The sequence below is a fragment of the Hemiscyllium ocellatum genome, chromosome 28 (genome assembly GCF_020745735.1).
Source record: "Hemiscyllium ocellatum isolate sHemOce1 chromosome 28, sHemOce1.pat.X.cur, whole genome shotgun sequence".
Taxonomy (NCBI): domain Eukaryota; kingdom Metazoa; phylum Chordata; class Chondrichthyes; order Orectolobiformes; family Hemiscylliidae; genus Hemiscyllium; species Hemiscyllium ocellatum.
This window is the reverse complement of record NC_083428.1, coordinates 48,934,187-49,078,365: the sequence shown is the minus strand read 5'-3', so window position 1 is coordinate 49,078,365 and position 144,179 is coordinate 48,934,187. Positions and strand designations below refer to the sequence as shown.

General features: G+C 44.2%; 1 protein-coding gene across 1 annotated transcript; it reads left to right on the top strand.

Moving 5' to 3' along the window:
• Window positions 1-38,262: 38,262 nt before the first annotated feature.
• On the top strand, window positions 38,263-115,001 carry LOC132829010 (phospholipid phosphatase-related protein type 3-like). The gene is made up of 7 exons (XM_060846274.1): window positions 38,263-38,343; window positions 61,941-62,126; window positions 67,193-67,319; window positions 83,017-83,212; window positions 102,757-102,814; window positions 106,042-106,215; window positions 113,691-115,001. Exons 1-7 carry the CDS (start codon window positions 38,263-38,265, stop codon window positions 114,999-115,001), a joined length of 2,133 nt encoding a protein of 710 aa, XP_060702257.1.
• The last annotated feature ends 29,178 nt before the right edge of the window (window positions 115,002-144,179 follow it).

The following is a 144,179-nucleotide window of genomic DNA, read 5'->3' as shown; positions in this document are numbered from 1 at the left end:
TGTAAGCCTTAACTTTATTATCAACGAACTAAAACCAAACAAAGCATTTAAATATATGAAAGAAAAGAAAGAGAGAAAATAAAAGCCTTACCTTACAGAGTCTTTTTCTTCTGGTTAGAGGAAGTAGTGTAGTATCTCTGGTTTAGCTGCTACCCAAATATATACTAAGTTCTTACCTTTCCAGCACCCTCCTGGTCTCTACCTCACCTCTGCTGTTCTCCCGCTGCTCCCGGACAGAACATTATTGCTGTCATGTTTTTGTGATTTGTTATTTTGCAATGGAGCTTCTTAAGGTGCGAAAGGGAAATAAAATTCTGAAATTTGAAATTATTGAAGAAAGAAGCCAGAATGGTTTGAAGTACACAGCAATCCTTGGCATGCAGTGACAGCATTTAAGGCCCACACCTAACGCTCCATTCAGCCAAATACAAGACTTATTAAGATTAGCTGCTGTTGCATTATAGAACATAGAACATAGAAGGATACAGCGCAGTACAGGCCCTTCGGCCCTCGATGTTGCGCCGACCGAATCCTACCTAACCTATACTAGCCCAATAACTTCCAAATGCCTATCCAATGCCCGCTTAAATGACCATAAAGAAGGAGAGTTCACCACTGATACGGGCAGGGCATTCCATGAACTCACAACCCGCTGTGTGAAGAATCTACCCCTAACATCGGTCCTATACCTACCACCCCTTAATTTAAAGCTATGTCCCCTAGTAACACCTGACTCCATTAGCGGTAAAAGGTTCTTAGTATCTACCCTATCTAAACCCCTAATCATCTTATACACTTCTATCAGATCTCCCCTAAACCTTCTCTTCTCCAATGAGAACAGCCCCAAGTGCCTCAGCCTTTCCTCATAAGATTTTCCTACCATTCCAGGCAACATCCTGGTAAACCTCCTCTGCACTCGTTCTAAAGCTTCCACATCCTTCCTATAGTATGGCGACCAAAACTGCACACAATACTCCAGATGAGGCCGCACCAGAGTCTTATACAACTGCAACATGACCTCAGGACTCCGGAACTCAATTCCTCTGCCAATAAAGCCCAGTACACCATATGCCTTCCTCACAGCACTATTTACCTGGGTGGCAACTTTCAGAGATCTGTGTACATGGACACCAAGATCCCTCTGCTCATCCACACTACCAAGTAGCCTACCATTAGCCCAGTAATCCATCATCTTGTTATTCCTACCAAAGTGAACGACTTCGCACTTAGCTACATTGAATTCCATTTGCCACATTTCCGCCCAGCTCTGCAACTTATCTATATCCCGCTGTAACCTACCACTTCCTTCCTCACTATCCACAACTCCACCGACTTTTGTGTCATCCGCAAACTTGCTTACCCAGCTTTCAAGTCCTTCCTCTAGATCATTTATAAAGATAACAAAAAGCAATGGTCCCAAAACAGATCCTTGTGGTACACCGCTAGTAACTGCGCTCCAAGATGAACATAATCCATCAACTACTACCCTCTGTCTCCTTCCAGCCAGCCAATTCCTAATCCAAACCTCTAATGTATCCTCAATGCCATACCTCCGAAGTTTTAGCATTAGCCTACCATGGGGAACCTTATCGAACGCCTTACTAAAATCCATATACACAACATCTACTGCTTTACCCTCATCCACTTCCTTGGTCACCTTCTCAAAGAACTCAATAAGGTTTGTGAGGCACGACCTGCCCTTCACAAAACCATGCTGGCTATCCCTGATCACGTTATTCCTACCCAGATGTTCATAAATCTTATCCCTTACCATTCTCTCTAAGACTTTGCCCACCACTGAAGTCAGACTCACTGGCCTATAGTTGCTAGGGCTATCCCTACTCCCTTTCTTGAACAATGGGACCACATTCTGAACAATGGGACCACATTCTGAACAATGGGACCACATTCAACAATGGGACCACATTCAAACAATGGGACCACATTCGAACAATGGGACCACATTCTGAACAATGGGACCACATTCAAACAATGGGACCACATTCTAGACATAGCTCTCAAATTTCATCTGTGTCCTACAAACTACTGTGTGGAGTTTGCACGTTCTCCCCGTGTCTGCGTGGGTTTCCTCCAGGTGCTCCGGTTTCCTCCCACAGTCCAAAGATGTGCGGGTCAGGTGAATTGGCCATGCTAAATTGCCCGTAGTGTTAGATGTATAGGTGTAGGTGTATGGGTGGGTTGCACTTCGGCGGGTCGGTGTGGACTTGTTGGGCCGAAGGGCCTGTTTCCACACTGTAAGTAATCTAACCTAATCTACCTCCATCAAAAAACTTATAGGCTTCCTTCTGTTTAACCACATCAGCCATTAAAGGTGGCAGGACAGACTGACAAAGCATATGGTATCCTAGACTAGTATCCTAACAGTGAACAAATACTAGAGAAAAGAAGTTTTATTGAATATTAGACGCTATTTAGCTGGAGTATTGTGGACAATTTTGGATGCCACATTTGAGGAATGATGTTAAAAGAATTGGAGGGAGTGCAGAAGAGATGTACGAGAGTGGTTTCGTGAAATGAGGAACTTCAGTTCTGAAACCAAAAGAGAAAATGCTGGAAAATCTCAGTAGGTCTGGCAGCATCTGTAAGGAGAGAAAAGAGCTGATGTTTCAAGTCTAACTGACCCTTTGTCAGTTAGACTCGAAACGTCAGCTCTTTTCTCTCCTTACAGATGCTGCCAGACCTACTGAGATTTTCCAGCATTTTCTCTTTTGGTTTCAGATTCCAGCATCTGCAGTAATTTGCTTTTAACTTCAGTTCTGAAGATTGATTGGGGGGATTAACACTGTTGTCCTTAGGGAAGAGAAGGCTGAGGAGATTTAATCAAGCTATTCAAACTTATGAAAGGTTTAGATAGAGCAGTCAGGGAGAAACTGTTCCCACTTGAGAAAGCGGTGAGAACAAGAGAGTATGTTTTTAAATCAATTGGCTAAAGAAGCAAATACTGCATGAGAAAAATGTTTTCTCACAGTGAGTGGTTAAAGTCTGGAATGCATTGCTTGAGACTATGGCAAAGGCAGGTTCAACTGATGCAGTCAACGTTCTGTGAAAAGGAGCAGTGACCTCCTCAACCTTTCATCAGGATGTGAATACTGTCAACCATTTCAGTATTTGTCCTACTCTCCCTCCCTGCACTTTTGCTTTCAGTCAGAGCTGACCTATTATTCTGCTACAGGTAGTTCTCCAATAACACTGTAATGGCGCTTCTGTGCAAAGCTGTGTTACAGAAGATTGTGCAATAGAAATAATTGAGCCTATGGGAAAAACAGGTTTAGGGGTGAACCACCAAAAATATCAGTAAAAATTTAAACAGAAATAGTGGTTAGCCTAAAATGAATGAAAGCAGTCCAAGTAAGTTTTGACCCATTTTAACTGTATGGTACTTTATAGTGCAATTCATCAAAACTTCAACCGATTACTCTCAATTGGCTATTTGCACCACATTCTAGCCAGTAGCAAGTGAGGACTGCAGATGCTGGAGATCAGAGTTGAGAGTTAAATTCTAGCCAGTCTTCTGATTCCATCCAATGGTAACACTGCGCAAGTCAGATACCAGAGTGACACCTGTTCTGATAGATCAAGGTTTGAATCTTCATTTCTTTTCCTGTCAGTATTTCAGAGAGTTTCACATTGTGATACTTGGGGACTTCTGTCACCTTATTTTATAAAACCTGCCTGATTTATTACCTTCCCCATTCTTTGGTGTCCCTCATGTGCCATTTCCAAAACAATTCATCTCTTCCTGGATATCCCAGAATTGACCAACATCCTTAGTGCAGCACCATCATTAAAAATTATTGTGCACCCAGACAAGAGCTGTCAGTCCAGAGTTGTCCTGCACTGTTCCTGACATTGGACCTGGATGTGGCAGACAGTGGAAAATAGGTGCCTTGCTTTGAGGGCAGGATGGAGATGCTGCTGATGGGATGATGCAGAGGCAAGATGTCCTTTTCTCCCAGGCCAACAGAGGATGCCATTCTCCTGGAACTATATGTCAACCTGGACCATGGTTACCATCCAGGCCAGTGCAGTCTCAGCCATCTGCAGGAATGCACAGAATGTAGGAAGAAGATCAATGACCTTCTCCACTCTGCCAGTGAAAGTGCCACCATCTTCTCATTAATACCTCACATTCACTCTATCTCTGCCACTATATTCAGCATTTCCTGCAGCATTTTCCCAACTCTCTCATTCTCACTAATATCTGACCCTGACTAACCCTGAATTTCCTCTGCACAGCCTACTCACCCCCTCAGCACATCTCCACACATGCACCGAAAGTAGCAGTGTGCCACCCATCTTTCTCTCCCTCACCCACTAAGTGCAGAGTTTCCTGACTCTGACCACCCTGAGCAGTTGACTGACTATGTCCAAGCCTCTGCACTGGCATTCTTTTGCAGTTGATTACCGTAGTAATTAGTCACTGAAACAGATTTGCATGTGTGTGCAGATGTTCTTTAACCTTAAGCATATTTTTTTTAAACAAAAAGAGAGCGAAAAATACAAACAGCAAACCCAAGTTTCAAACTGTTCTTCAACACTGTCCTTTTACTGTGTGTCAGTTCCAGTGAAACTTCAGACTTATCTCAACTCTTTAAGTTTTAAATGAACAGACTGTTCCCAGCCTCTTGTCCCCAGAGTGTAAGGCCACTTTCACAATGTTTTTCCAAGTCCAATAGCACAAACATTTCATAATACCTTTCAAGAAGCTCTTCCCAAGAAAGCACATGAGCCGACGTTCCCGTGATGCCAATGTGGAATCCAGTTCTCCTCTAACCATGACACCTAGTGCCGGACGTGAGAATCACTGAGCAGCAAATAGGAGTTCACTTTATTAAAAAAAAGTCCGCAATTCACAAATTGGGTGACAGACAAATCGTGTTTAATAAATGCATATTATAGGAAAAGTGCCTGTGTTCATACCTATTCTGAACCGATGCTTTGTCCCATGGGTTCACCTTAAAGCGGCATTGGGGGTGGGTGGGTGTATGAAATGGTGTCAGCAGGCTCTGCAGTGCCATTTGGAAGCAGTGCTCACTACAGGTACACAATCCTTTATCCTTTATCCAAAGTTATTTTCATGGAGTGTAGAGCGTCATTTTGGCACGCAACAGGCGACCCAACTCCACACCCAGTTGAACCACATCATTCAGATGTGACATGGTGGTGTGGCCCAGCACTGGCAGGCATCAATTGTGTCTCAGCACACGTACTAGTCACACATGCATCTGCTGTTAAGTAACTTATTTTTATTTCACTGTGAAAATGACATTTATTATGAAATCCGAAAAATTCCAAATTCCACAAAACAACAGTCCCCAAGGATTTTTGAAAAAGGATTGTGTACCTATACTAACATTGCCTTAGAGAAGGGAACACCATTGAAATATCTTATTTATTGAAATCCCATTAGGAAAGGAGGAGAGGTTGGTGACAACTATTAACTCCATGATAACTGTTCACCATTGTTCACAAACAAACACAGAAAGTAATGGTAAAAATCAGCAGGTCTGGCAGCATTGTGGAGAGAGGTTTACAGCTCAGAAGCAAGCCCATATCGCCCATGCAGTCCAGGTTTCCGAAACTGAACTAGTCCCTATAGCTAGCATTTGACCCATATCCCTCTTAGCACTTCCTGTCCATGCACCTGTCCAAATATCTTCTAAATGTTGTAACTGTACCTACATCTAGCACTTCCTTTGGCAGCTCATTCCATACATGCACCACCCTTTGTGTGAAAAAGTTTCCCTTCAGGTCCCTTTTGAATCTTTTCCCTCTCACTGTGCCCACTAGTTTTGGACTTCCCTATCCTGGAAAATGACCTTGACTATTCACCCTGTCCGAGCCCCTCATGATTTTATAAACCTCCTCAGCCTCCAACACTCCAAGGATATAAGCCCAAACTTATCCAGCCCCTCCCTGTAACTCAAACGTCCAGTCTCAGTTACATCCTTATAAACATTTTTTGCATCCTTTCCAGTTTAATCACATCCTTCCGATAGCAGGGCGACCAGAATTGTACACTGTATGCCAAACGTAGCCTCACCAATGTCTCGTACAGCTGCAAAATGATGGCACAACTCCTGCACTCAATGCCCTGACCAATGAAGGCAAGCATGCCAAATGCCTTCTTCACTGCCCTGTCTACCTGTGATGCCACTTTCAAGGAACTATATGCCTACACACCTTAGACTCTCTGTTTGACAATACTCCCCAAGGCCCTGACATTAATTGTGCAAGTCCAACCCTGGTTTGTCTTAACAAAATGTAACACCTCATATTTATCTAAATTAAACTCCAACTGCCATTCCTCAGCCCAGTGTCCCAGTTGATCAAGATCCCATCACACTCTTGGATAACCTTCCTCAATATCCACTACACCACCAGTTTTGGTGTTATCCACAAACTTGCTAACCATTCGCGCTATGGCAAATAGACTTAATGAGAATCCAAAGGGTTTTACAAATACATTAAGGATAAGCAAGGCAGCCATTTTTGGAGTCACAGGAGATGGGCGAGATACTAAACAAGTATTTTGCATCAGTGTTTACTGTGGAAAAAGACATGGAGGATATAGAATGAAGGGAACTAGATGGTGACCTCTTGAAAAATGCCCATATTACAGAGGAGGAAATGCTGGATGTCTTGAAACAAATAAAAGTGGATAAATCCCCAGGACTGATGTACCCTAGTTCAGGTGTACCCTAGAACTTTGTAGGAAGCTAGAGAAGTGATTGCTGAGCTATTTGTATATCGATGGTCACAGGTGAGGTGCCGAAAGACTGGAGGTTAGACAACGTGATGTTGCTATTTAAGAAAGGTGGTAAAGACAAGCCAGGGAACTATAGACCAGTGAGCCTAACATTGGTGGTGAGCAAGTTCCTCAGGGACAAGATTTATACATATTTGGAAAGGCAAGGACCAATTAGTGATAGTCAGCATGGCTTTGTTCGTGGGAAATCATCTCACAAACTTGATTGAGGTTTTTAAAGAAGTACAAAGAGGAATGATGAGGGCACAGAGGTGGACGTGATCTGTATGGAGTTCAGTAAGGCATTCAACAAAGTTCCTCATGGGAGACTCATTAGCAAGGTTAGGTCTCATGGAATACAGGGAGAACTAGCCATTTGGATACAGAATTGACTCATAGGTAGAAGACAGAGGGTGGTTGTGGACGGTTGTTTTTCAGACTGGAAGCCTGTGACCAGTGGAGTGCCACAAGGATCGGTGCTGGTCCACTACTTTTCATCATTTATAAATGATTTGGATGCGAGCATAAAATGTATAGTTAGTCAGTTTGCAGATGACACCAAAATTGAAAGTGTAATGGACAGCAAAGTGGGTTACCTCTGATTACAATGGGATCTTGATCAGATGGGCCAATGGGCTGAGGAGTAACAGATGGAATTTAATTTAGAGGTGCTGCATTTTGGGAAAATAAATCATAGCAGGACTCACACACTTCATGGTAAGGTCCTAAGGAGTGTTGCTGAACAAAGAGACCTTGGAATGCAAGTTCATTGTTCCTCGAAAGTAGAGTTGCAGGTAGATACATTAGTGAAGAAGGCATTTGGTATGCTTTCCTTTATTGATCAGAGTATTGAGTACAGGACTTGGGAGGTCATGTTGTGGCTGTACTGAATGTTGGTTAGGCCACTGTTGGAATATTGTGTGCAATTCTGGTCTCCTTTGTTTCAGGAAGATGTTGTGAAACTTGAAAGGGTTCAGAAAAGATTTACAAGGATGTTGCCAGGGTTGGAGGATTTGAGCTTTACTACCACGCTCTGTCTCTTGCCATCAAACCAATTTTGTAGCCAATTGGCTTGCTGTCCCTGGCTCCAATGTCATCTAACCTTACTAACCAATTGAACATGTAGTAAAGTCTACAGTTCTGCCTTCATCTATCTTCTTGATAACCTCTTCAAAAAAACTCAACCAAGTTAGTGAGACATGATTTCCTACTCACAATGCCATGTTTACAATCCCTAATCTGTCCTTGCCTTTCCAAATGCATGTAGATCCTGTCAGAATCCCCTCAAACATCTTACTCATCACTAATGTCAAGCTCACTGGTCTGCAGTTCCCTGGCTTTTCCTTGTAGTCTCTTAAATAACAGCGTAGAGAAACAAAGTTATTATTTTGAGTCAAATATGTGCCCTCTTCAGGAGTGGCACAGTGGCTCAGTGGTTAGTACTGCTGCCTCACAGCACCAAGGTCCCAGGTTCAATTCCAGCCTCAGGTGACTGTGTGGCGCGTGCACATTCTCTTCATGTCTCTGTGGGTTTCCTCTGGGTGCTTCAGTTTCCTCCCACAGTCCAAAGATGTGCAGGTCCATGCTAAATTGCCCAGTGTCAGGTGCATTAGTCAGAGGGAAATGTTTACACCCGAATGTTGACTTCTCCACCTCCTGATACTTGCTGGGTTCTTCCAGCCTCTTGCTTGTGTACTCTGAAATGGCCGAGCAGGTCACTCAGGATAAGGCAGGAACAGGATACTGATTCTGGATGATCAGCCATGATCATAATGAATAGTGGTGCTGGCTCGAAGGGCCAAATGACCTACTCCTGCACCTATTGTCTATTTCTACTATCTATTGCCTAGTTCAAGGGCAATGAGGGATGGGCAGCAAGTTCTGGTCTTGCTAGCAATGCCTACATCCAGTGAAAGACGAAAGAACAAATGTTTGTGGAGTGCGGCTGGAACACACCACGGTATTCAGAGATGACAGGACAGGCAATGCACCTCAGGATGTGACAGCACCTGAAAGGTTCACCCACCTTTTTCCTCTTCAGGTGCTCCTAGACATTTTTAGTGTTCTTTCTCTTTAGTCAGTCTGTAACATAGATGTCCCAAGAATAGAAGCCAGCTTACTCCTACATATTTGTCATTGTTCCTGAGAATCAGTTGTTGCTAGGCTCTTAAGCACTCAGGTAATTGCTAGGCACTTGCCCACAATAGCAGCAATGGAAGATGGAACATTGGGTTTCTTCTGTCTCAAAATTAATGTGCCTTATGATGTGCTTTTAATATAGTTAGACCTCATGAAAATCCAGGCTAATGCTCCAGCACAGAACTGAGAGGTAACTGCATAAAAGTAGGCACCATCATACCAAAACTGCCCTGTTGGGCTGAAAAGAATGTACCAATGGCCCTATTACAAATAAACACAGAGACATATTGTCATAGTTAATAGTTATCCTTGCTTTCGCACCCTGGCCACTACTGTGGACAATAGTTATGCACAGATTGATGGGCTGAATGGCCTAATTCTTACAGTCTTCTGGTTTAGCCTCAGGCAGTTGTGATGCAGAGGGATAGAGCTGGTGGCTGGAGCCACCTTCTGCTCCCCCACCCGGTATTGAATGTCAGATTGGCAGCTTGATGATTTAACAGGTGATGTAGTTGAGTAGTTGTTAGTGAGGGAGGGTCGTGTGTCTTTTTTCTGTGAAAGCTATGTTTTCAGATAATGTCGCAGAGGGACAGTATGTCAAAGAGAACTGGGAGATTGGAGATGGGAGTCGGGGAGGGGAGACACCAGAGGAAACAATCTGGGAGGAGGGAGAGAAGCTTTGTGGGTGATGTTTTGGCCAGGGTTGAATAAATAAGAATGACCACCACCTACAAGGCACCAGCCAGGAGTGTGGATGGAATACGCCCCATTTGCCTGGATGGGTGCAGTGCCAATAACACCAAGAAGCTTGACGCCATCCAGGACAAAGCAGCCAGCTTGATTTGCACCATATCTACAAACATTCACTCGCTTCACCATTGCCCCTCTTCATAAATTTAATCTGATCTTAAAGCTAGATTTCAATTTATGTTTTCAAATCCCTCAATAGCCTCATCATGTACCCTACTCCAGCCATAACCCAGCCTGGAAACTCTACTTTTCCAGTTTCCAAACTTCGCATATGCCTGGCCATTCGTGCCATTTATAGGATCTCTACAGTGTGAAAGCAGGCCATTTGGTCCATTGAGTCACCAACCACCCCCAGAAGAGCATCCTACCCGCTGCCCTATCCCTAAAACTGTCTGTTTCCCATGGCCAATCCACCCTAACCTGCACGTCTTTGGATTGTGGTAGAAAACCGGAGTATTGGAGAAATCTCACATAGACACAGGGAAAACATACAAACCCAACATGGACAGTCGCCTGAGATGGAATCGAACCCAGGAACCTGGTGCTGTGAGCCACCCATTCCATCAGTATATTGGAGAAAATGCTGGAAAAGCTCATGTTCTGCAGAATTTACAGAGACTGGAATTTTCTCCACCAGTTCCACGTGATCAGCACTCTTTGTCTTTCTTTTAATTTCTGTCTTTTGTTTTAATTTTGGAATTCCAGCCTCTGCAGTATTTTTGTTTTCTATTGGTTAAATCACCTTGATGGTTAGATTGGCTCCAGATGGCCTGGCATTGTGTTACATGAATGTTATTTGCCATTCTCAGCTCAAGCCTGAACATTGCTCAGGTCTTGCTGCATTTGAACATGAAAATAAAACAAAGAACTGGCAATGCTGAAGATGTGAAATAAAAAAAACAGAAATTGCTGGGGAAGCTCAGCAGGTTTGGCAGCATCTCCAGAGAGAGAAAACTGAGAAGACCTGAAGAAGGGTCATCAGACTCGAAATGATAACTGTTTTCTATTACCAGACCTGTTGAGTTACTCCAGAAATTTTTGTTTTTGCATTTCGAATGTGGGCTGCTTCAGTATCTAAGGAGTGGTGAACTGTGCTGAATATGGTGCAATCATCAGCTAACCTTATGGTGGAGGGGAGGTTATTGATGAAGCAGCTGAAGATGGTTGGACCTAGTCAAACCTGTGAACACCTATGTTGCCCAATTTTGGCTAACAAACTGGCACCCATGGATATAATTGGTGAATGATAGGGCCTTAAGGAATATAGTGGAACAGAGGGACCTTGGAGTTCAGCTGCATAGTTCTCTGAAAGTGGAGTCACAGATAGACAGGGCAGTGAAGAAGCTTTCGGCACACTGGCCTTTATCAGTCAGGGCATTGAATATAGAAATTGGGAAGCAATGCTGCAGTTATACAGTACGTTAATGAAGCTGCACTTGGAGGATTGTGTTTAGTTTTGGTCACCTTGCTATAGGAAGGATGTCATTAAACTGGAAACAGTACAGAAGAAATTTACAAGGATGTTGCCAGGATTCAACAGTCTGAGTTATAGGGAGATGTCGGACAAGCTGGGACATTTTTCTTTCAAGCGTAGGAGACTGAGGGGGGATCTTTAAGATCATAAGAGACATGGATAGGGTGAATGCACTCAGTCTTTTTCCCAAGGTTGGGGAATCGAAGATTAGAGGTGATCAGTTTAAGGTTAGAGGTGAAAGAATAAAAAGGAACCTGAGGGGCAACTTTTTTACACAGGCGGTGGGTATACATATGGAATGAACTGCTAGCGGAAGTGGTTAAGGCAGGTACATTAATAATATTTAAAGGGCATTTGGACAAATATATGGATAGGAAAGGATTAGAAGGAGATGGGCCAAGTGCAGGAAAATGGGGTTAGCTTGGACGGACACTTTTTTGTCAGCATGGACCAGTTTGGGCCAAAGGGCCTGTTTTCATGCTCTATGACTATGACTGTAATTCCCAGGAGTTAGTGATGAACATTCATGGCAAGCGAATAAATGCAAAAGTGGTTCCTGACCATCAGGAGAACTGACTGAATGCTGAGAACTTAAAACCAAAATGTGAAACCATTGTCAAGAGACTGAATTTCTCCTTCTCGCTCAAATTAATGCAGGATCTTCAGCCTAATCTACTACGGAGTCAGATGAAGTTGCTCAAAGTTAAATAACAGCTAAAAGTGATTGTTCTCAGGCCGTGTTTTTTTTGGGTACTGATGGATGTGAGAGTGAGATTGCTGTAATTCTGAGATGGCTGAGGCTGTTCAAAAAAAACCAAAGTACTATGGATGCTAGAGATCAGAAACAAAACCAGAAATTGCCAGTAAAGCCCAGCAGGTCTGGCAGCATCTCCAAAGTTCCAAAACAATGCAACAGCATATAAAACAGTAATTGCTACTCCTGGAATTCGAGGAAATCACCTCCGACGCCTAAAACAATTCAAAAAGGAGCATCCGTTACAGCTAGAAATGTTTCCCGTCCTCCATCTTGGATTACCCAGAATCCTCTGTGGAGAGAATGCAGAACTAATGTTCTGAAGAAGGGTCACCGAACCCAAAATGTGAAACTCTGATTTCTCTCCAACGATGCTGCCAGACCTGCTGAGTTTTTCTTTATTTCCAGCCATTTCTAATTTTGTATCTGAGGCTGTTGACTGAGATAGTAAACAGCGATCTCCTGTGACAGAGTAGATATCAAGGCACAACTCACCAGGGACAACCAGAAAGAGCTTGGAACAAATCCATACAGATGTTGACAGAAAGCTTCTGAGCTCCCGTGTTATGAAGGAGAAACAGTGAGTAAAATTAATATCTGGTGAATACACTATCCTTTCAATGGAAAAGGGGTTTAAGATTCTGAGCAGCTGCCTTTCCCAAACTCAGAACAGGAACCATTATTGACAGAAATTAATGAAGATAATTCTCGGTTTATTGAGCTACATTTTGTTTTAGCAACAGTACAATATGTAACAATATGTTAGTATATTGGTTGGGGGAAGAATTGGGACAAAATATTTTTTGAAGATTCATTCTGTGGGCATTAATTGCTTCCTCATACTGACCCAGGTTTTGGTGGTGACAAGCCACCTTGGCACTAGTAGATGAAATCTAGAACCCTGGGAATGAAGTGTTAACTACAAATATAATGTACAAAATCCCACACCCTGAGAATACTGTGCCAAGTTTCAGAGGATCCATAGTGTGTCTTCCAAAGTATCCTGTTTTGCTACTGATTGCCCCTTTCTATATACGTCTAGATTTTGTGCAACATTCATCAGGAGTTAATAGTGTGTGTCTGGTCTTGTTTTCACATTTTGGTGTGTTGACAATTCAGAATACTGTCAAGGGAGTGTGCAATGATTAATCTCATTGTGACCTACCCAAGAACCTGTCCAGAATGGAGCTCAATTTGTGCAGAGCCTGACCAGAGCTTGTGATTTCAACAATGTCCGGTTACTGAACTGGTTTTACTCAGATATATGGGGCTGGATTTTCTGAGGCACAGTCACATTGCACAGATTGTAACTGCACTCAGTTTCTTTATGAAATGAGAGGGCTCCATATTCCTGAAACAGATTCCCATTGGGTTGTTTTCAGAAATGTGCAACCAGGCTTCCATTCTGACAGTGCATAACAGTCAGAGCAAAGAAACCCATGCACTTTTTTTCTTGATAGTTAGTTACTGATAGGCAGGCAGCTTCACAGCTACTGTGAATGGATTCGTTAGGTCAGTGTGAGGCTCGAGTGCCTGGTGGTAGAAAGGAGTGAATAGGGCTAGGGTATCAGGTGGGCAAGCGGTAATGTACTAGGTAGCTAGGGTAGGGTAGCAGATGGCAAGCAGAACAGATGAGTGATGGTATGTTTCAGGTAAATTGGGATGGTGGCAGATATTGAATCTGATGTTGGGGTGGGGTGGGGAGAAGTGACAGGAGGAGGGGTTTCAGTCCAGCATGGGGGAACGGTGGTCAGGTCCCAGGATGGATGGTTGGAAGGGTGTGGGGAGAGTACAGACGTTCGGTTCTGAAGGTAGATCGGAAGGTTGGAGGGAATGTTGTTGGATCCCAAAGTGGGGGAAAGATTGGGAGTGTTCATAGAACTGTCAAATCACTACAGTGTGGAAGTAGACTCTTGGGTCTATTGAGTCCATACCAACCCTCCGAAAGGCATACTACCCAGACCCATCCCAACCCTGTAACACTACATTTCCCATAGCGAAATATTGTTGGATCATTTGGGAAGAAGGTGGGGTGTGGGGAGTGGCTACTGGGTCTCAGGATCGAAGTGGTTTGTCAGTTCAGGCTCCAGGCGAATCGGGGAGGTGTAGTTAGGAGTCAGTTTAACAGCTACTTCAGAGTTAGACTGAATATTCAATAGTCTAACTTTGCCTTAACTTCAGCAATACCTCCTAGTTCTCCAATTTAAATGGATACTTTTAGAGCATTTCAGGTAATTTCTCAGCAGGATCATCCATCACCTCAGAAATATCATTTGGAGTTTGTTTTTTCCAGGATTCCAGAGATTCCATGTGCAACTTCCACTTCTGTTGCAGACATGCCAACCTAGCCTTCGGAAAATCCAGGTCAGAGTTTTCTTGTGGACTTTAACTTGAGCAAGTTTTTGAGGTGATAGGTTTTAATGGATTTGTAAATGAAATGGAGGTAAGCTTTGGTATCTCTGTGACATTAGTCATGCATTAATGTTTTCCTAAAAGGTTGTAATAGGTTAATGTGTTGTTCTATTGTCTTACTGCCATGTACAGTGTCATTGCAGACCTTGCTTCAAAATAACTATGCAGTCTTGTGTGACGACCTGAAAAAGCCTTTCTTGGAGCATGTTGCAATACGAAGCAGACAAAAACTAGTGGAGTGGCTCAAACATTAAACTCTCTACAACAAAAAGTGTCTACATTTCAGATATACAATTCAAATGTTTGCATTTTGTGGTGTTGTTACTGCATGTTGTATTGTTGTTGGATTATCAATTCACTTTTGTCCATTTCATATTGTCATTAAATATTTGACAGCAGCATTAATTAATATTGAGCCAATAAAGGAGACATCAAGGGATCAAATGTTTAGTCAAAGAGGTAGGTATGTCCACAAGGACTTTTACCAATTTTTATGGATTCCGACCTGAAAGCATCACCACGTGTTGTGGGAGTTAGAGTCCCAAGACTGCAAGAAACTACAGAGAGTTGTAAACACAGCCCAGTCCATCACACAAACCAGCCTTCCATCTGGTGACTCAATCTATACTTCCTGCTGTCTCGGGAAAGCAACCAGCTTAATCAAGATACAAAAGTTTCTTCCCAACTGTTATCAGACTTCAGAATGTCCGCCTCAAATTTTGAATTTAATGTTGATCTCACTGTTTGTGCATTTTCTCTGCAGCTGTAACATTGTATTCCTCACTGTGTTCTAATACCCAAATGCACTTTGTATGGTATGATCTGCCTGTGCTGCACGTAAAACGAAACTTATCTCTGTACCTAGGTACATGTGACCTTAATAAATCAAATCAAATCAAAGGTTTCAAGGAGGACCTTCTTAGACGATTAGGTGAGCAGGTTTAATAGGAATATTCGAGGTTTGGGCCTTGGAAGCTAAAGGAATGGCCTTCAATAGCTGGTTGAAAAAAGGTAAAGTTACCATTGACCTACTAGAGGGCTGCTGTCTCATTAGAGGGATGGACAGACACCTGATGGTGCTCAAGGATGCCCTCATAAGAATAGATGCTCAACTCATTGATTGCCAGTTCTGACGTTCCACAGCGAGAAACCGTAATGAGCTCCTCAATAGACAGTCACGGATTAGAAAGGATTATAAGAAATAGGATACATGATCATCTAGAAAGGAATAATTTGATTAGGGATAGTCAACGGTTTTGTAAAGGGTACATCATGCCTCACAAGCTTTATTGTGTTCTTTGAGAAGGTAACCAAACAGATGGATGAGGGTTAAACAGTTGATGTGGTATATATGGATTTCAATAAAGTGTTTGATTAGGTTCCCCACAGTAGGCTATTGCTGAAAAAATGCAGGCATGGGATTGAGGGTGATTTAGCATATTGGATCAGAAATTGGCTAGCTGAAAGAAGACAGAGGGTGGTGGTTGATGGGAAGTGTTCATACTGGAGTTCAGTGGTGTACCGCAAGGATATGTTTTGGGCCCACTGCTGCTCGTCATTTTTATAAATGACCTGGATGAGGGCGTAGAAGGATGGGTTAGTTGTTGTGGTTCTCTTCGCCGAGCTGGGAATTTGTGTTGCAGACGTTTCGTCCCCTGTCTAGGTGACATCCTCCCAAGCACTGAGGATGTCACCTAGACAGGGGACGAAACGTCTGCAACACAAATTCCCAGCTCAGCAAACAGAACCACAACAACGAGCACCCAAGCTACAAATCTTCTCACAAACTTTGAGGATGGGTTAGTAAATTTGCGGATGACACTAAAGTTGGTGGAGTTGTGGACAGTGTGGAAGGATGTTGCACGTTACAGAGGGACATAAGTAGGCTGCAGAGATGGAATGAAAGGTGGCAAATGGAGTTTAATGTGGGAAAGTGTGAGGTGATTCACTTTGGAAGGAGCAACAGGAATGCAGAGTACTGGGCTAATGGTAAGATTCTTTGTAGTGTGGATGAGCAGAGAGATCTCAGTATCCATGTGCATAGATCCCTGAAAGTTGCCACCAGCTTTTATTGGTAGAAGGATTGGGTTTCGGAGCCATGAGGTCATGTTGCAGCTGTACAAAACTCTGGTGCAGCCACACTTGGAATATTGCGTACAGTTCTGGTCGTCGTTTTATAGGAAGGATGTGGAAGCATTGGAAAGAGTGCAGAGGAGATTTACCATGAGGTTACCTGGTATGGAGGGAAGGTCTTAAAAGCAAAGGCTGATGGACTTGAGGTTGTTTTCGTTAGAGAGAAGTAGTTTAAGAGAGACAGATAAAATGATCAGAGGATTCAATAGGTGGACAATGAGAACCTTTTTCCTCAGATTGTGCTATCTAGTTTGAGGGATGGAGCTTTAAATGGAGGGGTGATTAGTATAGGACTGATGTCAGAAATAGTTTCTTTACTCAGAAAGTGGTAAAGGCGTGGAATGCCCTGTCTACAATAATAGTAGACATGCCAACCTTTAGGCATTTAAATAGTCATTGGATAAACGTATGGATGATAATAGAATAGTGTCAGTTAGATGGGCTTCAGATGGGTTTCACAGATTGGTGCAACATCTAAGGCTGAAGGGCTTGTAACTGCACTGTAATGTTCTCTGTTTTTTATTGTATCTGGACTGATGTAGTGATAAAATGGCTAAAAGGGTTCAGGAATTGGCTGTCAGTATAAGTCAATAAAGAGAAGTACTGGGTGTCTTGGACTCTGTATGCCAGACTGATCAATACGATTGGAGCAGTTAGGTGGCTGTTTTGATGAATATGGATGTGATGGGCCAAAGGGCCTCTTTCTGTGTGGTAAATCCCTGTGACTCGATAATGGTAGGCCTGTTTTACCTTCACTGTATCATTAATGTTTTTTGTGGTGATCTGACAACTTCAGCACCACCACAAAAAGAATTGTGTTAGCTTTTCCTTTGTAGATTTTGTTTTACTTTAAACTTCTGAAACAGCTGTCGTGTCATTTGGATACTCAGCCAGATTTTAGGAATCAAAACCAGTAGCTGGAGATGGGAATTGAAGTGAATTTCTGGCTTTGCTGACTGGGATATTTCCTGACTTGCCTCAGCTCAAAAGTGCCCTGATGTTCTCAGTATCCCACCCGCCCTCCTCCTCTAACCTCATAATAAGACCCGTTGTGGTAAGCAGGTAAGTGCTGCATTTTGCTTGTTCTATTGTTTAGACCTAGTTTTTTTTCAAAAGTTACTTTTAGAGAGATGGCAGTGAAGGCAGTGCAATGTTCCTCTTGCAATATGTTTGAGGTGAGGGATGCCATGGTCATCCCTGCTGATTACACTTGCAGGAAATGGACCCATCTCCAGCTCCTCCAAGAACGTGTTAGGGAACTGGAGCTGGAGTTGGATGAACTTAGGATCATTCAGAAGGCAGAGGGGGTCATAGATTGGAGCTTTAGGGAAGTAGTAACTCCAAAGATTGCAGACAGATGGGTGACAGTGAGGGAGACTGGGAGGAAGCAGCCAGTGCAGGGACCCCTTGCAGCCGTTCCCCTCAAGAACAAGTATACGGTTTTGGATACTGTGGGGGGGACGACTTACCAGGGGTAAGCAATAGGGTTCAGGCCTCTGGCACGGAGCCTGTACCCGTTGCTCAGAAGGGAAGGGTGGAGAAGAGCAGAGCAATAGTTATTGGGGACTCGATAGTTCGGGGCACAGATAGGCAGTTTTGTGGGGGCGAGAGAGACTCACGTTTGGTATGTTGCCTCCCAGGTGCAAGGGTACGTGATGTCTCTGATAGTGTTTTCCGGGTCCTTAAGGGGGAGGGGGAGCAGCCCGAAGTCGTGGTCCACATTGGCACCAATGACATCGGTAGGAAGAGGGATGAGGATGTTAGGCAGGCTTTCAGGGAGCTAGTTTGGAAGCTCAGAGTTAGAACAAACAGAGTTGTTGTCTCTGGTTTGTTACCCGTGCCACGTGATAGAGAGTCGAGGAATAGGGAGAGAGAGCAGTTAAATGCGTGGCTACTGGGATGGTGCAGCAGGGAGGGATTCCACTTTCTGGATAACTGGAGTTCTTTCTGGGGAAGGTGGGACCTCTATAAACAGGATGGTCTACACCTGAACCTGAGGGCCACCAGTATCCTTGGGGGAAGGTTTGCTAGTGCTCTTTGGGAGGGTTTAAACTAACTCTGCAGGGGCATGGGAACCTAGACTGTAGCTTTAGGGTGCAGGACCTGGAGTGTAGGGAGGTTAGGAACATGGCATCAATCTCGAAGGAGGGTGCCTGTAAACAGGAAGGTGGCTTGAAGTGTGTATACTTCAATGTGAGAAGTATACGAAATAAGGTAGGTGAACTCGCAGCGTGCGTTGGTACCTGGGAGTTCGATGTTGTGGCTATTTCGGAGACATGGGTAGAACAGGGACAGGATTGGTTTTTGCAGGTTCCAGGAGTTAAATGTTTTAGTAGTGTCAGAGGTGGGGGTAAAAGAGGGGGAGGTGTGGCATTGCTTGTCAAAGATACAGCAGTGGAAAGGACGATGGATGAAGACTCGCCATCTAGTTTGGGCTGAGGTTAGAAATAAGAAAGGTGAGGCGACCCTGTTTGGAGTTTTCTACAGACCTCCTAATAGTCCTAGAGACGTAGAAGAAAGGATTGCGAGGATGATTCAGGAGAAGAGTGAAAGTGATAGGGTGGTTGTTATGGGGGACTTTAACTTTCCAGATATTGACTGTGAAAGCTATAGCTCGAGTTTGATAGATGGGTCGGTGTTTGTCCAATGTGTGCAGGAGGGTTTCTTTACACAATATATAGACAGGCCAACAAGAGGTGAGGCCATACTGGATTTGGTTCTGCGTAACGATCCATGCCAGGTGTTAGAATTGGAGGTAGGTGAGCACTTTGGGGACAGTGACCACAATTCGGTGACTTTTACTCTGATGATGGAGAGGGATAAGTGTGCACTGCAGGGCAAGAGTTATAGCTGGGGGCAGGGAAATTATGATGTGGTGAGGCATGACTTAGGATGCGTGGCTTGGAAAAGTAGGCTTCAAAGGAAGGGTGCAATCGATATGTGGAGCTTGTTCAAGAGCAACTATTGAGTGTCCTTGATAAGTATGTACCTGTCAGGCAGGGAGGAAAGGGTCGTGTGAGGGAGCCGTGGTTTAATAAGGAATTGGAATCCCTTGTTAAAGGGAAGAGGGCGGCCTATGTAAAGATGAGGTGTGAAGGTTCAATTGGGGCGATTGAGAGTTATAAGGTAGCCAGGAAGGATCTAAAGAGAGAGCTAAGAGCAGCAAGGAGGGGACATGAAAATCCTTGGTTGGTAGGATTAGGGAAAACCCAAAGGCTTTCTATAGGTACGTCAGGAATAAAAGAATGACTAGGGTAGGAATATGTCCAGTCAAGGATAGTAGTGGGAAGTTGCGTGTGGAGGCTGAAGAGATTGGGGAGACACTGAATGAAAACTTTTCGTCAGTATTCACTCAGGAACAGGACATTGTTGCCGATGTGAATTAATTAGAATGGATGGCTTTGAGGTATGTAGGGAAGAGGTGTTGGAACTTCTGGAAAGGGTGAAAATAGATAAGTCCCCTGGGCCTGATGGCATTTATCCCAGGATTCTCTGAGAAGCAAGGGAGGAAATTGCAGAGCCATTGGCCTTGATTTTTATGTCCTTGTTGTCTACAGGAATAGTGCCAGAAGACTGGAGGATAGCAAATGTGGTTCCCTTGTTCAAGAAGGGGAGTAGGGATAACCCCAGTAACTATAGGCCGGTGAGTCTCACTTCTGTTGTGGGCGAAGTCTTAGAGAGAATTGTAAGGGATAGGATTTATGAACATCTGGATAGGAATAATGTGATCAAGGATAGTCAGCATGGTTTTGTGAAGGGCAGGTTGTGCCTCACAAACCTTATTGAATTCTTTGAGAAGGTGACTAAGGAGGTGTACGAGGGTAAAGCGGTAGATATGGTGTATATAGATTTTAGTAAAGCATTTGATAAGGTTCCCCATGGTAGGCTACTGCAAAAAATACAGAAGTATGGTATTGAGGGTGAGTTGGAGGTTTAGATTAGGAATTGGCTGGCTGGAAGAAGACAGAGGGTAGTAGTTGATGGTAAAGGTTCATCTTGGAGTGCAGTTACTAGCGGTGTTCCGCAAGGATCTATTTTGGGACCATTGCTGTTGGTCATTTTTATAAATGACCTGGAGGAGGGGCAGAAGGTTGGGTGAGCAAGTTTGCGGATGATATGAAAGTTGGTGGAGTTGTGGACAGTGAGGAAGGATGTGGCAGGTTACAGCGGGATATAGATAAGCTACAGAGCTGGGCGGAAAGTTGGCAAATGGAGTTCAATGTAGGTAAGTGTGAAGCGATTTACTTTGGTAAGAGTAACAAGGAGATGGGGTACTGGGCTTATGGTCGGATACTTGGTTGTGTGGATGAGCAGAGGGATCTTGGTGTCCATGTACACAGATCTCTGAAAGTTGCCACCCAGGTAAATAGTGCAGTGAAGAAGGCATATGGCTTTTATTGGTAGAGGAATTGAGTTCCGGAGTCCTGAGGTCATGTTGCAGTTGTATAAGACCCTGGTGCCACCGCATCTGGAGTATTGTGTGCAGTTTTGGTCGCCATACTATAGGAAGGATGTGGAGGCACTGGAACAGGTGCAGAGGAGGTTTACCAGGATGTTGCCTGGTATTTTAGGAAGATCGTATGAGGAAAGGCTGAGGCACTTGGGGCTGTTTTCATTGGAGAAAAGAAGGTTTAGGGGTGAGGTGTACAAGATGATTAGGGGTTTAGATAGGGTTGACCATGAGAACCTTTTTCCACGTATGGAGTCAGCTATTATGAGGGGGCATAACTTTAAATTAAGGGGAGGTAGGTATAGGACAGATGTTAAGGGTAGATTCTTTACTCAGCGAGTCGTGAGTTCATGGAATGCCCTGCCAGTAGCAGTGGTGGACTCTCCCTCTTTATGGGCATTTAAACAGGCATTGGATAGACATATGGAGGATAGTGGGCTAGTGTAGGTTAGGTGGGCTTGGATCAGCACAACATCGAGGGCGAAGGGCCTGTACTGCGCTGTGGTTTTCTATGTTCTATGTTCTATGTATCTGTTCCAGGAAGATGGGGTTAGATGAAGTAATAGTATAAGGCTAGTAAAAAATGAGGTCTGCAGATGCTGGAGATCACAGCTGCAAATGTGTTGCTGGTCAAAGCACAGCAGGCCAGGCAGCATCTCAGGAATAGAGAATTTGACGTTTCGAGCATAAGCCCTTCATCAGGAATAAGAGAGAGAGCCAAGCAGGCTAAGATAAAAGGTAGGGAGGAGGGACTAGGGGGAGGGGCGATGGAGGTGGGATAGGTGGAAGGAGGTCAAGGTGAGGGTGATAGGCCGGAGTGGGGTGGGGGCGGAGAGGTCAGGAAGAGGATTGCAGGTTAGGAGGGCGGTGCTGAGTTGAGGGAACCGACTGAGACAAGGTGGGGGGAGGGGAAATGAGGAAACTGGAGAAATCTGAATTCATACCTTGTGGTTGGAGGGTTCCCAGGCGGAAGATGAGGCGCTCCTCCTCCAGCCGTCGTGTTGTTGTGTTCTGCCGGTGGAGGAGTCCAAGGACCTGCATGTCCTCGGTGGAGTGGGAGGGAGAGTTAAAGTGTTGAGCCACGGGGTGATTGGGTTGGTTGGTTCGGGCGGCCCGGAGGTGTTCTCTGAAGCGTTCCGCAAGTAAGCGGCCTGTCTCACCAATATAGAGGAGGCCACATCGGGTGCAGCGGATGCAATAGATGATGTGTGTGGAGGTACAGGTGAACTTGTGGCGGATATGGAAGGATCCCTTGGGGCCTTGGAGGGAAGTGAGTGTGGAGGTGTGGGCGCAAGTTTTACATTTCCTGCGGTTGCAGGGGAAGGTGCCGGGGGTGGAGGTTGGGTTGGTGGGGGGTGTGGATCTGACGAGGGAGTCACGAAGGGAGTGGTCCTTGCGGGACGCTGATAGGGGAGGGGAGGGAAATATATCCTTGGTGGTGGGGTCCGTTTGGAGGTGGCGGAAATGGCGGCGGATGATACGTTGTATGCGGAGGTTGGTGGGGTGGTAGGTGAGAACCAGTGGGGTTCTGTCTTGGTGGCGGTTGGAGGAGCGGGGCTCAAGGGCGGAGGAGCGGGAAGTGGAGGAGATGCGGTGGAGGGTATCGTCGATCACGTCTGGGGGGAATCTGCGGTCCTTGAAGAAGGAGGCCATCTGGGCTGTGCGGTGTTGGAATTGGTCCTCCTGGGAGCAGTATAAGGCTACCAACTCCGACATTATCCTTTATTCATACCCTGGCCCCTTACACCTTCCATGGCAACCCCTTGACTTTCCCCATGCCCCCAAATGCCCATGCCAACACAGTTCCTCTCATGCACATTATCGCATCATAGAGTCATACAGTATGGAAACAGACCTTTCAGTCCAACTCGTCCATACTGTCCAGACATCCCAATGTGACCTTGTCCCGTTTGCCAGCATTTGTTCCATATCTGACTCAACTCTTCCTACTCATGAAATCATCCAGATGCCTTTTAAATGTTGTCATTGTACCAGCCTTCACCTCTTCCTCTGGCAGCTCATTTCATACACGTACCACCCTCTGTATGAAAATGTTGCCCTTCAGGTCCTATTTAAATATGTTCTCTTCTCATCTTAAATCTATGTCCTCTAAGTTTTGGACTTCTCTATAGGTTATGGAAGTTTATAAACCTCCATAAGGTCACCCCTCGGCTTCTAATGCCAAGGAAAAAAAGTAACAGCCTATTCATCCTTTCTCTGTAGCTCAAGCCCTCCAGTTCTGGCAACATCCTTGTGAATCTTCTCTGAATTCTTTCGCATTTAACAACAGTATTCCTATAGCAGGGTGAACAGAATTGCGCTCAATATTTCAAAAGTAGCCTAACCAATGTCCTGTACAGTCATAACATGACATCCCAAGTCCAGTACTCCATGCACTGATCAATGATGCCAAGTGTACATTACATTGAAAACCAATGACCCATCCAATAATAATGGAAAGCATTTATAATGAGGTTTAGCTGAGAAGCCAGGTATTACATTATTAGGGGCTTCTGATTTCACATGTTCAGTGAATTTCTGGCTTTACTTGTTTGAACTTCGAAGTGCTTGAAATAAGCTGTTCTTTCTGTGGTCTCTTTTACCAATGTCTCAACATTCATTTGTTAAGAGCTGTGAAGTGTGTGAAGCTTGCTGTGGACATTTTAATGGTTTGTTTGACCATAAGAGTGCAAGAACAGATTGTTTTTCAAAATATGATTTCTGAAAGTCTGATTTTTGTCTAAATGGTTATATATTTTTCATTGTTGTTATTTGTATTTTATATTTACGTTAGTTATGTAAACAATGTCTGCTGAGTGAATGGGCACAGAAAGGACAAGAATTGACCCAAATTTGGAATGAATGGGGCACAGATTAGGGAAAGGAGGCATTAGTAAGACATTTTCGCACCAACCATTCTAATGGTCTTGATTGCAGGCCATGGTTCATGACTCCATTGAAGAACTGTGACCATGAATCCTGGAGAAACTGGGCCAGCTCCCTGGAAATTATGGGGGCGGGGGAATCAGATATCTAATACTCCCATCCCCTCCACCAAAATAGAAATGGAGTCAGCCAGACACAGAGTGCAGGGTGTAGGGAACCATTAGGACTTGAGGTAAATTCTGAATCCCAGAGTTGTGCCCCATTTGCCACCATTGCAAGACCCTGGAGTTCTTCTGACTCTTTTAAAAAAAATATAGGTGTCACCCTTGAAGCTGTTAGTAAGGAACAGCTCATTATAGAATCTACTATGCTAATCAAGTCGTGTTATGGGACCTTTAATGCCTGGCAGAGCAGACTCTTGGCTTTACAGTCCATCAGAACCACTGTATCAGCTGAGCAGCTCGAAAATATTCCCCACTATAGATGGGGGTGGGGGCATGCTCAGAAACTCCAAGGAAAGGTCTTTACTTACAAGTCTATGGTTACTATCAATCTGAGTTTTAACATGACGTTTTATATGACCAAGAAAATGCAGTACAAATGCTATAATAAATGGTCCCGACGTAATATTTGGTTACACAGAAAACAATCAGCTCCATTCATTAAAGAATTAACCAGCCTTGGATTTCAACAAATGTAATGCCCCAGGCTTCCAGCAGCCTGATCATTTTTCATATAGATTGTAGTGCTTTTAATAGACGCCTTTCTCTGTTTAAACCAGTTTGGCAGCTAGGAAGTGGTCTCTCTTTCCCCACCACCCCATCCTGCTATCAGATACAGAGTGATTGAATCGAAGATAGTTTCAGAAGTTGGCTGAAACACAGTCATTACAAAGACTGCAGTCTCACTGGCTTTTCTTGGAGGCATAGGAGTGCTGGCAACAGGAGGAATAGACAGGAATATCCAACATCAGAACAATTTATTCACAGGTACAGAAAAAACAATTACCAGAATGTTGCTGGGACTAGAGGGTTTGAGCGATAGGCAGAGGCGGGATAGGCTGGGACGTTCTTCCTTGGAGCATCAGAGGCTGAGGGGGTGATCTTATAGAGCTTTATAAAATCATGAGGGGTGCAGATAAGGTGGCCAAGGTTTTTTCACTCAGGTAAGGGAGTTCAAAACTACACAGCATAGGTTGAACGTGAGAGGGGAAAGATTTAAAAGGGACAACTTTTTAACACAGAAGATGGTGCATGTATGGAATGAGCTGCCAGAGGAAGTGGTGGAGGCTAGTACAATTACAGCATTTAAAAGACATTTGGATAGGTATGTGAATAGGAAAGGTTTAGAGGAATATGGGCCAAATGCAGAGAAGTGAGACTAGATAAGTTTAGGAAACCCATTCAGCATGTATGAGTTGAACCGAAGTGTCTGTTTACATTCTGTATGACTCTAAAACGCTGTGTCTGTGAGTTACACTACCATGGGAGACCCATCAGATTGATCTGACTCAGGCATGCTCTGTGGTAGCACTCTAACCACCGAACCAGAATGACCCACTTTCCCATTCAACTTTTAAAACAAGCCTTTTGGTCCACGATGTTGTGCTGAGGCTTAATCCTAATGTAAAATAAAATAGCTTAACCTACACACCCCTCAACTCACTGCTATCCATGTGCCTGTCCAGCAGTTGCTTAAATATCCCCAATGACTGCTTCCACCACCACAGCTGGCAACACATTCCATGCATTTACAACTCTCTGCATAAAGAACCTACCTCTGACGTGTCCTCTATACTTTCCCCTAATATCTTAAAACTAGGTTACCGGGGTAAGGTTTTTTTTTTCTCTCCCCTTATTTAAACGCGGGCTCCGAGTTGTAGGCCTCAGTCTCTCGGAAGACTTCGCGACGGCTGGTGGGTAAGTTTGGTCGTTTATTTAATAGTTAAAAATTTAAAGTTTTCCTTTAAAAAAGCGGTAGCAGACCCGGAAGGCGCGCTAGGTTACCTGGGTAAGGTTTTTTTTTTCTCTCCCCTTATTTAAACGCGTAGGCGAGTCACCCGAGGCACTACACGAGTAGTGCCTCCCACCCTTCCACCTCCTCTAACCTAATAATAAGACCAATTGTGACTAGCGGGTAAGTGCTGCATTTTCCTTGTTTGTTTCTTTAGATTTAGTTGGTTTTTGTTTTTTTTTAAGGAAAGCTTACTTTTAGAGGGATGGCAGTGCAGAGAGGGCAATGTTCCTCTTGCAACATGTATGAGGTGAGGGAAGCCATCAGCGTCCCTGCTGAGTACACTTGCAAGAAGTGCACCCATCTCCAGCTCCTCCAAACCCGTGTTAGGGAACTGGAGCTGGAGTTGGATGAACTGCGGATCATTCGGGAGGCAGAGGAGGTCATAGATCGGAGCTATAGGCAAGTAGTTACTCCGAAAGTTCAAGATAGATGGGTGACAGTGAGGGGGAGTGGGAGGAGGAAGCCAGTGCAGGGACCCCCTGCGGTCATTCCCCTCAAGAACAAGTATACCGTTTTGGATACTTGTGGGGGAGATGACTTACCAGGGGCAAGCAACGAGGTTCAGGCCTCTGGCACGGAGCCTGGCCCCATTGCTCAGAAGGGTAGGGTGGAGAAAGGTAGAGCAATTGTTCTTGGGGACTCGATAGTGAGGGGTACAGACAGACGGTTTTGTGGGGGCGACAGGGACTCACGTTTGGTATGTTGCCTCCCAGGTGCAAGGGTACGTGATGTCGCTGATCGTGTTTTCCGGGTCCTTAAGGGGGAGGGGGAGCAGCCCCAGATCGTGGTCCACGTTGGCACCAACAATATAGGTAGGAAGAAGGGTGAGGATGTAAGGCAGGCTTTCAGGGAGCTAGGTTGGAAGCTCAGAGTTAGAACAAACAGAGTTGTAGTCTCTGGTTTGTTACCCGTGCCACGTGATAGAGAGTCGAGGAACAGGGAGAGAGAGCAGTTAAATGCGTGGCTACAGGGATGGTGCAGGAGGGAGGGATTCCGGTTTCTGGATAACTGGGGTCCTTTCTGGGGAAGGTGGGACCTCTATAAAAAGGATGGTCTACACTTGAACCTGAGGGGCACCAGTATCCTTGGGGGGAGGTTTGCTAGTGCTCTTTGGGAGGGTTTAAACTAACTCCGCGGGGGCATGGGAACCAGGACTGTAGCTTTAGGGTACAGGACCTTGAGTGTAGGGAGGTTAGGAATAATGCAGCGATCTCTAAGGAGGGTGCCTGTAACCAGAAAGGTGGATTGAAGTGTGTATACTTCAATGCCAGAAGTATAAGGAATAAGGTAGGTGAACTTGCAGCGTGGGTTGGTACCTGGGACTTCGATGTTGTGGCCATTACAGAGACGTGGGTAGAACAGGGACAAGAATGGCTGTTGCACGTTCCAGGGTTCAAATGTTTTAGTAGGATCAGACATGGGGGTAAAAAAGGGGGAGGCGTGGCATTACTTGTCAAAGACAGTATCACAGCAGTGGAATGGACGATGGAAGAGGACTTGCCATCTGAGGTAGTTTGGGCTGAGGTTAGAAATAGGAAAGGTGAGGTCACCCTGTTAGGTGTTTTCTACAGGCCTCCTAATAGTCCTAGAGAAGTAGAGGATAATATTGCGAGGATGATTCAGGAAAAGAGTGAAGGTAGCAGGGTGGTTGTTATGGGGGACTTTAACTTCCCAGATATTGACTGGGAGAGCTATAGCTCGAGTTCATTAGATGGGTCGGTGTTTGTACAATGTGTGCAGGAGGGTTTCCTGACACAATATGTCGACAGGCCAACAAGAGGGGAGGCTATATTGGATTTGGTTCTAGGTAATGAACCAGGCCAGGTGTTAGACTTGGAGGTAGGTGAGCACTTCGGGGACAGTGACCACAACTCGGTGACTTTTACTTTAGTGATGGAGAGGGATAATCGTGCGCCGCAGGGCAAGAGCTATAGCTGGGGGCAGGGAAATTATGATGCAGTGAGGCATGACTTAGGATGTGTGGATTGGAAAAACAGGCTTCAAGAGAAGAACACTAATGAGATGTGGGGAGTGTTCAAGGAGCAGCTACTGCGTGTCCTCGATAGGTGTGTACCAGTCAGGCATGGTGTAAAGGGCCTTGTGAGGCAGCCGTGGTTTAGTAAGGAATTGGAGTCCCTTGTGAAAGGGAAGAAGGCGGCATATGTAAAGATGAGGCGTGAAGGTTCAGTAGAGGCGATTGAGAGTTATAAGGTAGCCAGGAAGGAGCTAAAGAGGGAGCTAAGAGAAGCGAGAAGGGGACATGAAAAGTCTTTAGCTGGTAGGATTAGGGAAAACCCAAAGGCTTTCTATAGGTATGTCAAGAATAAAAGGATGACTAGGGTAGGTATCGGTCCAGTCAAGGATAGTAGTGGGAAGTTGTGTGTGGAGGCGGAGGAGATTGGAGAGACATTAAATCAGTACTTTTCATCAGTATTCACTCAGGAACAGGACACTGTTGCTGATGTGAATATGGAATCACAAATAATTAGAATGGATGCCCTGGAAATATGCAGGGAAGAGGTTTTGGGAATATTGGAAAGGATGAATATAGATAAGTCTCCTGGGCCTGATGGCATTTACCCCAGGATCCTATGGGAAGCTAGGGAGGAGATAGCAGAGCCATTGGCCTGGATTTTTATGTCGTCGTTGTCAACAGGAATAGTACCAGAGGACTGGAGGATAGCGAATGTGGTCCCATTGTTCAAGAAAGGGAGTAGGGATAGCCCTAGCAACTATAGGCCAGTGAGTCTGACTTCAGTGGTGGGCAAAGTCTTAGAGAGAATGGTAAGGGATAAGATTTATGAACATCTGGGTAGGAATAACGTGATCAGGGATAGCCAGCATGGTTTTGTGAAGGGCAGGTCGTGCCTCACAAACCTTATTGAGTTCTTTGAGAAGGTGACCAAGGAAGTGGATGAGGGTAAAGCAGTAGATGTTGTGTATATGGATTTTAGTAAGGCGTTCGATAAGGTTCCCCATGGTAGGCTAATGCTAAAACTTCGGAGGTATGGCATTGAGGATACATTAGAGGTTTGGATTAGGAATTGGCTGGCTGGAAGGAGACAGAGGGTAGTAGTTGATGGATTATGTTCATCTTGGAGCGCAGTTACTAGCGGTGTACCACAAGGATCTGTTTTGGGACCATTGCTTTTTGTTATCTTTATAAATGATCTAGAGGAAGGACTTGAAAGCTGGGTAAGCAAGTTTGCGGATGACACAAAAGTCGGTGGAGTTGTGGATAGTGAGGAAGGAAGTGGTAGGTTACAGCGGGATATAGATAAGTTGCAGAGCTGGGCGGAAATGTGGCAAATGGAATTCAATGTAGCTAAGTGCGAAGTCGTTCACTTTGGTAGGAATAACAAGATGATGGATTACTGGGCTAATGGTAGGCTACTTGGTAGTGTGGATGAGCAGAGGGATCTTGGTGTCTATGTACACAGATCTCTGAAAGTTGCCACCCAGGTAAATAGTGCTGTGAGGAAGGCATATGGTGTACTGGGCTTTATTGGCAGAGGAATTGAGTTCCGGAGTCCTGAGGTCATGTTGCAGTTGTATAAGACTCTGGTGCGGCCTCATCTGGAGTATTGTGTGCAGTTTTGGTCGCCATACTATAGGAAGGATGTGGAAGCTTTAGAACGAGTGCAGAGGAGGTTTACCAGGATGTTGCCTGGAATGGTAGGAAAATCTTATGAGGAAAGGCTGAGGCACTTGGGGCTGTTCTCATTGGAGAAGAGAAGGTTTAGGGGAGATCTGATAGAAGTGTATAAGATGATTAGGGGTTTAGATAGGGTAGATACTAAGAACCTTTTACCGCTAATGGAGTCAGGTGTTACTAGGGGACATAGCTTTAAATTAAGGGGTGGTAGGTATAGGACCGATGTTAGGGGTAGATTCTTCACACAGCGGGTTGTGAGTTCATGGAATGCCCTGCCCGTATCAGTGGTGAACTCTCCTTCTTTATGGTCATTTAAGCGGGCATTGGATAGGCATTTGGAAGTTATTGGGCTAGTATAGGTTAGGTAGGATTCGGTCGGCGCAACATCGAGGGCCGAAGGGCCTGTACTGCGCTGTATCCTTCTATGTTCTATGTTCTATATGATCCCTCGTACCCGTCAATCCTGTCCAGGGGAAAATTCTCTGGCTATTGACTCTATCTATCCCTCACATTATCTTGTATACCTCGGTCATGTGCTTTCTGAACAACCCTATCCACTTGGGTGGCAACTTTGAGGGATCTATATACTTGCACACCAGATCCCTCTGTTCTTCCACACAACCAAGAATCCTGTCTTTAATCCTATGTTCAGCATTCTATTAAAGTCAGAAGTCACACAACACCAGGTTATTGTTCAACAAATTTATTTGAAATCACAAGTCTTTAGAGCAGTGAAGTCTTCACCTGATGAAGGGGTTATGCTCCAAAAGCTTGTGATTACAAATAAACCTGTTGACCTGTATCCTGGTGTCATGTGATTTCTGACTTTGTCCACCCCAGTCCAACACCAGCACTTCCACATCACAACTCTGTTAAAACTAAGGCCCTACCTGTCCATTTGAAGCCTGTGGGAAAGGTTCCATTGAATCATTTTGCAGAAAACTAGGCTCCTATCCTGTTATGCTAATATTAAATCTTCCTCAAAGATTACAAAAACAGAAAAAAAGTCATTATATTTTGCCTCAAATATTCTGTCTCATATGGCTGACCAGGAAATCTCTCTTTCTTTCCCTTGTCTTCAATGTACATCAGAAGGTTTTGCAAGTTGAGACTCAATATGGAGGGGGGGACGGACGGTTATGACCATATTATAAATGGTCATCAATTCTGGAGTGGAGCTCGAACCCTGAGCTTTCAGAAGCAAGGATGTTACTTACTGCAGCATACTGCCTTCCTGTGTGGGATCATGCAGCATTATCTACTGAACACTAACTGCACTTTCAAAGCGGTGGAGTCAAGTATACCATCCAGGTCCTCAAAGGGCTCAAGTAGCACTGTAGTAATGCCCTTATCTCTGGACTAGATGACCCAGGTTGGAATCCCACCTTGAGGTGTGTAATGAGATATCTGAACAGGTTATTGGAAAATATTGACCATCCATGTTCTCTTGTGGTTGTTGTCATTGTCATTGAATCACAGAATTGTTATGGTGGAGAAGGAGCAGTTTCCACACTGCCTTTTGATTCTCAGTCTTTCTATGAGTTGGAACAGTTTCTCCCTATCTGTTCTGTCCAGTGATTTTGAAAACTTCTATCGAATCTCCACTTATTCTTCTCAACTATCAGTCCCAATTTCTCTCAACTATCCTCCTAACTAAAGTTTCTAATCCATGGAATCATTTCAGTAAAATCATTTATCAAAACCTTACATCAGATCATGGTTCCGAAGGACTTAATGTTCACGTTACATTAGCTTCACACATTCTTTTGACATCACATGCAGTCAGTGGATGGAAACGAGATGCTCTACTTGAAAATGCAGAGGGAACGCTCCTGAAGGTGCTAATAATTAGAACCATAAAAATGATACAGTACAGAAGGGGGCCATTTAGACCATCTTGCCTGATTCCCTTTCTAATCCCATCTTCCTGCACGTGGTCCATAGCCCTGCAGCTTACAACACTTGAGGTGCAAATCCAGGTAGCTTTTAAGAGTTTAGAGTCTTTGCCTCCACCACCAACTGAGGCAGTGAATTCCAGACACCCACCACCCTCTGTGTAACCTTTTCCTTTACATCCCCTCTCATCCTTCTGCCACTTAGCTTGAACCTCTGACCCTTGGAATGTGGTGACCGGTTGTAGCTGCATCAGTCTTATACAGTTTCGTCATTAAATCCCTATTTTTGTATTTTATCCCTCTGCAGAAAAAGGAGAGAATTCAATATGCCTTCTTTACAGTCGTGTCTACCTGTACTGCTACCTATAGGGTTCTGTTTGCTTGTACTCTGTGATCTCTCATTTCATCTATCCCTCTAATTATGCCTGACCAACTGTGGTTGTACTCGTTGCCATCCTTCAGTAAATCTTCCTGTTTAGAAAAAAGTGGCCTCTTTTGCAGATACTTTTCAATGCTATTTGTTCTAACACTAAACACTAAAGAGACTCAAGACAAAGGAGGACTTGCAGCTGTGACTAATCCAAAGAAATCTTACCTGATACCCAGTAGAGGTGGCAAAACGTATAAGAGGCACATCATTGTCGCATTTTAATGTTGAAAAATATTTTAGGAAGGCATCAACTTCTCCTCAGGGTCTAACTCTTCAATAAATCCACAGGCATCTCAAATCTTCACTGTTGCTTTTGCTTCTTCTGAGTGTTCAGCCATCTGCCCAGTGATCAAGACCTTTGTTTCACAACAAACAGCAATTCAACTGAATCAATTCCAGGCAGCTCAGTGTTCCTCTGAATGAACCATCACACTCTCAAAGATTCAAATGGCCTGGCTAAATTAGATCCCATTCACCAATTCATCCTTGATCCCTGCACCTGCTTATTTTTCTGTGGGGAGCAGGAAGTGGGATTGGATAGTTAGCACATCAGTGGGTCACAGGCAGCTGCTTGCTGAACAGGAATCTAATGTCCATTGATGTGTCCAGATCATGGCTCATAGGCTTTTGGTATTTGACCAAAATTCCAAAGCCATCAGTGTCATTTGAAAAGGTAAGTATCCACATGGAGAATTCCAGGTATCACTTTCAGAGAGGCTAGCTGATTTCTAGGATTGTTAACAGTAGATTATTGTGAGATGTTTAATTTTGGAAAGGCAAATCAGGGAAGGACTATATACACTTAATGGCAGGGTCCCAGGAAGTGTTGCCAAACAAAGACACCTTGGGGTTCAGGCTCATAGTCCTTGAAAATGGAGTTGCACGTACATAAGACAGTGAAGAAGGAATTTGGTACGCTTGCTATAATTGGTCACTGCACTGAGTATAGGAGTTGCAAGGTCATGTTGTGGCTGTACAAGACATTGGTTAGGCCACTGTTGGAATACTGCGATCAATTCTGGTTTTCCTGTTGTATGGAGAAATCTGTTCTGAAAGGGTGCAAAAAAGACTTAAATGGATGTTGCTGGGGTTGGAGGGTTTGAGCTATAGGGAGAGGTTGAATAGGCTGGGGCTGTTTTCTTTGGAGATGAGGGGTGACCTTATAGAGGTTTATGAAATCATGATGGGCATGAATAGGGTGAATAGCGAAGATCTGTTTTTCCCAGAGCAGAGGAATCCAAAACTAGAGGGCATAGATTTAAGTTGGGAGGGGAAACACATAAAAGAGACATAAAGGACAACTTGTTCACACAGAGCAGGGTGCGCATGTGTGGCATGAGTTGCCAGAGGAAGTGGTGGAGGCTGGTACAATTGCAACATTTAATAATATATAACATGTGTGTACGAATAGGAAGGATTTAGAGGGATATGAGCCAAATGCTGGTCAATAGGACTTGATTAATTTATGTTATCTGATCAGTATGGATGAGTTGGACTGAAAGGTCTATTTCTATGCTGTACATTCTATGGCTCTAATGTGCATAAAAATAAGGTCAGTGGTCCTGTCAATTAATATGCATTTCAATCCTATCTCTTTCAGTTTCACAAAACTGCCTGAGGGTTATTATTACAAATATCACTTGCCTGACTCCATAAACTCTCATTATTATAGGGCGGGTGAGTTGGGTCAGTAAACTCTGAAACAAAAACAGAAGTTGCTGGTAAAACCAAGCAGGTCTGGCAACATCTGTGAAAAGAAATCAGATTAACGTTTCAGGTCTGTTGACTCTTCCTCACACCCTTTCTCAGTAAACTCAGAATTTGATTGGCAGCTCCAATATTTTGTGGGACTGGAAGTATAAATGTCTTTTCACAAGGGTTTATCACCTTCCAACACTTGAGGTATATTGAATCAATTTTATCAACAAGGTTTATTAGAAATTTAGGAACGGAAGTAGGTTACTTAGATATTGGATAAAATTATGGTTGACCTGGTCATGGTCTCACTCCACCTTCCTGTCTGCACTTCATTATTCATTTCTCACTTGGCATACAGCACTTTATTTCATTTCACCATGGCACCTGAGATCTGCCCATGGCCAATACTGGGTGAGTTTGCAAGAAGTGTGTAAGATCAAAGGATGCTTTGAGGGAGTTCATGTGTTGACACTAAGATGGCAGAGAGGCTATAAAGTGACATTGGGAGTGGGAAAAATGATACAGGCTGTCATAGAGGATATTAGAGAGGTGGGTGAGAGCCTGAAGTCGGGGATGAGGGGCATTAAGGGATAAAGTGCTATTTTGTGGGATTTTGTACAGCTGAGATAAACTTTCTCACTTAATGCTCTGTTTTCTCTCCCTTGACAACCCAGGACAAAATCATTAGGACATCTGGCACAAATTCTGCTATGTAGGGTTAGCATTATCAAGATTTCCCCTGATTCAGGAGTGAAAAATCTAGCCCAAATATCTCGCATAGGACATGCCCCACCCTTGATCTGAAACCTCATTTTCTGCAGCCCACATGTTTTCTTTCATTCGGGGTGTCTGTGATAATTTACTGACACCGACCTGATTGCCATCATCTACTCTCCATTATCCCAAGACCATAATGTACAATTGATCACACATTCCATTCTGAGTGAGTGGTCTGTTTTTTTTAATTCCTTCATAGGGTATGTGCTTATGTAGCGAATTCAGCATTAATTGTCCATCCTTAAATAAGAATTGATTGTTGTGAAACTGTCTCAGAGTTCCTTCTTAAAATACTGTAGTTCTTTGGGAGCAGGGGCCCATTGTGTAGTTAATGAAGTAAAACATAGAACAGTATAGTACAGGAACAGGCCCTTCAACCCATGATATTGCACCAAATCTGATACCAAATTCAGTAAATCTCTTTGTCCTGCCCTTGGTCCATATCCCTCCATTCCTTGCATTTTCATGTGCTTATCTAAAAGCTCTTGAAACACCCCTATTGTATCTGCCTCCACCACCACCCCTGGCAGCATGTTCTGAACATCTACCACTCACTGTGTAAAAAAAACTTGCCCCTCACATCTCTTTTGAACTTTCCCCTCTCGCCTTGAATGCATGCTGCCCAGTATTAGACATTTCAACTCTGAAAAAAGATGTTGACTGTTGACTGTGCATCTCATAATGTTTGGACACTTCTATCCCATCTCCCCTCAAGCCTCCTCTGCTCCAGAGAAAACAACCCTAGCCTCTCCTTCTAGCTCACACCCCTTAATCCAGGCAGCATCCTGGTAAACCTCTTCTGCACCCTCTCCTAAGCTTCCACATCCTCCAAATCCAAGTAGTTCCAGCATTTTGACCCTTGACAATGAAGAAAGGCTAGATTAAGCCCAAGTCAGCAGTGAGTTGCTTGGAGGGTGATGTTCCCATTTATCTGCTGCCTTTGACTTTCTAAGTGGTGGTTGTGGAAGGTGCTGCCTGTTGACCTTTGATGAGTTGTTTCAGTGCACCATGGGGGTGCAAATATGGCTGCCACTGTACATTGGCAGTGAAGAGAGTAAATATTACATTAGATACAAGTGTTTTAGCTAGGATGCAGCTGGTTGGAAACAACTTCTCCATATTATTGCCAGAATGTTCTCATTAGTCCTTCAACTATTTACTGATATTGTGTGGAGCAAATCAAATTGGTCGTCTGTGATGTTGGGGACCTCAGGTGGACTTAGAGTTGGATCATCCACTCAATAGTTCTGGCTGAAGATGCTGCAAATGCTTCCGCCTTGCCTATTGCACTGATGTGCTGGGCTACTCCAGTTTTTGAGGATGAAGATATTGTGAAACATTCTCCTCCGGTTAGTTCTTTAATTGCCTCCCACCAGTCGGCATGGGATGTGTCAGGTCTGCAGAGCTTGGACCTGCTCCATTGTCTGGGATTGCTTCTCTCTGTGTGTCAGGTGTTGGTACAGCTGTATTGACATTCCTGGCAACCTGTATTGTAGGGTCACCAAGTTGGCATTTCACAGTTGTAGGGTGCCCAGAGCTGCTCTCCTGAATTCTTCATTGCTCCGGGGTAGACCCATGGATTAGAAAGTGATGTAGTGAGGCGCGTGCTGCTGCAGCTGCTAATGGCCCTCAGCACTTCCTCAAAACCCAGTTTTGGTCTGTTAAGATATATTCTGAATCTACTCCATTCAGATTCAAAATAGTTATGGAAGCATAGACTGACAGAATGGTTGTTTTTACATTTGGAGGAACGTAGGAATAGGAGTAGTCCATTCCCCCACTTAAATCTGTTCCACCATTCTATGAAATCCTGGCTGATCTGTACAGTGGCTTAACCCTATAATCCCTGCCTTTAGCAATATCTCCTAATATCCTGTCTTAACAACAAAAATCTACCTCAGATTTAAAATTAACAACTAATTTTGCTTCACATGTCACTTTTGGAAGACAGCAGCAAACATCTTGTAGGCAGAAGTGCTTCCCTTCATCTCTCTTGAATGGTCTGGCCCCAATTTTTGGACTCTGCCTCCAGTTCGAGACTCTCCAATCAGTGGAAATTGTTTATCTTTATCAATACTTTTTTCTTGTTAATATCTTGAACGCTTCCATCATATCACCTTTAAGTTTCTAAATTCTATGAGAAAACAGGCCTAGTTTGTATTCCCTCTCGTCATAATTTAAACCCTGAAGTCCAGGTATCATTCTTGTAAAGCTACGTCTACTCCCTTCAAGGCCAATCTGTCCTTCCTAAGGTGTGGTGCTCAGATCTGCTGACATTACTCCCAGTGGAGTCTGACCAGGGTTTTGTATAATTGTAGCATTAGGTAGTAGCAGTGAGTTGAGGGTGCGCAGATTAAGTTAGGATTAAATCTCAGCATAACATTGTGGACCAAAGGGCCTGTTCTGTGCTGTACTTTTCTATGTTCGATGTTCGGTGTTATACTCCAGGCCACTAGATACAAAGGGAAAATGTGAGGACTGCAGATGCTGAAGATCAGAGCTGAAAATGTGTTGCTGGAAAGGCGCAGCAGGTCAGGCAGGATCCAAGGAGCAGGAGAATCAACGTTTTGGGCATGAGTCCGAAGAAGGGCTCATGCCCAAAACGTCGATTCTCCTGCTCCTTGGATGCTGCTGACCTGCTGCGCTTTTCCAGCAACATATTTTCAACACTAGATACAAAGACCAGCACTCTGTTAGCTTTCGAAATTATTTTATGACCTATTTGTGAAATATTAAAGATCTATTCACTTGAAATCCCAATTGACTGTGGATATTCACTGTTTTTAACTTCATACAATCTAGAAGCCACACTGATCTATCTATTTTTGGCCCATAGAGACTAACCTCACACTTTCTGACACTGAATCCCATCTTCACAGTTTGCCCATTCACATCCCTTTGTTGTTTTGTACTGTAACCTACACTGTCCACAATACTGTCTGGGTCAAGTAGGTTTCTCTCTTTTATTGGTTCTTTCACTACCTACTGAAGATCCACTCCCCTCCAGTCCCCCAACAGAGTCTACCCTATCTCCTTGCTACCCTGAGTGTTTCTTCCAAGTGATGTACAATGTGGAGAATCATTGCTTTGTCCTCCTGAGGAAGGGCAGTAGGTGGTAGTCTTGCCCATGTTTAACCTGACGCCATGAGACTTCTTGGGTTGCCACCATCTTCAGTGAGTCTGCCCTACTGATTGGACAGAACACGGACAGGGAAGACTAATCTAGGATGTTAGGTGAGGCTGTTATGTGACTTGACCTTCACTGAAAGACCATAAGACTAGGAGCAGAAATAGGCCATCAAACCCATCAAGTCTGCTCTGCCATTCAATGAGATCATGGCAGATCTGAACTGTTAATGCCATTATCCTACACAACCAATTACACCTTCAGTCCCCAGATGCTAGTGAAGTGGATAGGACAGTGTGTTGTCTGTGGTGGTTGGTAGTCTGTCTGGTGTCAACCTTCTATTAACTTGTAATGATTTGCTGTGCACAGGTTGCTTGATAGACCTTTCCCAGGCCATTAAGAGTCAGCCATGCATTACGTGGCTTCATACACACCACATAGACTGGACAAAGATTGCAGATTTCTTCTGAGGGACATTTGTTATCCAGATCAGTTTTTTCAAGGATCCAGTAGCTTCATGGTCACTATTACACTAGCAATTTATTCCAGAATTGAAATTCCACAAGTTGGGTGGGATTTGAACCTGTTTGATGGAGCACTTCCGTAATCCTAACAATCTCCAAAACTGTCCTGCATTGAATGACTGATCTTTGCTCTGTACTGTGATTTGACATGCAATTTACAATTAAGTCCTGTTATTTGTGATTTGCGGTGGTTAGCAGACATGCTACAATGATTAGTGTCTGCATTATTTGGTTTATTCACACAGAACACGCATGGCATTACATAACAGGCATGGCCACGTTAACTGTTAGAATGGAATTGAAGTAACTATTCTTTCTTTTTCTTTGACAGAACATGTGATTTGGCCTTTATCTTGTGACTGTAAGCATCAGAATGATCTCTGCGAAGGACATGCAGAAGAAGAAGCTCTCGAAAGACAGCATGACCTTACTTCCTTGTTTCTATTTTGTCGAGGTGAGTCATGTGACTGTGCAGTATGTTGCAAGCAAGCGCTGCTAACTGGACCTGAATGGAACAGGAAAGAGCAGAAAGATTCTGACTGATTCCTGTTCAATCCAAGTATGCAAGGTCCCCATTGCATCTGTCTGTGATTTGCAACTGGTTCTTTATACATCGTATTTTTTCTATGAAAGTATTTCCTCAGCCTGGTAACATTCACATTGCACTCCAGCCCAGGCTACTTTTCCTCCAGCAGACATTCAAAAGAAAGAGTGACTTAATGCAGTATCATTCATAACCTTTGGGTGCCCAGCAAACCGATTACTTTCAAACTGTAGCTGCTGTTGTATTATCAGGAAAGAAGGTGCACAGCAGGATCCCACAAACAACAAAGAGACAATGAGAAGAGAATCAGTTTTTAAGAATATTGCTTAAGGGCCAAATTTCGTTGGTGCAAGAGGGATAATTCCCCTTGTCTTTTTTTTTGTCAGAATTGGGAATGGTCCATGTTCTCCAGAGAAACCATCTACCTTAATGTCTAGCCTCTCCCTCAGTACTGAATTACTGTATCAGCCTGGCTTGATCCTTCACAGTGAAACTTCTGACTCAGAAAATTATGAACCACCAGATAAAGTACAGCCAGCACTTCTCAACTGTGTAGACCATATTGTCATCTAAAAGCAGCTCACGTGTTCCACAGAATTAGATCTGAGTCCATTACGTAGAAACAGGCCATTCAGTTCTTATTGGCTTTCTTGAACATGCACACCTCCCATTTTAACTGTGCTTTAGTTAGGCAAATATCTGGCACTTAAGACAAAAAGGGAAGGATTAGGTTCAGTTAACCCAATTTGATGATGAATGGTCAGTTGGTCCAAGGCAATGACATTCACAAGCTATGGTTTCTGCGTGAGTGAAGTAAGGTTTCCTTACAGTGAATAATGATAAGAACCTACTCCATTATTCAATGAAAGAGAGTGATGTAACAGCACAGGATTGTGTAGCTTCCCCATCTCTCGAGCTGTTACAGTTAATGGGTAAAATAATGACCCAGCCAGCTGTATAGAGTCATAGAGTCATACAGCATGGTCACAGACCCATCTATCCAACTACTTCCATGCCAGCCATGTTGCCAAACTAAACGAGTCGCACTTGCCTATATTTGGCCCATACCCCTCCAGACTTTTCCCCTTCATGTACTTATCCAAATCTCTTTTAAATGTCACTGTAACTGCACTTTTAAACTTATTTCTTTATTTTTCTGCTTCTGGAAACAAGCTTCTGTACTGAGGTACTCTGTACCTAAGGTAACACCATGTGTGGCAACGTTATACATTCTTCACTGTACTCTGTGCCCCGCACTTGAGTACACGTGACAATAAAACCTAAATCTGAATCTACATAATTTGATAAGTTTGGTCATTGTTGTAAAGTGGGAAATACAGTCAATTTGCACCCAACCAAGCTCCTGAATAACAGCCATTGTAAGAACCAAAGTGCCTATTTGAGCAACATTTGTTGAGGCATGAATGTTGGCCTGGATGTTTCCAGAGGTTGCAAGATATTGTGGAATTTGCATTAAGAAATTGTAGGCTTTCTGTGATTGAGAATCTGCTGAGTGTCTGTGTCCCAGACCTGTCTTCACACAAAAATACCCTGAGAATGGGGTCCCATGGAGGAGGGATAAGAAGTTAGATGTAAATAAAGGGTCATATTGCCCTGGAAATACTGATCAAACTGGTGACTACTCAGTGAGGAAGGTGGTGTGGGGGTGTGCACATGAAGACCGCATCAAACAGGGTAAAGAAGATGACTCTGTTTCCACTAGTTCAAATGTCAATAACTGGAGTCAGAATTTCAAGATTGTCAGCACGGATTGTCAACTGGGAGTACGACGAGGAGAAATATATTTCCTCAGAGTTGTTAGGATTGGAATTCACTGCCTGGGAGAGTGGTAGAGGTGGATTCCATAGGTGATTTCAAAAGAAAGCTGGATATATTTGAAAGGGATGAGATACGGACATAGCACTAGAGAATAGAGCTAGCTAGGTAGCTCTTCCGGGTGCCAGTAAAGACATGGTGAATTGAATGGTCTCCTTCTGTACTGCAAAATTCTGTGATTCTATGAAATATATAGGATTGAATACAGTAGTTATTGGATTGAAAAGCTGGTATGGCAACAACAAGCAGGAGCAGCAAATCCCAGAATGCTGGGATGCTGCATGCGAACACATGAGCTAGGTTACCTGTTGTTAAAATTATGCAGAGTTATGTCAGATCAGGCCATTCAGCCAATCTGGTCTGGTCTTCCTACGTCAAACATAATCAATCTTTACTGATATGGGAGCCGGGTACTGTGAATGCTGAAATACTCTGAAATAAAAGTAACAAGTACTGGAAATACTCAAGGGGTCTGGCAACACCTGTAGTGAGAGAATAGTAGAATTTAACAAGAGATTTAGGGGGTGGGAGTGTTGGGGGGAGGGAGGAGTTTATGTCCATCACTAAATGGGTAGTACCACACCCTACCCCCTGCCCCCTCCCCACCCCACCAAACAGACCTGATCTTCAGGAGTTCTGAAGGAGTGACGTTTTGATAAGGCAGAAGGAATCCTGACATCAGGCATCTATGGGTTACCTGTTCCAGAACTAACAAAACCACCCCGCTCTCCCACCCCAACAACATGGTGAAAGTCAAATTAGCAGCCGTCCATTGCTGGCAGTGCAACTGGGAGCTGTGGCTGCTGCCAATTTTATACAGACTGCTTCAAGTACATCTGTTGGATCACAGAGAGCAGATCACTGGTGAGGGGAGTAAGGTGGGGATCAGATGGATTCAACCCGCCCCTCCACCCTCATGCCTTCAACTTGCAACCAGGCACAAGTTGCCAGTGAACATCCTCCCATATGCCACAAACATACCCAGCAAACCTTGCCAGCCTTTCCCCTTGGCTACCCCCTCACCCAGTCTCCATTGACTAAAGATCTGAAGATCATCATTCGCACAATGAGCCCTTTAATGCCAACTTGAGGACTTCAATTGGCATCTAGTGGCTTTGATATCTCCTACCCTAGCCCTCCTATTTAATTGTCAGTGGCAAGACAGAACCCTAACCCCACACCCCCTGATCAAATGCCCTTCCTACCTCAGAACTTATCTCCAGGAGTTAGTGTCTTTTATTTGTCCCCTTTAATTATCGTTTCCTTCTGTTAATTTCTCTACCATGTGCTGAGACAATTCTGTTTGCCTGAACTATTCCTCGTGGCATCCCTGCTCACATTCTCACCAGCACCATGTGTAAAAACCCTAGCATAACCCTGAAGTAAATTCATATTTTTCAGTTTTCTCCTAATGAGATGAAATAGTCTTGGCTTGTTCAATCTTTCCTCGTGCATTGAACTTCTCAGTCCTGCTGTCATCCCAGTTAATCTATTCTGCCCTTCCCCCATGGTTCCACATCATTTTCACAATATGGAGACCAAAACCAAGTGTTCTTAGAACTTAGAACACTCAGTTCTAAGTGTTCAAAGGTAGAAAATTGATGTAACTTCAGTGTTTGTTCAGTTCTAACCCTCTAAACTAAACCTCCATGTTATAATCAAGAAAATCAATTGATAAAAAATGGATCTGAAGCCAATATTTATACATTTTTATAAGATTGATTTACATTTTCATTTTGCAAGCATATACCTCCTGACCCGATAAGATCATAGAATCCCTACAATATGGAGGCAGGCTGTTCAGCCCAACAAGTTCACACCAACCCTCCAAACAGCATCCCAACCAGGCCCACCACCTCTACCTTAACCCTGCATTTTCCATGGCTAACCCACCTAGTCTGCACATCCCTTGACACTATGGGCAATTTAGTATGGTCAATCCACATAACCTGCACATTTTTTTTTTAGATTAGATTACATACAGTGTGGAAACAGGCCCTTCGGCCCAACAAGTCCACACCGACCCGCCGAAGCGCAACCCACCCATACCCCAACATATACCCCTTACCTAACACTACGGGCAATTTAGCATGGCCAATTCACCTGACCCGCACATCTTTGGACTGTGGGAGGAAACCGGAGCACCCGGAGGAAACCCACGCAGACACGGGGAGAACGTGCAAACTCCACACAGTCAGTCGCCCGAGGCGGGAATTGAACCCAGGTCCCTGGCGCTGTGAGGCAGCAGTGCTAACCACTGTGCCACCGTGCCGCCCTTAAATCTTTGGACCGTTTGAGGAAACTAGATAACCCAGAGGAAATCCGCACAGACACTGGGAGAATGTGCAAATTCTGCACAGACAGTCGCCTGAGGGTGAAATCAAACCCAGATCCCTGGTGCTGTGTTAACCACTAAGTCACTCTGCCTCCCAATAACTATCGTGTCAGTCTGTGTCCACTTACAGGACATGATGGTTGGCATTGCATGCTTAAAGACATGCTGCCATCAATTTTACTGCATCATGGCCACACCCCCCATGAAAGAATCTTTCATTTTAAAAAATCTAGTTAAAGTTCACATTCCCTTCTCTTTGTCAGATGTTGCAGCATCTGTCTGTGATTGCTGAGTATAATTGCAAATAAGAGAAACACTCTCTGAATAGAATTGCTCATTTAAAGTTATTCCTGAACCATTCTGCTTGATAACTGAACCAATACATTTAAAAGCCCAATAAACCTGGCTCCAATTTTATGTTCAACTCTGATCTAATGAAGAAAACATTTCTCATTCTGCAGTCCTACCCAATTTAAAGAAAAGCATCAAGTTGCACAGATGTCTTTCTTTATAGAGTCATAGAGTCATGCAGAATGGAAACAGTCCCTTCAGTCCAACCAGTCCATGCTGAACATAATCCCACCTGCCTGCTCCAGGCCCATAACGCTCCAAACATTTCCTATTCATTTATCTATTCAAATGTCTGGTAAATGCTATAATTGTAACCTATTCCACCACTTCTTCAGGAAGTTCCTTCCATATGCGAACCACCCTTTGTGTAAAAATATTTCCTTTTATGTCTTTTTTAAATCTTTCTCCTCTCACCGTAAAAATGTATCACGTAGTCTTGAAGTCTCCCATTCTACGGAAAAAATAACTACCATTAACTAAATCTATACTTCTCATTATTTTATAAACTTCTATCAGGTCACCTTTCAATCTCTTATACTCTGGTTAAAAAAGTCCCAGATTAGAGTGGTGCTGGAAAAGCACAGCAGGTCAGTCAGCATCCGAGGAGCAGGAAAATCGACATTTTGGGCAGGAGCTTTTCCAGCACCACTCTAACCTTGACTCAGATCTCCAGCATCTGCAGTCCTCACTTTTGCCTAGTTGAAAAAGGTCTCAGCCTATCCAGCCTTTCTTTATAACTCAAACCTTCAATACCCAGCAACATCCTGGTAAATCTCTTCTTAACCTTCTCAAGTTTGATAATATCCTTTGTACAATGGGGCAACCAGAACTACATACAGTACTCCAGAAGAGGCCTCACCAATGTTCTGTACAATCTTAACATGACTTCCCAACTCCTATACTCAAAGACTGAGCAATGAAAGCAAGCGTGTGAGACGCCTTTTCAGCCATCCTGTCGATATGTGACACAAACTTCAAAGAATTATGTACCCGAACCCTAGGTCCCTCTGTTCTACAACACTACCCAAGGCCCTACCATTAATTGTATAATGTTTGTTGTACCAAAATGCAATACCTCGCATTTATCCAAATTGAACTCCATCTGCCATTTTTCAGCACATTGACCCATTTGATCAAGGTTCTTTTATCATACCACTAAAACAATGCAGGATCTCCTTTACTCATTTTCCACAAAAAAAAATTCACAGGACCTGGAAGCAATCCATAGTCACATTTGGTCAGTTTGCACAACTTTCCTTCTCTCTTTGTTTTGTTTTAACTTGTCATTTCTTTTCAGAAATATATTTTATTTGAAAACACTCAGTCTGGAAAAAGTGTTTTTGTTTTGTTTTGCAAAATCCCCTGAATGTGTGGCCAAAAGATTTTAGAGATTCCACTGTAAGATGTGCAACCCCATTTGTTTTTACAAAGTTCAAGCAAATTGCTTTTCTTTTGCCATGACTCCCATCTGCACATAGTTTTCCATTACTGATGACACCAAGCTGGTGTCCTGTTAATGTGACCCATCAGAATAAACCCCATATTCTCTTTAACTATCTAATTCCCTGGTACAGCCCTGATTAATTTGTCTACTTGCAGCCAGTAAAATCCCCACAGTCCTGAGAACCTCTGCTTCCTATCCTATTTCAAATCTGCTCTGTAGCCTTTATTTCATTGTCTAATCTATTAGAATGATTGCCTTCTCTTGCACTTTTATGTATGATGGGCTTCTAGGCCAAGGGAGAACTCCACAGTATCAGGGTTTATAGAATCTAGGCCAGAAGACATTCATTTCACTTCCATTGTCTCTTTTCACATCTGCTGCCACCTTGGGCAGATACTTTGCTCTGAAAAATAGCTTCCTTTAACTACTACTTATACATTGCTGGGTTTCAGTGCCTATTATTGCTGTTCTATCTCTGCCTTCTGCTTTCATCCTCATGCTACCTGTCTTCAGCCTTCCATTGGATTCACATCTAGCTGGTATCTAGTCCATTTTGAGATTTGGGACTCACTTTTTGTCTCCACCAAATGTTCTATTTCCTCCATGAAGTCTATTCCATGATCATGGCTATAATCCCAGGAATTCTTTCAAGACAGCACTTGATCCAATATTGTTCTCCTTTATGTGAACAGACAGTTAGAACCCGTAGCATATGAGACAATGAGAATCCTTAGCATATGAATGGATCAGGGAACATCATCAGTTTTTAATATGTCTAATTAAAATGCATCGAGAGTGTGGTGCTGGAAAAGCACAGCAGGTCAGGCAGCATCCAAGGAGCAGGAAAATTGACATTTTGGGCATAAGCCCTTCAACAGGAATGAGGCTTGTGGGCCGGGGGCTGAGAGATAAATGGGCTGGGGTAAGGTAGCTGGAAATGTGACAGGTAGATGAAGGTAAGTCGGAGAGGAGGGTGGAGTGGATAGGTGGGAGAGAAGATGGATAGGTCAAGAAAGTGGTACCAAGTTGAAGGCTTGGGACTGTGATAAGGTAGAGGGAGGGGAAATGAGGAAACTGGTGAAATCCACATTGATGCCGTGTGGTTGCAGGGTCCCAAGGTGGAAGATGAGGTGTTCTTTCTCCGTGTGTCGGGTGGTTATGGTTTGGTAATGGAGGAGGCTCAGGACCTGCATGTTCTTGGTGGAGTGGGAGGGAAGAGTTAATGTGTTCAGCCATAGGACAGTGGAGTTGATTGGTCTGGGTGTCCCAGAGATGTTTTCTGAAACAATCCGCAAGTTGGCGTCTTGTCTTCCCAATGTAGAGGAGACCACATCGAGAGCAGCAGACACAGTAGAATCATAGAATCCCTACATTTCGGCCCAACAAATCTACACCGATGGAAGAGTAACCGACCCAGTTGTGTTTCCCCAACCTTTATTTACCCCTGACTAATGCACCTAACCTACACATCCCTAAGTACTATGGACAATTTGGCGGGGCCAATTCACCTAACCTGCAGAGGTTTGGATTGCGGGAGGAAACCGGAGCACCTGGAAGAAACTCGTGCAGATACGGGGACAATGTGCAAACTCCACACAGACAGTCGGGCACTGTGAGGCAGCAGTGCTCACCACTGAGTCACAGTAGATGACATGTGGAAATGCAGGTAAATCTGGAAGGATCCTTTGTGGGCTTGGTGAGGGGGAGATGTGGGCACAGGTTTTGCACTTCCTGCGGTGACAGGAGAAAGTGCCGGAGTGGAGAGTCGGTTGATGGGGGACATGGACCTAACAAGGGAGTCTCATAGGGAATGGTCTGTCTGGAACACAGCTAGGAATGGGGAGGGGAATATATCCCTGGTGGTGGAGTCTGTTTGTAGTCGGTGGAAATGCAGAGAATACAACGCATCATCCTCCGAGGGATAAATCCCACCAGGGATATGTTTCCCTCCGCACCCCTATCTGTGTTCCGGATAGACTCCCTTGCTAGGTCCACGCCTCCCACCATCCCACTATCCACTTCCAGCACCTTCCCCTGCCACCGCACGAAGTGCAAACCTGTGCCTCACCCCCCCACCTCCGTCCAAGACCCCAAAGGATCCTTCCACATCGGACTGAGATTTACCCGTAGCTCCACACACGTCATCTACTTGCCCACTGCTTTCGATGTGGTCTCCTCTACATGGGGGAGCCAGGACGTCAACTTGTGGAATGTTTCAGAGAACACGTCTGGGACACATGCGCTAAACAACCCCACCATCCAGTGACCGAACACTTCAACTCCTTTTCCCACTCTGCCAAGGACATGCAAGTTCTGGGCCCCTTCCACCGCCAAATTCCAGCCACCGGACACGTGGAGGAAGAATGTCTCATCTTCTGCTCTGTGACTCTCCAACAACATGGGAGCAATGTAGATTTCACCAGTTCCCTCATTTCCCCTTCCCCCACCTTATCCCAGATCCAGCCCTCCAGCTTGACATCGCCCTCTTGAACTGTCCTACCTGTCCATCTCCCTTCCCACTTATCCGCTCCATAATCGTCTCTGACCTATTACCTTCACTCCCCATCTTTGTCTACTTATCGCGTTCCCAGCTACCTCCCCCCAGCCCCACCCCTGTCCCATTTATCTCTCAGCCCCTGTGGGCTACCCCCTCGTTCCTAATGAAGTGCTTATGCCTGAAACGTCGGCTTCTCCTGCTCCTCAGATGCTGCCTGACCTGCTGTGTTTTTCCAGCACCACACTCTTTGACTCTGATCTCCAACATATGCAGTCCTCACGTTCTCCTATGAGAATATGACTGACCACTCGTCATCAGCAAACACAGACATCAGAACAGTGTGAACAATGTGGTTTCTGTTCCTTAATTAATACTATTTACTTACAAGATACTCCAACCTCTAAATTTTACCTTTGTCCACATAAAATTAGAACCATAGAAAATGTGTGTCTCTCGCTGTATGTGTCTGTCTGTCTCTCTCTCTCTCTCTCCCCCTCTCTGTGTCTCCACACATCCTACACTATAAACCTTCCTACATTCCGAAACTTAGTTTTACGAGTTCTAGCTATTCCCACATGTCTTGGCGGCACGGTGGCACAGTGGTTAGCACTGCTGCCTCACAGCGCCTGTAGACCCGGGTTCAATTCCCGACTCAGGCGACTGACTGTGTGGAGTTTGCACGTTCTCCCCGTGTCTGCGTGGGTTTCCTCCGGGTGCTCCGGTTTCCTCCCACAGTCCAAAGATGTGCGGGTCAGGTGAATTGGCCAAGCTAAATTGCCCGTAGTGTTAGGTAAGGGGTAAATGTAGGGGTATGGGTGCGTTGCGCTTCGGCGGGTCGGTGTGGACTTGTTGGGCCGAAGGGCCTGTTTCCACACTGTAAGTCTAATCTATTGCACAACACTTTAGCAAATACTTTCTAGGATGTGAAAGTAAACTATATCAATCCTCCACAACATGCTAATTAAAAATCGAAACAAATTAGTTATCTGCAATGTGCCCTTTACAAAGCTGCGCTGGTGTCCTTAATCACATTTCCTTTAGCAAGTTAGTTTCTTTAGTTTATTGTTAATTTACTGATTGTGTGTAGCATGTAGTTGCTTAGCTTAACTTTATACATTGATTTTGAACCAGAATTTAACAATAGACAATAGAAAATAGGTGCAGGAGTAGGCCATTCTGCCCTTCAAACCAGCACCACCATTCATTATGATCATGGCTGATCATCCTCAATCAGTACCCTGTTCCTGCCTGATCCCCATAACCCTTGATTCCACTATCCTTGAGAGCTCTATCCAACTCTTTCATGAAAGTATCAAGAGACTTGGCCTCCACAGCCTTCTGGGGCAGAGCGTTCCACACACTCACCACTCTCTGGGTGAAGAAATATCTCCTCAACGCTGTTCTAAATGGCCCACCCCTTACTTTTAAACTGTGTCCTCTGGTTCGGGACTCACCCATCAGCGGAAACATGCTTCCTGCCTCCAGAGTGTCCAATCCTTCAATAATCTTATACGTCTCAATCAGATCCCCTCTTAGCTCAGTCGCTCCAATCTTTCAACGTAAGATAGTCCCACCATTCTGGGAATTACAACTACAGCCCTTTGTCACTGTCCCTGAATCTAAGGGCTGGAAAACTCGAGTGTGCCCCTATGATTTCATTTCCTTCCATGTTCTACTCAGATCTGGTCCCTTTTTAAAATGTATTTTTAGAGATGTGGGTACCATTGGAAATGCCAGTGTTTATTGAGTTAAAAATCACACAACACCAAGTTTTAGTCCAATAGCTTTATTTGGAAGTACAAGCTTTTGGAGCGCTGCTTCTTCATCGGGTAACTGGTGGAGCAGGACTATGGGATACAGAATTTATTAAAAACGTTCATAGTGTCATACAACTGATGCAATATATTGAACAAACCTAGATTGCTGTTAAGTCTGTAAACACTTAAAACGGGGTTGCAGATTTCAATTCATTAATATGTATGTCCCAGAGCTTCTTTCATGACACCATTCCTGAGATAATTTAAGGTTTTATAAAACTATGTGACATGTCAGCTCATACAATGCTTTAAAAGTGTGAGGTTAGAGTCTGTCTCAAACTCTAAGTCAGGATACATTTCAGTGATAAAGGAGATTCATCCTCGGATCTTCGGGTGACCATCCTTCAAGGCAGACTTTGGGATACGTAACAAAGCAGAGTCACCAAGCAGAGACTGCGAGCCAAGTTCAGTACCCCATAAGTCAAGAGTGTGGTGCTGGAAAAGCATGGCAGGTCAGGCAGCATCCGAGGACCAGGATAAGTGATATTTCTGACATTAAGCCCTTCATCATACATAAAATGTATCCGTAAATGTAAATTCACCCCATAAACTTACATGGTGTGTGTTTGTGTGGATATGTGAAAGTGTGTGTTTGTGTGTACATGTGAGAGTATGTGTGTGTGTGCGTATGTGAGAGAGAGGGAGTGTGTGTGTGTGTGTGTGTGTGTTTGAGTGTGACAGGGGATATACCTGTGAGAGGGTATACATGTGAGTATGTGTGTCTGAGAGGTTGTGTAAGAGAGGAGTCTGTGTGTGTGTAATTGTGATCATGTGTTCTTGTATGTGAGTGTGTGTGTATGAGTGAAAAATGTCGTGGTAGTGTGACATGAACCCAAGATCCCGGTTGAGGCCATCCTTATGGGTACGAAATGGCTGATAGCCTCTGCTCGGTCACTCTGTCCTGAAGTCTGGTGGAGTATGATCACCTAAAGATCTGAGTCCGAATGTCCTATACCTTTGAAATTTTCCTCGACTGAAAGGGAACATTCCTGTCTAGCGGTTGTTGCACGGTGTCCATTCATGTGTTATTATAGCATCTGCTTGATCTCGCCAATGTACTAAGCCTTGGGCATCCTTGCCTGCAGCGTATGAGATAGACAAGGTTGGCCGAGTCACTCGTGTGACTTGAAGAGACACACACTCACATTCACGCCCTCTCAAAGGTACATACTCTGCCACACTTGCATGCGCATTCTATCAAGCACACAAACATGCGTGCACCCATTCACACACTCTCAACTCTCTCCTCTCCACTCGTGATTCAGCCAACCTTGTCTATCTCATACACTGCAAGCAAGGATGTCCCGAGGCATGGCATATTGGCAAGACTAAATAGACGCTACGACAACGGATGAATGGACATTCCACAACAATCACCAGGCAGGAGTGTTCCCTCAAAGTCAGGGAACATTTCAGCGATCAGGGACATTTGGCCTCGGATCTTCAGTTGACCATCCTCCAAGGCATACTTCGGGATACGCAACAACGCAGAGTCACCGAGCGGAGGCTGATAGTCAAGATCAGTACCCCATGAGTCGAGAGTGTGTTGCTGGAAAAGCACTGCAGGTCAGACGGCATCCAAGGAGCAGGAGAATTGAAGTTTCAGGCATCAGCTCTTTATCAGGAATTCCTGATGAGGGCTTATACCCAAAATATCAATTCTCCTGCTTCTCAGATGCTGCCTGACCTGCTGGGCTTTTCCAGCATCACATTCTTGACGATGATCTCCAGCATCTGCACTCCTTACTTTCTTCTCACTACCCCATGAGGATGGTCTCAACATGGATCTTGGTTTCATGCCACACTACAAGTGACCCCACTACACTATACACTGTCAAACACACACTCTTACACATGATCACACTCTCACACTTGCATAGACCCTCTCTCATAAAAAGCTTTCTGATACACACACACACACACACACTCGCAGGTGCACCCTTTCGCAGGTATATATTCAGTCACATGCACACACACACAGACACACACACTCACTCACTCTCTTTCTTTCACTTTCTCTCTCTCTCTCACAACTCTCTTTCTTTCTCTCTCTCCCCTACACACACACACACGCTCACTCTGTCTCTGTCTTTCATACTCTCGCACACATATATGTCTATGGTGTGAATTTGCATTTGCAGATACATTTATTTTGTTCAAAAAGCACAAAATGTGCAGGCAGTCAGTCCATGTGACATTTTATCAATTCCTATTTTGGAAATCGAACCAGTCTGACACAAGGCTAGGATACAGACTCTAACCTCACGCCTTCAATGCACTGTCTGAGCTAAGATGTCACTTTTTTTATAAAACCTTATCTCATGAATGTAATTTGAAAGAAGTTCTAGGATTTACATATTAATGAATCAAAATCTGCAACCCCATTCTAAGTGATTACAGACTTAACCCCAACCGAGGTTTGTTCAACGTGTCTCATCAGTTGTATGACACTTTGATCTTTTATTATAAATATATGATCCTGTCCTATTAGCTACCTGAAAATTTGTACTTCTAAGTAAACCTGTTGGGTGATAACTTGGTGTTGTGTGATTTTTTAAAACTTTGTCCATCCCAGTCCAATACTGGCACCTCCACATCATAATATTTATTGAGTAATTCTCACCATCACAGCAGGTATGTAAGAGTCAGTCATGTTGCTGTGGATCCAACCAGCAGGTTGGCTTTATGAAAAGACATTAGTGAACCAGATGGATTTTAAACAACAATCTGCTCATTAGTACAAGGAAGAGCTTTCAATTTCGTCTTTTTATTAATTGAATTACAATGCAATGGTGAAATTTGATCCCTAATCTCTAGGGTATTGTCCTGGGCTATTTGAACTACTAGCTGAAAATGTGTTGCTGGAAAAGCACAGCAGGTCAGGCAGCATCCAAGGAGCAGGAGATTCGATGTTTTGGGCATAAGCCCTTCTTCAGGAATGGAGAACTACTAGCCTAGTGATATCACCACATCAGCATCATTTTTTTTCTCTTGGAGGCTGCTTAGATTTAAGTGCAGGTAGAATTATTCATTTTTAAACCAACTGTTCTTCAGTCCTCTCAGTTATAGGGCCATAGAGTCATACAGCACGGAAACAGACCTTGCGGTCCAACCAGTCAATGTTGACTGTTATCCCTAGCTATAGCAGTCCCACCTATCAGTACTTGGACCATATCCCTCCAAACATTTCTTATTTATGCTGAGAACAAAAAGTGCTGGAGATGACAGAGGGTCAGGCAGATGCCATGGAGAGAGAGAGCAAGCTAATGTTTCAAGTCTAGATGACTTTTTTATCAGAGCTGATGTGAAGTGTGGAGGAGGTAGCATTCATGCCATAGTTGGGGGTGGGGTGGGGGGGTGGGGTAAGGGGGGACTGGGTGGTGGAGTGCTGGCAGAGAAAGGATGTTGATAGTTCAGCATAAGTGATCAGAATGGCAGATCGATGGTATGTCTAACTTCCAAACAGAACAGAAATTTCCACCAGAAATGTGAGGGGTGAGTGGTCTTGTATTTATCCAAATGTCTTTTAAATGTTGTAAATGTACCTGCATCTGCCACTTCGTCTGGTGTTTCATTCTACATGTCAACCACTCTCTGTGTACAAAGAAATTGCCCCTCATGTCTTTTTTAAATCGTTCTCCTCTCATCTTAAAAATATGTCTCTAATCTTGAAAACCTCCACCCTAGGGAAACTACACCTGCCATTCACCTTGTCTGTGCCCCTCATGATTTTATAAACCTCTATAAGGTCACCCCTCAACCTCCTGCACTCCAGTAAAAATATGTCCCATCCTATTCAGGCTCTCAAACCCTCCAGTTCCAACAACATCCTGGTAAATCTTTTGTGAACCCTCTCCAGCTCAATAATATCTTTCCTATAATGGGGAGATCAGAACTCGACACAGTACTCCAGAACAGGCCTCACCAATGCTGGGTAACAAAAACTGACAGGACTTTTTGAGGAAATATAGAGGACACATGACTGTTTAAGGTATCCCTTATAACACGGCTAACAAGAGTGGAACAGTGAGCTGGATATTTATCTCAATGCTGTTTGTGGGAGCTTGCTTGGCATTAGTGTTTCCTCCATTACAACACTAAACTAAACTTGTCTCATTGGCTGGGATGTACTTTTGGTGCTATCAAAATGCATGTTTTGTTCTTGTTTTAAGAGCCAAAACTCAGCAAATCTCAGCAGTCGGTCTGACAGTAATAAGTCCTGAAGGAGACTTGTCTAGGAAATTGCCTTTTCAGTGACAGATGAAAGGGATGATGAAAAGGATGAAGATAGGGTTAGTCAGCAGACAATAAATAACAAAGACGACTTGAACAAAAACAAATCTTCCCAATGATTTTGTTTAAAGATGGGTAATGAAGTATGATATATTCAGTCCGTTTCTCAGTGGAGCTACACTTAAAAGTGTAAAACTGCTGACAGATGTTGACGTGTCAATTTTGCCACAAAATGGATTGAAATAGGAGGCTGTCAAACAGAAAGGGAGCACTGAAACTGCAGTTAGCATCTGCTTGAATTGCAAATGTCTTCTCAGTGTATTGGTAGCATGAAACTGGGTGTTGTGACAGATCCATGTGGTAACTCAGCTGAGAGAATCTTAATGTTAATAGTAAGACACGCACATTACGTGATATGTGTAAATGTGCGCAAGGTATCTCCGGCAATACAATCCAGTGATAACTGTAAACATAATTCAAATCTTGGACTGACCAAGCCCTCAAGTTGTGAGAGTCTGCCTAAGGGGAGGGTCTTCTTGTGAAATAATTAATACTGGGTTTAGCCTGTGTGAAAAGAGAGCCACTCCTGCAATGCACAAAAAGGCCTAGAGCAGGCCCAAGGCTCTTATTGACAGGAGTTGACAGTAAACCAGTTTTCTAGCCAATTTCTTTCAAATGCTGTCATTAAATGCAAGAATCCAAACAGTTTCTGAAAGAGTTTTCAATCAAATGCAGGCAGGAATTTACTGCAGAGAGCTTAAATATACTGTCCTTGGTGGGGTTCTGTTGATGTGCCACATTGGCAAAACTATCATTGCTCTCATGTTAAGGGAATATCATGGTAAAGGAGAGAGGGTGGTCTGCACATCTGATAACCCATTCCAGGAATTGTTCCTGAGCATAGAATGAGCACGGACTGGGTGGACAGAAGAACTGAATCTTCCTGTGACTGATCCTTGGATACAAATTACCATCAAAAATGTCTACACTCACACTCTGTTACACTCCAACAGTTCCTGAAATATATCCAACATTATGTTCGCTCAGGTATTATCCAGGCATCGCACATGGACACACATTACAACACCAGTAAGTCCTTTCTATGGGCAAATGAGAACCCAATGACTTTTCAAGAGGTCCTGCCAAAAAGAGATCTATCCTGAAAGAATAAGAACATTTGCTTCAATATTTGAATTCTTTAATGTAGTTAAAGACCTATAATCAAAATGAAAATGTTATGAGTATTACCTGTCAAGCATCTTCGGATCTGTTCCTACATTACGGGCACTATATAAATTCATTTTGTCTTTGGGAGCAATTTTGACCTACAGGATCTTTAATGGGAATAGTTACCATCATCCCACTTGACTGCTGTCTCTCATTAGAGAGAGAGAGAAAGAGATAATTGGTGGTGGTCACCATGTGAGGGTCATACCTTCATGGTGACCTCAGCTGCTACAGGAATTAAACCCATGTTGTTGGCATCACTCAGCAATGTAGACCAGCTAATTAGCTAATCAAGCTCACCATCCCCTCAGGGGAAGCCAGAAAGGGTAAAGATTTTTTTCAGCCAGTTTTGAACTAGCTCTTACTGTTAATTATCTCATCACCAACATTAATAATAACAATCTTAATTTTAAATTGTAGAACTAAAGAAATGCAGAAGGATTGTCCATTCTAGCATAGCCTCAACCAACACTGAGTTAAACCTGAACCTAGATATTCACTTCTTTGTTCCATGGGGGGAGCTTGCTTGGCATAAATTAGCTGTTTTTTTACTTTGCAAAAATGATTACAATCCAAATATGCCTCATTAGCTGGGAAGATTGGACAATTCATTGACCTTGACTTATCTGCAAATTGATTTTTCTTTCTCTGAATTCCTTCCATCCTCCTCCCCCCTCTGCCCCTCTGTATCTGCTCCATATTGAATGACCAACTGAGCTTGCCTGAGTACTGAATCACAGATCACATTATAAACTCAACTTGCAGTTTGTTGGAGCAACTGCACACTGATTTATTCCATTTCACAAGCTCTGGGATTTTATTTCCATTTGTATTTCACCTCAAAATTACAATTTTATTTGAGATAAGTCATACTTTGGTGCATTTAAAATATTAAAAGTATATATTTTAAAAATCCTAAGATTTTAGGATGTTGAGTCCAATTTGATCCCCAACAGAGGAACATTCTCTCTCCCAGGTAGGTAGGCATGTCCTATGAAAAATAATTTGTACTTAACTAGTAACCTGCTCAGATATGTTACAATTCAACAGTGGGATTTGAACCAGAAGCTTCAGAACTGGAGACAGGGACGATACCACAAGATCCTTAGTGTCTCCAATATGAACAGTTTCAGTGTGAAATACCTCCACAAAGTCCGGTATCCCATCATCACGTTACCCTTTATTAATGCATGCATAGTACATGACACTGACCCAGCCAGCATTCAGCTGGCTCTCAGAACATAAAACATTGTCCGTTGGCCCTTGATGTTACGCCAAACTGTGAAACCCATTTAAAGCCAATCTAACCTGCACCATTCCATTACCATCCATATGGTTATCCAATGACCATTTAAATGCCCTTAAGAGTGGGGAGTCCACTACTGTTGCAGGCAGAGCATTCCATGCCCTTACTACTCTGAGAAAAGAAACTATCTCTGACATCTGTCCTATAACTATCACCCCTCAATGTTAAACTATGACCTCTTATATTAGCCAACACCATCCGAGGAAAAAAGCTCTCACTGTCCACCCTACTTAATCCTCTGATCATCTTGTGTGTCTCCATTAAGTCGCTTCTTTATCTCTAATGAAAACAGCCTCAAATCCCTCAGCCTTTCCTTATAAGACCTTCCCTCCATACCAGGCAACATTCTGGTAAATCTCCTCTGCACCCTTTCCAAAGCTTCCATATCCTTCCTAGAATGCAGTGACCAGAACTATATGCAATTCTCCAAATGCAGCTGCACGAGAGCTTTGTACAGCTCATGGCTCTGAAACTCAGTTCTACCAATCAACCTCAATCTCGTCTAGTCTAGTAACTATATCTCAGTATTTTCCTCAACAACATTGTTTTTTTCCTGTGTGAATTCTGATGAAAAATATTCATTTAGTGCCTCTCCAATCTCTTCAAACTCCACGGACAACTTCCCACTACTGTACTTGACGGGCCTAATCTTAGTCTAGTCAATGTTTTATTCCTGATATACCTACACAAAGCTTTAGGGTTCTCCTTGATCCTACCTGCCAAAGACTTCTCATGTCCCTTCCTGGCTCTTCTTAGCTCTGTCTTTAGTCTTTCCTGGCTAACTTGTAATTGTCAAGCAACCTAGCTGAGCCTTCATGCCTCATCTTAACATAAGCCTCCTTCTTCCTTGTGACAAGAGATTCAACTTCTTTGTAAACCACAGTTCCCTTGCTTGAAAATTTCCTCCTTGTCTGACAGGAACGTACTTATCAAGGACACGCAGTGGCTTTTCCTTGTACAAGCTCCACATTTCAGTTGTGCCCATTCCCTGCAGTTTCCTTTCCCATCCTATGCATCTTAAATCTTGCCTAAATGCATCCTAAATCTTGCCTAATTGCATCATAATTGCCTTTCCCCCAGCTAAAGCTCTTGCGCTGTGATATATACCTATCCCTTTCTATCGCTAAAGTAAACATAACTGAATTGCGGTCACTATCGCCAAAGTGCTCACCTACGTCTAAATCTAACACCTGGTAGGATTCATTACCCCAGTACCAAATTGAATATGGCTTTACCCCTTGTTAGCCTGTTTACATACTGTGGCAGGAAGCCCTCCTGCACACATTAGACAAAAAACTGACCCATCTAAAATACTCAAACCATCATATTTCCAGTCAGTATTTGGAAAGTTAAAGTCCCCCAAAACAATTACCCTGTCAGTCTCGCTCCTAACTATAGTCATCTTTGCTGTCCTTCCCTCTATATCTCTGGAACTATTTGGAGGCCTATAGAAAACTCCCAAAATGGTGACCTCTCCTTGCCTGTTTCTAACCTCAGCCAATACTACCTCAGTAGACGGGTCCTTATCAAACATCCTGTCTGCCACCGTTACACTGTCCTTCACTAACAATGCCACACCTCCCTCTCTTTTACCATTTTCTCTATTCTCACTGAAACATCTAAATCCTGGAACCTGCAACAACCATTCCTGTCTCTGCTCTATCCATGTCTCTGAAATGGCCACACCATCAAATGCTCAGGTACCAATCCATGCTGCCAGTTCACTCACCTCATTCCAGATGCTCCTGGCACTGAAGTAGACACATTTCAAACCACCTTCCTGCTTGCCGTTTGCACTATTGCAATCTTGAAACCTTATTCATGACCTCACTACTGTCAACCTCCTGTACACTGGAGCTACAGTTTGGGTTTCCATTCCCCAGCTGAATTAGTTTAAATCCTCCCAAAGAGCATTAGCAAACGTCCCCCCTACAGGATATTGGTACCCGTCTGGTTCAGGTGTAGACCATCCCGTTTGTAGATGCCCCTCCTACCTCAGAATGAGCCCCAATTATGCAGGTGTGTGAAACTTTCCCTCCTGCACCATCCCTGTAGCCATGTGTTCAACTGCTCTCTCTCTGTCTCTCTCTCCATTCCTCGCCTCGCATGGGGCATGGGTAACAAACCAGAGATAGTAGCTCTGTTTATTCTTGCTCAAGGCTTCCACCTTAGCTCCCTGAATTTCTGCCTTACATTTCCATCCCTTCTCCTACCTGTGTCATTTGTGTCTTTGTAGACCATGATTTGGGGCTGCTCCCCTCCCCCTTAAGGATCCTGAAAACACGATCAAAGACATTATGGACCCTAGCACCTGGGAGACAACACACCAACCGCATGTCTCTCTCATTCCTACCGAATATTCTATCTTTCCCCCTCACTATGGAGTTCCCAATGACTAATGCTGTCCTCCTCTCCCCCATTCCCTTCTGAGCAACAGGAACAGACTCTGTGTCAGAGACTTGTAACCATGGCTTCCCCAACAGTATCCAAAAAGGTATACTTGTTATTGAGGGCCACAGGGGACAGAGTGAACAGAACCACAACACTCCTATTTATAGCTCTCAGCCAGGGCTCCTTGATTGGACAAGGGTAGCAGCCCCATTCAGGGAACTCATATTTGATAAGATCCACCTGGCTGATCTTGTTCTCATTACTACATAATGATCTCACTGAGTGGTATAAATAGGCCACAGTTCAGGTGGCACACAGGAGACCTCTGTATCAAGCCAATTTGTGGGTGGGCCACTATTCAACAATTGGTGAGCAACATGGAGAAGAGTTCACTTTATGTAGCACCAAAACCTTTGTCAATATCAGCTCTCCCCATGTTGCTGGATGTAACATTTATTGACAGGGTCTATAGAGTTACTGTGAAACCAGTGACATCATCCAACTAAGTGTGTGTCCTACAGCTAAAAGTATCACACTCAGCCATTGTAAATGACCTGAGATTTTCCAGTTGTTGTTGTTCAGCATGGAGCTGCTCAGGAATACAGATTGGGAAATGGTTTCCTTTTTCATATTCAAAGAACTGAGCTTGGGATAGGCTAAAATACTCCTTCAAATGTAACAGGCAGGAACACATACCTGTCCATCCCCACTATCCAGCGGCAGCTTGAGGAATTCAATGTGTAGGGATTAGGAAGTTTCCTCCCCTGGATGATGTAAGAAAGTGGCAATATATACTGCTGATCTGTCACTGACACGCTGACACCAGGATGAGATTTGGGTCAATCAGACATGTGTGTGTCAGGGGTCAAGCCAAGAATCAAAATGTACTAACACACTTATTTCAGTGTGTCATGTTGCAGGAGGGCAGAGCTCAGATGGAGACTGAGAGCTTTATGCTACTATGTCATATGCTCTGGGACACAGTGAAAACATCATCGCAAGTCCCTTAAAGGTGTAATATAAATCTGCTCTGAGACATCACACTGGATGTCTCAGAGCAGATTTATGTATAATATAATGTGAAAGTGAGGGGTACCCTAAACTAAAAATTTTACTGAAGATCTAATCCAAGCCTTTGTTACCTCGAGCCTCAATTATTCAATACTGTCTTCACCAGCCTCCCAACTCCTACTCTGCATACAGTCAAGTTTATTGAAAGGCAAATCAGGTCAGGACTTATACACTTAATGGTAAAGTCCTGGGGAGTGTTGCTAAACTGAGATACTTTGAAGTGCAGGTTCATTGTTCCTTGAAAATGGGGTCTCAGGTAGTTAGGATAGTGAAGAAGGTGTTTAGTATGCTTTCTTTTATTGGTCAGAGAGCTGAGTATAGGAGTTGGGAGGTCATGCTGTGACTATACAGGACGTTGGTTGGGCCATTTTTGAGTATAGGAGTTGGGAGGTCATGCTGTGACTATACAGGACGTTGGTTGGGCCATTTTTGAAGTATTGCGTGCAAGTCTGGTCTCTCTGCTATAGGAAGGATGTTGTAAAACTTGAAGGGATTCAGAAAAGATTTACAAGCATGTTGCCAGGGTTGGAGGGTTTGAGCTCTCAGAAGAGACTAAATAGGCTGGGATGTTTTCCCTAGAGCATCAGAAGCTGAGGGGTGACCTCAAAGAGCTTTATAAAATCTTGAGGGACATTGATAGGGTAAATAGACGATGCTTTTTTCCCTGGGTTGGGGGAGTCCAGAACATGAGGACATAGGTTTAGGGTGAGAGGGAAAAGATTCAAAAGGGACCTAAGGGGCAACTTTTCAAGCAGAGGGTGGTACACGTATGGAATGGGCTGCCAGAGGAAGTGGTGGAGGCGAGTACAATTACAACGTTTAAAAGACATCTGGATGGGTATGTGAATAGGAAGAGTTTGGAGAGTTATGGGCCAAGCGCTCACAAATGGGACTAAATTAATTTAGGATATCTGGTCGGCATGGACAAGTTGGACCGAAAGGTCTGTTTCCATAATGTACATTTCTATGACCCAATGATTCTATAGCTTTATTGTCTGTATCCAAACTCAAACCAAGGACCATTCACCCATCACTCCTGTGCTGCTGAGTTCCCCATTATCTTCAAATCCCCTTTGGTCTTGTCCCTTTATATTTCTCATACATCCTTCAGCCTGACAGTCCCTGTGATATCTGTGTGCCACTTATTCTGGCTTCTATAGCTTTTAGTCGCTTTGGGTTAAGCCACTGTTCCTTCAATGGCTTCAGGTACTGGCTTTGGAGTTCCAACCAAAAACTCCTCTTCCTCACAAGCTTTTGTATCTTTTTTTCAGATAATTCCTCATTTTGACTGAGTATTTGAACACCTTTACAAAAATCTCTTCTGGCTCAGGTTTAATCTTTCTCTGTTTTTACGTAGCTATAAAGTTCCTTGGTAATTACTACAGCCCAATTTTTATCTTTAAAATGTGTTGGGCCATTTCCTGACACTGCAGTCCTGTCTCCTAACAAGTCGAGGAGGTCTGTGGGGTGATGGGAATCGATTACCATCTCCTGAATCTGGCCCACTGCAGAATCGGAGGCAGCCTGATGCTCGGACAATGTCTTCAAGCAACCTAGCCTTCACTTTTCCTACCCTCTCAATACTCCTACTCACCAAGCTTTCACTATGGACAAAACTCAAGAGCCCTAAATTAAAATTGGAAAGTTTTGAGATGCACATGAAACTGACAAAAGTTAATAAGCAACCATTTAAAAATCTTTGTTGCTTTTTAAAATCATTTTCAAGAACCCATAAAACTGTCAATAGAAACAAAGCTTCTACTTTACAACTGTCAACAAAACCTCTGGAGCTGAACACGTTAGCTTATTTGAACTAATCGTTATTTCTTCCATTCCTCTAAAGACAGCACTTTCTTTTCAATCAAAGTAGTCCCCTATCTATTCAGTTAAAAATCACACTGGTGAAGGATGAAGGAGCGACACTCCGAAAGCTAGTGTGCTTCGGATTAAACCTGTTGAACTATAACCTGGTGTTGTGTGATTTTTAACTTTGTACACCCCAGTCCAACACTGGCATCTCCAAATCATGACCCCTATCTATTCAGTTATTTCAAAGACTCAAACATGGCTAGGCCATCAATCAATGTCAAGATCAAAACAGAGAGTCCAACAGTCATTTGAAATGCAAATCCTGATAGTAGTGAATGTTGACGAGCACTTTATTTTCTGGAGAAAATACTTAAATAATCTGAAAATTTTTCCACTTTCACAGTGTTCCTCAATTCAATGGTCACTTACTTATTATAAATAAAGTCCTATCATTAATCACTGCATTAAAGACATAACGTAGCATACAGCATTTCATGATAATATGATGCGATCACCATCTTGTATAATATCTGTCAGAAGGTTCTAGTCTCCAAAATAGGTTTCTCTCGTGGTTCATGACTCCTTGAGGTTCCCATCAAATAGCCCCAAACTCCTTGGAAATCATGAGGGGTCTAAAATACTTTCCCCTGCAGTGGAGTAGGAAATAGTAGAAGTGACACAACTTCAAAAGACCTGAATGGGGCTGGGATTCCTAGAAACAGGTTCTGCCCCACGATCAATAACTCATGCCCACAATCCATTCCAACAAAAATGGAGGCTTGGAATTCATATAAGTTCCTCCATTATGAGTTACCACAAATGGTCAGAGACATCCGGTGAACTGGAACATATCAATCCATGGAAAACAGGTTATATACAAGAGCAGCAACAGATTTTGGGAGGATTTAGAGCTCTTCCTTGAAGAATGGTCAGAGGATCTTTGGCATCCACCTGGCCTGAAAGATGCAAACTCTTTATCTGAAAGAATCTCCAGGAACTTCAAGAGTGCAGCCCTCCCTCAGTATTGAACTGACATCCATAATAAGGCTTCGAAACCAAAGTTTCTCACTTATACATTTAAGGTGCTTTTTGGCCTAGTGTTGGAGTCAAAATGGGGGAGGAGGGCTGCTGTTGATGGGATTGAACTCAGTGTTATGCTGAGCCACTAATTCTCAATGTTCATGTTGCAGCTTCCTATTGTGGCTTCATCAATTGTGACACTGTACTTCCTGGAGCTGACGGATTTGTTCAGGCCGGCCAAGGTGGGCTTTCAGTGCTATGATCGTGCACTGAGCATGCCCTATGTGGAGCCTAGTGAAGAACTCATCCCCTTATTGATGCTGCTCAGCTTGGCATTCGCTGGTCCTGCTGCCTCTGTAAGTAACTTGGAGTACGCTCAATGTGTACCATATGATAATGACACAATGACAATAAAAGACGGGAGGATGTCACTCCTCAGCAGCTTAACTCACCACAGGTCTCATTAGCTTAATGTTTCAGTTAATCCTCCACTTCAACAGCCAGGGATGGAGGGACAGTTCCAAATTCCCACTATCTTCAGTGTGAAGACTACTTCCTGACATCTCTTGGATTGGCCATATTCTGATTTTTGAGTTATGCCCCTCATTCTGGACTTGTCCACCAGAGAAAATTATTTCTTGTCATTTTACAAATGACATAATTGAAGTCATGAATTGCTGGAAAAGCTCAGCATCTGTGGAGAGAAAGCAGAGTTAACATTTAGGGTCCAGCGACCCTCCTTCAGAATTCTGAAATGTTAACTCTGCTTTCTCTTTGCTGAGTTTTTCCAGCAATTTCTGTTTTTGTTACTGATTTCCAGTATTCCCAGTTCTTTGTTTTCTTTTTCATTCAAATCGCCTTAAGTACCACAATTGAAGGAAATACTGAACTCTTCCTCACCTCCTTATCTCCATCATACACTGGGAAACAGGAAGGATTTAGTTAATCAACTACTGTGAAGAATACAGTAACTTTGCACTTTTCCAGCATCTGATGTACAGCAGCGATAGTTACCTGGAACTCATTTGACCTCCTGGCCTCCTATCCTCCCTTGACCTCTTCATCTCCAACTGCCCTCCTCCAAGTATTTGGATTTTTTTCCAACAGACCCAAGCGGCTTAAGGCACCAGTTCAGTGAAGTACAGGGAGTGGAAACCTGGAAAATATAGTATTTGAATAAGAAAAATCCTTTCTAGTAATACTTTACGATCTTTTATCATTGGTCAATGCTTCAGGTAAATCTATAACAATTTACTTCACAGAATCCCTACAGTGCGGAAGCAAGCCATTCAGCCCATTGAGTCTGCAGCTAGCCTCTGAGGAGCACCCTTACCATCCCCTGCCCCATCCCCAATCCCTGTAACCCTGCATTTGCCATGGCTAATCAATCTAACCTGTATATCACTGGATACTACAGGGAGATGTAGCATGGCTAATCCTGCATGTTTGGATTGTGGGAGAAAACAGGAGCACCTGGAGGAAACCCACGTAGGTATGGGGAGAGGAATTTGGTTAGGACCAGTGAGATTTTATTCTAAAATCCAGAAAATCTCCAAATCCAGAAATGGTTTGGTTTGAAGCATTCTGGAGAGGAGATGTTCCAGTGTATAATCACCAGGTTAATTGGCACAATCTCACTGTCCTTGGTACCTGCTGTGAATATCTTGATGCCGATTGAGAGAGGGAAGGAGGGAGGCAGTTGTCCAGGTTGCCAATATGTTTTGGAGCCTGAGAATTGTGCTGTTGAGATCCCAGAAAGTTATGAATTGAGGTAGATTTCTGGAAGGCCATTGCCCATCTCATGCGCAAAACTGAGACCAAGGAAAGATGACAGAAGCAGCTCTGTATCCAGTTTTTCAATCCTTTTCCTTCCTTGGGAGAAGTTCCCACATGGAATTTATTTGAAATTTAAATCAACATCTCTGACAATCTGCAGCTGTTTCAAGGAGCCCAATGCTTGCAGATTGTTGTGTTTTGGTTTAAAATTTATCTCTCAAGACATACAGTTCTCCTCAAATCTCACTCAAGGTATTCCATTCCCTCATTCAGCCCCTAATCTTCTTTGATAATTACACAGTGCTCTGCCCCCAATGTCACCTGCCCCAATGCCGTGGGTTTATGGAAAATGGTATTATAATGGTATCCGTGCTTGGTGTTCTCAAGGCACAGTAGTTAATGCAGCCAACAGGGATGTAGCTCTCTGGCTGACAAGATGAGATTAGTGAGAGGGGAGTGAGCTTGGGGGAAGCAATGGGGAAGTGAGGTCAAGATGAGCAAAGGGGATTCAGGGAGAGGTGAAATCTGTACAAGGGGAGAAAGGGAGAGGTGGGGTCAGTAGGATGAGGAGAGAGAAGGGTGAGATCAGTAGGGGTGGATTGAGGGAGGAGTGAGATCGGTGGGAAGGCAAGGGAAAGGTGAGATCAGTGGAGGGGAAAGAGGGAGGGGTGAGATCGGTGGGGGCAGAGAGGGAGAGGGGTGAGATCAGTTGGGGATATGGGGGCATGAGATCGATGGGAGGAGGGGTGAGATTCATTGAGGGCGAGAGGTAGGGGTGAGATTGGTGGGTGAGATTGGTGGGGGTAGAGGGTTGGGATCGTGGGGGGATGGTGATATTGGTGGAGGGGAGGTGAAATTGGTAGGGGAGGCTGGAGGGTGTGATCGGAGGGGGACAGATAGGGAGGGGTGAGATTGGTGAAGGAGAGGGGGAAGGAGTGAGATTGGTGGAGGGGAGAGGGGGAGGTGTGCGATTGGTGGGGGGAGGGGGAGTTTAGTGGGGGGAGAGAGGGAGGAGCGTGGTGGGGGGGAGAGAGAGGGAGAATGTGGTGTGGATAGGGAGGAGTGAGGTGGAGGGGATGGAGTGAGGAGGGAGGTAGGTTGAGGAGAGAGGGAGGGGTGGGATTTTGGGGTGTTTGAGGGATGAGATCAGTGGCGGGAGAGAGGGAGTGAGAGATTGGTGGGGGGTGCAGAGAGTGGTGTGATTGGGGAGAGGGAGTTTAGTTGGTGCGGGGGAGAGGTGGGTGCGGTTGATGGGGAGAAAGAGAGATGGATGTGATCAGTTTGGGGGAGAGGATGAGTGACATTGGTTGAGGGGGGAAAATGGGAATAGGTGAGATGGGTGAGGGGAGAGAGGGAGGGCTGTGATGGGTTAAGGGAGAGAGGGAGGGATGGGATAGATGAGGGAGAGAGGGAAAGGATGAGATCAGTGGGGGGAGAGAGGTTGTGCAGGTTCAGAGGTTAACAGCACCATTTAAGGCGAGTGGGTCAGTGATTGAAGGTGGAAGTTAAGAGACGTATCTTCAGATAGAGTCAAAGAGATGTACAGCATGGAAACAGACCCTTTGGTCCAACCCGTCCATGCTGACCAGATATCCCAACCCAATCTAGTCCCACCTGCCAGCACCCGCCCCATATCCCTCCAAACCCTTCCTATTCATATACCCATCCAAATGCCTCTTAAATGTTGCAATTGTACCAGCCTTCACTACATCCTCTGGCAGCTCATTCCATACACGTACCACCCTCTGCATGGAAAAGTTGCCCCTTAGCTCTCTTTTATATCTTTCCCCTCTCACCCTAAACCTATGCCCTCTAGTTCTGGCCTCCCTGACCCCAGGGAAAAGACTTTGCCTATTTATTCTAGCCTGCCCCTCATAATTTTGTAAACCTCTATAAGGTCATCCCTCAGCCTCCGACGCTCCAAGGAAAACAGCCCCAGCCTGTTCAGCCTCTCCCTGTAGCTCAGATCCTCCAACCCTGGCAACATCCTTGTAAATCTTTTCTGAACCCTTTCAAGTTTCACAACATCTTTCCAATAGATAGGAGACCAGAATTGCATGTAATATTCCCACAGTGGCTAACCAATGTCGTGTACAGCCGCAACATGACCTCCCAACTCCTGTACTCAATACTCTGACCAATAAAAGAAAGCATACCAAATGCCTTCTTCACTATCCTATCTACCTGTGACTCCACTTTCAAGGAGCTATGAACCTGCACTCGAAGGTCTCTTTGTTCAGCAACACTCCCTAGGACCTTACCATTAAGTGTGTAAGTCCTGCTAAAATTTGCTTTCCCAAAATGCAGCACCTCACATTTATCTGAATTAAACTCCATCTGCCACTCCTCAGCCCATTGGTCCACCTGGTCCAGATCCTGTTGTAATCTGAAGTAACCCTCTTCGCTGTCCACTACACCTCCAATTTTGGTGTCATCTGCAAACTTGCTAACTGTACCTCTTATGCATGCATCCAAATCATTTATGTAAATGACAAAAAGTAGAGGGCCCAGCACCGATCCTTGTGGCACTCCACTGGTCTCAGGTCTCCAGTCTGAAAAACAACCCTCCACCACCACCCTCTGTCTTCTACCTGTGAGCCAGTTCTGTATCCAAATGGCTAGTTCTCCCTGTATTCCATGAGATCTAACCTTGCTAATCAGTCTCCTATGGGGAGCCTTGTCGAACGCCTTACTGAAGCCCAAATAGATTACATCTACTTCTCTGCCCTCATCAATCTTCTTTGTTACTTCATCAAAAAACTCAATCAAGTTTGTGAGACATGATTTCCCACACACAAAGCCATGTTGACTATCCCGAATCAGTCCTTGCCTTTCCAAATACATGTACATCCTGTCCCTCAGGATTCCCTCCAAAAACTTGCCCACCACCAAAGTCAGGCTCACTGGTCTATAGTTCCCTGGCTTGTCCTTACCACCCTTCTTAAATAGTGGCACCACGTTTGCCAACCTCCAGTCTTCCGGCACTTCACCTGTGACTATCGATGACACAAATATCTCAGCAAGAGGCCCAGCAATCACTTCTCTAGCTTCCCACAGAGTTCTCGGGTACACCTGATCAGGTCCTGGAGATTTATCCACCTTTAGCCATTTCAAGACATCCAGCACTTCCTCCTCTGTAATCTGGACATTTTGTGAGATGTCACCATCTATTTCCCTAGTCTATATCTTCCATATCCTTTTCCACAGTAAATACTGATGCAAAATATTCATTTAGTATCTCCCCCATTTTCTGTGGCTCCACACAAAGGCCACCTTGCTGATCTTTGAGGGGCCCTATTCTCTCCCTTGTTACCCTTTTGTCCTTAATATATTTGTCAAACCCTTTTGGATTCCCCTTAATTCTATTTGCCAAAGCTATCTAATATCCCTGTTTCGCTCTCCTGATTTCCCTCTTAAGTAAAAAAAAAGTGGGTGTGGCTCCATGGAATTCTGGTCAGCTCCCGGACTCTGGACTCTTGCTATTCATCACTGGATCTAAACCGGAAGCTGCAAAAACTCCAGGGTGAATGACAAGCAGGGGGAGTTTAAATTGCAATCAGCGATGGGTGCACCATCTCCCAAACCAATTGGAAGATCTGGAGCTTTTGTAGCTTTAACCCGCTATGTGTGGTTTGCTTCTTTCCAGATTATGATTGGAGAAGGGATCGTCTATTGTTGTCAATCAAAGCTGAAGAATAAAGGTTCTGAAGGCAGTATTAATGCAGGAGGCTGCAACTTCAACTCCTTCCTCAGGCGGACTGTAAGGTTTGTTGGTAGGTTCAGTAAAATTGTGCACACCATTCGGGTAGTTATTTAACAGAAATGTAAAACATTAGTAGACAAAGGAAGGCCACAGTCCAGCTAATTCACCTTCCACCATCTTGGTAATCACATGGTCTGTGACTATGGGGTTATTTACTCATCATCATGTAGTTAATCTCTGTCTCATGACTAACAGCAAATCCACTGGGGTGTACAGAATAGGCACTAAGCCAAGACCTGGGTTTAAGTCCCACCTACTCCCGAGATGTGTAATAACATCTCTGAACAGGTTGGTTAGAAAATACCTGAACACTGGGACTCCCTGCTCTTCAATGCTACCACTTTGAGAAGGAATAAGGCAAATGAAGTCTCCACCATTAGCCAGTCAAGGAGACTTGAGAGTGAAATAGAATGTAATGGGTGATGACTCTGCTGCCAACAGTACCGATGTTAGATGAGTGTCTGTCAGCATTAGGGAGATGGTACCTTTACCTTTGATTTGCAAATATTCAGTCAAAGTGCCTTAAGGAGAACTCTACTCTGCAGTTGCACCATTTACCTAGAAAATATCTTAGTTTCCTGTATTCCTATGTTCTCAATTTGCCCATATAGCTGTGGAAAGTAGGCCAATCCCTACCACCAACCAGCATAGGATATGACTTCAATGCTGTAAAGAATGGCATTGTGATATGGGTGGTTCCATCCTGTTAGCTCAGAACTCAGTGTGGTCACAGATAATAATCAAATATACCAGCAATGATGTGGAGGTGCCAGTGTTGAACTAGGGCAGACAAAATCAAAAATCGCACAATACCAGGTTATAGTCCAACAAATTCAAATAAACTTATCAGACTATAACTCAATGTCATGGGATTTTTGACCTTATACCTGTAATGACAGACTGATTCACCCAGCCTGTCATATTCACCATGCCTCATGTCCGATAGTACACAGGGCTGCATCTTCCTGCGATGGGCAGGAAACCTGAAGCCACCTGACATGAGATTCCGTCATTTTACTTCAGGTCTTACCTCCCAGCCCATGCTGAGATAGAAAACAATTTAACCCATTAATTCCATACTCCAACCAAACCCCTGCTTGAGACAGCCAAAAAAGTAGGTAAAATCACAACAAATCGGTGAAGGACAATTTTGGAAATTCCTCTACAACTTTAGTTTTACTGAAATTTGTCCAAGCGATGACATTGGCCCTGATTATTCTCTCTAATATCTTGTTTACATATAAAATCATCTCTGCTTTAGACAGAAACAGGCACAGTTCTCATGGAGAAGGACTTGGTGGATTCCACTTCATTGACAAGCTAGTTCTGCGATTACTGTAAAAAGCATCACAACCTGATAATCTATCACAGATCTGGTCAGGAAATCATGACTCCCTCGTCCCCCCTAACCTTAACTGGAACAATCTGTCTACAATAACCTAACCTGTTCCCTTTATCATCTCAATTAAGCTACCCCAAAGATAGGCTATTAATAGGGTAGCACCTGTATATTCACTACTGACCCTTTGTGCTATCTGGCACCTCTTCCAATACCCTGTCCAGAGAAGGAGTTGTTCAATGTAGTACACTGCCATCTATCCTACTTTGTGTCTCTTTTGTTTAAGGCTTGTCTAATGATTGATATAAAAGAGATATCACCACAGAGTATGCAGAGGAGGCACTATTCTTCGATAAGAAGATGGTTATTGCATTATAGCTTTAAAAATGACTTCATTACAAATCAGGCATGATTACCAGGCCCCCTGGTTGCTGTAGAGAATATATCCGCACCCTCTAGACTGTGTGACATCAACAACATGGACAAAGTAAATGTAAATTCAGCATGACTCTTTCAGAATCATTACTTTATATCACATTAATGAAAATTTAATATCATCCTACTGACTCCCACAAGTAACTGTGCTACGCTTCCTCAAAGCCAGATTTCTGGAAGAGCCCCACTTAAATTTCACAGTTTCTGTCTCAGTTATGTAAGTTCTGGCATGACAGTTATCAATACCAGTGATTCTTTCTTCTTTCTCCTCAGTTGAGGAATTCCTATGGTGAATGACCAAGTCCATCAATTTCTCACAGTCCTCCTGTCCCGTCTTGCCCATCCTACCCTTCCCATATTGAGCTACCTCCCTGCTGACTGCCTTCAAACACTCTCAATATCATGATGTGCCCAGTTTAAGTTATACTTACATCAGGCACTAATCGGTTTAGTCACAAAGGTACACTGAGCAACACATGAACGTACCAGACTTCTTAACGAATTATTCCTGGGGGTTAATCTTAAGGTGTTGTTCACCATCCAAACACTCAGCTGGAATTTTCTTCATATGGTAGAGCATAGAACATAACAATGCATTACAGGCCCTTCAGCCCTCGATGTTGAGCCAACCTGGGGAACCAAACTGAAGCCCATCAAACCTAAACTATTCCATTTTCATCCATATTTTAATCCAATGACTATTTAAGTGTTCTTAAAGTTGGCGAGTCTACTACTGTTGCAGGCAGGGTATTCCACAACACTTACTACACTCTAAGTAAAGAAACTACCTCTGATCTATATCTATCACCCCTCATGCTGGCCATCACCATCTGAGGAAAAAGATTCTCACTGTCCACCCAATCTAATCCTCTGATTATTGGCATTAAGTCACTTCTCAACCTTCTTCTCTCTAATGAAAACAGCCTCATGTCCTTCAGCCTTTCCTCAAAAGACCTTCCCTTCATAACAGGCAACATCCCAGCAAATCTCCTCTGAACCCTTTCCAAAGCTTCCACATCCTTCCTATAATGCGGTGACCAGAACTGTACGCAGTACTTCAGGTGCAGCCTTACCAGTGTCTTGTACAGCTGAAGCATGACCTTCCAAACTGAATTACCTCACACTTTTTCGCATTAAACTTCATTTGCCACCTGTCAGCCCAGCTCTGCAGCTTATCTATGTCCCTCTATTATCTGCAATATCCTTCGGCACTATCCACAACTCCACCGACCTTAATGTCATCCACAAATTTACTAGCCCATCCTTCTACGGTCTCATCCAGGATATTTATAAAAATGACAAACAGCAGTGGACCCTGAACAGATCCTTGTGGTACACCACTAGTAACTGAACTCCAGGATGACCATTTCCCATCAACTACCACCCTCTGTCATAGAACATAGAACATAGAAAAATACAGCGCAGTACAGGCCCTTCGGCCCTCGATGTTGCACCGATCCAAGCCCACCTAACCTACACTGGCTCACTATCCTCCATATGCCTATCCAATGCCTGTTTAAATGCCCATAAACAGATCCACGCGGAACACTGCTGGTAACTGCACTCCAAGATGAACCTTTACCATCAACTACTACCCTCTGTCTTCTTCCAGCCAGCCAATTCCTAATCCCAATCTCCAACTCACCCTCAATACCATACCTCCGTATTTTTTGCAGTAGCCTACCATGGGGATTCTGATCAATTTCTGATCTGATCAATCCTATTCGATTAGCCAAGACAGCAGATAATGCTGAAAACACCCTTCAAATCAGAATTAGCAAGAATTACTTCAACCCTAAGTTGACATTATACGTTTTTCCCGCTTTAAATTAATCAGTGTTGATTAAGGATGCTTTCACTATTCTCCATTAGAATACTGCAACTGAATATTGTGATTATATCATTATTTCTTTTGTATTTAAGGTCAGTGAGGGAACATTCAAAAGAGATTTGAGAGGGAAGGTTTTTTTACATCGTGTAGATCACCCTGCCAGGCGTGGTGATGGAGGCAGAGATGATAGGAGCGTTTAATAAGGATCTTTCAGATAAGCACATGAAAATGCAAGGAATGGAAGGATATGGACCAATGGCAGGCAGAAGGGATTTAGTTTGGGTATAACATTGTGGGTCAAAGGGCCTGTTTCTGTGTTATAACTTACTATGCTCTAATATCTGAATGCTTGAGATTGGTGACTAATAATTTTCAGTTTGGATGTTTAAACATGTGGGCTTGCCTTGGTTCATGCGGGTTCATGCCTTGGTTCATTCACCCTTGGTCCATTTTGACCCCTTTTATCCATAGCACTCTCTTAAGGTGCTTTTCAAATACCGGTAATAATGACTAATCATGATTAGGGTTAACCGTGACCCTCTCTGCCATTTCTGAGGCAGACGAGAGTCAGTTGACATCTTATTCCAGATGAATGAGTATATCATTTCGGCTGTCACTGAGACTGTGGTGCCTTTTGCTGAATGTACCCGAGAGAGGGATCAAAGATGTCCCGTGGTTCTGCTGGGTAAGACACTCTTGGTGTCCTGGCCAAACTATACCCTTCAAACACAATCAAATTATCTTGTCATTGTCTCATTGCTCTTTGTGTCGTCTTGCTGAAGGAGGCCATTCAACTCATTATGTCTCCATCTACTGTCCAACCAAGCATCATTACCTGCATTTTTTCTATGCCTCTGCATGCTATTCTATACAAATAACCATGCAATGCCCTCATAAATGTGTCAAGTGAGTCTGTCTCTACCACATTTCCATGCAGTGCATTCCATATTCACAATGTGAAAATTATTTTTCTCTCACATCAATCCTTGCTTCTTTTGCAAATCCCTATAAATCTATTATCACTCATTCGTCGAGTCATAAAATCATAGAGATATACAGCAGGGAAATAGACCCTTTGGTCCAACTAATCCATGCCGACCAGATATCCTAAACTAACCTAGTCCCATTTGCCAGCACTTGGCCCTTATCCCTCTAAACCCTTCCTATTCATAGATGCCTTTTAAATGTTGTAATTGCCCCAGCCTCCACCACTTCTTCTGGCAGCTCATTCCTTACATGCACCACCCTCTGCATGAAAGAGTTGCCCCTTAGGTTCCTTTCAAATATTTACCCTCTCACTCTAACCCTATGGCTTCTAATCCTGAAACCACCCACCCCAGAAGAAAGATGTAGTTTATTTATCCTACCCATGCCCCTCATTATACTTATTACTTTGCAAACAAGAACAGCTTTCTCTATTTACTCTATCCAGCTCACTCATGACTGTGAAAACCTCTGGTCAGCCATCTTCTCTCCATGGAGAACAGTCGCAACTTCTTCAATCTATCCATTGAAATGAAGTTTCTCATTCCTGCAACCTTTCTTGGAAATCTCTTCTGTGTTCTCTCCAAACATTTGCAGCTTTCCTATAATGTGGCACCACAACTGGACACAATACTCCTACTGAAGTCTAATGTGTAACTTTCACAAGTTCAGGATCACTTCCCTGCTCCTCTCTTCTATGTTCCTATCAATAAAGTCAAGGACAATCAACAGAGACCACACTTCTGAAATGCTTCATCAGGTAGAATGGATACAAAACTACCTTAGTCCTTAGAAGACCAACAGTTAAAGTGGAAGAATGCTTCTCTGACTGGAGATGTGTGACTAGTGAAGTTCCACAGGAATCAGATCAAGATTGTGGGAGCTGTGGATAGTGAGGAGGATTGCCAGGAGATACAGCAGGATATAGATAGGCTGGAGACTTGGGTGGAGAAATAGCAGGAGAGTTGAATCCAGACAAATACAAAGTGATGCATTTTGGAAGATCATTTGCAGGAGAGAGGCATACAGTAAATGCAGGTAAGTGCTGCATTTTGCTTGTTTGTTTCTTTAGATCTAGTTTTTAAAGTTTACCTTTTAGAGGGATGGCAGCGAAGGCAGTGCAATGTTCCTCTTGCAACATGTATGAGGTGAGGGAAGCCATTAGCGTCCCTGCTGATTACACTTGCAAGAAGTGCACCCATCTCCAGCTCCTCCAAGACCGTGTTAGGGAACTGGAGCTGGAGTTGGATGAACTGCGGATCATTCGGGAGGCAGAGGTGGTCATAGATCAGAGCTTTAGGGAAGCAGTTACTCCGAAAGTTATAGAGAGATGGATGACAGTGAGGGGGAGTGGGAGGAAGCAGCCAGTGCAGGGACCCGCTGCGGTTATTCCCCTCAAGAACAAGTATACCGTTTTGGATACTTGTGGGAGGGATGACTTACCAGGGGTAAGCAACAAGGTTCAGGCCTCTGGCACGATGCCTGTCCCCGTTGCTCAGAAGGGAAGGGTGGAGAAAGGTAGAGCGATAGTTATTGGGGACTCAATAGTGAGGGGCACAGATAGGCGGTTTTGCGGGGGGGACAGAGACTCACGATTGGTATGTTGCCTCCCAGGTGCAAGGGTACGTGATGTCTCTGATCGTGTTTTCCGGGTCCTTAAGGGGGAGGGGGAGCAGCCCCAGATCGTGGTCCACGTTGGCACCAACGACATATGTAGGAATAGGGGTGAGGATGTTAGGCAGGCTTTCAGGGAGCTAGGTTGGAAGCTCAGAGCTAGAACGAACAGAGTTGTTGTCTCTGGTTTGTTACCCATGCCATGTGATAGAGAGTCGAGGAATAGGGAGAGAGAACAGTTAAATGCATGGAATGGTGCAGGAGGGAGGGATTCCGGTTTCTGGACAACTGGGGTTCTTTCTGGGGAAGGTGGGACCTCTATAAACAGGATGGTCTACACCTGAACCTGAGGGGCACCAGTATCCTTGGGGGGAGGTTTGCTAGTGCTCTTTGGGAGGGTTTAAACTAACTCTGCAGGGGCATGGGAACCTGGACTGTAGCTTTAGGGTACAGGATCTTGAGTGTAGGGAGGTTAGGAACATGGCATCAATCTCGAAGGAGGGTGCCTGTAAACAGGAAGGTGGCTTGAAGTGTGTATACTTCAATGCCAGAAGTATAAGAAATAAGGTAGGTGAACTTGCAGCGTGGGTTGGTACCTGGGACTTCGATGTTGTGGCCATTACAGAGACGTGGGTAGAACAGGGACAGGAATGGCTGTTGCAGGTTCCAGGGTTTAAATGTTTTAGTAGGGTCAGAGGTGGGGGTAAAAGAGGGGGAGGTGTGGCATCGCTTGTCAAGGATAGTATTACAGCGATGGAGGAAGACTTGCCATCTGAGGTAGTTTGGGCTGAGGTTAGAAATAGGAAAGGTGAGGTTACCCTGTTAGGAGTTTTCTACAGGCCTCCTAATAGTCCGAGAGAAGTAGAGAAAAGTATTGCGAGGATGATTCAGGAGAAGAGTGAAAGTAGCAGGTTGGTTGTTATGGGGGACTTTAACTTCCCAGATATTGACTGGGAAAGCTATAGCTCGAGTTCGTTAGATGGGTCGGTGTTTGTCCAATGTGTGCAGGAGGGTTTCCTGACACAATATGTAGACAGGCCAACAAGAGGTGAGGCTATAGTGGATTTGGTTCTAGGTAATGAACCAGGCCAGGTGTTAGACTTGGAGGTAGGTGAGCACTTCGGGGACAGTGACCACAACTCGGTTACTTTTACTCTAATGATGGAGAGGGATAAGTGTGCACTGCAGGGCAAGAGTTATAGCTGGGGACAGGGAAATTATGATGCGGTGAGGCATGACTTAGGATGCGTGGATTGGAAAAATAGGCTTCAAGGGAAGAACACAAATGATATGTGGAGATTGTTCAAGGAACAGCTAATGGGTGTCCTTGATAAGTATGTACCAGTCAGGCAGGGAGTAAAGGGTCTTGTGAGGGAGCCGTGGTTTAATAAGGAATTGGAATCCCTTGTGAAAGGGAAGAGGGCGGCCTGTGTAAAGATGAGGCGTGAAGGTTCAGTTGGGGCGATTGAGAGTTATAAGGTAGCCAGGAAGGATCTAAAGAGAGAGCTAAGAGCAGCGAGAAGGGGACATGAAAAGTCCTTAGTTGGTAGGATTAGGGAAAACCCAAAGGCTTTCTATAGGTATGTCAGGAATAAAAGGATGACTAGGGTAGGTATTGGTCCAGTCAAGGATAGTAGTGGGAAGTTGTGCGTGGAGGCGGAGGAGATTGGAGAGACACTAAATCAATACTTTTCGTCAGTATTCACTCAGGAACAGGACAGTGTTGCTGATGTGAATGTTGAGTCACAAGTGATTAGAATGGATGGCTTTGAGGTATGTAGGGAAGAGGTCTGGGGAATACTGGAAAGGATGAAAATAGGTAAGTCCCCTGGGCCTGATGGCATTTATCCTAGATCCTCTGGGAAGCTAGGGAGGAGATAGCGGAGCCATTGACCTTGATTTTCATATTGTCGTTGTCTACGGGAATAGTGCCAGAAGACTGGAGGATAGCGAATGTGGTCCCCTTGTTCAAGAAGGGGAGTAGGGATAGCCCTAGTAACTATAGGCCAGTGAGTCTCACTTCTGTTGTGGGCAAAGTCTTAGATAGAATTGTAAGGGATAGGATTTATGAACATCTGGATAGGAATAATGTGATCAAGGATAGTCAGCATGGTTTTGTGAAGGGCAGGTCATGCCTCACAAACCTTATTGAGTTCTTTGAGAAGGTGACCAAGGAAGTGGACGAGGGTAAAGCAGTAGATGTGGTGTATATGGATTTTAGCAAGGCGTTCGATAAGGTACCCCATGGCAGGCTAATGCAAAAACTACGGAGGTATGGCATTGAGGGAGCATTAGAGGTTTGGATTAGGAATTGGCTGGCTGGAAGGAGACAGAGGGTAGTAGTTGATGGTATAGGTTCATCTTAGAGTGCAGTTACTAGCGGTGTTTCACAAGAATCTGTTTTGGGACCATTGCTATTTGTCATTTTTATAAATGACCTGGAGGAGGGGCTTGAAGGCTGGGTGAGCAAGTTTGCGGATGACATGAAAGTCGGTGGAGTTGTGGACAGCGAAGAAGGATGTGGCAGGTTACAGCGGGATATATATAAGTTGCAGAGCTGGGCAGAAAGGTGGCAAATGGAGTTCAATGTAGCTAAGTGTGAAGTCATTCACTTTGGTAGTAGTAACAAGAAGATGGATTACTGGGCTAATGGTAGGCTACTTGGTAGTGTGGATGAGCAGAGGGATCTTGGTGTCCATGTACACAGATCTCTGAAAGTTGCCACCCAGGTAAATAGTGCTGTGAAGAAGGCATATGGTGTACTGGGCTTTATTGGTAGAGGAATTGAGTTCCGGAGTCCTGAGGTCATGTTGCAGTTGTATAAGACTCTGGTGCTGCCTCATCTGGAGTATCGTGTGCAGTTTTGGTCGCCATACTGTAGGAAGGATGTGGAGGCATTGGAACAAGTGCAGAGGAGGTTTACCAGGATGTTGCCTGGCATGGTAGGAAGATCCTATGAGGAAAGGCTGAGGCACTTGGGGCTGTTCTCATTGGAGAAAAGAAGGTTTAGGGGAAATTTGATAGAGGTGTACAAGATGATTAGGGGTTTAGATAGGGTTGACAGTGAGAACCTTTTTCCGCTAATGGAGTCAGCTGTTACTAGGGGACACAGCTTTAAATTAAGGGGTGGTAGGTATAGGGCAGATGTTAGGGGTAGATTCTTTACTCAGCGGGTTTTGAGTTCATGGAATGCCCTGCCAGTAGCAGTGGTGCACTCTCCCTCCTTATGGTCACTTAAGTGGGCATTGGATAAGCATATGGAGGTTATTGGGCTAGTGTAGGTTAGGTAGGGTTTAGTCGGCGCAACATCGAGGGCCGAAGGGCCTGTACTGCGCTGTATTTTTCTATGTTCTATGTCCTATGTTCTAACCCTTAGTAGCATCAACATAGGTACACAGGTCCACAGTTCTCTGAAAGTGGCAACCCAAATGAATAAGGTGGTCAAGAAGGCATATAGTATACCTGCCTTCATTGGTCAGGGCATAGAGTATTAAAATTGGAAAAACATGTTACAGCTGTATAGAATCTCAGTCAAGCCACATTTGGAATATTGTGCACATTTTCTGGTCGCCACACTATCAGAAGCATGTGGAGGTTTTGGTGAGGATACAGAAACTGTTTACCAAGGTGTTGCCTGGTTTGGAGGATGTTTGCTATGATGTGAGATTGGACAAACTTGGTTTGTTTTCATGTGAATGTCAAAGTTGGCCAGTGAGCGGGGGGCGGTGGGGTGTTGCTGATACGTGTTAACAAAGCTATGAGAGACATGGATAGAATGGATAGTTGGGAGGCCTTTTCCCAGTAGAAATGCCAATTACTGGGGCACATAGCTTTAAGGTAAAAGGGGAAAAGTCTAAAAGAGATCCGACAGACAACGTTTTTACACAGAGGGTGACAAGTGCCTGGAACGTGCTGCCAGAGAAGGTGGTGGAAGCAAATTCAAGAGCAACATTTAAGAGGCATCTTAGCAGGTACATGATTAGGCAGGAAATAAAGGATGCAGACCACATGGAGGCAAAGGGTTTTTAATTCGGAAAGGCATCATGTGTCAGTGCAATCCTGATGGGCTGAAAGGCCTGGTCCCGTGTTGTACTGTGTTTTGTAATTGTTTGTTCTTTGATGGAACTTGAATTTATATAGTGATTTCACAACCCCAGGTCCTCCTCAAGCACTTTCTATCTCACTAAATACTTTTGAAATGTAGGCATTGGAGAAACAGCCAACTTGGGCATGGTACATTCCCACAAGCAACCAAAAACAATAAGCTAACAAAACAATTTGGCAGAGAATCTTTATTTTACAAATGTTCATTGAGAGATATAAATATTGGTAGGAGATAGGGAAGAGCTCTCCTGTTCTTTTTCAAACAGGACCATGGGACCTTCTGCTTCAATCGAAAAGATTTCACATCCCAGCTGAAAGACAGCAATGTAGTACTCCCTCAGTAATCCACTGTGCAGAGTCGACCTAGAATTCATGGTTAGTCTCTTGGGTGAGATTGAAATCAGAATGTTTTAATTTAAAGGTGAGAATGTTATCATTGGACCATAGCTGATTTCTAACATGTGGTTGTGTTAAACTCATTGAAGAATATTAATTCCATGGCCTCTGAAGATCCTTTTTCTTAATAAAAAGTGAGAACAGAATGAAATTTCAGCTGGAATAGAAAATTGAAATGAGCTTTGAAATTTCCAACAGTGGATTTCATTTGGGTTGGTTTTTAGCAGTCAGTCCAATCTCAATGTGGTTCCAGTCTCTGATATAAAAATGTTGTTGTAGGCTTTGATTCTGCATCAATAATTAATTTGAATGCTAACATCTGCTTCCTTGCACTGCACTTCAAAGAAAGTTTTTACTTTTTTGAACTCATTGCCATCTGGGTGTTTTCTCCAGAGACCTCCTGCTATTTAGTTGCTTCTATGAAGACTTCTCCCAGCTGTCGGAAACAGATAAACAGCGTTGAACTTGCAAAAACATTGTTGAAACAGATAGCGAGTGCATTGCACTGCTTCCTGTTTGTTGTTGTAGCTTCGTCTCTCTTCAGTGCCCAGAGTTTAGAATAACAACAGTATTCTCTGGAGGTTGCCAGATCCTGAAGGGAAACACATTCTGACAGGGTTTAATTTATATCTCACCATGATGAGCCTGTAGCTCTCAATTCAGTATTAACTAACCATTTATTTTGTGGGTAATTGCTATGTTGAGCGTGCCACAAGAACGCAAGAAGCTACAAGTCAGAGTAATCAATTGCACCCCTTAGGTCTGCCCACCATTCAATAAGATGCTGTGTCTGTTTTCCCTGGAGCATTGGAGGCTGAGGGGTAACCTTATAGGGGTTTATAAAATCATGAGAGACATGGATAGGATAAATAGACAAAGTCTTTTCCCTGGAGTGGGGGAGTCCAGAACTAGAGAGCATAGGTTTAAGGTGAGAGGGGAAAGATTTTAAACAGACAACCTTTTCATGCAGTGGGTGGTGTGTGTGTGTGTGTGTGTGTGTGTGTGTGTGGACTGAGCTGCCAGAGGAAGTGGTGGAGGATAGGACAATTACAACATTTAAAAGGCATCTGGATGGGTATATGAATAGGAAGGGTGTAGAGGGATATGGGCCAAGTGCTGGCAAATGCGACTGTATGAGTTTAGGATATCTGGTCGGCATGGACGAGTTAGACCAAAGGGTCTGTTTCAATGATGTATATCTCTGTGACTCTATGACTCTAATATCATGGGTGATCTAGTTGCAGCCGAAACTCCGAAACATGCTTAGCTTTCCCAGTCTGTTGTCTCAATCTCTTCCTCAGACAAATGAACAGAGGAACAGGAATAGGCCATTCAGCCCTTCAAGCCTATTCCACCGTTCAAAGAGATCGTGGCTAATCTGTGGCCAAACTCCATACACCTGTCCTTGGTCCATATCCTCTGGTATTTGTGCTTCCCAAAAATAATTTTATGTCAGTTTTAAAATTAATAACTAATCTCACGTTCACTGCCATTTGTGAATAGAGTTCTAACAACTGTGTGTAGAAATGCTTCCTCATATCTCTCCTGAATGGTTTGGCGCTAATTCCCAGACTATGACCTAGTTCTAGAATCTCCATCAGTGGAGATAGTTTATCTTTATCTACTCTGTCTTTTCCTGTTAATACCCATAGAATCCCCTACCGTGTTGAGACAGGCCATTCAGCCCAGTGAGGCCACACCGAGCCTCTGAAGAGCATCCCACCCAGACCTATCCCCCTACACTATCTCTGTAATGCTGCAATTCCTGTGGCTACCACATATGACTTACAAATCCCTGAATACTATGGGTGATTTAGTCTGACTAATCCACCTAGTCTGCACATGTTTGGACACAGACACGGGGAGAATGTGCAAACTCTACACAGGCACCTGGCAAAAAGTAGGAATCGAACCCTGGCCTCTGGTGCTGTGAGGCAGCAGTACTAACTACTGAGCCACCATACCTTGAAAATTTCAATTAGATCATCCTTAACTTCCTAAACTTCAGAGAAAACAGGCCTAAATTGTTTTATCTGTCCTCTTAATTAATCCCCAAAGTCCAGGTATCACTCTTGTAACCTATGTCCACTCTGGCCAAAGCTAATCTATCCTTCCTACGGTGTGGTGCCTAGATCCGCTCCTAGTACTCCCAGTGGGGTCTGACCAGGGTTGTGTATAACTGCAGCATTACTTCTGCACCCTTGTACTCCATCCTCAAGACATAAAGGCCAGCATTCCAGTAGCCTTCTGCATTATTTTCTGCCCCTATTTTCTATTTCTTCTTTGTGACAATTTAGATCTATGCACCTGAAACCCCAAGTTTCTTTTGACATCAGCTGTATTTAACTTCATACCATCTAAATATGGACCTATTCTTTTTAGGTCCAAAATGGATAACCACACACTTGCTTACACTGAAGTCCATCTGGCACAGTTTTGCCCATTTTCATAGTCTATCAATATCCCTTTATAATTTTATGTTATTATCTACACTGTCTACAATGCCACCTAACTTTGTGTCATCAGCTAATGTGGATTGATGATTTTCTATGCCATTATCCTAGTTGATAATAAATAATGTGAATAATTGAGTCTCTAACACAGATCCTTGAGGGACACCATTGGGCATATCATGACAATTTGAATACCTACTACAAATCGGAGGTGAACTAATTCAACAAAAGCCAAAGAATTCAATTTGTGACTTTCCTGGGTCAACATTGATGCCTTCACTAACAATGAAGCAGGCTGTAATGTTGGACAGTGAGACCTACTGCATGCTCACCATCCTGTGCTGAATTTCATCCCCATCTTTTCATGATTATTGCTTCCTCTGTCCCCACCTACAGCAGGCAAAGAATGATGGGAAGGCAGGTGCTTGATTAGCTTCACCCTTACGGCCTCTGTTCCTATGCCTGCTTAGTACTGTGTGGCTACAGTCCCAGGCTAGTGACTGAAATGGTCTTCAATATATCTAAAGGAAGCATGTTGTAAAACTTGAAAAGGCTCAGAAATGATTTACAAGGATGTTGCCAGAGTTTGATGGTTTGAACAATAGGGAAAGGCTGAATAGGCTGGGGATAGAGAACACAGGAAATAGAACATAGAACATTACAGCGCATTACAGCCCTTTGGCCCTTGATGTTGCGACGACCTGTGAAACCAACCTGAAGCCCATCCAAACTAAACTATTCCATTTTCATCCATATGTCTATCCAATGACCATTTAATGCCATTAAATTTGGTGAGTATACTACTATTGCAGGCAGGGCATTCCACATCCTTACTATTCTCTGAGTAAAGAAACTATCCTTGATTTCTGTCCAATATCTATTACCCCTCAGTTTAAGGCTATGTCCCCTCGTGCTGGCAATCATCATTCATGCAGAAAAGCTCTCACTGTCCACCCAATCTAACCCTCTGATCACCTTATATGTCTCAATAAAGTCACTGCTCAACCTTCTTCTCTCTAATGAAAACAGTCTCAAGTCCCTCAGCCTCTCCACATAAGACCTTCGCTCCATACCAGGCAATATCCTCGTAAATCTTCTCTGTACCCTTTCCAAAGTTTCCACATCCTTCATATAATGCAGTGACCAGAACTGTACACAATACACCAAGTGCAGCCACACCAGAGTTTTGTACAGCTGCAGCATGACCTCATGGTTCTGAAACTCAATCCTTTTACCAATAAAAGCTAAGACACCTATGCTTTCTAACACCCCTGTCAAGCTCAGTGGCAACTTTCAGGGATCTATGCACATGGACACCTAGACCTCTCTGCTCATCTACACTACCAAGAATCTTACCATTAGCTCAGTACTCTGTATTCCTGTTGCTCCTTCCGAAGTAAATCACCTCACACTTTGCCACATTAAATTCCATTTTCCACCTCTCAGCACAGCTCTGCAGCTTATCTATTGTCACTCTATAACCTGCAACATCCTTCAGCAATATCCACAACCCCACCAACCTTAGTGTTATCCCCAAATTTATTAAATCATCCTTCCACGCCCTCATTCAGATCATTTATAAAAATGACAAACAGCACTGGCCCCTAAACAGATCCTGCGGTACACCACTAGCTACTGAACTCACAATGAACATCTTCCCTCAACCCTCTGTCTTCTTTCAGCTAGCCAATTTCTGATCCAAACCACCAAATCACCCTCAATCCCATGCCTCCATATTTTATGCAATAGCCTTCTCAGGGGAACTTTATCAAATGCTTTACTGCAATCCATAGACACCAAATCACCTGCCTTACTCTCAAATAACTGTTTGGTCACCTTCTCAACGAATAATTTTCCCTGGAGCATTGGAGGCTGAGGGGTGACCTTATAGAGGTTTATAAAATCATGAGAGGCATGGATAGGGTAAATAGACAAGGTCTTTTCCCTGGGGCAGGGGAGTTCTGAACTAGAGGGCATAGGTTTAGGGTGAAAGGGGAAAGCTATAAAAGGGACCTAAGGGGCAACTTTTTCATGCAGAAGGTAGTGCATGTACAGAATGAGCTACCAGAGGAATAGGTGGAGGCTGGTACAACTACAACACATAAAAGGCATCTGGATGGGTTTATGAATATGAAGGGTTTAGAGGGATGTGGGCCAAGTGCTGGCAAATGGGACTAGATTAATTTGGGGTATCTGGTCAGCATGGATGAGTTGGACAGGAGGGTCTGTTTCCCTGCTGTACATCTCTATGACTCCATACTTCGAGAGGGCCACCAATAGAAGCCATTCAGCTGTCAGGCCATGATCTTGCCTGAGGCCTTATGTTTTCATGGCTTTTCTGTACTTTTCATTATGGTAGTTATCCAATCATCCAGCTGTTGAGTCAGACCTCAAGGGCATATTTGGTGAGATCACTCTTGCTGGCAGACAATTATCTTTGACCCATGACTGAATGAAGGAAGCATCAGGGTAGGCTAAACAATGTTTACTTGTTGAAGGGAGTGTGGTCAAACTTGGTGTCTCTGATCTTCTTTCCCATTTGGCTTTGCAGGCGTGCACGTTTTTGGACTATGTGCCACAGCCCTGGTGACTGACATTATTCAGCTGGCAACTGGCTACCATGCCCCCTTCTTTCTCACCGTGTGCAAGCCCAACTATACGCTTCACGGCATCTCGTGCAATAATAACCCATACATCACAAAGGATATCTGCTCTGGCTCAGACCATCATGCCATCATGTCTGCGAGGTAATCTAGTTATGTTCAGTCATCAGATTTAGGCACTGCTATTGCCTATCTCATGGAGGTCTTGTGAGTGGTTTCTCTGCTTCTGAAGCAGAGATTCCATGCTTGCTGAAATCTCATTCTCTGGTGATTAAGGAAGATGCATCACGCCATGGCCAAATACGTTGAGTGTGACATTGTACACTTTTCATTGTATTTGAGTACACATGGCAATAAAATCGAAATCCTGCCAACAACGACAGTGTTCCCCAGTAAAAGTGGGGAACAGCCCAAGTCAATCACATGATAGAAAATATATTGGTGCCTGCATCATCACTATATGTAGCTCTAGAACATGATGTGTATGTAAAGTGCAAGTTACCACGTCAGTTTAGACACTGAGTGAACTGTAACACAGACTGCCAACCTTCTTTCTCCTGACTAGTTGTTGATGGGCCTTCTTTTGTTTAAAAAGACTGGGTGCATTGACTATATGCTTTTTAGGGCTCTTTCATAGACTGATAGGAAATCGCAGAAAGAGTTCATGCAGCCCATTGTGCACTCAGTGATCAACCAAGAGGTCCCCACCCATGAGTGTCGCTGTCAGCGTTTCAAGTAGATATTCAGGTATTTTTAAAATAGCGAACAGTTCAGCTTTGAGTGTTTTTCGAGTTTTAAGTTCCAGTTCCCTACTATCCTCTGCCTCAATTATCCCTTGATTAGAGTTTCCTGGAGTTGACCATTCCCTCTAAAGCAGGGGTGGGCAATTAATTCTTCCAAGGGGCCACATGAGAAACCTGAGTTTTGTTGGAGGGCCGAACCAACAATATGTTAAACATAATTCTGCTCAATTGTAAAAAGTACTAAATTATATAGTTTCGCACTGAAACTTATAATCAAAGAATAAGAATATTCTGTTACAATAACGATATGAAATTGTGGAGTAGGTCAACTATAGAAGACATAAACAGTTAAAAACAATAATTTCAGTATTTCATTTTATTTTTCATTTTATTTTTAATATGTTAATCTCACAAACCAATAATGAAAAATTGTTTCATTATCGCTCAGTGTTACAAACAACAAACAACTCCATATATAAAGCAATAAGTGCTTTTGATGATTTTCAGTTCATTTTACTTGTTTAGTGAGAAAAATCTAGTCTGTTTTGGGCTTGAACAAGTGTACTGAAATCTGGTTGAATGTCTGAGGTGGATATGCAAAGTACAGCTGAGAGATGATCATCAGTGATAGAGGATCTGTATTTGGATTTATTGAACTTCATCACTGAGAATGTCTGTTCGCATATATTGGTAGATCCAAAGAGGACTAGAATCTTCTGAGCATGCCTCCTCATGTGTGGAAAGTTCTCCTCTTTGAGGGAAGCGTAAAAATCAAGCAGTGAGACTGACCTAAAGTACTCTGCCAGAAGTGTGTCAGACTGCAGGTCAATGAGTTATAGTTGAACGTTTACAGGCAGCACGATGGTTAGCACTGCTGCCTCACAGCTCCAGAGACCCGGGTTCAATTCTGTCTGGAGTTTGCACATTCTCCCTGTGTCTGCGTGGGTTTGCTCCGGTTTCCTCCCACAGTCCAAAAATGTGCAGGTTAAGTGAATTGGCTGTGCTAAATTGCCCGTAGTGTTAGGTGAAGTGGTAAATGTCGGGTAATTGGTCTGGATGGGTTGGTCCTTCGGAGGGTTGGTATGGATTTGTTGGGCTGAAGGGCCTGTTTCCCTCCTGTAAGTAATCTAATCTATCACTAGGTGCATTCTCCACATTGCATGTCAATGGGGAAAAAATCATGTGCATTTCATTCTCAACCATTTTAAAGTCTTGAAATTGCCGTGAAAATTCACCATGCAGTGCTTCTAACATAGATGGGTACCTGTGGAGGTGATCAGCTGAAGGTGCAGCTTCCTTCAGTGTTGGCAAGTGGGTGAGAATGTTGTCCTCCATTTGGCTTGAGAGAAGCTGCAACTTTCTCATAAAATCCTTCACCAAGTTGTACATTTCATGCACAAAAAGGCCCTTGCACTGCAGTTTCACATTTAGTTCAGTCATAAGTGCAATCACATCAACAGCAAAACCAAGGTCTGCAATCCAGTCTGCATCTGAAAGCTGTAGAATGCCATTCCCCTTCTTCACACAGAAATCTTGAATCTCTTCTCTCAGGTCTCATACACTTTTCATCATTTTGCCCAGGCTGAGCCACCTGACAGCTGTGTGATAGCCTATGTCACGATGTTCAGTCTCATTTTCCTCCAAAAGTGCAACAAACTGCCTGTGATTCAAAGTCTTGCCCTGATGAAGTTAGCTATTTTAGTTACAACATCAACCACATGGTTAATTTCTAACACTGACTTACACAACACTTCCTGATGTATAATACAATGCAAAAATTCCAGTTTCTGTTCAGGGTCAATTTCTGTTACTTTATCCTGCATTCTCGTTAAGAGTCCAACATTTTTTCCCATTAGATTTGGACAACCATCCGTTGTCACACCTGCCAGCTTGTCCCATTTTAGTTCCAACGTGTCCAAACATGCATTTACCTCCGTGAACAAATCATTACCAGTTGTTGTTCCTTTCATTGACTGCATGGCTGCCAGCTTCTCCGTGATTTTAAAGTCCGTAGTTATCTCACGTACGAAGATCAGTAGCTGGGCTGCATTACGTATGTCGCAGCTCTCGTCCAAGGAAAAAAAGTCAAAGTTGACCGCTCTGTGCTGCAGCTGAAGCTCCAGATTTCTAGCAATGTCCCCAATCCTTCTTGTTACAGTGTGTCGGGAGAAGGGCACATTCTCAAATGCCTCCTTTTTTTCAGGGCATATTAGTTCTGCAGAGTCCAACAAGCACTACTTAATAAACTCTCCATCAGAAAACGGTTTACTGTTTCTGGCTATTTTCTGGGATATGACATAACTTATCTTAACATGAGCTCACATTTTGAGGGCTAGCCAGCAAGCATCACTTTTAGCTATTCACGCATGCACATACATGTGCATGTGCGTCCATATATAAATTTAAAAAAATCCTTTTCAAAACAAAAGCAACACAGTGTATTGTGTAAATACTTTTTCATTTATGTTCTAATTTAAGATTGACCTCATGCAGGCTGGACAGGAACGACCAAAGGGTCGGATATGGCCCGCAGGCCGTAAAATGGCCAAGTCTGCTCTAAAGGGTTGTTATTTGTTAACCAGGCTGGTATGGGGCAGCTCTCAGATATACCCTGCGATGAGGAATGGATAGTAGAATTTCATATAACATAGAACAATACAGCCCAGGAAGAGGCCATTCGGCCCACAAGGTTGTGTCAAACATGATGCTAAATTAAACTGATTTCTTCTGCCATCTCTTGGTCCACGTCCCTCCATTCCTTTCATATTCATGTGCTTATCCCTTAAACAGTCCAACATATCTGCCTCCACCATAAACCCTGGTAGTGTGTTCCATGTTCCTACTACTCTCTGTGTAAATAACTTATCCCTCACATCTCCTTTGAACTCTCACTTTAAGTGCATGCCCCATAGTTTTAGACATTTCAACTCTGGGAAAAAGATTCGGACTGTTAACCCTACCTATGTATCTCATAATTTTATCGACTTCTATCAAGTCTCCCCTGAGCCTCTGCCACTCCAGAGAAAACAGACTGAGTTTTTGTAGCCTCCTCCTTATAGCTCATACCCTGTGATCGAGGCAACTTCCTGGTTCTTCGGCGCCCTCTCCAAAGCCTCCACATCCTTCCTGTAATGTGACGACCAGAATTGAACACAATACTCTAAGTGTGGCCTAACTAATATCTTATAAAGCTGCAACATGACTTCCTGACTCCTGTAAGGAGAAAGTGAGGACTGCAGATGCTGGAGATCAGAGTCAAAAAGTGTGGTGCTGGTAAAACACAGCAGGTCAGGCAGCATCTGAGGAGCGGGAGAATCTATGTTTCGAGCTGATAAAGGGCTTATGCTCAAAACATTGGTTACCCTGCTCCTTGGGTGCTGCCTGACTGGCTTTTCTCATTCTGACTCTTGTACATAGTTCCCCGACCAATAAAGGGAAGCATGCCACACACCATTTTTACCATCCTATCTACTTGCGTGGCCACTTTCAGGAAGCTATGGACTGAGAGTCATAGAGATGTACAGCATGGAAACAGACCCTTCGGTCCAACCCATCCATGCCAACCAGATATCCCAACCTAATCTAATCCCACCTGCCAGCACCCGGCCCATATCCCTCCAAACCCCTCCTATTCATATGTCCATCCAATTGCCTCTTAAATGTTGCAATTGTACCAGCCTCCACCACATCCTCTGACAGCTCATTCCATGCATGTACCACCCTCTGTGTCTCTTTTATATCTTTCCCCTTTTGCCCTAAACCTATGCCCTCTAGTTCTGGACTGCCCGACCCCAGAGAAAAGACTTTGTCTATCCATGCCCCTCATAATTTTGTAAACCTCTATAAGGTCACCCCTCAGCCTCTGACATTCCAGGGAAAACAGCCCCAGCCTGTTCAGCCTCTCCCTATAGCTCAAATCCTCTAACCCTGGCAACATCTTCTAAATCTTTTCTGAACCTTTTCAAGTTTCACAACATCTTTACAATAGGATGGAGACCAGAATTGCACACAATATTCCAACAGTGGCCTAATCAATGTCCTGTACAGCCGCAACATGCCTCCCAACTCCTGTACTCAATACTCTGACCAATAAAAGAAAGCATACCAAACACCTTCTTCATTATCCTATCTACCTGTGACTCCACTTCAAGGAACTATGAACCTGCACTCCAAGGTCTCTTTGTTCAGCAACACTCCCTAGGACCTCACCAGTAAGTGTCTAAGTCCTTTTAAGATTTGCTTTCCCAAAATGCAGCACCTTGCATTTATCTGAATTAAACTCCATCGACCACTTCTCAGCCCATTGGCCCATCTGGTCAAGATCCTGTTGTAATCTGAGGTAACCTTCTTCGCTGTTCACCACACCTCCAATTTTGGTGTCATATGCAAACTTACTAACTGCACCTCTTCTGCTCGCATCCACATTATTTATGTAAATGACAAAATGTAGAGGACTCAGTACTGATCTTTGTGGCACTCTACTGGTTACAGGCCTCTAGTCTGAAAAACAACCCTCCACCACCACCCTCTGTCTTCTACCTTTGAGCCAGTTCTGTATCCAAATGGCTAGTTCTCCCTGTATTCCGTGAGATCTAACCTTGCTAATCAGTCTCCCATGGGGAATCTTGTCGAACGCCTTATAGAAAGATCACATCTTTCGCTCTGCCCTCATCAATCCTCTTTGTTACTTCCTCAAATAACTCAATCAAGTTTGTGAGACATGATTTCCCACACACAAAGCCATGTTGACTCTCCCTAATTAGTCCTTGCCTTTCCAAATACATGTACACCTGTCCCTCACGATTCCCTCCAACAACTTGCCTACCACCGACGTCCAGCTCACTGGTCTATAGTTCCCTGGTTTGTCCTTACCACCCTTCTTAAACAGTGGCACCATGTTAGCCAACCCCCAGTCTTCTGGCACCTCACCTGTGACTATCGATGATACAAATATCTCAGTAAGAGGCCCAGCAATCACTTCTCTCGCTTCCCACAGAGTTCTCGGGTACACCTGATTAGGTCCTGGAGATTTATGCACCTTTACCCATTTCAAGACATCCTCCTCTGTAATCTGGACATTTTGCCAGATGTCACCATTTATTTCCCTACAGTCTATATCCTCCATATCCTTTTCCACAGTAAATACTGATGCAAAATATTCATTTAGTATCTCACCCATTTTTCTGCGGCTCCACACAAAGGCCGCCTCGCTGATCTTTGAGGGGTCCTATTCTCTCCCAAGTTACCCTTTTGTCCTTAAAGTTTTTGTAAAAACCCTTTGGATTCTCCTTAATTCTGTTTGCCAAATCTATCTCATGTCCCCTTTTTGCCCTCCTGATTTCCCTCTTAAGTATACTCCTACTGTCTTTATACTCTTCTAAGGATTCACTCGATCTACCTTGTCTATACCTTACACATCTTTCCTTCTTTTTCTTAACCAACTTGAACCCCGAAGTCCCATTGTATGTCAATACTGTTCAGGATCCTGCCATTAACTTTATATTTTACCTTAACATTTGACCTTCCAAAGTGCAGCACCTCACTCTTACCTGTATTAAACACATATGCCATTTCTCCGCCCATATCTGCAACTGATTTATAATCTCTTTATCTTTTGACAATTTTCTATCAAATTCGCAACTCCCCTGATCTTTCCTTCAATCACTCCTTCAGTCTGGCAATCTAACAGAGTCAGCAAACTGTACACTCGTATCAGTACGGTTTGGAAGGGAGCTAATCAGATCTGTGTCAGTGTTCTCAATAATAATCCAGCTAATCCCACAAATCCAAAAGCAAAACCTGGCATGTGCTGGAAATCATAAAATAAGAGATAAAGAATCTGGGACTATTCCACAAGTTAGGCAACATCTGTGGTGAGAGAGAAACAGAACATACCAGGCCAATGATCTAGGAGCAGAAATTAGGTTATTCAGCCTAGTGATTCTGCTCTGCTGTTCAATCATGGCTGAAAAGTTTCTCAATCCCATTTTCCCACTTTCTCCCTGTAACCCTTGATCTACTTGACAATTAAGAACCTATCTCCCTCAATCTTAAATATATTCAAAACCTGGCCTCCAGAGCCTTCTTAGATTAGATTACTTACAATGTGGAAACAGGTCCTTCGGCCCAACAAGTCCGCACCGACCTGCCAAAGCGCAACCACCCATACATTTACCCCTTGCCTAACACTACGGGCAGTTTAGCATGGCCAATTCACCTGATCTGCACATCTTTGGACTGTGGAAGGAAACCAGAGCACCCAGAGGAAACCCACGCAGACATGGGGAGAATATGCAAAAACCCCACTCAGTCAGTCGCCTGAGGTGGGAATTGAACCCGGGTCTCAGGCGCTGTGAGGCAGCAGTGCTAACCACTGTGCCACCGTGCCGCCCACATGGTGGCACAGTGGCAATGCATTACATAGATTCACCACTCTCTGGCTGAAGAAGTTTCTCCTTAACTCCATTCTCAACAGTCTTCCCTTTAGTCTAAGGTTATGCCCTTGGGTCTTAGTCTCTCCTAAGATTGGAAACATCTTCCCAACATCTTCTCTGTCCAGGCCATTCAGTATTCTGTGTGTTTCAATTAGATTCCCCCCCCCACTTCATCCTTCTGAATTCCATATAAACCCTGAGTTCTCAAACATTCCTCATGTTAAGCTTTTCATTCTTGGGACCATTCCTGTGAATTTTCTCTGAACACACTCCAGGGACAGTGCATCCTTCCAGAGATATGGGGCCCAAAAGTGTACATGATACTCCAAATGTGGTCTGACTAGAGTTTTATAGAGTCTCAGAAGTACATCCCTGCTTTTATATTCAAGTCCTCTCAAACTAAATGCCATAATTGTTTTTGCCTTCCTAACTACTGACTCAACCTACAAGTTTACCTTGACAGAATCCTGGACTAGAACTCCGAAGTCTCTTTGCACCTCAGATTTCTGAATTTTCTCCCATTTAGTAAATCGTACATGCTTCTAATCTGCCGATCAAAGTGCATGACCTCACACTCTCCCACGTTGTACTCAATCTGCCACTTCTTTGCCAACTCTCCTAATCTACTCAAATCCTTCTGCAGTCTCCTGCCTCCTCTATGCTACCTGTCCCTCTACCTATCTTTGTATCTTCTACTAATTTAGCTAGAATGCCCTCAGTTCCTTCATCTAGATTGAAAGTGTGTGAAGTGAAAAGTTATTTTCCCAACACTGAGCCTTGTGGAACACCACTTGACACTGGCTGCCATCCTGAGAAGGACCCTTTTATCCCCACTCCCTGCTTCCTGCCAGACAGCCAAGCTTCTATCCATGCAAGCACCTTGCCTTTAACACCATGGGCCCTTATCTTACTTAGTAGCTTCCTGTGTTGCACCTTGTCAAAGGCCTTCTTGAAGTCCAGGTGGATAACATTCATTGGCTCTCCTTGGTCTAACCAGCTCATTACTTTCTCAAAGAATTCTAGCTGATTTGTCATGCATGACCTCACCTTGATGAAACCATGCTGACTTTGGTCTATTATACCATAAACTTCTAAGTATTCAGAAATCTCATCTTTCACAATGGATTCCAGAGCCTTACCCATGGCCGAGGTTAGGCTAATTTGTCTGTATTTTTCCATCTTTTGCCTTTCTCTCTTTTAAACAGGGGTGTCACGTTAGTGATTTTCTAGTCTTCTGGGACCCTCCTTGATTCTAGCGATTCCTGAAAGATTGCCACTACCTCTTTAGCTATTTCCCTTAGGTCACTGGGGTGTAGTCCATTTGGTCCAGGTGATTTATCCACCTTCAGGTATTCAGGTTTTCTCGCATCCTTGCTGATGGCCACTATACCCAGCCCTGCCTCCTCACTGTCTTGAATTTTTGGGATATTACGTTTGTCTTCCACTGCGAAGACTGATACGAAATAGTTATTCAGTTCCTCAGCCATTTTATTGTTCCCCACTACCATCTCTCCAGCGTAGAAATGGAAGCATTTTAAGCCAGTAGAAAGGAGAGAGAAAGCAGGAAGAAAATAAATCTGTGATATGTTGCAGGCCAGGGGAGATTAAATAACAAAAGACTCATGATGTAACTGTCAAAAGGAGTGCTAGTGGATATCATGAAGAAACAGGGGTTGTGTCTGAATTACAATATCAAAAAGTTCTTCAGGAAATGATAAAGAAAGCAAGACAAAGAGTAGACTAAAACAGTAGAATTAAAAATAAAGTCCTGGCTTTCCTCATTATTTTTTGTTGCTGGACATTAACCCAGACCATGACATAGTTAATCATAATGTTGGCATGAAGAGGCTATAAGTGGTCATTAATTGGCCACTTGAGAGCTTTAAGTAGCAATGGAGCAGGAAAGCCAAACTTGGGGCTTTCTACCCAAACCGTAACTTAGTGGTGGGAAGGCAGTGTGTGTATCTGTAGAGTACGCAACATGCTGTCTGGAAATGTGGTGGAGGCAGGTTCAATTGGGCTGTTCAAGAAGGAATTTGATCTTCTTTGGATAATAGTGATGTGCAGGGACTTTGGAAAAGACAGGAAATAAAGTGCAGACATAGTGGGCTCAATGCCTTCCTTCTGCACCATAATAATTCTGTGATTCTGTGCCACAATGCCTATTCACCCAATTACCTTCCCCCTGCCTCCAAAACCCACCTCGGCCACCACCTTCTCCGATTCTCGGAAGGGGGTGAACCCACCCATAGATCAAGATGGAGACAGAGATTAAGATCCAAAATTTTGGTGAACTTGATGCTGCTGCCTACCCTTTCCCCATGGCAAAAGTGAGGACTGCAGATGCTGGAAACCAGAGTCTAGATTAGAGTGGTGCTGGAAAAGGACAGCAGGTTAGGCAGCATCCGAGGAGCAGGAAAATTGATGTTTCGGACAAAAGCCCTTCATCAGGAAAGGGTGAACTTGATGCTGCTGCCTACCCTTTCCCCATTTAAAGCGGTCGCTTTTTTCCTGTGATTTTGTTAAAAACTGATTTCAAAATATCACCACAGAGGGCTAGGACTATCCATTCTGTGAATTCTGGCCCACCTGTATCCTCGATCCTCCTATTCAGAAGTGAAAGGAATGATTAAAAGGCACATAGATTAAAATGCAGCAGTTTGGATTTTATGAATTAAACAGAGGAGTATACCTTTGTGACAACTAAGAATGGTTCGCTGATACCAGAGGATGAAATGGGCACTTGATACAGAGTGCAGATTAAAGTGGTGCTGGAAAAGCACAGCAGGTCAGGCAGCATTCGAGGAGCAGGAAAATCAATGTTTCAGACAAAAGCTCTTCATCACTGTGAAGGCAATCTCAGGCTCTGTAGCTGAAGTGTTAGGGAACACATCCATGGGTCTTCCTCCTCCTCCTCTTGTGGTCCATCTTTCATGGGCAAGGTAGCTCACAGCACGAGGGACCCAGGTTCAGTTCCAGCCTTGAGTGACTGACTGTGTGGAGTTTGCATGTTCTCCCCATTTCTGCTGGGTACTCCAGTTTCTTCCCATAGTCTGAAGATGCGGAGGTTCTTTTGGCAGATACCAGACTTTCTTGCCCTATTAAATGCCCCCATCCCCTGTCTCCAAATTTGCTGCTTGGCAAAAAGTTGAAAGTTGATCCAGCATGCCTTGTGGTGTCGACTCCTCAATTGCAATTCTTCCTGTGTCCACAGTCAGTGATGGCCAATTTCACAAGATACCAGTCATAGACAGCTGTAGCTTGTTATTAGGCGAAAGTGAGGACTGCAGATGCTGGAGATTAGAGTCAAGATTAGGGTGGTGCTGGAAATGTACAGTAGGTCAGGCAGCGTCCAAGGAACAAAAGTCCCTCATCAGGAATGAGGCCTCTGAACAAAACTGGGGGACACAGGATAGCAGGAAAACCTCAGCTGCCACCAACTTATGACTATCAGCAATAAGTCAGATCGAAGAGAAGAATGTACCCTGACAGTTTGGAAACACAGAAACTAGAATTTTGTGATGTATCGAAACATTTAACAACAAGAATAGAGACTCACACCAAATTATGGACCCTCAGTCTTGATGTGAGAGCAGCGAGGAATACAAATGCTGTAATTAGTTTAAATTCTGGTTGTCTGATGAAGTGAATAGAATATCAAGCAGCTGGAAGCTGTGTGTTTTAAAATATCTTTGAATTCTTCCTGAATTTTAAGTTCTTTTGGCAGAGAGGAAAGATTAGAGCACACAACCTGTCAAAAAGTCAGCAGGGAAGGTGTGGAACAGTCAGTGTTGAAACTATAATCTTAGAGATACCACCTCCGAGATCTAGGATGAAGAGACTAAGTATTTAACAACTGGAATATTTTATTTTCATAAAGAGCTAATGATACTGGGATTTGGAACATTAATTTATGAGGAGAGAAAGCAGCAATCTGGCTTGTATTCCCTTGGGTTTTGAAGATTCAGGATGATCTGATTGAGATATTTATAGTATTCCCTCTGACAGATAAAGAGAAGTAATTCCTTCTCATATGGAAATCGAGAATGAGGAGACTTAATCCGAAAATCAGAGCTTAGCAGTGAAATCACTCAAAAAGGAACCAAAAATTTGGAATTTTCTCCCCTAAAAAACTGTGAACTTTGGAGTTCAGTTGGGAGCTTTTGGAACCTGACATTAATAGATTTTTATAACACAAGGGATATGGAAATTCGGGAGGTTAACATGTTGATGCCCCATGATGGAAATGATTGGTGGAACAGGCATAAGGGGCTGAAGGGCCTACTCTCGCTTCCAGGTTCCCATTTAAATTTTAAATATTATTTAAATATTATTTCTTGAATGCTGTCCAATGTTATTGAGAAATTATTTTTAAGAAGCGATGTTTTAAATAACGAAATAGGCTGAACTGCCTACTGCTGCTCCTGCTCTCTATGACTGAGTCTGTTTCGAAAGCATTTGGAATATTGTGAGCAGTTTTGGCACCTGTACCTGCAGACAGATGTGCTGACTTTGGAGGGAGACCAGGGAAGGTTTATGTTGATGATCCCGGGGTGAAGGGTTTGTCATATGAGGAGCAGTTAGGCCTGTACTCAATGGAGTTTAGAAGGATATGGGGGGATTTGTTTGAAACTTACAAAATACTGAGAGGACTGTATAGAGTAGACATGGAGATGTTGTTTCCACCAGTAGGAGAGGGCATATGAACATAAGAAATAGGAACAAGAGTAGCCTGCTGCACCGTTCGGTAAGATCACGGCTGATCTTTTTGTGGATTCAGCTCTACTTACCCACCTACTCACAAACCTCAAAATTCCTTTACTGTTTAAAAATGTTTCTTTGCCATAAAAACATTCAACTGAGGTAGCGTCAACTGCTTCACTGAGCAGGGAATTCCATGGATTTGGATGAAGAAGTTTCTCCTGCAGAAGAGGGGCAGCATGGTTAGCACAGCTGCCTCACAGTGCCGGGGTTCTGTGTTCAACTCCAGCCTTGGACGACTATCTGTGTAGAGTTTATACATTCACCCAGTGTCACGTGGGTTTCCTCTGATTTCCACCCATAATCCAAAGATGTGCAGGTTAGGTGCATTTGCTAAATTGCCCATTGTATTTAGGGATGTGTAGGTTAGGTGCATTAGTCAGGCGTAAATGCAGGGAATGGGTCTCGGTGGGATACTCTTTGGAGAGTCAATGTGGACTTGTTGGGCCAAATGGCCTGTTTCCACACTGAAGGGATTCTATGAATCTATAATTCAACTCAGTCCTAAATCTGCATCCTGCTTATTTTGAGATGATGCCCATAGTTCTAGCTTCACCCACCAATGGAAACAGCCTCCCTGCTGCAATCTTACTTATTCCCTTCATAATTATATGTAAGAGACTGGGACCTGAGGGCTCAGAATAAAGGGACAAGTCTTTAGAGCTGAGATGAGAAAGACTTTCTTCAGCCAGAGGATGGTGAATCTGTCAAACACTTTGCCCCAGAAGGTTGTGGAGGCCAAATCATTGAGTGTATTTAAGACCAAGATGGATAGGTTCTTGATTAGAAAGGAGATTAAAGGTTTGGGAGAAGGCAAGAGTTGGGGTTGAGAAACATTACAGCCATGATTGAATGGCAGAAAAGACTCTGGGTCGAATGGCTTAATTCTGCTCTGTCTTATCGTCTTGTGGTCTTACAGTATACTTGAATGGATTTTAGAAAGCTGCAAAACATTTCTCAAGTAACCTGAGATCCTTTAGCAGGCTTATTATTTTATTTATCTGCATTATGCTTGTTATGCTTATTCAATACTTGTCTTGTGAGGCAGGAAAATTAGGAACTTGCCCCTGTTTAATTTTGAAGCATTCATTATTTTTGGATGTGGCGTTTTTCTGCCCTCATTAACACTTGTAGTCAGCTTGCTATGAGAAGAATTTCCACTATTTTTTCATGTAGGGATACTTTGAAAGAATAGTTCTTGCCTCCATATCTCAGGGGGTTACAAAGGTGGAGTAACTGGAAGTGCTGGTGTTGATGACTCAAATGTCAATGTTAGTCAGTTAGGAGTGATGAGTTTTTAAAAAGTTCTTCTTTCACAGACTAAGCTCACATTAAATTGATCATCCCTGATAGCCCAGACGACCGTTAAGAGTCAACTACATTGCTGTGGGGTCTGAAATCACGTGTAGGCCAGACCAAGTAAGGATGGCAGATTTCCATCCCTTAAGGTCAATGGTGAACCCAATGGGTGTTTGAAATAATCACAATAGCTACACATTGGCTGTGATGTTCCCACCAGTGGGAGAGATTAGGATCTGAGGGTACAGCCTCAGAGTGAAGGGATGACCATTTAGAACCAACATGAGGAGGAATTGCTTCAGCCAGGTTTATGCTCCAGGTTTTTGTTTAATTCATATCCCCACTTTAATGGTGGGATTCAAACCCAAATTTCTAGAACATTTGTCTGGGTTTCTCACTTAGTACTCAAGTGATATTACCACTACGCAACTACAGCAGGACTGAGTTTCAGGAAGGGTAAGGGAAGCAGAGATTCCGAGAGGTCTGGATTAGGAGGCCAGCCCAGGAAAACATTAGAATGCAAAGGCAACAGAGGGATGAACAGGGCTTCAACTGCAAGTAAGCAAAGGCTGGCTGGAGGTATGTGATATTATGGAAATGGAATTATGTTTTTTATGAATATTTTTGAGAAAGTTACCAAAAAGATTGACGAATGCAGTGCAGTGGATGTTGTTTATTTGAGTTTTAGTAAGGCTTTTGACAGGGTTCCGCATGATAGATTAATTTGTAAAGTTAGGTCACATGGGATATAGGGTGAGCTTACCAATTGGATACATAATTGGCTTAATGGCAGGACACAGCAATGGTGGAGGGTTGCTTTTCAGACTGGAGCATCTTTCCCTAGGGATCGGTTCTGATTTCTCCTTTCGCATTTACATATAAGAATATAGTAGGCATGGTTAGTAAATCTGCTGTTGACACCAAAATAGGTGGCATAGTAGACATTGAAGAAGGTTTTCTTAGATTACAAAGGGATCAACTGGGTCAACAGGCTGAAAAATGGCAGATGGAGTTCAATCTGGATACAGTATTGCATTTTACTACAACAAATAAGATTTGAGTTATAAAGAAAGGCTAGATAGGGTAGACTTTCTTCACTGCAGCTCAAAGGTTGAGAAGCGACCTGATAGAAGTTTATAAAATACTGAGAGGTGTAGATAGAATTAATGGTAGTTATCTTTTTTCTTAGGATGGGAGATTTCAAGATTAGAGCGCACATTTTTAAGTTGAGAGGAGAGAGATTTAAAAAAGACATGAAAGGCAATTTTTTTTTACACAGAAATGTGGAATGAACTTCCTGAGGAAGTGGTGGATGTGGGCACAATTACAATGTTTAAAAGACATTTGGATAGATACATGAATAGGAAAGGTTTGGAGGGATATGTGCCAGGAGCGGGAGTTTGGGACTATGTTCAGCATGGATGGTTGGACCGAAGGGTCTGTTTGTGCTGTATTTTTCTGCTCTTGTCAATGCGCTCAGCTCAGTTAAATGCCAGCACTGGAATGGTTTGATTAAGTCTTTGAAAATTATCAGGAAGCAGGAGTGAATGGCTCCAATGAAGTAAGACTCAAGAAAAGTAGCTTCCGTTTTTCCAACATTTGTTTGGATGAAATGCCTGGCAGCCAGTATAAGATACCAACCTGCAGTGCAGCGAACAGAAGACTTTGGAGGGATTGAACCAGATGAAGTTGACGTAGAGCTTTGACTTATTTCTGATAAAAGTCAATTCAATAGTGACAGCGACTAGGAAACATGATTGCAGGGGTATATAGGAAAGGTAAATAGGGATTTAGGGAATAATAACAAGGCTCTAGAGAGAAAATTGAGTTTGGACTTGGGGTAAAGGAATTGAGAGGGGAGCGGGTAAGTTGAGTTGAGGTCATAAAAAAATCAGCCACGATCTTCCTAAGTGGTGGTGCGGGTTCGATGGGCCGGATGGCCTACTCCTGCTCCTATTTCGTATGTTCTTATGTCAGCTGTAAACTTTTTGACTGATGATAATGACAATGGCACAGTTTAAGGGGAGATGAATAATATGTGAAAGATTGAATGTTTAACAAAATGAGATGCAGGAGGAAAGTGTCGATAGATGGTCAGTAGTTTGTTGGCAATAGGGTTGACGGAACAGCAAGTGGATCTTATGGTCAGGATGAACTCATAAGATCGTGAGGGGAGGTAGAAGCTACAGAAAGGTAAGTGTTCAAACCTTGGGCAATGGACAACATTAGAAGAGATTTGGTGGATCGATTCAGAGTAGAGGCCTCTGACCTGCAATGTTGAATAATGGACTGACCCACATGAATATGATGGGTAGATATTCAGGCCACCTAATAAGAGACATTTGAGATTGATTGAGAATCCTTTGCTTTGTGACCTATTTAATTGGTGTTTTGTGTCATCTCATTTGGAGCCCACATCTGTTCTCTTGTTTCTATTTGGCAGTGAGATCCAGCCTTATTTCAGTATGAATAGTAATCATTCCATTTACGTATACAAGCCAGCAGTTTAATTATCATATACACTGCTAGCTGTTTTCACATTCAGGCTGAGTCAGCAATTTGGCAGAGAACAGGGCCTGTATTAAGAAAGAAAATTGATTTCCTTTTGAGTTCTCTTTCAGCCAAAATGAAAGCGGTAACAATGAAAACTCCATTAGTGTACGTATATGCTGAGCTACAGTCATGGTCACAGAAGTCAGTGTAACATTGCTCAGTGAATGTGCTTAATGTTTAATCGCCCCAGGATAGTGTTGATTCCTCCACACACTTGTCAGGTTTCTACATAAGTACAATTCAGTGCTCTAACTCAATAAAGGAAATCATTTGAAGATATCTTTTTGAGCTAAATCGCTGGTGAAGTGTTTTTCCTCCCTGATGAGTTCTCCCTGAAATTTAAGAATTTAAAGGAGTGGGGAGATGTCTCAGCCATCATGGAATGTGGCCTGGGCCAGCTTGAGAAACCAGCAGCAATGTTTCAGAAACAAGAACAGCAGCTGATGGCAAAGTTCAGCAGGTCTGGCAGCATCTTTTACCGCTAATGGAGTCAGATTTACCGCTAATGGAGTCAGGTGTTACTAGGGGACATAGCTTTAAATTAAGGGGTGGTAGGTATAGGACAGATGTTAGGGGTAGATTCTTCACACAGCGGGTTGTGAGTTCATGGAATGCCCTGCCCGTATCAGTGGTGAACTCTCCTTCTTTATGGTCATTTAAGCGGGCATTGGATAGGCATTTGGAAGTTATTGGGCTAGTATAGGTTAGGTAGGATTCGGTCGGCGCAACATCGAGGGCCGAAGGGCCTGTACTGCGCTGTATCCTTCTATGTTCTATGTTCTATCTGTGAAGAGAAATCAGAGTTAACATTTCAGATTCAGTGATCTTTCCTCAGAACCCAAGAGCTGGAGTAGCCCTTGAACCTGGAGTTCCAGGTTACCCACAAGCAGAGCCTTGGGCAGGGTACAACAGGGCCCCATATTTTGTTTCTGGGAGGGCCTGATGTGCTCAAGCTCATACTGGGGCCATGATATTGTGTGTGGGCTCCAAGCAAGGATAATAGAAAGCAAAGGACTGCAGGCACTGGAGGTCCAACTGGGTCCACTGCTTTTTGTCATTTGTATAAATGATTTGGATATGAACATAGGTATGGTTAGTAAGTTTGCAGATGACACCAAAATTGGAGGTGTAGTGGACAGCGAAGAAGGTTACTCAGAGTACAAAGGGATCTTATTCAGATGGGCCAATGAGCCAAGGAGTGGCAGAAGGACTTTAATTTAGATAAATGTGAGGTGGTGCATTTTGGAAAGGCAAACAGGCAGGGCTTATACACTTAATGGTAAGGTCCTAGGGTGTGTTGCTGAACAAAGACATCTTGGAGGGCAGGAACATAGCTCCTTGAAAGTGGAGTCTCAGGTAGGTAGGATACTGAAGAAGGCATTTGGTATGCTTTCCTTTATTGGTCAGTGTATTGAGTATAAAAATTGGGAGATAATGTTGTGGCTGCACAGGACATTGGTTAGGCCCATTTAAAAATATTGTGTAATTCTGGTCTCCTTCCTATCGGAAGGAAAGGGTTCAGAAAAGATTTACAAGGGCATTGGAGAGTTTGAGCTATAGGGAGAGGCTGAAAAGCCCGGAGCTATTTTCCCTGGAGCATCAGATGCAGAGGGGTGATCTTACAGAGATTTATAAAGCCATGTGGGACATGGATAGGGTAAATAGACAAGGACTTTTCCCTGGGTTGGGGGAGTCCAGAAGTAGAGGACATAGGTTTAGAGTGAGAGGGGAAAGATATAAAAGGGCAACTTTTTCACACAGAGGGTGGTGCATGTATGGAATGAGCTGCTGGAGGAAGTGGTGAAGGCTGGTACAATTGCAACATTTAAAAGATATCTGTTTGGGTATATGAATAGGAAGGGTTTAAAGGATTTGGGCCAGGTGCTAGCAAATGGGACTAGATTAATTTAGGATATCTGGTTGGCATGGGCAAGTTGGACTGAAGGGTCTGCTTCATTACTGTATATCTCTATGACTCTCTGGCTGTAAAGTCACTGGGGGCAAAGTCAATGTTAGAAGCAGAATTCACCCTAACTATTACCTGCTGCAAGTAAAATCTCACTGGAAATCATGGACAGCCAGGTCACAGTCAATGACCCAGATCACTCAGTTTAACAGCACTGGCAACAGAACACTGTTATAGCTAGAGTGAAACCCCACTTCACCTTATCCTTTGTTATATTGAATGGCCGTGCAACATGATATATAATATTTAGACATTGACGGGGAGTGAAGAATCAGAGTCATGTAGCATAGAAATAGACCCTTCAGTCCAACTCATCCATGCTGACCTAAACTAGTCTCACTCACCTGCATTTGGCCCATATCCCTTGAAACCTTTCCTGTTCATGTACCTGTCCAAGTGTCTTTTAAATAAATGTATCCACCACTTCCTCAGGAAGTTCATTCCACCTATAGAAGATAGGAGTAGGTGGAGGCTATTCAGCCCTTCGAGCCTGCTCTGCCATTCATGACGATCATGGCTGATCATCCAACTCAATAGCCTAAGCCTGCTTTCTCCCCATAACCTTTGATCCCATTCACCTTGAGTGCTATATCTAGCCATCTTTTGAATACATTCAATACTTTGTCATCAACTACTTCCTGTGGTAATGAATTCCATAGGCTCATCTTCTTTGGTGGAGAAATGTCTCCTTATGTCCGTCCTAAATAGTCCACCCAAATCCACGGACTGTGAACCCTGGCTGTGGACACACCCACCATTGGGAGCATCCTCCCTGCATCTACCCTGTCTAGTTCAGTTAGAATTTTATTAAATCTCTATGAGATCCCCCCTCTCTCGCCTGAACTCTAGCGAAAACTATCCAAACTGAGTCAATCTCTCTTCATAGGTCAGTCCCGCCATCCCTGGAATCAGCCTGGTAAACCTTCGCTGTACTCCCTTGAGAGCAAGAGCATCCTTCCTCACAAAAGGAGACTGTAAATGCACACATATGAACCATCCTGTGTGTGAAAAAATTACCCTTCAAGTCCCTTTAAATCTTTCTCCTCCCAGCTTAAAAATATGCCCCTAAGTCTTAAACTCTCCTATCCCAGGGAATAGACCTTTATATTCAACTTATCTAAGCCCCTCATGATTTTATAAATCTCTATAAGGTCACCTCTCAACCTCCTACAATGCAGGGAAAATAATCCCAGCCTATTCAGCCTCTCCCTGTCACTAAAATGCTCCAGTTACAGCAACATCCTTGTGAATCTTTTTGAACCCTCTCCAATTTAATAATATCCATCTCATAGCAGGGTAACCAGAACTGCACACAATATTGTAAAAGTAGTCTCACCAATGTCCTGTACGATTGCAACATGATGTCCAAACTCCCGTACTCAGTGATCCAAGCTCTAAGAGCAAGGGTGCTAAATGCCTTCTTAACCATTCACCTGAGGCATAACTTTCAAGGAGCTATGTACCTGAACCCCTAGGTCTCTCTGTTCGACAACACAACCCAGGGCCCAGGGTCCTACCATTAACTGAATAAGTCTTGCCTTTGTTCGTTTTATCAAAATGTAACACCTTTTATCTATCCAAATTAAATTTCGTCTGCCACTCCTCAGTTCATTGGTCGAATTTCTCTTTGTTATCTTAGATAGCCTTCTTCATTGTCCACTATGCCACCAATCCAGTTCTGAGGAAGGGTCATCGGATCCGAAATGTTAACTTTGATCTGTCTCCATAGATGATGCCAGACCTGCTGAGCTTTTCCAGAAATCTATTTTTGAGCCACCAATTTTGGTGTCATCTGTCATCTTATTAAGGTCCTAACTTCTCATCCAAATCATTTATATAAACGAAGGGGAAGAATTGCAGATTGGAGAGTTATACTAACAGGCAACAGAGTGCTTCTTGAGTATATAATACTAATTTCTGTTTGTTCCACAGGAAAAGCTTCCCTTCCCAGCATGCTACAATCTCCGCTTTCGCTGCAGTCTACATCTCGGTGAGTGCCTCACCTCCATTGGGCTTACGCTGAACAATCTGCCAATGGGAATGTGGAAACTTTGCTATACAATTCTAACATTTACTTTCACCCTAATTCCTACAGAATTAATTACTTTCACTTTACATAAGAACTTGCATGTCTCAGACCTCTCTAAGCTCTTATAGTCTCATCATCCTCTCTCACTTTAACAGAATTTCTCTGTTGCCAGACATTCTCACAATATTTCATCTGACCACTCCCAATCCATGCTGTAAAGTTTCAGATCTCAAGGATTCCCTCAGCACAGAAGTATTGGCCAACTCCTTAAATAGTCCCAAAGTTTTCAGCTCAGAGGTGTGTCAGCACTGTCCAAGCAATAACATAGCCCCAGGGTGGAGTGATCAGATTAGTGAAGTGTCCGTGAATGTGCAGACTAGGTGGATTAAAAACTGGTGGCATAGTGCCTCAGTGGTTAGTACTGCTACCTAACCAAGGACATGGGTTCAGTTCCAGCCTCAAACAACTGTCTGTGTGGAGCTTGCTTATTCTCCCTGTGTATTTGTTTTGCCTGGTTTCCTCCCACTGTCCAAGGATGTACCGGTTATGGTGGATTGGCCATGCTAAATTGACCATAGTGTCCAGAGGTATGCAGGCTAGGTGGGTTAGCCATAGGAAATGCAGGGTTACAAGGATAGGTTATGGGTGTCAGTTCCTCTTCAGAGGGTCAGTGTGGACTCAGTAGGCCAAATGACCTGCTTCCACATTGTGGAGATTCTGTGATTATTTCATAATTGGCTTTCATCAACTGTCATTCCCTGTGCTATTTGGCCAGACTCTGGAATACTGCACCTTTAGAAAGGACAGATTAGTGTCAGAACAGGGTACAGCCAGGGTTCACCAGAGTGAAACCAACACAACAATAATTTTATATTTATTTAGTGTCGATAACATGACAAAATGTCTGAAAGCACTTTGCAGAAGCATTATAAAGTAAAATTCAAGCCCATTGCATGAGGCGATATAAAGGCAGGTGGTAAACATTTGCTCAAGTGGTTGGATTTTAAGAGACTTTTTTAAAGAGGAAAGTAAAGTAGGAAGAAGGAGGGTATTCCAGACTTTGCCACCAATGATAGAGTGATTTTAAAATAGGGATGTGCAAGAGACTAACATCAGATAAGTACAGATAATTTGCATGTTGTAGGTGGATTACAGAGATAGGAAGGACAAAATTACACAGGGGTTTGAAAAGAAGGTATGCATTTTAAGACCAGAACACTGCTGACCAGGAGTTAATGTAAGTCAATATCAGGCAATCAGTGATTCAGACCAGGTGTGTGTAAAAATGCAGACAGCAGAGATTTGAATGACTGGGAGAAAGTGTGGACTGCAGATGCTGGAGATCAGAGGCAAAGAGTGTGGTGCTGGAAAAATACAGTCAGTCAGGCAGCATCCGAGGAGCAGAAGAGTCGATGTTTCAAGCATAAGCTCTTCATCAGGAATTCCTGTTGAAGAGCTTTTGCTTGAAACATCGATTCCCCTGCTCCTCGGATGCTGCCTGACTGGAAAGTAACCAAGTGGTGATAGGAATTAGTAAGTGTAAAGGTAAAGGTGTGAATGAAGATTTCAGTCTGCAGTTAGATCAAGCATATATGAAAAAGATAATGTTACACAGTGAAAATAGGTGCTCTTACTGATAGCATGGATATATGGTTGGTTGATTGGTCACTTTGTGGCAGGATCAAACATAACACCCAGGTGACAAATAGGCTGATTTATTATCAGACTGTTATAGGAAGGCCTAAGGTTAGAGTTAACAGCTAGTGAACATAATTTGGATTGGGAACGCAAGGTAGCAGCTTTGTAATTCCCATTATTGCTTGAGAAGATCTCTTCTCATCCATTGCAGCAAGTCGAATCACCAATCTGATAATTTAACAACAGTGGAGGAATCAAGAGAAAGGGTGGTGAGAGAGAGAGCTTAATTATACATGTGAAAATTACACTGTGCATTTGGGCAATATCTCCAAGACCTAGCATGGAGATGGGAAGTAGGAAGGTTTCCAGGATCTTGGTTTAGGAGCCCAGAAGGAAAAGCCAGTGAAACTAGTAAATGAGAGATACTGGTCAAACTCATCTTACCTGTTTTAAAGTGAAGGGCCATTATGACCAGTATGTCAGTTAAGAAACATTTAAACGTGTCCATGGATGGGATAGGTATGGAGGGATATGGACCAAACTCAGTCAAATACGACCAGTTTAATTGTGAAATTGGGCAGCATAGGGAAGTTGGGCTGAAGGGCTTGTTTCCATGCTGTGGACTTCTACTTCCAAGTATTTTTTACTGTTTTTTCCCCCCTGTTTAGTAGTAATAGAGCCAATTGTGAGTGAAATTCTGACTGCGATTCGTTTGAAATGGAATCGATTAAGCACAGTCTCACTGAACTGGGCATTGCTGGAGGTGTGTCAGAAGAAGATGGATTTAAGCTTAGCTTTGTCACAGCTTAGTGTAGGAAACAGGCCCTTCAGCCCAACAAGTCCACATTGACCCTCTAAAGAGTAACCCACTCAGATCCATTTCCCTCTGACTAAAGCACCTAACACTGAGCAATTTAGCATGGCCAATTCACCTGACCTGCACATCTTTGGACTGTGAGAGGAAACCCATGGAGACATGTGGAAAATGTGCAAACTCCACACAGGCAGCCACCTGGGGCTGGAATCGAACCTGGGTCCCTGGCACTGTGAGGTGCTACCACTGAACCACCGTGCCACCCCAGCCACCATTCATTCTTGTACCTTGGGCTTGGGAGGTTAAGTTGGGAGTGTCTACATTTGGCTCGTATTCTTAAGGGACTTAATGGTTGAGGGTCAATCTGATCAAAGTACTTGCAACATGAAAAGGATTTTTTTGTGTCGATTTGGAGAAATTTTCTGTGAGGGCAGAAGCAAGAAGAACAGGTCATATTCTTAATATTATTGCTCAGCTAAATAGGAAGACAGTAAGGAAGCACATTTTTCACACAGAAACATGTTAGGAATGAGAAATTCCCTTTACTAAAAATGAGTAGCTGAGGCATTTGGGGCTTTCAAGATTGGATCGATAGATGTCAGACAAACTGAGAGATCAAGGGATTTGAAGCTCAGGCATGCAAATGGAATTGAGATACAGATCAACCACGACTTGACTAAAAGATGGAACATGTCAACAAAGGACTGAACAAAATCTTTCCCATTTTCTTTTTCAGATGTACTTTAACTCAACGATATCCGACTGCACCAAGCTCCTGAAGCCAATGCTGGTGTTTGCCTTTGCAATTGCTGCAGGTATTTGTGGCCTGACACAGATTACACAATACAGGAGCCACCCCATCGATGTATATGTGGGCTTTATCTTTGGGGCAGGAATTGCTGCGTACCTGGTGAGTGATTAAGTGATGGGCCAAGCCTATCACACATTCATGTAAATACTGTATTGTGCCAATAATGAGGAGAAAAATATACCTGGGGATTGTGAATGTCTGCAAGACATCTCTCACTCTGTCAGTAATGGGCCCCTGCCAAAGTTACAGTGGGACATCAGTCGGTCCTCTGAGCATGTTCATCCCTCTGTAATTTCAGTGGAAAAACTAAAGAACATCTAAGCTAAGGAAAATATTAGCATTTATACAGCCCTTTTCAAGATCTCTGGACCTGCAGCATGGTGACTCAGTGGTTAGCACTGCTGCCTCACCGCACCAGGGACCCAGGTTCGATTCTAGCCTCGGGTGATTGTATGGAGTTTGCACATTCTCCCTGTGTCTGTGTGGGTTTCCTCCTGGTGCTTCAGTTTCCTCCCACTGTCCAAAGATGAGTGGTTTGGGTGAATTGGCCAAGGGAAATACATACAAGATTATGATGATATGGTCAAAACTGGGTTGGGATGCCTTTTGGAGAGGTGGTATAGACTCAATGGGCTGAATGGCCTCATTCCCTACCATGGGGATTCTATATTGTGATAGAGTACCAAAGAATACCAGGATACCAAAGCAGCCTCTTTGCTCTCTTTCAAATCCTGGCATTAGAGCTTTCAGGTTCATTGGAGAGGCCAGATTTGTTCTTGATTTATAGCTCATTCAAAAAGTGGCATTTCATGGAAATGTCAGCCTAGATCATGTGCTGAAGTCTCTGGAGTGAGACTTGAACACATTATCTTCAGGCTGAGAAGGAGACCACTACTTGTTGAGAACTCGAAGGAACTGCAGATGCTGGATGGCAGAAACAACAACAGAAATTGCTGGAAAAGCTCAGCAGGTCTGGCAGAATCTGTGAAGAGAAATTGGAGTTAAAGGTTCAGGTCCAGTGACCCATCCTCAGAACTGATGGCAGCTAGGAAAAGGTTGTTTTCCATTGAGAAATGGCTGATATCAAACAAAGCAAAAGGCAGTAACCCCAATCAGGAGAAGCCCCATTTGTAAGACCTGCCCAACGAAGCTGAAAAGTAAACTTTGAATTGAACTGCTGGAAGTGCAGCCAGCTCCAGCTCCTCACAGACCGCGTTAGGGAACTGGAGCTGGAGTTGGATGAACTGATGATTATTCGAGAGGCTGAGAGGATGATAGCTAGAAGCTACAGGGACATAGTTACGCCAGAGAACAGAGGTAGCTGGGTAACAGTTAGACGTGGGAAGGGGAGGAAGCAGGCAGTACAGGGATCCCCTGTGGTCTTTCCCCTCAACAATAAGTGTACCGCTTTGGATACTGTTTGGGGGGGTGATGGCCTAGCAGGGGTAAGCTGCAGTGACCGGATCTCTGGCACGAGGACCGGCTCTGAGGCCCAGAAGGGAAAGGGGGAGAGGAGGAGAGCGCTAGTTATAGGAGACTCTATAGTTAGAGGGACAGACAGGCGGTTCTGTGGACATGGGTGAGACTCTTGGATGGTTTGTTGCCTCCCGGGTGCCAGGGTCCGAGACGTCTCGGACTGTGTCTTCAGAATCCTTAAGGGGGAGGGTGTGCAGCGAGAAGTCGTGGTGCACATTGGCACCAACGACATAGGTAGGAAGAGGGGTGGGGAGGTCATTCAGGAGCTCAGGGAGTTAGGCTAGAAGCTAAAAGCTAGGACGGACAGAATCATCATCTCTGTGTTGTTGCCGGTGCCACGTGAGTGAGACAAGAAATAGGGAGAGAGTGCAGTTGAACACGTGGCTGCAAGGATGTTGTAGCAGAGAGGGCTTCAGATATTTGGACAATTGGACTGCATCCTGGGGAAGGTGGGACCTGTACAAGCAGGATGGGTTGCACCTGAACCAGAAGGGCACCAATATCCTGGGAGGTAGGTTTGCTAGCACTCTTTGGGGGGGTTTAAACTAATTTGGCAGGGGGATGGGATCCGGACTTGTCGTCCAGCAAGTAGGTTAGCTGTTTTTCAGGATGTCCAAGAATGTAGGCAGGCTGTGGGGAAGGTAGCATTGACAATGAATACTTGCAGACACACAAGGAGTATCAGAAATAAGGTGGGTGACTTAAGCCGTGGTTCGGTTCTTGGGACTACGATGTTGTGGCCATCACGAAAACGTGGATAGAAGAGGGACAGGAATGGTTGTTGGAGGTTCCTGGTTACAGATGTTTCAGTAAGATTAGGGAGGGTGGTTAAAAAAAGGAGGGGGGGATGGTGGCGTAGCTAATTAGAAATGGTATAATGCTACAGAAAGGCAGTTCGAGGGGGATCTTCCTTTGGAGGTAGTATGGGCTGAAGTCAGAAATAGGAAAGGAGCAGTCACCTTGTTGGGTGTTTATTATAGGCCCCCCAATAGCAGCAGAGATGTGGAGAAACAGATTGGGAAACAGACTTTGGAAAGGTGCAGAAGCCACAGGGTAGTAGTCTTGGGCGATTTCAACTTCCCAAATATTGATTGGAAGCTCTTTAGATCAAGTAGATTGGACGGGTCGGTGTTTGTGCAATGTGTCCAGGAAGCTTTTCTAACTCAGTATGTAGGTCCGACCAGAGGGGAGGCCATATTGGATTTGGTACTTGGTAACAAACCAAGATAAGTGATGGGCTTATTAGTGGGTGAGCATTTTGGTGATGGTGACCACAATTCTGTGATTTTCACCTTGGTTATGAAGAGAGATAGGTGCGTGCAACAGGGTAGGTTTTACAATTGGGGGAAGGTTAAATACGATGCTGCATGACAGGATCTGAGGAGCACAAATTGGGAGCATAGGCTGTCAGGGAAGGATGTCATTGAAATGTGGAACTTTTTCAAGGAACAGATACGACGTGTCCTTGATATGTATGTACCTGTCAGGCAGGAAAGAGATGGTCGTGTGAGGGAACCTTAGTTGACGAGGGAGGTTGAATGTCTTGTAAAGAGGAAGAAGGAGGCTGACAAAAGTGGGAGACTGTATTGAGTCGGAAGAGATAGGAGACGTCTGGAATGAGTACTTTTCTTCAGTATTTACAAATGAGAGGGACAATATTGTTGAAGAGGAGAGTATGAAACGGACTGGTAAGCTAGAGGAGATACTTGTTAGGAAGGAAGATGTATTGGGCATTTTGAAAAACCTGAGGATAGACAAGTCCCCTGGGCCTGACGGGATATATCCTAGGATTATGCGGGAAGCAAGAGAGGAAATTGAAGAACCGTTGGCAATGATCTTTTCGTCTTCACTGTCAATGGGGGTGGTGCCAGGGGACTGGAGAGTGGCGAATGTTGTGCCCCGTTCAAAAAAGGGAATAGGGATAATCCCGGGAATTACAGGCCAGTTAGTCTTACTTCTGTGGTAGGCAAAGTAATGGAAAGGGTACTGAGGGATAGGATTTATGAGTATCTGGAAAGACACTGCTTGATTAGGGACAGCCAGCACGGATTTGTGAGGGGTAGGTCGTGCCTTACAAGTCTTTTTGAATTCTTTGAGGAGGTGACCAAGCATGTGGATGAGGGTAGAGCAGTGGATGTAGTGTACATGGATTTTAGTGAGGCATTTGATAAGGTTCCCCATGGTAGGCTTATGTGGAAAGTCAGGAGGCATGGGATAGTGGGAAATTTGGTCAGTTGGATAGAGAACTGGCCAACCGATTGAAGTCAGAGAGTGGTGGTAGATGGTAAATATTCAGCCTGGAGCCCAGTTACAAGTGGAGTTCCTCAGGGATCAGTTCTGGGTCCTCTGCTGCTTGTAATTTTTATTAATGACTTGGATGAGGGAGTCGAAGGGTGTGTCAGTAAATATGCAGACGATACGAAGATTGGTGGAGTTGTGGATAGTGAGGAGGGCTGTTGTCAGCTGCAAAGGGACTTAGATATGAAGCAGAACTGGGCTGAGGAGTGGCAGATGGAATTCAACCCTGTCAAGTGTGAGGTTGTCCATTTTGGAAGGACAAATAAGAATGCGGAATACAGGGTTAACGTTAGGGTTCTTATTAAGGTGGAGATGCAGAGGGATCTTGGGGTCTATGTTCATAGCTCTTTGAAAGTTGCCACTCAGGTGGATAGAACTTGTAAGAAGGCCTATGATGTATGATGAAGGGCTTTTGCCTGAAACGTCGATTTCGCTGCTCGTCGGATGCTGCCTGAACTGCTGTGCTCTTCCAGCACCACTGATCCAGAATCTGGTTTCCAGCATCTGCAGTCATTGTTTTTACCTCTATGGCGTATTAGCGTTCATTAGCAGAGGGATTGAATTCAAGTGTCGTGAGGTGATGTTGCAGCTGTATAGGACCTTGGTAAGGCCACATTTGGAGTACTGTGTGCAGTTCTGGTCGCCTCATTTTAGGAAAGATGTGGAAGCTTTGGAGAGGGTGCAGAGGAGATTTACCAGGATGTTGCCTGGAATGGAGAATAGGTCATATGAGGATAGGTTGAGAGTGCGAGGCCTTTTCTCATTGGAACGGCGAAGGATGAGGGGTGATTTAATAGAGGTTTATAAGATGATCAGGGGAATAGATAGACAGTCAGAGACTTTTTCCCCAGGTACAACAGAGTGTTACAAGGGGACATAAATTTAAGGTGAAGGGTGGAAGGTATAGGGGGGATGTCAGGGGTAGATTCTTTATCCAGAGAGTGGTGGGGGGAACGGAATGCGTTGCTGGTGGGAGTGACAGAGTCAGAATCATTGGTGACCTTTAAGCGGCAATTGGATAGGTACATGGATGGGTGCTTAAGCTAGGACAAATTTTCGGCACAACATCGTGGGCCGAAGGGCCTGTTCTGTGCTGTATTGTTCTATGTTCTATGGTTACCATCAGAATGCCATTAATGATAGCGTGCATAGTTAGTGATAATGGTCCATGGAGTTGCCTCAGGGGCCAATCAATATCGAGACTATGTGTCACTATTTACAGGCCAATTGCAATTGATCTTTTTTGTCCAATTTATAGCTATGTCCTTATTGAGCTAATGTTGTGTATTTTGATTAAGCGTAACCCACCTTCAGGCTGTTTGGCTGATTGTTCATTATCAAGGCATTTTCCAACTCTGTAAAATCAATACAAAACATCAAAATGTGGACACTGTCTCCCCTACAACCAACGATTCTGACTAATTGGGCATCAAGAGATATTAACGGAAATGTATCTGATCATCAAAGTACGTATATTCCAAATCTCGGCTTCACTCCTTCACAATCAAATTATCACAATCAGACTTAATATCCTTCCAGTTTTCCCTGCAAGTGATGTATCTTTTCTGTTGTGCATCAGTTATGAAAAGACACATTTTAACAATATTTATGTCCCACCACATCGAGTCATAGAGAAGTACAGCACGCCCTTTGGTCCAACTTGTCCTTGCTGACCAGATATCCTAACCTAATCTAGTCCCATTTGCCAGCACATGGCCCCCATTCCTCTGAACCCTTCCTATTCAGATACATATCCAGATGCCTTTTAAATGTTGTAATTGTACCAGCCACCATTACTTCCTCTGGAAGCTCATTTCATACACACACCACCCTCTGCATGAAAATGTTTCCCGTTAGGTCCTTTTTTATACTGTTAGGAAATATAGTCATTATATTAGAGGTGAAATTGTTCTTATTTTAGCTAACCAGGGATAGGACTGTGCTCTTTCAGGACATGTTTAGCAAAGTCAATTAAAGAGTAAGGCTTTCTCTTCTCTGTCTCAACACCTTCACTTCATTCCCACCCTCAGAATAGCACTTGCAAATTGTGCCAGTCTGTTATTATTTTCGAATTTCCCATTTGAGCTGCCCTGTAGTTTTAATGAACAAGACCAATGAGTCACTGATGCAGTCGCTGGGTTGCAAATAGAATCCCTACAGCAGGGAAGCAGGCCATTCAGCTCATTGAGTCCAAAGAGCATCCCACCCAGACTTCCCATGGCTAACCTATCTAGCCTGCACATTCCTGAACACGATGGCAGTTTAGCATGGCCAATCTACCTAACCTTTGGACTGTGGGAGGAAGCCCACGTAGACACAGGAAAACATGCAAACTCCATACAGACAGTCACCCGAGGTCGGAATCGAACCTGGGTGGCTGGTGCTATGAGGCATCAGTGCTAACCATTGAGCCACCGTGCCACCCCCATGCGTTCAATTCTTAAGTCAATTCACAAATCAATTTATCTACATGTTGGAACACAGTTAAGGTTGAGGTAGAGAGATTCTTGATCAGTCAGGAATCGAGGGTTACGGGGAAACTGTGGAAAAGTGGCAGTGAGGGATGTCGAATCAGCTATGCTGTTGTGGGATGCCAGAGCAGGTCTGGGAGACCAGGCAGCCTATATTCCTGTTCATATTTCTTCAGGTCTCACAGAAAGTTTCAAGGGGTCATCCACACCTACAATCTTTTACAGAAGAACAGTGAGCAGGAGTAGGCCATTTAGCCATTCGAGCCTGCTCCATCATTTCATGTGATCATGCCTGATCTCACCACAGCCTCAACTCCACTTTCCTGCCCACTTCACACAATCATTCAGTCCATTGCTAATTAAAAATCTATTTCCTTCTTTAAGGGTGGGAATTCCAGATTTCCCAGAGAAGAACGCTCTGATTTCATTCCCAAACTGTGTAATTTCAGCTGGAAAATCAAGGAGCCCTTTTATTCTGGATTCCCTCCATTAGAGAAAATTATTTCTCTGTATGTACCCTATTAAACCATTTTCTCACTGTCAGAATCACCAGTGTTACAGTGCAGAAGGAGGCCATTCGGTCCATCGTGCCTATACCAGTTCCTTAAATGAGTGTCATTGCTTAGTGCCGATCCTCTGATTTTTCCCCAGCCCCTTGCATGCTACTTTTATCCAAATAATCATCCAATGGTCTCTAGAATGTCTCAATTAAGCAAAAATCTTTAAGGTAGGGACAGCACAGTGGCTTAGTGGTCAGCGCGCTGCCTCACAGCACTAGAGACCCCAGGTTTGATTCCACCCTTAAGTGACTGTCTGTGTGGAGTTTGCACGTTCTCCCAGTGTCTGTGTGGGTTTCCTCCTGGTGCTCTGGTTTCACCCCACAATCTAAAGTCATGCAAGTTAGTTGTGTTGGCTGTGGTAAGTTGACCAGAGTGACTAGGGATGTGCAGGCTTGGTGGATTAGCTATGTGAAAAGCAGGGTTATGGGTATAAGGTAGGGGAATGCTTCTGGGTGGGATGTTTTTCAGAGGGTCAGTGCGATCTCGATCAGCCAAATGGCCTGCTCCCACACTTTAATAATTCAATGAAATAATGGCTTTGTCTCTTGAACCACAGTCAGTGCAGAAGCCAAGTTTTGCAACAGTTTGTTGTGTATTTATACCTTTTTAAGGTGATTGGGATAAGCACCTCACAACTTCCATCAATAAGAAAAGGTATGGTTTCACATCCCCCATACAAGCATTGCCTAATTTCAAAGTTGCAAACACTGTCAGTCACAAGTTGAATAATGCTGGCCCCTTATTTTTTCCTGTATATATATTTTCACAGGGGCTTCATGCTGTGGGGAACTTCAAGGCCTCAGATGATGCCACCCCAGTGAAAGCTTCTCCCAAGAGTGGCCTTAGGCCCCTGGCTCATCTCCGCCATGACTCGGTTTACCAGCAGAATAAGTCCCTGAGCACGGACGAGCTGAATCCACAGCCCAGGCTCGAAGGATTAGAGCAGCACCTGGCACAGCGGGAGAAGAACTCCTTGAACAGCCTGAAACGGGCCAGTGTTGACGTGGAGCTGCTGGCGCCTCGCAGCCCAATGGGCAAGGAAAACATGGTGACCTTCAGCAACACGCTGCCACGAGTAAACACACCGAACCTGGATGAGGCCGCCCGCCGACACATGACCATTCATGTCTCCATGGACGCCTCCCGCTCCAAGCAGCTCATCTCGCAGTGGAGGCAGAGGCCAGTGGATGGCCTGGCCTTGGACCACGACCCTAACATCAGCCAGTCACAGCCACAAATGAGGGCTGCTCTGGAGCTGAGGGCCGGAGGCTTTGAACAGGATGAAGTGGCTCCATCCTCCCTCTACCCCACGGTGCAGTCCAGGGCCACTGAGAGAGGTGGGGCACGGGTCCTGATCCAGTCCAGAGCAGGCACCTCGCAACTGGTCCACATTCCTGAGGAAAGCCAGGCGAGTGTCAGCACCTCTCCAAAAGGTAACTCAGCTCGGGCCAAGTGGATGCTGCTGGCGGAGAAGGGAGGGATTCCACGGGCCCAGCCCCAGGCCCAAGCCCAGCCCCAACCCCGCATCATGCAGGTTATCGCCATGTCCAAGCAGCAGAGCACAGTGACGGTAACACCGAGACACTCGGAGACCTCCAGCAGCTCAGAGTCTTCGCAGTACAAGTCACCCTCAGACCGGGACTCATCCAGCATCGTGACGGTGGATGCCCACGGCTCACACCCAGTTGTGCATGTCTCCTCAGCCAATGGTGCCGCAGGGCCCTGGGAGTGGAAGTCGCCACAGGCTGGTGAGGCCTATGAGCTGAACGACCTCAACAGGGACTACCGGAGCTACCGACCTGCCAAGAGCGGGGGCAGCGCTGGAGGAGTGTCACCCGGATCCTCGGCCAGTGACCTGGAACATGAAGACACTCGCTTCTGCAGCGTTGCTACGATCAACGTGGCAGCAGCCGAGAGGAGCGAGACCAACTCGGAGAGCCTGACCATCGGCTCCAGCCGGGACTCGACTTTAAGGAGGAAACCCAATCCAGCTTTCCTAGCTGAACGGGAAACCAGCATGGACAGCGACCAGGAGGCTTACTACAAGAAGCTTCAAGCCAACAGGAGATTTAAAGACTGACCTGGATCCTCCTAGAGGGGCATTCCGTTCCTGAAACAGTCCGGATACCAACTCCCGACAGTGCTTAGCTGCTGAGAATTGGTTATCCCTTATCCCCACATTGAACAAGATGGGTGCAATAAAACAGTCTTTGCAAGGAGATCTCTTTCTTTTTCCCTCCATTTGCAATACAATTCTGTTCTTCAAAACTGATTTCATTTGCAGTTTGAAGCCTTTCCTTGACTCAGAACAGCTGGGAATACAGATCCAGATTGAAACTTCCAAGGCCCTACATATGATGTTTTTCAGATTTTTTTTTAAAAAAAGGTTGTATTTACTTGCACCTTTCCTCAAGAGGTCCCACAGCACTTTGAAGCGAAGTGATTGCTTCAGAGACAAAGGTGAATGGGCCATTTCAATTTGCATGTTATTTGTGTTGTTATCTATTCCAGACTTTTGGAATTGTAGTCTTGTATTTAAGTTTGTGGTTTGAAATTGGTTAATGGTTAAAGAAGCAAGAAGTGAGATTAGTGTCTTGTGTGGTTGACCCTAATAGTGTAAACTGTTGCTTGTTACTGTTTAATATGTTGGTCAGCATCCTGAGCCAGGAATTGTACTTTATAGAAGACATGGACATAAGCAGTGCCAAATGGTACCAACCCTTTGTGTTGGGTTGTACCTGCAGATATTTTCATTGTATACAAGATAGCTGGGTGTTATGATCTTTTCATTGATGTGATTAATGATTGTAAGCAGGCAAGCTCAGTGATCTCGCATGACCTGCTCGGAAAAAGCAGCAACTGCATGGTGCTAAGAAAGAAATGAACAAGAGTAAAATACTGTAAATGCTGGAAATCTGAAATAGGAAGTCAATTGCTGGAGAAACTCAGCAGGTCTGACAGCATCTGTGGCAAGACAAACAGAGTTAGCCTATTAGGCCATTTAAACTCTGACAATTTCAGGAAAAATCATTAACATTAGCTGTTTCTGATGCTCCCTGATCTGCTAAGTATTTCTAGTTTATTACTGTTTCAAAATTGAAGAAAGATTGAGTTAATCCCAACACAAGATTATAATGTTTGGGAGAAAGTGAAACAGTTGAGATAATGCAAACAGACTATTTGGTTAATATGTAGGACAGGTATTGTCCAGTTTTGAAATGCAAGCAATATATAGGAATGCAATATATTAATAAGATATGAGGTTTCATATTCATAGCTGCACCAACTCAGACCGGATATGATAAATGATATTCTCTGTAGCATATTTCCTTTGGATTTTGAGTGAATGTTGCACATTATAATTCTATGGTGCTGGATTGGCCAAGGCAACTCCTGAGGCCAGTACTGTGTCTCATTGTTACATGTCTGAATCGAAACAATTTTCAGCCATTTATTGGAAACAGTCCAATAGATGGCAAACCCTTTGAACAGCCAACTCCCCTGACAACATTCACATCGGTCTCAGATTGTAGAGAGGGATCAGTGTCAGAACTATACAGAGGGATCAGTGTCAGAACTGTGCAGAGGGATTGGTGCCAGAACTATACAGAGGGATCAGTGTCAGAACTGTACAGAAGGATCGATGTCCAAACTGTACAGAGGGATCAGTGTCAGAACTGTGCAGAGGGATCAGTGTCAGAACTATACAGAGGGAACGGTGTCAGAACTGTACAGAGGGATCAGTATCAGAACTGTGCAGAGGGATCAGTGTCAGAACTGTACAGAGGGATCAGTGTCAGAAATGTACAGAGGGAACGGTGTCAGAACTGTACAGAGGGATCAGTGTCAGAACTGTACAGAGGGATCAATGTCAGAACTGTGCAGAGGGATCAGTGTCAGAACTGTGCAGAGGGATCAGTGTCAGAACTGCACAAAGGGAACGGTGTCAGAACTGTGCAGAGGGAACGGTGTCAGAACTGTGCAGAGGGATCAGTGTCCGAACTGTACAGAGGGATCAGTGTCAGAACTTTCCAGAGGGATCGGTGTCAGAACTGTGCAGATGGATCAGTCTCAGATCTGTGCAGCGGGTTCAGTATCAGAACTGTGCAGAGGGATTGGTGTCAGAACTCTACAGATGGATCAGTGTCAGATCTGTGCAGAGGGATCAGTGTCAGAACTATACAGAGGGATCAGTGTCAGAACTGTGCAGAGGGATCAGTGTCAGAACGGTGCAGAGGGATCAGTGTCAGAACTGTACAGAGGGATCGGTGTCAGAAATGTACAGAGGGAACGGTGTCAGAACTGTACAGAGGGATCAGTGTCAGAACTGTACAGAGGGATCAATGTCAGAACTGTGCAGAGGGATCAGTGTCAGAACTGTGCAGAGGGATCAGTGTCAGAACTGCACAAAGGGAACGGTGTCAGAACTGTACAGAGGGATCAGTATCAGAACTGTGCAGAGGGATCAGTGTCAGAACTATACAGAGGGATCAGTATCAGAACTGTGCAGAGGGATCTGTGTCAGAACTGTGCAGAGGGATCAGTGTCAGAACTGCACAAAGGGAATTGTGTCAGAACTGTACAGATGGATCAGTGTCAGAACTGTGCAGAGGGATCAGTGTCAGAACTATACAGAGGGATCAGTATCAGAACTGTACAGAGGGATCTGTGTCAGAACTGTGCAGAGGGATCAGTGTCAGAACTGTACAGAGGGATCAATGTCAGAACTGTACAAAGGGAACGGTGTCAGATCTGTGCAGAGGGATCAGTGTCAGAACTGTACAGAGGGATCTGTGTCAGAACTGTGCAGATGGATCAGTGTCAGAACTGTACAGAGGGATCTGGGTCAGAACTATACAGAGGGTTCAGTGTCAGAACTGTACAGAGGGTTCAGTGTCAGAACTATACAGAGGGATCAGTGTCAGAACTGTACAAAGGGAATGGTGTCAGAACAGTACACAGGGTTCAGTGTCAGAACTATACAGAGGGATCAGTGTCAGAACTATACAGAGGGAGCAGTGTCAGAACTGTGCTGAGGGATCAGTGTCAGAACTGTGCAGAGGCATCAGTATCAGAACTGTGCAGAGGGATCAGTGTCAGAACTGTACAGAGGAAACGGTGTCAGAACTGTACAGAGGGATCTGTGTCAGAACTGTACAGATTATTGGTGTCAGAACTGTACAGGGGAATCGGTGTCAGAACTGTGCAAAGGGATCGGTGTCAGAACTGTGCAGAGGGATCGGTGTCAGAACTGTGCAGAGGGATCAGTGTCAGAACTGTGCAGAGGGATCAGTGTCAGAACTGCACAAAGAGAACGGTGTCAGAACTGTACAGAGGGATCAGTGTCAGAACTGTGCAGAGGGATCAGTGTCAGAACTATACAGAGGGATCAGTATCAGAACTGTACAGAGGGATCTGTGTCAGAACTGTGCAGAGGGATCAGTGTCAGAACTGCACAAAGGGAATTGTGTCAGAACTGTACAGATGGATCAGTGTCAGAACTGTGCAGAGGGATCAGTGTCAGAACTATACAGAGGGATCAGTATCAGAACTGTACAGAGGGATCTGTGTCAGAACTGTGCAGAGGGATCAGTGTCAGAACTGTACAGAGGGATCAATGTCAGAACTGTACAAAGGGAACGGTGTCAGATCTGTGCAGAGGGATCAGTGTCAGAACTGTACAGAGGGATCTGTGTCAGAACTGTGCAGATGGATCAGTGTCAGAACTGTACAGAGGGATCTGGGTCAGAACTATACAGAGGGTTCAGTGTCAGAACTGTACAGAGGGTTCAGTGTCAGAACTGTACAGAGGGTTCAGTGTCAGAACTATACAGAGGGATCAGTGTCAGAACTGTACAAAGGGAATGGTGTCAGAACAGTACACAGGGTTCAGTGTCAGAACTATACAGAGGGATCAGTGTCAGAACTATACAGAGGGAGCAGTGTCAGAACTGTGCTGAGGGATCAGTGTCAGAACTGTGCAGAGGCATCAGTGTCAGAACTGTGCAGAGGGATCGGTGTCAGAACTGTACAGAGGAAACGGTGTCAGAACTGTACAGAGGGATCTGTGTCAGAACTGTACAGATTATTGGTGTCAGAACTGTACAGGGGAATCGGTGTCAGAACTGTGCAAAGGGATCGGTGTCAGAACTGTGCAGAGGGATCGGTGTCAGAACTGTGCAGAGGGATCGGTGTCAGAACTGTACAGGGGGATCAGTGTCAGAACTGTGCAGAGGGATCGGTGTCTGAACAGTACCGAGGGATCGGTGTCAGATCTGTGCAGATGGATCAGTGTCAGATCTGTGCAGAGGGATCGGTGTCAGAACTGTTCAGGTAGATCAGTGTCAGATCTGTGCAGAGGGATAAGTGTCAGAACTGTGCAGAGGGATCAGTGTCAGAACTGTACAGAGGGATCAGTGTCAGAACTGTGCAGAGGGATCAGTGTCAGAACTGTGCAGAGGGATCAGTGTCAGAACTGTACAGATTATTGGTGTCAGAACTGTACAGGGGAATCGGTGTCAGAACTGTGCAAAGGGATCGGTGTCAAACTGTACAGGTAGATCAGTGTCAGATCTGTGCAGAGGGATTAGTGTCAGAACTGTGCAGAGGGATCAGTGTCAGAACTGTGCAGAGGGATCAGTGTCAGAACTGTACAGAGCGATCTGTGTCAGAACTGTGCAGAGGGATCAGTGTCAGAACTGTACAGATTATTGGTGTCAGAACTGTACAGCGGAATCGGTGTCAGAACTGTGCAAAGGGATCGGTGTCAGAACTATACAGAGAGATCAATGTCAGAACTGTACAGATGGATCAGTGTCAGAACTGTGCAGAGGGATCAGTGTCAGAACTGTACAGATGGATCAATGTCAGAACTGTACAGATGGATCAGTGTCAGAACTGTGCAGAGGGATCAGTGTCCGAACTGTGCAGAGGGATCAGTGTCAGAACAATACAGAGGGATCAATGTCAGAACTGTACAGATGGATCAGTGTCAGAACTGTGCAGAGGGATCAGTGTCCGAACTGTACAGAGGGATCAGTGTCAGAACTTTCCAGAGGGATCGGTGTCAGAACTGTGCAGATGGATCAGTCTCAGATCTGTGCAGCGGGTTCAGTATCAGAACTGTGCAGAGGGATTGGTGTCAGAACTCTACAGATGGATCAGTGTCAGATCTGTGCAGAGGGATCAGTGTCAGAACTGTGCAGAGGGATCAGTGTCAGAACTGTGCAGAGGGATCAGTGTCAGAACGGTGCAGAGGGATCAGTGTCAGAACTGTACAGAGGGATCGGTGTCAGAACTGTACAGAGGGATCGGTGTCAGAACTGTACAGAGGGAACGGTGTCAAAACTGTGCAGAGGGATCAGTGCCAGAACTATACAGAGGGATCAGTGTCAGAACTGTACAGAAGGATCAGTATCAGAACTGTGCAGGGGGATCAGTGTCAAAACTGTGCAGAGGGATCAGTGTCAAAACTGTGCAGGGGGATCGGTGTCAGAGTTGTGCAGAGGGATGTAGCAACTGAGGGAGACCATTGAGTCCTTTGAGCCTGTTCAGCAAGTGATGTGCATTGTGCTCTCTCCTTGTTGGGGGTTGGGGAGGATTGGAAACAAGGATTCAGCCCCAGGATATTTGATGAATCTGAAAACTGAAGCAATTAGCTGTTGATGTTTCCAGGCCTGAATGAGAGTCCCAGAATTCCAATAGTTTTGTTTTAGTTGCTAGACTGCTTTATGCCATTACAATTAACTGTGAACCATCTAAAACCCAGGTTTAAAATGACATTATAATGAATGTCATTGGTTTGTTCTGAAAGCTACACCAAAATGTTTACTCAACACAGAATCTGAAAATGAGTTTATTGTTTTGTGACACGTGCTCATGTTGCATCGGATCACTGGTCAGTTTTGGTTTAAAGATTAGCCAAGAATCACCTCACTCAAAACTAGCGTTAACCCAGAGTTGTCAACAAGGAGTTTCCACATCAGCAGTGACAACACTCATTCTAGAAAGTTCCCTGTGTGACTGGGGCAATTGAGATTCAAACCTGGGTCCGGCCATCCAAGATGTGCAGTGACAGGCTGCATGGAAGTGGAATATTGCAGTTCATTGGGGGGAGTGGTATTATCGACTATTGGTTCGACTATTAATTGAGAAACCCAGAATACTGTTCTGGGGACCTGGGTTCGAATTATGCCACAACAGATGGTGAAATTTGAATTCAATTTTTAAAAATTTGGAATTAAGTCGACTGATGACAATGAAACCATTGTGAATTATCAGAAAAGCCCAGCTGGTTCACTAATGTCCTTTAGGAAAGGAAATCCGCCATCTTTACCTGGTCTGGCCTCGATGTGACTCCAGAGTCACAGCAATGTGGTTGATTCTCCACTGCCCTCTGAAATGGCCTCACAAGCCACTCAGTCATATCAATCGCTAGAAACTCACAACAAAGAAATGAAACCCTGCAATACCTGGCATTGATCTTGGAACCAGAAAATACAACGGCAAAAACACAAACAGCTCTGTCGACAATGCAAAGTTCTCCTTACTGAAATCTGGGAGCGCATGCTGAAATTGGGAGATAACACCCCAGACACCACCATTACAATCCCTCTATATGGCCTGACCCACTGGCAGGACAGACCCAGCCGAGGTGGCTGCACAGTGGCATACAGTCAGAAGGGAATTGCCATGGGAGTCCTTGACATTGACTCCGGACTCCATGAGGTCTCATGGCTTCAGGTTAAACATGGGCAAGGAAATGTCTTACTGGTTACCACGTATTGTCCTCCTACAGCTGATGAATCAGTGCTCCTCCATGTTGAACAACACTTGGAGGAAACACTAAGGAGGCAAAGGCACAGAATGTACTCTGGGTGGAGGATTTCAATGTCCACCAGCAAGAGCGGCTCAACAGCAGCATTGCTGATTGAGCTGGTTGGGTTCTAAAGGACATAACTGCTAGATTGGGTCTGTGGAAGGTGGTGAAGAAATCAACAATAGGAAAAACATACTGGACATCATCCATAATCATCTACTGGCTGCAGGAACATCTGTCCATGACAGTATAGATAAAAGTGACCACCGCACTGTCCTTGTGGAGATGAAATCCCGCCTTCACATTGAGAATACCCTCCATCTTGTTGTGTGGTGCTATCACTATGCTAAATGGGACAGACTTCGAACTGATCTAGCAGCTCAAGACTCGGCATCCATGAGGCGCTGTGAACCATCAACAACAGCAGAACTGTACTCTAACACAATCTGTAACCTCATGGCCTGGTATATCCCCCACTCAACCATTACCATCAAGCCAGGGGATCAATCTTGGTTCAATGGAAACTGCAGGAGGGCATGCCAGGAGCAGTACCAGGCAGACCTAAAGATGAGGTGTCAACCTGATGAAGGTACTAAACAGGAATACGTGTGTGCCAAATGGCATAAACAGGAAGTGATAGACAGAGCTAAGTGCTCCCACAACCAATGCATCAGATCTAAGCTCTGCAGTCCTTCCACATCCAGTCGTGAATGGTGGTGGACAATTTAACAACTCACTGGAGCAGCTGCTCCACAAATATCCCCATCCTCAATGATGGAGGAGCCCAGCACATCAGGGCAAAAGATAAGGCTGATGCATTCGCAACAATCTCCAGTCAGAAGTGCCTACTGGATGATCCATCTTGGACTCCTCCAGTGGTCCCCAGCATCACAGATACCAGTCTTCAGGCAATTCGATTCACTCCACAGCATATCAAGAAATGGCTGGAGGCACTGGATACTGCAAAGGTAATGGGCCCTGAGAACATTCTGGCAATAGTACTGAAGACGTGAACTCCAGAACTTTCCTCTCCCCAAACCAAGCTCTTCCAGTACAGTTACAACACTGCCATCTACCCTGGCATCTTGTTGCATTTGAGCACAGACTGCTTTGGTATCTGAGGAGTCATGAAAGGTGCTGAACACGGTGCAATCATCAGCGAACAGAAAATTGCACAGGTATGTCCTGTACACAAAATGCAGGAGAAATCCAACCCGGCCAATTATCGCCTAATCTGTCTATGCTCCACCATCAGTAAAGTCATCAACAGGGCTATCAAACAGCACCTGCTCAGCAATAAGATGCTCAGTGCTGCCCAGGTTGGGTTTCACCAGGGCCACTCAGCTTCTGATCTCATTGCAGCCTCGGTTCAAACATGGACAAAAGAGCTGAATTCCAGAGGTGAGGTGAGAGTGACAGACCCTGACATCAAGGCTGAATTTGACTGAGTATGGCATCAAGGAGCCCTGGCAAAACTAGAATCAATGAGTATGGGCTGCAAACATCCACTGGTTAGAGTCATACCTGGCACAAAGGAAGATGGTTGTGTATGTGAAGGGTGAGTCATCTCAGTTCCAGGACATCTCTCCAGGAGTCTCTTAGGATAGGGTCCTAGGCCCAATGGTCTTCAGCTGCTTCATCAATGACCTTCCCTCTGTCATAAGGTCAGAATTAGGGATGCTCGCAAATGATTGAACAGTGTTCAGTAGCATTCGCGAATCCTCAGATACTGAAGCAATCTGTGCTCAATTGCAACAAGATCTGGACAATATCCAGGCTTCAGCCAACAAGTGCCAAGTAACATTCACGGCACACAAATGCCAGACAATGACCATCACCAATAAGAGATACTCGAACCACTACCCCTTGACATTCAATGGTATTACTATCACTGAATCCCCCACTGTCAACATCCTTGGAGCTACCATTGACCAGCAACTCAATTGGACTCACCACATGAACACAGTGGCTACAAGAGCAGGTCAGAGACGAGGATACTGCAGCAAGTCACATCTCCTGACACCCCAAAGTCTAGCCACCATCTGCAAGGCACAAATGAGGAGTGTGATGAAACACACTCAGTACAAAATCCCTGCCTCCTCAGATGACTGTCTTTGTGGAGTTTGCACATTTTCCCAGTGTTTGCGTAGGTTTCCTCGGGGTGCTCTGGTTTCTTCCCACAATCCAAAGATGTGCAGGTCAGGTGAATTGACCATGCTAAATTGTCCATAGTGATAGGTGTATTAGTCAGGGGTAAATATAAGGTAGGGGAATGGGTCTGGGTGGAATACTCTTTGGAGGGTCAGTGTGGACTTGTTGGGCCGAAGGGCTGTTTCCATAATGTAGGGAATCTAATCTAACCTAATCAAACCATCCAGGACAAAGCAACCTGCTTGATTGGCACCACATCTACAAACATTCAATCCCTCCACCACCAGTGCCCAGTGGCAGCAGTGTGTGCTATCTACAAGATGCACTGCAGAAGTTCACCAAAGATCCTGAGACAGCACCTTCTAAATCCATGACCACTTCCATCTGGAAGGACAAGGGCAGCAGGTACTTGGGAACACCACCACCTGCAAGTTCCCCTTCAAGCTGCTCACCACCCTGACATGGAAATATATCACCATTCCTTCACAATCATTGGATGAAAATCCTGGAATCCTCTTCCTACTGGCATTGTGGGTCAGCCCACAGCAAGTGGACTGCAGCGATTCAAGATGGTAGCTCACCACCACCGTCTCAAGGGCAAATAGGGATGGGCTATCAATGCTGACCAGACGGTAATGCCCAAGTCCCACAAATGAATAAAAAAAACTTGGGAATGAGTGACATCTGAACTCTCCATTAGTGTTGATGGCTGCAATCAGCTCAGTACTGGACATCAGCAGATGAAGCAGAGACAAAAAAGGACTGAACTGAGTTCAAGTTAACTCAATTGAGAATATTGAGAATCTGAAACCCCATGTTGGAGAACGCAGTATCCTCGTGGAAATCTGCATTGAGAAACAAAAAAGTTGGCTATATGTAAATAGAGCTTTCCCTAACAAGATTTAAACTGACTCCAAACAGCACTGCTAGTGATTGTCTGAATGATTGTTTCCAGAGTAACTTTGTTATTAATTGTTAGGAATTTAGTGAAGTTAACTGTTGTACTGTGCTAGTGATTTTAATGGTAGGTCCTAAGAAACTGAAGTATTTTGTATCTTGAATGTGTCATTTGGACAGAAGCAAGCTTCAGAATTATTGGTGAGCTCAATAAACTTTGTTTTAAAAAAAAGTATGCATTTTACTTCTTTCTGCTGATTTGCCTCCTTCTGAATGTTGTTATTTATCCCCAATTTTTACTGTCCCTCCTTTGGTATCCATATCTTCAGTTATCTCAGTAATTTGAGGTCTTCACTTACCTGAATAAAAATCAACAGGCTTAATCAATCTTAACTATTTACACGCAAGGCATTGTAACTCACAATCTGACTCCTGTCATCCACCTACAAGGAACAAGTCAGGAGCCATTGAGTCATGGAGATGTACAGCATGGAAACAGAGCCTTCAGTCCAACTCATCCATGCCAACCCAGATATGCTAACCTAATCCAGTCCCACCTACCAGCACCCGACACATCTCCCTTAAAATCCTTCCTATTCACATACCCATCCAAAAGACTTTTAAATGTTGCAATTGTACTAGACTCCACCACTTCCTCTGGAAGCTCATTCCATACATGCATCACTCTCTGCATGAAAAAGTTGCTCCTTAGGTCTCTTTTATGTCTTTCCCCCTCACCTCAAACCTATGCTCTCGAGTTCTGGACTCCCCGACCCCAGGGAAAAGACTTTGCCTATTTATCCTATCCATGCCCTTCATGATTTTATAAATCTCTATAAGATCATCTCTATATTGCTCCAGGGAAAGCAGCCCCAGCCTATTCAACCATCCCTATATCTCAAATCTTCCAATTCTGGCAAAATCCTTTGAAATCTTTTCTGAATCCTTTCAAGTTTCATAAGATTGTTCCGATAGGAAGGAAACCAGAATTACATGCAATATTCAACAGTGGCTAACCAATGTCCTGTACAGCCACAACACAACCTCCCAACATCTGTACTCAATACTCTGACCAATAAAGGAAAGCATACCAAATGCCTTCTTCACTATCTTATCCACCTGTGACTCCACTTTCAATGAGCTATGAAGGTGCACTCCAAGGTCTCTTTGTTCAGCAACACTCCCTAGGACCTTACCATTAAATGTATAAGTTGTGCAGCACCTCGCATTTATCTAAATTAAATTGCATCTTCTACTGCTCAGCCCATTGGTCAATTTGATCAAGATCTTGGTGTAATCTGAGGTAACCTTTTTCGCTGTCTACTACACCTCCAATTTTGGTGTCATCTGCAAATTTAACAACTATACCTCCTTTGTTGACATTCAAATCATTTATAGAAATGACAAAAAGTAGTGGACCCAGCACCAATCCTTGTGGCACTCCATTGGTTACAGGCCTCCAGTCTGAAAAACAACCCTCCACCACACCCTCTCTCTGTCTTCTACCTTTGAGCCAGTTCTGTATCCAAATGGCTCGTTCTCCTTGTATTGCATGAGATCTAACCTTGCTGACCAGTCTCCCAGAAAACCTTGTTGAACACTTTACTGAAATCCATATAAATTGCGCCCTCATCAATCCTCTTTGTTACTTCCTCAAAAAACTCAATCAGGTTTGTGAGACATGATTTCCCACGCACAAAGCCATGTTGACTATCCCTAATCAGTCCTTGCCTTTCCAAATATGTGTAAATCCTGTCACTCAGAATTCCCTCCAACAACATGCCCCATCACCGACGTCAGGCTCACTGGTCTATAGTTTCCTGGCTTGTCCTAATCACCTTTCTTAAATAGTAGTACTACATTAGCTAACCTCCAGTCTTCTGGCACCTCACCTGTGACAATCAATGATACAATATCTCAGCAAGGGGCCCAGCAATCACTTTCCCAGCTTCCCACAGAGTTCTAGGGTACAACTGATCTAGTCCTGGTGGTATATCTACCTTTATGTGTTTCCAGACATCCAGCACTTTCTCCTCAGTAATGTGGACATTTTTCAATATGTCACCATCTATTTCCCTATATTCTACATCTTCCATGTCCTCCACAGTAAACATTGATGCAAAATACTCATTTCAGGAATACTTCCCTCTTGCAGCTCCAACAACTCTCAAGAAGCTTGACACCATCCATGACAAATCTGCTTGATTGGCAATACATCCACAACAAATGCTCAGTAATAGCAGTGTTAACCATGGATAAGGCTCCTTATTAGCACCTTCCAAATCCACAACCACTATCATCCAGATGGACAAGAGCAGCAAATACATGGGAACCACCACCCTCTGCAAGTTCCCCTCCAAGCCACTCACCATCCTGACTTGGAAATCTATCACTGTTCCTTCACTCTCACTGGGTCAAAATCCTAGAATTGCCTTCCTGAAGGCCTTGTGGGTCTCCCTGCACCAAATGGACAGCGACTAATGAGGACAGAGTTACAGATTCTGGCTTAAATTCCATGTGATCTGTTGACACAGTGTGATAGTTTCTTTTACACATGCTCTATAGCTATTCTTGGAGTAAAGGAGTTATTAATAATGTAATTCTTGAGAAAAATAACAAAAACAACTTTTACATTCACACAAAAGTGACTCATACAGCACAGAAACAGACCCTTCGATCCAACTCATCTGCACCAACCAGAACATCTAATGTGACCTAGTTTAATTTGCCAGCACTTGGCCCATATCCCTCTAAACTGAAAATGTTGCTGGAAAGAAGAAGGGCTCATGCCTGACATGTCGATTCTCCTGCTCTTTGGATGCTGCCTGATCTGCTGCGCTTTCCAGCAACACATTTTCAGCTCTGATCTCCAGCATCTGCAGTCCTCACTTTCTCCTCCATATCCCTCTAAACCCCATCCCATTCATATAGCCAACCAGATGCCTTTTAAATGTTGTAATGATACCAGCCTCCATCACTTCCTTAGCAGCTCATTCCATACCCACACCATTCTATATGTGAAACAGTAATGATCAGAGATAAGCAAACCCCTGTCAGAGGAGACTGTCTCAGAATGACGATAGTCTTTTGATAAAAGAGAGGAAGTAACCCAATTTTCCACACAGTGCAGACCACATTGCTAAGTAGGAACTTCTAATAGACCCCCATCGACCCATGTGGTAATACACCTGCACTTTTTGATGGCATTCTGGCCCTTGTCTGTCGAGAAGTTGGTATCACACGGCCTCTATGTTCAATCTTCCCGAGAATGGGAGGAGGGAGCCAATACATCAGATACTTCCTCAAAAAGAATTGATAATCCTACTGGAGGTGAACAAATAAAGTCAGAGATATTTTTAGCTGGGAGTGGAAGTCAGTGTAAAAAGTTAAATGTTAATGGATAAACGTTAATAGTTAATGGAGTACCATAAAAGACCCAGAGGAGATGAAGTGTTAATTACTCCTTGTAGAGTAAAACAGTGGAGTGAATGCACTCAGTCTTTTCCCCAGGTTTGGGGTGTGAGTACTAGAGGGCATCAGTTTAAGGTTAGAGGGGAAAGAATAAAAGGGAACCTGAGAGGCAACTTTTTACAAAAAGGGTGGTATGCATATCGACTGATCTGCCAGCGGAAGTGGTTGAGACATTAACAATATTTCGAAGGCATTTGGACAAATACACAGATAGGAAAGGATTAAAAGAATATGAGCCAGTAGAGAAATTAGTTTAGTGTGGATGGGCATTTTGGCCAGGGTGGACCAGTTTGGGCTGAAGGGCCTGTCTCTGTGCTGTAGGACTCTGTGACTCTCTAAAATCGCTGTAAGCCTTGACCTGAGGGAAAATTTCACCTCCCTTTAGAGATCTCACCATTTCCATGTCATCCATCTTTCATCCATCTACATAGAACATAGAACATAGAAGGATACAGCGCAGTACAGGCCCTTCGGCCCTCGATGTTGCGCCGACCGAATCCTACCTAACCTATACTAGCCCAATAACTTCCAAATGCCTATCCAATGCCCGCTTAAATGACCATAAAGAAGGAGAGTTCACCACTGATACGGGCAGGGCATTCCATGAACTCACAACCCGCTGTGTGAAGAATCTACCCCTAACATCTGTCCTATACCTACCACCCCTAAATTTAAAGCTATGTCCCCTAGTAACACCTGACTCCATTAGCGGTAAAAGGTTCTTAGTATCTACCCTATCTAAACCCCTAATCATCTTATACACTTCTATCAGATCTCCCCTAAACCTTCTCTTCTCCAATGAGAACAGCCCGAAGTGCCTCAGCCTTTCCTCATAAGATTTTCCTACCATTCCAGGCAACATCCTGGTAAACCTCCTCTGCACTCGTTCTAAAGCTTCCACATCCTTCCTATAGTATGGCGACCAAAACAGCACACAATACTCCAGATGAGGCCTCACCAGAGTCTTATACAACTGCAACATGACCTCAGGACTCCGGAACTCAATTCCTCTGCCAATAAAGCCCAGTACACCATATGCCTTCCTCACAGCACTATTTACCTGGGTGGCAACTTTCAGAGATCTGTGTACATGGACACCAAGATCCCTCTGCTCATCCACACTACCAAGTAGCCTACCATTAGCCCAGTAATCCATCATCTTGTTATTCCTGCCAAAGTGAACGACTTCGCACTTAGCTACATTGAATTCCATTTGCCACATTTCCGCCCAGCTCTGCAACTTATCTATATCCCGCTGTAACCTACCACTTCCTTCCTCACTATCCACAACTCCACCGACTTTTGTGTCATCCGCAAACTTGCTTACCCAGCTTTCAAGTCCTTCCTCTAGATCATTTATAAAGATAACAAAAAGCAATGGTCCCAAAACAGATCCTTGTGGTACACCGCTAGTAACTGCGCTCCAAGATGAACATAATCCATCAACTACTACCCTCTGTCTCCTTCCAGCCAGCCAATTCCTAATCCAAACCTCTAATGTATCCTCAATGCCATACCTCCGTAGTTTTAGCATTAGCCTACCATGGGGAACCTTATCGAACGCCTTACTAAAATCCATATACACAACATCTACTGCTTTACCCTCGTCCACTTCCTTAGTCACCTTCTCAAAGAACTCAATAAGGTTTGTGAGGCACGACCTGCCCTTCACAAAACCATGCTGGCTATCCCTGATCACGTTATTCCTACCCAGATGTTCATAAATCTTATCCCATACCATTCTCTCTAAGACTTTGCCCACCACTGAAGTCAGACTCACTGGCCTATAGTTACTAGGGCTATCCCTATTCCCTTTCTTGAACAATGGGACCACATTCGCTATCCTCCAGTCCTCTGGTACTATTCCCGTTGACAATGACGACATAAAAATCCAGGCCAATGGCTCTGCTATCTCCTCCCTAGCTTCCCATAGGATCCTGGGGTAAATGCCATCAGGCCCAGGAGACTTATCTATATTCATCCTTTCCAATATTCCCAAAACCTCTTCCCTGCATATTTCCAGGGCATCCATTCTAATTATTTGTGATTCCATATTCACATCAGCAACAGTGTCCTGTTCCTGAGTGAATACTGATGAAAAGTACTGATTTAATGTCTCTCCAATCTCCTCCGCCTCCACACACAACTTCCCACTACTATCCTTGACTGGACCGATACCTACCCTAGTCATCCTTTTATTCTTGACATACCTATAGAAAGCCTTTGGGTTTTCCCTAATCCTACCAGCTAAAGACTTTTCATGTCCCCTTCTCGCTTCTCTTAGCTCCCTCTTTAGCTCCTTCCTGGCTACCTTATAACTCTCAATCGCCCCTACTGAACCTTCACGCCTCATCTTTACATATGCCGCCTTCTTCCCTTTCACAAGGGACTCCAATTCCTTACTAAACCACGGCTGCCTCACAAGGCCCTTTACACCATGCCTGACTGGTACATACCTATCGAGGACACGCAGTAGCTGCTCCTTGAACAATCCAAATCTCTTTGTGTCTCTTTGTGATATTAATTGCAAAGAACATTGATGATATCTGTCAGGTATCTGTGACATTCAACTTGGAAGCTTCTTTTTGTGATGGGTGGCACGGTGGCACATTGGTTAGCACTGCTGCCTCACAGCGCCAGAGACCCGGGTTCAATTTCTGCCTCAGGCGACTGACTGTGTGGAGTTTGCACGTTCTCCCTGTGTCTGCGTGGATTTCCTCTGGGTGCTCCGGTTTCCTCCCACAGTCCAAAGATGTGCGGGTCAGGTGAATTGGCCATGTTAAATTGCCCGTAAGGGGTAAATGCAGGGGTATGGGTGGTTTGCGCTTTGCCGGGTTGGTGTGGACTTGTTGGGCCAAAGGGCCTGTTTCCACACTGCAAGTAATCTAATCTAAAAAAATGCCATGATTTGCTGCGTTTGTGATCAGCACTCCCTTTAACATGGTTAGCCTACTTCAATTGTTAAACCTATGTCAAATCAAACTCTTTCAGATACACAAATCTAGTCTCCAAAAAGGCGTTGTGCACCCTTGAAGCTTGATAACATGCTCCCCCCAGTTTGACAGCTTTTTAAAAAGCCCCAGGTGAGTAAATGCCCTGTTAATGTGATGGCTGCCAGTTACACTGCTTATTGATTTTCTAAATGTTGGCTATTTCAAAGAATCACTACAGCATGGTGGCAGGCCATTCAGCCCATCAAATCCACCGTGACCCTCCAAAGAGCACCCCACCCATACCCATCCCTGTAACTCTGCATTTCCCATGGCCAATCCATCTAACCTGCATGTTCATGGACACAATGTGACAAATTTAGCGATGGTCAATCCACCCTAACCTGCACATCTTTAGGCTGTGGGAGGAAACCAGAGCACCCAGAAAGAACCCAAACAGACATGGGTCGAATGTGCAAAAACTCCATATGGACAATAGCCTGAAAGTGGAATAGAACCCGGCTTCCTGGCGCTGTGAGGCAGCAATGTGAACCACTAAGCCACTGTCCCAACCCCATGATCCAAATTTGGATTTGAGCATGTCCTGTATCTTGCTTAGCCACTTCCCTTCTCCTTGTAGTCATTGATTTCCTCTTGATGGGTCTTTCCTGAAGTTTAAAGTAATTCTCCAAATATATCAAATGTGTATTAATGCTTTCTTTCCATGATCGGAAAGATAGGTTGCAGAAAGTTTACCTTCTGTTGATGCAGGTCAGGTGTTTTCCACCCTGCTCAAAACATCTGTGTTCATGAATCTACGTCAGAGCTGTGAGACCACTTTCTTGTAATTGAAGACCTGTCTCTAACTCCATAATCCAAGAAATCTTGTGCTGTGGCCAATTTTTGAGCTGCAGGATTACTAAGAGCCTCATTTACATCCACTGATGATTGAACTAGAATGAAGTTTTGTTCCTGCTTCTCTGCATGTGGTCTGACTTCCTACATTGCAAGGAGCCTCTTCATCAGACAGTCTCCAGAGTTGTTGTTGGTAGATTCCTTGCAATAAGTAAACTATTTTACCTCAGCTTTACTTCCTTTAAGAAAAGGAACGTTCACCTCAGGAAAGACAATGGGGATGCGGTCAGGTGGCCAGCAGGGGAAATAGCTAGGACGCTGGTTAAGAGATACAATTGAATCTGCCAGAGACTTTGATTAAGCTAGTTTAAACTCTGACCTAGATTAAAAATTGTGTGAACTGTCCTGTAACCTGTAACCTGCAGCCTTCTGCAGTGACCAAGTAAGGGAGGTGTCATGGTGGTTTGTCAGACATACTGGCACCACTGCTACCTTATGTGGAGTATGATGTGGGATTGCTTACAACTTGGTATAAACTTATAGCAGCTATTTTCTGATAAACTCCATTGGCTGAGACCAAACATTGTGATCAGGTTTCGGTAAGAGAAGTTTCTGGAAGAGTGAGCACGCTTTGGGTTAAAGATAACAAATGATTTTTCCATGGTGAGCACTCTAGACTTGTGACATAGGTGCCCTGAAGTTATCTTCAGAGAGACAAAGAACCACGAACCAAGATTTACACCGAGCAAAGGTTGGCCACTTCACTTGAATCGGGGTGGTATCTTTTCAAGCCAAACTTACACAGTTAGAGTTAAACATGAATTAAGTTAAAGAAATCTAAATTAAATAAAATCTGGAGCTAAGAAAGCATGTTGAATGGTGACCAATGCCATCATTATAAATCCCATCTGGTTCACTAATGTCCTTTAGGGAAGGAAATTTGCCATCCTTCCCTAGTCTGGTCTACAGGTGACTCCACACCTAGGAAATGTGGTTAACTGTTGACTGCCTTCTTGAACAGAATGGCACTCTGGACTATTTCAGTTAATGAAGGGAAACGTGCTGTCCTTCCCAGTGACACCTACATTCCATGTAAGAATAAAATGATGAATAGTGGTTAGGAAACATAGACAGGGTCTCTGTGATCTCTCTTTCAATGTAACAATGGGTAGCATGCATTTCCCCTCTCACTTAGACTTTAATATCTGCTATGCCCCAACATTCAATGAAAGGAGGTTGAAGAATTTTCTTCACTGCAGAATCAACCACCAAGACAATCCATTCCTTTTTCTCTTGCATCCAACAGAATACTGTTTCGTGTTGTTTATGTAAGATCTGAAGAGTGGCAGGGGGCTCAGTGGTTAGCACTGCTGCTTCAGAGCGCCAGGGACTTGGGTTCGAATGCACCCTCCGATGACTGTCTGTATGGAGTTTGCGCATTCTCCCCGTGTCTGTATGGGTTTCCTCCAGATTTTCTGGCTTCTTTCCACAGTCCAAAGATGTTTAAGTGGATTATGAATACTTTAGAATCCCTACAGTGTGGAAACAGGCCATTTGGCCCAACAAGTCCACATTGACTCTCCGAAGAGTATCCCACCCAAAGCCATCCTCTACAATCCTACATTTTTCCCATAGCTAGCCTGCACATCTCTGGACACCATGGGGCAATTTAGCATTGGGTCAATTCACCTAACTTGCACATCTTTGGATCATGGGAGGAACCGAAACACCTGGAGGAACACAACTGCCTTTTTGTTGTTGTTTGCCACAGTTGGAACACCTCTTGCCAGATTTTTGTGCATTAAGGGAATATATTTTCATTTTACACAATTAATTTATTAAATGTTAGACATTGCCAATTTAGCATCATACATTAAATTTGTAGTTTTTGAAACCACAATAGCCAATTTATCCCCTATAGCATTATAGTTTCCTAGTTTTCAATTGTGTTTTTCAAGTATTTGCAAACCTTTACAATGTGAAATAAATGATGTCATGCTCACCTTTTCCTAAGGGGTCTATTAACATGAGGATTATTAATCAGCCATTTTGCATAATATTAGACATAAAATAGCCCAATCCCTGTTTGTTTCCTCAATGTAGAGTAGTCCCCCACACCCACAGGGGCTACGTTTCAAGATCCACTGCGGATGCCCGAAACCATGGATAGGAGCAAACCCATTCATTTAAATGGCAATTTACCTCCCTGGCAGCCCCGAGTTGGCCCTGGTTCTAGAATGTTTCAGGAAATATGTTCAGGCTGCAGTAAATCATAGGTAACATGAAATTGTGGTAACCATACCAACAGATAAAGTGGTTGCCCTGTATAGCTCTAAGAAATTATCTTACATTTAATCCACAAATTCAGCCTCCACAATATTAGCGCTGGTTAGTTTTCTGCCTACTTGCGGAACGTTTTAGAGAACGCCTCTGGGACACCTGGACCAACCAACCCAACCACCCCATGGCTCAACACTTCAATTCTCCCTCCCACTCCACCAAGGACATGCAGGTCCTTGGTCTCCTCCATCGCCAGACCATAGCAACATGACGGCTGGAGGAAGAGCGCCTCATCTTCTGCCTAGGAACCCTCCAACCACAAGGGATGAACTCAGATTTCTCCAGTTTCCTCATTTCCACTCCCCCCCACCCTTGTCTCAGTCAAATCCCTCGAACTCAGCACCCCCTTCCTAACCTGCAATCTTCTTCCTGACCTCTGCGCCTCCACCCCCACTCCGGCCTATCACCCTCACCTTGACCTCCTTCCACCTATTGCATTTCCAACGCCCCTCCCTCAAGTCCCTCCTCCCTACCTTTTATCTTAGCCTGCTGGACACACTTTCCTCATTCCTGAAGAAGGGCTCAGGACTCTCCTGCTCCTTGGATGCTGCCTGACCTGCTGCACTTTTCCAGCAACACATTTTCAGCTCTGATCTCCAGCATCTGCAGTCCTCACTTTCTGCTAGTTAGTTTTTCCTAACATACCTCATTCACTCCATCCACTACTCGCAATGTGGTCTCCTCTACATCGGAGAGACCAAGTGCAAAATTGTCCCATGAAACATTTCAGGGAATATTTCTAGTCCGTACGCACTAACCGACCCCACCTTCCTGTAGCCATCCATTTCAAATTCCCCCTCCCCTTCCCATGATGACATGTCCATTCTGGGCCTCCTTCACTGCCAACTGGAGGAGGAGCACCTCATCTACCTTCAACCAACTATCGCCATCCCAACTACTTTTCCTGTAGACCTTTAACCACTCCCCCACTTATCTCTCAGCCACCTTCCCCCTCCCCAGTCCTAATGAAGGGTTAAGACTGAAACATTGATTCTCTTGCTCCTCAGATGCTGCCTGGCCTGCTGTGCTTTTTCCAGCGCCACACTTTATCCACTCCAGCGTACAAAAGCTCATTCTATGGGTCTTCCCAAGTCAGGGAGTTCAGGTGGACCTGTCACCTTCCCCAGAAAGACTTCATCCAGCTCTTGGATGCCTCCTGCTGCCTGGGTGCCCACAGACTGTTGTGGTTAATTTTCTATATTGCTGCTGCATCTATGCTCTGGTGTCTCTCTTTGCACTTGAGACTCTCTCTAAAATTAAAAATCACACAACACCAGGTTGTAGTCCAACAGGTTTAATTGGAAGCACACTAGCTTTTGGGGCGATGCTCCTTCATCTGGTGATAGTGGAGGGCTCGATCGTAACACAGAATTTATAGCAAAAATTTTTGCTATAAATTCTGTGTTATGATTGAGCCCTCCACTATCACCTGATGAAGGAGCGTTGCTCCAAAAGCTAGTGTGCTTCCAATTGAACCTGTTGGACTATAACCTGGTGTTGTGTGATTTTTAACTGTGTATACCCCAGTCCAACACCGGCATCTCCAAATCATGACTCTCTAAAATTGATTAGGTTGCTTTCCTGCCAAAGGGATTCTTTAATGGAATCGGCCGTGCCTTGTCATATAGATGGTGGATTTTCTGATTTTATGTCCCTACCCCACCACTGAAAGTTCCTTCAATTCACTCTAACCATTTACTCTCAGAGGCTGAGTTAGGTTTTGTATGTCTTGTTTACTTGTTGTTTCTTACACTCCCTGCTCTGTTCGTTCTACTGCCATCTCCCAGCTTTTACATGGGCTTTTGCTCTCTGCAGTTTGATCCCTATCACCACTGAGCTTCTTGTCAGGTGCTACCCCCACCCTGCACTTTTGGGATGGATCACTGGGCTGACTCCTATTTCCCGATAACACTGTACCATCTGTGGGCTTCACTCAGGCCTTTCCTGCCATTTTGCTTCTGGTGCCATGGATCCAGTCATTGCTCTAGCATGGAGGAATGTGAGGTTTATACTTTTTGGAATGAGCTTAAGCAGGTTTCATTATTCATCACTATTTACAGGGAATAGCAAGAGAGGGCAGTGCTTATGAAGAATTACAGATTAAGGCTCCAGGTAATTTGATGCTACCATGACATAGACCCATTTTGTACATGCTCAGTAGACTACAGCTTCTGGTGAACTAAAAACACTGGAATTTCCTCCTTATCTCTTATCTGTCTTGACCACGCCTTTCTGCATTCAGACACAATTTAAAAACCACCTCTTTGACCAAATGTTTAGTCGCCTGTCCTCACATAGTATGATGTGGCTGAGTGTTCATGTTGTCTGATAATACACCAGCTGCACCAGAGGATATTTTGACAAGGATGTCACATAAATGTAAGTTGCTTTGGTTTGTACAAATCACATCAGAATGGTGGCAAGGTGACCAGGGCATGTTGGCTAAGGTAGGTCAGTACCTGAAGGGGAATTAATATTATCAAGATAAGCTCCATTCATCAGTAACATAAAAGGTTGATGCTGGAAAGAGTTAGCCAGTTTAGTGAGTGTTTTGTGTTCTAGTTGCTGTTATAGGGCAAAGTCCATGTAGCTATCAGTAATGAGCACTGATGTTTAAACTCCATGTCTCATAAGAGATCCTCATGTAGCATGGATTTATTGTAATTAGCTATTAAGCAATATGTAGCAAACCTACTACTGTTAATCAACACTGAGCCCATAATCCACTGAAGATATTGTGTGGGTCTCTTTTGCCACATGGTTACACAAGGTTATAATAAGACCAGTGAGAAGGATTGGTGGCAGGGAGTTACACAAAGGCCATTGATGACCTTCGGACCCATTTCCCAACACACAGCAAATACCTTTCCACCAATCATCCCTGTGCTGCTGAATGATTCCTGGTCAAATAACATCTTCATTTTCAGAACGTCTTACCATTTTTCAAGCCCTGAACTGGCCCCCATCTCCATGTCCATCCCTGTTTTCTACTGACCCCAACCAGCACCCCATGTACTCATGCCCGTCATTTGTTATAACTCCACCAGCCTCCAATATCTGAGATTGTAATGATTGGATCTAGGGCTAGATGGATCTCATTGACGATGAGATCCTTGATTGGCGTTGTTAACCTCAGTCAATCAGGGAGCCCTGGCTGTCAGATATCATCTGGAGATCCAGAAGGTCTCCTTCAGTCAAGGGACTGGCTGTGCACATGGAAATAATAGTTGATTGGTGACAGGATACTAGCCTCAGTGCAGCTATTTCAGTGATCATTGCATTCCAATCTCTTGACCGCATAGAATTCCTCAAGTGTGGGAACAAGCTATTTAGCACAACAAATCCACCCCAACACTCAGAGGAACACCTCATCCAGACTCTGCACCCTACTCCATCCCTGTTATCTTGCATTTCTCATGCCCAATCTGTCTCACCTGCACTTCTTTAGATTGTGGGAGGAAACTGGAGCAAACGGAGGAAACTCACGCAGACATGGGGAGAATGTGTGAAGTCACAAGTGTCAGCGGCCTTTGATTTCAGCAGTAGTGGGAACAGTAAGAGCAAGGAGCTGAGTGGGAGTGGGGAGAATGAGGAGCAGAGTGGGAGCGGGGAGAGTGAGGAGCTGAGTGGGAGCGGGGAGAGTAAGGAGCTGAGGGGGTGCGGGGAGAGTGAGGAGCTGAGTGGGAGCGGTGAGAGTGAGGAGTTGAGTGGGAGCAGGGAGAGTGAGGAGCTTAGTGGGAGTGGGGAGAGTGAGGAGCTGAGCGGGAGTGGGGAGAGTAAGGAGCTGAGGGGGAGGGGGAGAGTGAGGAGCTGAGGGGGAGGGGGGAGAGTGAGGAGCTGAGTGGGAGCGGGGAGCGTGAGGAGCTGAGTGGGAGCGGGGAGAGTAAGGAGCTGAGTATAAGCGGGGAGTGTGAGGAGCTGAGTGGGAGCGGGGAGACTGAGGAGCTGAGTGGGAGCGGGGAGAGTAAGGAGCTGAGTATAAGCGGGGAGTGTGAGGAGCTGAGTGGGAGTGGGGAGAGTGAGGAGCTGAGTGGGAGCGGGGAGAGTAAGGAGCTGAGGGGGAGGGGGAGAGTGAGGAGCTGAGTGGGAGTGGGGAGAGTGAGGAGCTGAGCGGGAGTGGGGAGAGTGAGGAGCTGAGCGGGAGTGGGGAGAGTGAGGAGCTGAGTATAAGCGGGGAGTGTGAGGAGCTGAGAGGGAGCGGGGAGACTGAGGAGCTGAGTGGGACCGGTCGAATTGAGCTCTGAGAAGGTGAGTGGATGATACATTTCAGCAGCAGCTGAACCTGAGACACAACACATGTACAGTCTCCCCACCACCCTCCCACTCTGACCAAAAAACTAAATGGTGTGTTGATAAGGTAAGGCTTATCTATTTCTTTTTTCTCATGTCATTGGTGAACATATTTTCTTTATTTTCCTTTCTCATTTATCTATTAATTGATATTATGGTTGGACTAATTTAAGCTTAAGTGTAAAAATGGCAGGAGAACTCAGACCCGTGTTATGCTGCTCTTGCTCAGTGTGGGAGCTCAGGGATGTCCCTGACTCCTTCACGTGCAGGAAGTGTGTCCAGCTGCAGCTCTTGTTAGACCTCATGATGACTCTGAAGCTGCGAATGGACTCACTTTGGAACATGCGCAATGCTGAGTTTGTCAGAAATAGCACGTTTAGTGAATTGGTCACACTGCAGATTAGGATTGCTGAGGGAGAAAGGGAGAAAAGGTGACCAAAAGGCAGAGAAAAACCAGGGAGGCAGTGCAGGTATCCCCTGTGGTCATCTCCCTCCAAAACAGGTATACCGTTTTGGACATGGCTGGGGGAGATGGCTCACCAGGGGAAGGCAGCAGTAGCCAGCTTCATGGCACTGTGGCTGGCTCTGCTGTACAGAAGGGCAGGAAAAAGAGTGGAAGGATTAGAGTCAGAGGGGGTTCAATTGTAAAGGGAATAGATAGATGGTTCTGTGGTTGAAAACCATATGGTATGTTGCCTCCCAGGTGCACAGGTCAGGGATGTTTCAGATCAGCTTCAGAACATTTTCATGGGGGAGGGTGAACAGCCAGTTGGCGTGGTGCATAAAGACACAAATGATATAGATAAACAAATGGGATGAGGTCCTACAAGCAGAATTTAGGGAGTTCGGAATCAAGTTAAAATGTAGGACCTTAGAGGTAGCAATCTCAGGATTATCACCAGTGCCACTTGCTAGTCAGAGTAGAAATGAAAGAATAGGCAGGATCATTGTATGGCTTGAGAGACAGTGCAGGAGGGAGGAGTTCAGATTTTTGGAACATGGCAACCAGTTCTGGGAGAGGTGGGACTATTACAAATTGGATGGTCTACACCTGAGCCGGACTGAAACCAATGTTCTTGGGGGCACTTTTGCTAACGTTGTTGGGAAGGGTTTAAACCAATGTGGCAGGAGGATGGGAACCAAATGAGGAGGTTAGTGGATAGTAAGGAGGTACCAACTAAAGCCTGTAAGGGACTGGATAATAAAGTCAGCGTGACCAAGGGAAATAGATTAGATTAGATTCCCAACAGTGTAAAAACAGGCCCTTCGGGCCACCACGTCCACACCGAACCTCTGAAGAGCAACCACCCCCCCTACATTTACCCCTTCACCTAACACTACGGGCAGTTTAGCATGGCCAATTCACCTAACCTGCACATTTTTGGACTGTGGGAGGAAACCGGAGCACACCCACGCAGACATGGGGAGAATGTACAAACTCCACAGTTGCCTGAGATGGGAATTGAACCCATGTCTCTGGCGCTGTGAGGCAGCAATGCTAACCACTGTGCCACCGTGCTGCCCACTAATAATAGGCAAGGAGCAAATAATGAATACAAAGGGACTGGTGGTCTGAGGTGCATTTGTTTTAATGCGAGAAGTGTAGTAGGTAAGGTAGATTAACTTAGAACTTGAATTAGTATCTGGGAGTATGAAGTTATTGCTATTACTGAGACTTGCTTGAGGGAAGGGCAAGATTAACAAATAAATATAGCAGGGTATAGATGCTTCAGGCTGGATAGAGACGGAGGTAAAAGGGGTGAAGGAGTTGCATTAATGGTCAGAGAGGATATCACAGCTGTGCTGAAGGAGGGCACTATGGAGGACTCAGAAGTGAAACAATATGGGCAAAGCTCAGAAATAAGAAGGGCATGATAACAATGGTGGGGCTATACTACAGGCCTCCTAGCAGCGAACTTGAGATAATATGTAAACAGATTATGAAAAGATGTAGGAGCAGTAGGGTGACGGTGATGGGAGATTTTAATTTTCCTAACAGTGACTGGGATTCATTTAGTGTTAGAGGTCTGAATGGAGCAGAATTTGTAAGGAGCACCCAGAAGCATTTTTTTACAGCAGTATGTAAATAGTCCAATTTGGGAAGGGTCCATTCTGGACCTGGTGTTGGGGAATGAGCCTGGCCAGGTGGTTGAAGTTTCAGTGTAGGATTACTTTGGGAATAGTGATCACAATTCTGTAAGTTTTAGAATACTCATGGACAAAGACAAGAGTGACCCAAAAGGAAGTTTGCTGAATTGGGGAAAGGCCAACTATACCAAAATTCGGCAGGAGCTGGGCAATGTAGCACCTGTTTGAAGGTAAATCCACATTTGATATATGGGAAGTTTTTAAAGAGAGGTTGCTTCGAGTGCAGGAGAGACATGTTCCTGTGAAAATGAGGGAATCAAAATGTCAACATTAGGGAACTGTGGATGACAGGTGAAATTGTGACACTAGCTAAGAGGAAAAAGGAAGCATGCATAAGGTCTAGGCAACTGAAGACAGGTGAAGTTTTGGAAGAATATCGGGAAAGGAGGACCAATCTGAAACGAGGCATGAAGAGGGCTAAAAAGGGTCATGAAATAGCTTTAGCAAACAGGGTTAAGGAAAATCCCAAAACCTTTTATTCATATATAAGGAGCAAAAGGGTAACCGCTGAAAGGGTTGACCCACTCAAGGACAAAGGAGGAAAGATATGCGTGGCCTCAGAGAATATGGATGAGATTCTTAGTAAGTATTTTGCATCGGTATTCACCAAGGAGAGGGACATAGCAGATGTTGAGGTTAGGGATAGATGTTTGATTACTCTAGGTCAAGTCAGCATGAGGAGGCAGGAAGTGTTGGGTATTCTAAAAGGCATTAAGGCAGACAAGTCCTCAGATCTGGATGGGATCTATCCCAGGTTACTGATGGAAGTGAGAGAGGAAATAGCTGTGGCCTTAACAGATATCTTTGCAGCATCCTTGAACACGGGTGAGGTCCCGGAGGACTGGAGAATTGCTAATGTTGTCCCCTTGTTTATGAAGGCTAGCAGGGATAATCCAGGTAATTATAGGCTGGCGAGCCTGATGTCAGTGGTAGGGAAACTGTTGGAGAAGATACTGAGGGATGGGATCTATTCCCAGTTGGAAGAAAATGGGTTTATCGGTGATAGGCAACATGGTTTTGTACAGGGAAGGTCATGTTTTACCAACTTAGTAGAATTCTTTGAGGAAATGACAAAGTTGATTGATGAGAGGAGGGCTGTAGATAGCATATACATGGACTTCAGTAAGGCGTTTGATAAGGTTCCCCATGGTAGGCTGAGGGAGAAAGTGAAGTTGCATGGGGTCTATGGTGTACTCGCTAGATGGACAGAGAATTGACTGGGCAACAGGAGACAGTGAGTAGTAGTGGAAGGGTGTTTCTCAAAATGGAGACTGGTGTTCCACAAGGATTTATGCTATCATTACTGTTGCTTCTGATATACATTAATGATTTGGAAGAAGGTATAGGTGGCCTGATTGGCAAGTTTGCAGGTGACAACAAGATTGGTGGAGTAGCAGATAGGGAAGGGGTCTGTCAGATTAGATTAGATTAGATTACTTACAGTGTGGAAACAGGCCCTTCGGCCCAACAAGTCCACACCGACCCACCGAAGCGCAACCCACCCATACCCCTACATATACCCCTTACCTAACAGTTCGGGCAATTTAGCATGGCCAATTCACCTGACCCGCACATCTTTGGACTGTGGGAGGAAACCGGAGCACCCGGAGGAAACCCACGCAGACACGGGGAGAATGTGCAAACTCCACACAGTCAGTCGCCTGAAGTGGGAATTGAACCCAGGTCCCTGGCGCTGTGAGGCAGCAGTGCTAACCACTGTGCCACCGTGCTGCCCGTAAGAGAATGCAACAGAATATAGATAGATTAGAGAGTTGGGCAGAGAAATGGGAGATGGAGTTCAAGCCAGGCAAATGCAAGGTGATGCATTTTTGAAGATCCAATTCAAGAGTGAACTGTATGATAAATGGAAAAGTCCAGGGGAAAACTGATGTCAAGAGAGATCTGGGTGTTCAGGTCCATTGTTTCCTGAACGTGGCAATGCAGGTCTATAGAATGGTCAAGAAGGCATAAGGCATGCTCTCCTTCATTGGATGGGGTATTGAGTACATGTTACAGTTGTGTATGACTTTGGTTTGGCCATATTTTGAATTCTGCGTACAGTTCTGGTCACCACATTACCAAAAGGATGTGGATGCTTTGGAGAGGGTGTGGTGGAGGTTCACCAGGATGTTGCCTGGTATGGAGGGCACTAGCTATGGAGAGAGGTTGAGTAGATTAGGATTATTTTCATTAGAAAGACAGAGGTTGAGGGGGGATCTGATTGAGGTCTACAAAATAGTGAGAGGTAGAGACAGGGTGGATACCAAGAAGCTTTTTCGCAGAGTGCGGAACTCAATTACTAGGGGTCACAAGTTCAAGGTGAGAGGGTAAAGGTTTAGGGGAGATATACATGGGAAGTTCTTTATGCAGAGGGTGCTGGGTGCTGGGAAAGCATTGCCAGAGGAGATGGTAGAGGCGGGCTCAATAGCGTAATTTAAGATTATTCTAGACAGATACATGAATGGACAGGGAGCAGAGGGATACAGATCCTTAGGAAATAGGTGGCAAGTTTACATTAAGGATCTGGATCAGTGCATGCTTGGAGGTCTGAAGGGCCTGTTCCAGTGCTATAATTTTCTTTGTTCTTTGTTCTTCTTTGTTCTATACAGACAGTTGCCTGTGGCTTGAATTGAACGCAGGTCTGTGAGGCAGCAGTGCCATCCCTGACTGATATCTTCCCTCATTTTCTACCTTTAAGGCACTTCTTAAAGCTTAGTCCCCTTTGACCAAGCTTTTGATCATCAGATTGAATGTCGCTCAGGGTCACACTGTGTTGTGCAATATGATTGCCTCTGTGAGACAGGCACTTTGGAAAGGTTTTGGTATGTTAAAGCTGGCCATACGTTGTTGTTGTAAGTTGTTGTTGCAATGGAGAGAACACCACATCTGAAAGATGACACCTCTGACAGTGCAGCATCCCTTTTGATTATTCTTCCATTATTTCTGTTATCTGACAGCTTTTTGTTATCTGTTAAAATTTAAGACAGAGGTGAGAATAAACTATGTGAAGGATTGTGAGTCTTTGAAGTGTTTGAAGCTAGCATCTGAATTGTTGAGCTTACTAAACTCAGAGATTGATAGATTGGTGGGCACAAGAGAATGAGGGAATAGAGCAAGGAAGCAGAGTGGAGATTGACATCCTGAATGAGAGAACAAGTTCCATCTCACAATCTTATTAAATGGAGTGTAAGCCAGGCTCAAGGGCCTTGAAGGCTGTTTGAGTTTGTAGGTTTGTAGGCCTTGCTGTTTGAAGTTGTGGGTTTGAGTGTCACAGATGAGAAAAGTCCTAACAGTGCCACAATCGGCAGTTTTCAGAAGACAATACAATCACTACACACATTCCAGCCTTCCATTACAT

Bases quoted from the DNA above. Each gene is read 5' to 3' on its own strand.
- LOC132829010 (XM_060846274.1), top strand. From the start codon at position 38,263: ATGATCTCTGCGAAGGACATGCAGAAGAAGAAGCTCTCGAAAGACAGC. The intron at 67,320-83,016 runs GTAGGTTCAGTA...TTGGCTTTGCAG, and splicing joins GCGGACTGTAAGGTTTGTTG to GCGTGCACGTTTTTGGACTA. The intron at 106,216-113,690 runs GTGAGTGATTAA...ATATTTTCACAG, and splicing joins CAGGAATTGCTGCGTACCTG to GGGCTTCATGCTGTGGGGAA.